Below are 115115 nucleotides of genomic sequence, written 5' to 3'. Positions count from 1 at the left end.
TGGTTCCAACCAGGAACTGATCACACACTTCTGATCCTGCTGACTGTACACTTCTCCATGAAGAGACAAAACGACCGAATGTTCACGTACAATCGCGCTAGCGGCATTAATCGACGTTGTCAGATTGGCGCACGCCTCTGAACACGCTATCGCTTGCTAGCTGGGTGTTGTCTGATATGCTCACTCCTGGTTCTAAGTTGGGTCACTTCCACATCAACTGGAACTGAGAAATACTTAAATTTTACTGCAAAGCAGCCGGGGGATTCACCTCCAACATATTTAAGATGGTAGAAACGACTTCTGGCAGAACAGCAGTAACTTCCTAACGTTATCCTGTGCGTACTTTGAGACCTTCCTACCTCGTACGGGCTGAGGAGCGAGCAAAATGGTGAAGACGGGTACACTGCAGTGCTTTCTTTACTGAATTTACCAAAGGACCAGTTTATCCTGATATATACTGTGATATAGAATCACACATAGTGTGACGGATGCTGGCCACGTGACAGCTGTCCACGTGAAGCTGCTTCACCTCGCACGCGTGATCCCTACGCAAGCGAAGCCAGTCGTGGTGAAGTAATAAATCCTCAGTGTTGTTGTATATCTCACGTTTTCCTGCTACTCTTATCTATGACATATGCAACTGTTCACATAAACCTACTTATTAGGTATTATTTCCAGAGTCATTATTAATGTGCAAGATGAAAGTATGAGTGAGTACTTTGCATTTCAGACACTCCACTCTTCTAACAACGTTCTCTCTTTCCAGGCTCTTGACTTTCTTTTTAATATGCTCCATCTTCACTCCACAATAAATCTCTCACTTTCTGCATTTGCCTTTCTCCTTCAAGGCTTTTTTTTCCCTGTTCTCGGCACATCGCTCTCCTCTCTCTTTCGCAGTCTCCATTTCTCCTCTCCTCCCTCAAATAAATCTCCCCACCCCCCCACCCCCACCCCTTCAAAATCTACAAAACACACAAACATACATGTGCACAAACTGGCGCACACAAACACACAACCCTCCAGGCAGCAGCCACAAAGGCCCAATATTAATAAATCTGCTCCTTTATTGGTGCTGAGTGTCTCTGGCAGGGAGGGGGGTACCGGAGACGCAGAGCTCACCAGAGGGGAGGAGGTGGCTGACTAAAGCCACATCATCAACACTAGCCAGAGAGACGTAAAGAGAGCGGCATCATAAACAAGCACACGGTGATGAGAACACAAAGATCATGGCTATGAATAACACCACGCTGAAAACCACACAGATGTTTGTTAGCAGGGTGCAGTCCACCCACACGTGCTTCATGCCCTCCATCCGGTGGATTACTGAGGACACCTGACATGCAGCTGAACCACTGAAGCATTGCCGGTGTGGCTGTGTTGGTCGCTGGGCTCGGGAAACAAACTGCCTGAGGTGGGCTCGCGGTAATGACAGCAGCTAGCTTGGCTTAGTGGTCCAATCTTAGCCATCAGTCAGCTGTGACAGATTGGGGATATGAGCTAAGGAGCCGTTTAGCTTTGGTGTTTGGCGTGGTGTGTGTGTGTGTGTGTGTGTGTGTGCGAGAGGAGGGGAGAGGGCTATCAGTGCTGCTAGTGTTGCAGAGGCATCAATACACTCTCGACAGGCCATTTTCCTATGCCTATTCCCAGCCCTGGCTTGTTGCTGGGGCAACTACCGCCATTTTACCTTCCCTTGCTGCACCTCTGGAAGATTTCATGAACCAGGGATCCATGTTCAGGGAACTGACTGCTTAAACAATCTCAGCTACTCGTTGCATTTTGGAGCCCTCTACTCCGTATTCATCGGTGAAGTGGTAATGAAAACCTACAACACCTCAATGTAGATCCTCCAGGAATGAAAACAACAAGTGTTGGAGGTAAAACTCCTCACAAGGTGACAGGAAAATCTAGGGCCATAAAGATGGCTGTATGAATTCATGTAGGAAAGACCCTGGAAGAGGAACTCCAGGACTAACTACGAGGGAGGAACGTCCCCCCTGGACGGCTCGGTGCCGTCTCGTGATGGAGAGAAAGGAACGGCACTCTTACCTGTCCGTGAGGCTGCATGGCGCTGTAGGGCATGCTCTGGTTCAACACCTTCTGCTTCATCAGCAACATTCGCTTCTGCTCCTCACTCAAGTGGGCCGTCTGCCCTGGGATTGGCCCCTGCGTTTGCCCTGGCCCCGCCCCCTGGCCTCCACCTCCTCCACCACCCATGTATGGAGGCATCATGGGGTTCTTGACCTGACTGTTCCCTCCCATTGGTGGGGTCATCCTCTGGCCTATGTGATCCACCCCGCTGCCGCTGAAGTGACTCAGAGGTTTGGTGTTGTTGTAGGACAACATGGCTGCCGTTTGCTGCTGCTGCTGCTGCTGCTGCTGCTGTTTGGACAGGGCGTTCTGGCTGATGCTGCCAGGCTGCTGCTGGCCCATCATGCCCATGTGATTGTGAGGGAGGTAGTTGTTCATGGGAGCTTTGGGCCCATTGTTAGGGGCCATCCCAGCCACTAGAGGGCCCTGTGGTGTGTTAAAGGCTTGTGGTGGGTACATCATTGGGCTGTTGGGTTTGTCCTGGTTAAAGGGACCAGCGTTATAGGGACTGGTTGGGGGGCCTGCTGGGGACCAGTTTGCTGCTTGTTGTTGCTGTTGCTTCTGCTGCAACAGTTTAGCACGTTGCTGGGCAGCCATTGCTTTTAGCTGCTCTGCAGGAGAAAGTTCGGGTGTAACAGGTCCTACCGGCTGACCCGGGGCAACCCCAGCTGCTGCTGTTCCCGTGCCCGCCTGACTAACACCTGGGCCTGGATTCATCATGTACCCATTCCCAGGCCTTGAAACTGCTTGCGTCTGAGCCTGGGTCGGCGTCTGAGGAGAGCGCGCCACGCAGTTGTGTAATGGGGAACCTGATGCCATAGCAACAGCTGGAGACTGCTGCAGAGGTTGCTGAGGTGGCGTTCCGTTGGCAGTGGTGGCGAACTGAGGGCCTGATGACGAGGGTCGGACCTGAGGGGGAGAGTCAAACATGGTTCAGCACTTTGGGGAATGAACTTCTTCACATACCGCTAACATGCCTGTGTATGATGAAGGTGAGGTTAGTAGGAGAACATAGAGACCCCAAGGAGCGGAACCGCTCGGCCCTTCCCAAACCCGTACCTCACGAGCAGCAACACATTCAAGTTGATTTGTCATAAGCGAAACCATTCCAGAATGAATTCAGAACCAACTGGAAAAAAGACATTTGCTCACTATGCCTACTTCCATCACAATGCGGACACACTGTACAAATGTATCACCACTCACGGAATCAGGACTCCATACAGGGTTGGTAAGAAAGCTGAAGCACTGGAATGTATTCCATGTCCATCTCAACTCACATTCTGGGATTATCAGACTGATCAGGGTTGGACTGATGGACTTTTTATTTAAATGATAGATTTAGATGTTTTCATGCTCTCTGTCAGTTTTAGAAAAAGAACGGTAACTCTTCAAAGTATTCTACGTAAACCTGTGGGGGTAGCATACAGACGGGTTCCAGAAATATCGACATTGCTGTGAAAGGATTGGCCTCCTTGGAACTGACCTGTGGTGAGCCCATAGGAACCTGTGGGCCCCCCTGTGGAGGCTGAGGAGGAGGAGGAGGAAGGGCTGCTGCAGGCACCGCCCCCCCTCCAGGTGCCGGCGTATTTCCAGCTGCTTCCTGTGGACCTGGAGTCTGATTGTTTGCTGGTCTGCCAAAGTCTACTTCCTTCTTGTCCTCAAAGTCCTCATTGAAGAGGTCGTGCATATCGTCCTCTGGCACTGTGTTGGCCAGCTCATCGATCAGCTCCTGCCACTCTTGGTCATTGAGGTTGATGTCAGAGAACAGCTTGTTCTGATTGGACAGAGACTGGGGATCGGAGGACTCCATCCCCGCTCCGTCATCAAGCGGCTCTTGTTTCAGGTCTTTGAGGAGGCCAAAGCTATCCTCCAAGTCCAGCGAGCCGTTCAGCTTCATGTCAGGAAGATGGCTGCCACCGTTCTTCCCCAGCTCATCGGATGCTCGGCCTACGTGGTTAACGTTACCATTTGTAGTGTTGTTTCCACTGGAAGTGTTGGGCCCACCCAGTAAGGGCTTAATGTCCATTTGGTGATGCAGTGGAGAGATGGGTGGAACATTGTTGTTATTGTTGTTGTTAGGGAGACCTGTTAGAGAGTCCAATCCACCGGAGCCCTCCTTCCGTACCCGTTTGGTGGTCGGCGAATAGCTGCCGCCATCACAGATGCCGTTCTGGTCTCCATTGAGGGGGGACCGCGCGCTGTCCAGTTTCCTCTTTACAGTCTCCTGAAGCTGAAACCAAGAAGAAGCAGAAAACGTGTTAGCATGGGAGATCGGAAACGTGCTCATCATGACAACTTTTCTGTAGCCTGCAGGGTTCCGAACAAGGAAAGAACACGAGGTACCGAGTCCAACAGTCTGGTGTCTGCTCAAATCAAGAGAAACATCTTAAAATCACTGAGCCAAATGACTTATGATGCTGACACATCGTGGCTGAGGAAACAGAATTCCTAGATGGAGTATATTGTGTCCACTCAACACACAGTCCCTTAAAACAAGGTAACAAATGGGGCGGAGCAATGAGAGGACCAGCAGCCTTCGCCAAACTAAGGAGAACCCACTGTTGTGGTGCGGATGAAATAACAACAGGGCGCCAACAGCCGCTGGCTGGTAGTTGAGATAATCAGGATCACAGCTCTGGAGAGCACAGGAGGTATGGAGGGAGACAACATGGACACAGCAAGAACCAGAGGACAACAGGACACAACGATTCAACTTGATCCCATCCTGTCCTGGTCCAAAGCTCTAAATCTGACATCACAATGGCGTGACGGGAGGAAAACGGAGCAACACAACGAGACTGAAACCTACATCACCCTGAAACCAACACTTGTTGCCACCCTTTGTGTTAACAATGTGTCCCGTGGTCACAAGCACAACCATCGCCGCTGCTGACATCAGCGCAGGCTCTTCTTGGAAAGAGTCACATTCAGCATTTCATCAATGATAGTTTTATCAACACATGTCATTTTCTGACACACAGCATTTCATTATTAATTCAGTCTTATTTATTTGATAACGTGTTTTTGAGCAGACCGCTCTCTCTCTCTCTCTCTTTCTCACACACACAAACACACACACTAAGAGGAGGCTTGTCACGTATGAAGTGACACTTATACATCATGTATGATAGGTCTTTGTTATTCAGATGGAACGACTGACAAAATATATTCAGATTGTATTCTGATCCTGAGGTGGACCCCCTCAAGCCGGCAGACCAGCACAGGTGTGTGTGTGTGTGTGTGTGTGTGTGTGTGTGTGTGTGTGTGTGTGTGTGTGTGTGTGCGTGCGTCTGTCCTCCTAATTATCTCCACGGCCTGATAAACGCTACTGGTATTGACAGCCAAAACTACAGTCTGCATGGCTTGAACTCTTCAGCTGGTGTAACCATTCGAGAAACAACTGAGAAAAGCACAGGAAAACACACAAACAAACACACACACACCTCCACTGTCACGACACAGCTTCATCAACTCAGTGTGTGTGTGTGTGTGTGTGTGTGTACATGTGTAGTCCTGCAATCAATGGGTTTAAATAATTCACGTCTCCGGTATGCGGGTTGGATTTTGTGTTTGTGTGTTTGCGTGTGTGCACGCGTGTGTGTTACAGGCTTTCCCTAAATGCCAGTGAGTCATGTTGATAATAACAGACTTGCCTTTCAAAGCCCACCTATAAAAACTCCCGTAATTATCCAGGTGGTTTGAGCTATTGCACCCACCCATGCTGACACACACACACACACACACACACACACACACACACACAGAGTTTTGCATACGTACCCATCTATACAAATCATTACCAGTTTAACCTTCTGGATGAAATCCCGAGCACAAACAAACAGAGAACTAAAGAGAGGCAGGAAGGTGGATGGCGCTCGTGTCAGCGCCGTCATGTGTAGCAACACCATCACCTGAGGGAACATGACAGCTAGAACGAAAGAAACTGTGAACTGCTACAAAATAACTCAGATTGGCTGCTGTTAATTAAACACTTCCCTGTTTTAGCACAATTAACAAGCTAATTACATCCAAGAATTACAGTAATACACCTGTCAGGAACCACAAATGGAGTCGATAATATTTTTAATCATTTGACAATCAATGCAATAAAACACCAAGCCGAGAGGAGGGAAATAAGCATTTGCATGTGTGCACAAGAACAATCAAAATCAAGCAGGGAGGCTAACAGTCAGAGAGACAGATTCAGAATCAGTTGAGTAATCAGGCTGGAAGGGAGAGAGCAGCAGCCGGAGGACCAGAGGATGTAAAAGAGCAAAGGTAGAGAGCACCGCTTGTTTCCCCTCCTGCACGCATCTCTGTGTATTCTTTGACATAATCACCTGCTGACAGCTCCAACATACACACACCCACACAGACACAGACACACACAGACACAGACACACACACACACAGTAAGGAGGGATTTATTTGTCAGGCAGATGGCCTTTGAGTGGACGAGCTAGAACATGAAGACGAGGGAGGAGAGAGGGTGAAGGAGAGGCGGGGGGTTATAGTCTTGATGGTGTGTGTGTGCGTGTGCGTGTGTGTGCATGGGGGGGGGGGTGATGGAGAGAAATAGTGCCCCAGATGACAGCAGGGAGCAAACGATGAGAGGGTGATCAGAGAGCGCGCGGGAGAGAGAGAGAGAGAGATGGAAGCACTAAGGTGCTGTTGTTATAGCAACCTGCTGCTCTGGTGCTTTGTGCACCACATCCTCCTTCTTCCTCCACCTCCTCTTGCTCACTTACTCACCCTGCCCCCCCCCATCTACCTCTCTATCTCTCCTCCTTTGCCTCGCCTCCTTGCCACCGAGTAATTACATCTTCCGTGAGAATAATTGCAACATATTTCACGGAGACCGTGCAGCCATTCCTCTCGCCCTTCTCTGCTACTCTGTTTCACCTCTTCATCAGTTTTCCTTCATGCTGGCATTCCTCACCTGTGCATCATCCCCTCCATCTTTCCTTTGTTCGGACTGCAGGTGACAGGCTGGCTGATAAAGGCAGAATGTGGCACGGAGAAACACAGCGCGCAGCTCGAGGGAGACGACTCGCGCACGGGAGAAACTAGTTAACGGAGTCGAGGTAAACTGACACAGAGGCAGCCCATCAGCAGTGGATGGTTTTACAGTAACACAAATAAGGCGCATTCACCCTGATTCCTCAGCTACATGCTACACAACAGAGGCACAAAGTTACAAGGTGATCGCAGCGCCTCGACGAGGTGTGTTTTTATGAACTTGGTCTTGCAACAAGAAGACTGAAAATACCAGTAACAAATTTTACAAAGATATTGCCTGTCAAAGTTAAGAACAGCAACATGATGGAAAAAACACAACATTGTATGTTACCAATGCACAATACACCAGAGTCTCGTCCGACAACCTGCCACCCAGGTGGAGCTGCAAAATTAATGGAAAAAAGACAAAATGGCAGAATAAACATGGCTGCCAGACCTGGTGAGGTAGAAACACACAAAGGAGCAGCCCAGGTGAGGGCGATCAGAGAGCATCAACACCTACAAGCCTTTACTGTCCCAGTGAGAGTGTGTGTGTGTGTGTGTGTGCGTGAGTGTGTGTGTGTGTGTGTGTGTGCGTGAGTGTGTGTCAGTTCTTTACTCCTGCAGGTTTTGAACTGTATCTCAAACGCCACAAGAAAATATTTGAGATCTTATCGAAAAAACTTTCCAGGATATTTTTGGAGGGATTCTTTTCTGAAGAATGAATATTAGTGTGTAATAACTGAATATTAATACCTTATTTTAGATTTCCAGTACTTCTCTTGTAATTGGTGTTGCTGGTGACCAGAGTTACAGCACTGATTTGAGGACTATGACAGTGAGAAGACATGTGGGTAAATCAAGGAGGGAGACTGGCGGGTCTCAGACAGTCGGTCCTTGAATTCAAGGACGGCTGCTCGAGTGCACGTCAGCAGGCATCCATCCTGCTTGAGTGTCCTTGAGCAAGTCACAGAGCGACCCTGACAATAAGGGTCTGCACCTTGGCCAGAGTCCAACCAAAAGACTAGTTGGTAATATGATTTAGAAGGACTGAGGACACTGAAGGCTTTCATCAGGTTTTCAAAAAGAAATAGAATGTAAGAGAACTATGTTTTACACACACACACACACACACACACACACACACACACACACACACACACACACACACACACACACACACACACACACACACACAGCAGGGGGGAAGCCAACCAACAGGTGACCAGTAAAGGTTGGATTGTTGGGCTCAGGGTCTATCAGCTCCAGGGACCGTGGCCGTCATCGGAGCACAGAGGCAAAGCAACGTTGACGGGGACCAACGTTTGCGGCTCCTCTGACACCGCCAGCCGACCGTTGTGATGATTTCTCCTCAAACACACAAACTCTTTGTTTGTGCGTTCTGTCCATCCACTGGTCGGGAAAACTAAAGAGCGTGCAGGAGTGGAGGGCAGAAAACCCCAAGTGACAAGAGGAAGGTACAAACAAAAGAACCATTTGGCTGCGATCCCAGAGAAGGTGTGTGTGTGTGTGTGTGTGTGTGTGTGTGTGTGTGTGTGTGTGTGTCAGCCAGTGAAAGCGCCTGCGAGTCTGCCTCCTGTACACACCCCTGATTAGAATACAGACACATCTAATCTTCGAAACAATAATGCCTTCTATTTGACCATTTCCTGTGAATGAAGCGAGACGTTTCTGGGTCGGAGTGTTGAGGAGCAGCTGCACACACGGAGGATGGTAGCAGACTACAGCTCCACGCACGCCACAGGCCGTCCGGCACACACCTGTGTGTACGAAGTGGCAGGTACAGGACACACGCACACACAGATTTGGGGATGTGACCAAACACCTGCGGCATTGTTTTACATGACTTGTGTGCATCAGAAATAAAGAGCCCAAGTGTGTCATCGGCACTTTAAACCTGCTGACCTGACAGCAAGACCCCCCCCCCCCACACACACACACAACTCTATAACACAGACATTTTATTTTTGTGTGTGTGTGTGTTTAACATCGAGAAAGAGAAAGAAAAAAGAATGATTGAAAGAGCAGTGTTCACAAACACACTCGCACACCAAAATATTTTAAACACACAAGTGATTATCAGCTGAATCCACGACTGTGTGTGTGTGTGTGTGTGCGTGAGAGAGAGTGTGTGTGCGTGAGAGAGAGAGTGTGTGTGTGTGTGTGTGTTTACATTTTTAAGATGAAGTGTTAGTAAGAAAGAGGGTAAGCCGACAGTGCAGCAGAGAGAGAGGGAGAAGGAGGGGACATGAGAGGGGAAACAGTGTTTTGTGTGTGTGTGTGTGTGTGTGTGTGTGTGTGTGTGGTTCCTGGCTGAGCAGCTCTTCTCTATTTATAGAGCTGTGGCTCCTTCCTGTTTCTGGAGCTGTACCATCACACCAGGAGGGGGTGGGGGTGAGGGAGAGGGGTGTGTGTGGGAGGGGAGACTGGTCGTGTTTGAGTCTTTAGTAAATCAACAGATCCTCCCCCTTCTCTTTTTCCTCTCCCACTCTCTCCTTACCTCCCCCCCAACAACAACATGGGCTCAACCAGCAGAGAGGAAAAAAATGCACACCAGAGAAGAAGAAGGAGGAGGGACACCAGTTGGTGGATGGAGATGATTAGTGGGAAATTTGTGAGAGTGAATGTGAAACGAAGTGAGCAGCACTCACCTGAGAGCCTCCTCCAATCACCTGGACAGGTTTCTCTCGTTAGTAAAGTAGAACGCGACAACTGAATGAGTCTGACTCACCGGCAACAATCTTATATAACAAAGGGGATTTAGATACAAATTCAAACATAGGTGTTTCCTTCAGGGGCTCCCTGAGAGCCCGCGGCTGACGTACCGACAATGTTAGACTAGAAGAAGAAGAGCCGTCCATCAGCGGGAGAGAGCAGAGCGAGAAGTTCTAATTGTTCTCCAGCTGGTATCCGCCATGTTGCTGCGCAGGCCTCCTCACAACATTGTCTCGGTTCTTAGGCTACGTTTCGTGCGGCTGCGACTGAGACGTCGTATTCGCATTTAACGTTACATCTCTACATCACAACAGGCAACCAAACGTTTGGGGGACACGCTGAATGAGAGACATGCCATCAAAATATGCTGATGCAACCTGGCAGGGGGGCGTGGCCTCTTGTGTCCATCACTTCAACTATCTGTGCTGCATGCACAAGCCAAGAGGAAGAAGACACAATCTGTTCTTTCATTTCCAGCTTTTCAGACTTAAACTTATGTTTCGAATGTTGGCTGAGCAACATTCGAAACATAAGTTTAAGTCTGAAGCTGGAAATGAACGAACAGATTGTGTCTTCTTCCTCTTGGCTTGTGCATGCAGCACAGATTGTTGAAAGTCGATCCTGGACACAGGGCCACGCCCCCCTGCCAGGCTGCATCAGCATATTCTCTGATGGCATGTCACGTCCTACAGAGCTACAGCGTTGTCGTCAAAATGGCTGACAGAAAGTGTTTTTTTAGAGTGCAAACACTTCTTATCTTTGCTCGGACTTCCCAAAGAAGATGAATTAAGACAGCAATGGGAAGATTTTTTTGTTCTCGGGGGAGCAAGTAACTCTTCCACTGCTTGCGTGCTCTCTGCGTTTCATGGTGAGCAGTTTCCTGAACAAACCTCAGTTCAACGCTGGATTCGCGAAAAAGCAATCCTGATGGCAACTGCTGTCCCGTCTCTCCGTAATCGTGAGGAGGACACGGACCGCAGCCTGGAAGTAACGGTCTGTCAGCGTGCTGTCTGTTTTTAGCTCTGGACTGCGGTGACAGTGTTGCTCTCAGTATAAACACAAGCAGCAGGTACACACAGCACAGCGTTGGGGGCTTTGGTCAAGTTTAGCGCCGGGCCGGGGCGACTGAAACAGTAACAGAGTAGTTAGCAGTTACTACATCAGGAGATGTGCTGGAATTTAGGGTTTACAATCCAGAGACATCTTGCAGCAACGGAGGTTCAGGTTGTGTATTGTTGTTGTCCGGGTCAGATTCGCGTCCAAGACCTACGGTTGTCTCGCCAAAGTCGACATTTTGCTAAAACTGTAAACAAGCCGGTTCCTGGGTGAGACAACATCCTTGCATGTGAGAGGAGGCGTGTTACTATGCAGCGGGGGGAGCAGGCCCCTCGATACGTTGACCAATCGTGGCAGAGTGGGCGCGGTAGGGGCGGAGAGTGTGTGTGTGTGTGTGTGTGTGGGGGGGGGGGGCCTTGTAGAGGGAAGCAGGAAAGATGCAGAACAGGGGAGCACACGGACTGAGATATGTGACAATTATGGAGTTTTTATTGATTGAATCTTCAGTCGTGGCCCACGAGGGTCCACCACGGCAGCAGAGCCCCTGAGACGAGCCGCGCGGCGCCTCTTGAAATGACATTCATCGAAAACAGATTCAGCGATGAAGCGTTTCCTTCAACTTTGATATAAGTAGACACCAGCCGCCTCCATGAGGTCATAAATAATAACTTCAATCAATCAACATTTTACTGGACAAACACATCAATATGGAACCCAAAACACGGTAAGGAACCAACGTGCTAAACGAGGAGGGCAGAAGGATCCAACTGGGATCTGAGGTTCTAAGTCCAGGTCTCAGTCAAACGGGCTTTAACATGACCAGGAACCCAGATGGGTTGGAGTGAGGGGCGGGACATGTGAGCGGCGGGAACGTTCACCACTGACCGGTTCCCTGCACACCGGTTCCGTCCACTAAAGGACTGAACTCCAAATGACTCCTCTGGTCTTCCATGATCGCTGAACTACAATCGATATTTTCATGATGCCGAAACATTCAGATCCAAACGATGGAGAACCGAGGAGCAAACGTTCTCTCTCTGTGGAACAAAACTCAAGCTAGCCGGTGGGCTACAGGCCAGGCACGCACGCACGCACGCACACACACACACACACACACACACACGCACGCACACACACACATGCGCGCGCACACACACACACACACAGTGCGCGCCTGTGGATGAGAACCACCGTCTGTCTCCTCACCCGCTCCAAGGATCCAGTCGGTGGCGTCTTATTTAAAGATCCTTCTTACCTCACAAACAGCAAACCAACCACCGCCTTTATTTCCATTCATGTTCTTGAATCCTCATCAGGCCTGTATTTATCTGCCTGGACGTTTGATGGGCCAAAGAAAAGTTTGTGGTGGGTCAACTGGCAACACTTTGGAGGCCCTGATATAGAACCAGAACTGGGGCCACTGGTGTTAGTCCAGGCCAAGCGTTCTCTGTTTAGTACAGCCGGTGCTGGTAGAACCTTGTGGTACAACTTTACCCTGGCCAGGGCTCAGTTTGAAAAAATGCGTGTTCCAATTTTGGAACATCAACAGATGAATCAACACTGAACCCAGGCCACCGCTTACTGGAGCTACACAGAGAACAGGACAGTTCTACTGGTGCATGGTACCAGACTGGCTGATGGTGAGGTGACAGCATCATCACCATCACCATCATCATCACCATCATCATCATCATCACCATCGTCACACCAACAGTATGATGAGGAACAAATAAAATCTTGTTCCTGGTTCTTTGAGGCAGATATCAATAAAAAAGAGGAAGAAAGAGTGGAGGGCTTCAGGACCAGATGGTCACCAGGAGGGGTCTGACAGGTGCGTGCGCGTGCATGCGCGGGTGTGTGTGTGTGTGTGTGTGTGTGAGAGAGAGAGAGACAGAGAGAGAGAGAGAGCGCAAGAGAGAGAGAGAGCAAGAGAGAGAGAGAACAAGAGAGAGAGAGAGCAAGAGAGAGAGCGCAAGAGAGAGAGAGAGATAGTGACAGATTGTGTCAAACACCTGTCCTCCCAGGAAACAGCAACAAAAGAGAGGGAGAGAGAGGGAGGGAGAGAGAGAGAGAGAGAGAGAGAGAGGGAGGGAGAGGGAGCATCCTTATCACTGATCACACATGGTGATGTTGACCTCTGCAGACAGAAGCAGAGTTTTTCTTGTGTCGAACGTCTCTGTGAGAGTGTTGTTGTGCGTGCAGGATCTTATACCAGCGTTTCATTCGGCTTCTCTGATTGGCTTCTAGGTCAGGTGATGTGCCCCAGAAGGAGAGCGTACGATTGGCTGCATAGAAACCCAGTCGGCTTCTGCTTCTGCCAGGGCCTGTCGTGAGGGCAGACTGGTACACACACGCACACACACACACAAACACACCAGTAGCAGGAACAACCATTTTTTTCCCTCTTTTCACCAGTTTTCCTCTCTATGCTGTTGCCTCTCAGTTGTGGGGGAAGAGACCAGAGAACAAGAGCTACAGTGAGGGAGAGAGAGAGGCTGCCATGGTAACGGATCACGGTGGGTGGGGGGGTGCACTCACATCAGTGTGTGTTGATCAGACAACATGCTGAATGGGGCAGTGTGTTCATGTGTTTCTGGGGAGGACTGAATCCATTGGGTTTTATGCGCATGAGCCTGTTTTGTGTGTGTGTGTGTGGTTGTGTGTGCTAGTGTGTGTGTGTGTGTGTGTGCTAGCGTGTGTGCATGCGTGTGTGCTCCAGATGTCTTTAGTCATGCAGATCGATGGCCACATCCCACTAACTTGAGTCACGACACCGTCTCCTCACTCCTCCTTCTGTCTCTCCTGCATCCCGGCTGCAGCTCTATTCTACATCTTCCTGTGGACGAGCGATCAGTCAACTAACTCCTCTCATCACATCACCGCCGCGACACCAGCCGCCACGACACAGCCGCCATGACACCAGCCGCCACAACACAAGCCGCCGTGACACCAGCTGACAAGACCACCTGCATGTTGCCTTGTTCCAGCTCTCTCGTCCTGGCTGTCCTCACTCTTCTTCTCCTCTAATTTTTCTGTGTATACAACTAGGTCATGCAGCGGTAGACTGCTGTTGCCTCGCTGCTGTGCCATTCACTGATTTCATGTGTGTGTGTGTGTGTGTGTGTGTGTTTACATAGCCTAAACACACATTTCAACCAGACGTGGAAAGAACAAAGTCCAACCCAGCATGCGTGCGTTCAGGAAACAAATGCAAGATCCAAGTATGCATAACCATTACACACACACACACACACACGCACGCACGCACGCACGCACGCACACGCTCTCTTGTGAAAGCCTCTGGACACCTTCATCCCTCCCAGCTACAGGCGAGGCTGGATAACTTCCCTGTCACTGGTCCCACTGGATTAGTGTAGCGTTCCAATTCCAGGGAGTGAGAGGGTTCTTCCCGGCAGAGCCGTAAACCCAGGAAAAGCTTCCACAGCACAGTTGTTACCAACTTGTTGTCACACATGACAACTAAGAGAAAGACGAACCACAAAAATGGGACGCTGCCCTAATAATTCATGCAGTCACACCTGTTCGTTCACACCTGGCCGATAGCTTAGCTCGCTAATGTTAGCAATCATGCTGGTTTGTTAGGGCACTCATGCTGGGCGACCCCGGGCTGTCTTGACCTGCTGGGTATCGGCGCCACAGGATCACCATCACGAACACCGAATTTCAACGTCATTCCACAGCTCAGCGAAGGATCGATTCCAGTTCCGCTGACTAGCGCCATACGAGGGAGCTCTGGTGAATTATTGTCCAGATAGGTTAGGAGGAAGTGCTGCGTCGCTCACCTGACACAGGCGGGCTGGAAGAGGTTTTCTCTGGTTCTAATTCTTTTAATCTCCTGTTAGTTTGCTTGTTACTTTTCCTCTCCAGGGTAGTGGAAGAGAACCTGTTTCAAGACTGTTGCTAACATCACCAGTGACAGAGCTTCTTCAGGCGGCTACGCTAATGTCAGTAACATGGAGTCTCATGGCGTTCTGGCGTGGGAGCAGATGTCTAACGTCTCCTATCAGGTCTGCTGGGGTTCCCCGCGCGGGGTGGAGGGGAACCCAGCCACTCTGTAGCTTCCCAGGATGACTCCACCTTCAACCATGGGTCCTATCAGCTAGAATCACTGAAACAACTGTGTACTTGTACTGGGATGGAGTACTTTAGTACTGCAACTTGAACAACCTATATGTTCTCAACACTCTGAACTTGGTGTTTGTCCCATGATGGAGTTACTGGTCGTGTTCCAGTTCCTCTCAACTGGAAACAGGAGACAGAACCTGTTGATCCACCCTACACCATCCCTCTCATCTCCATCACCCTTCATTCATTCTTCTTCGACCCCCCCCACCACCACCACCATCACTCCTGTCCTGCTACATGTCAGACCCATCATTACCCAGCATGCCAGTATTGATCCACTCCCCAGTGTGTGTGTGTGTGTTATTTTAGGACGCTCAGCCCCGTAATCAGCGCGTTAATGATAGTGATCGCCAAAGCAGCGAGCTGTGTGTGGTTATTCCAGGCCTGTGGATAGCAGTGAAGAGGTCGGCTGCTGCCTGAACACACACATCCAGATAAATAGAAAACACAGGCTTTCAAGGGTAGACGGAGGCGTGCTGGGGCTCTAATGAGAGCCAGAGCTGCTCGGGGGCTCAGCTGGCTGTTCTCCACTCAACATGGCTTCCTGCTGTACGCCCGCCATAAATATGAGAGTTCAGAGGTCACGAACCCGTCACACACCTGCACAGGAGACCCGTGAATGTGTGTGACGGGTTCAACGATTTTTCAAAATCTCTCCGTTTCTTGAAATCAGTTTGATCCTCGTGTCCTCCGCAGCAGCCAGCAGGTTCTGGACGTGAGAGGAAGTGACGTGATGAAGAGAACGCTGTGCTGTTGCATCTTTGATTATTTTTTTCAGTACAATTTTTCAGTTTCCCCCCTCAAGTGTACATGACCTATCCAGTGCTGATCATTGCTCCGCCCCCTCTACTTCCTCCCACACACGAAGAGTCATCAGGCGGATGCAGCACCTGGACAGATGCTCCACCTCACCAGAAGAGGCGCTCGTGCTCATCATGGGTCCCACTCCCAGACAAGAGAACTTGTGGCTTATGGGACGTCCCACCAAGCTGGAGGCAACACAAGGACTCAAACCAGCGGCCTGGTAGGCAACTCGACAGACCGCTACGCTACCTGAGCACCCCAAGTGCACGTCTGCCATCAGTCGGGTTTAATGGCGCCACAGAGGGAAGGTAACAGAGAGATATTTCTGTGCAGGAAACATGCACCATCGCAAGAAAAGAGGAGAATCACTGCCACTCACACCTGGAGCCGATGAATACCTGCAGCTCTGCAGGGTCACATGGCCCGCAAAGAAACACCAGGTGCACCTTCAAGCCTGAAGACAGTCAGCCAGATTTATTACGTTTACAATTTTTTACTCAAGAAAATGACCAGAAAATGAAAACTTCATATCACAGAGTACAACTGAAGCAACAAACGTGAAGTGTTGTTAAAAAGCAATGAAACAAAAAAGAATTTAGTGTCATTCTTGATAACCAAAATAATCAAACCTGCAGTCCTGGTGAGTGATGACATCATCTGTGTCCAAGCACATGCTGACATCGACATAAATCATATGTCTGTGTGTGTGTGTGTGTGCGTGTTCTTGTACTTGCTTCATATTGAGGACTAGAACACTTATTTAACAACAGAGTGAGGACATTTTTGGAAAACAAGGACATTTGAAGGTCAAGACTTGGTTTCAGGGTCGAGGTTAGAATCAGGTTCTGGTTGGTTAGGGTCAGGGTCAGGGGTCAGGGGTTGGGCAGTCAGTTAAGATGGTTAGGTTTAGGGTGAGGGGCTAGGGAAAGTATAATGTCAATGAAAGTCCTCACAAAGATATAAGCGCAAGGGTGTGTGTATGTGTGTGTGTGTGTGTGTGTGTGTGTGTATCTAAATCAGGAAAAGCTGCAGGCTGTGGTCAAATGACTTCTGCATTTTCTTAAACATGGCAATTTCACATTCCTCTCAACATAAAATTACTTAACTAATGTCTCTCACACACACACACACACACACGCACACACACACACAAACCTTCACACACGTAGATAAGACTCATCTTGATGTATTACAGGATACAAGTATCACACACACAAACACACACACAGAAAAACCTGTGTTTGGCAGTGTTGAGGGAGATGCATTTCAGAGGTAAATGACATCATTAACATATAAATGACTTCCAGCCAAACACACACACACACACACACACACACACACACACACACGAACACACAAATGCATGTGATAAGTTTTACACACTTGGTGTCAGATTTTCAAAATAACCTTTCTCAATCGCACACGCACGCACACGCGCACACACACACACACACATTCAGGGTTACACACTTTTGGTGTCAGATTTTCGCACTGACCTCTCTCAATCGTACACATCACACACTGGCAGGCCGAACCTCAAACACCCACAAACACCACAAAGCAAGAGGGCAGCGTTGGAGGACTCCGAGGTGAGCCTGGTCCTACGTGACCACTTCAAATACTTCATCGTACTTGTTTACTTCATGTTTACTTCATGTTTACTGGGTGTGCAAAACCTTAAACTGGGGAAAACTGCAGAGCTGCGTGCTTGGCCGTCCTCCCCTGCGTTGCTCATTCAGCAGCAGGCTGTCGGCTCGGGGAGCACCAGCCTGCCTCCCTGGTCGCTGGACCAGTCCTACAAGAGGCCTCCAACATGTCCTCCTGCCGCAGGTCCGGTCAGGTGAACCTGACCTCTGCTTCAAACCACCGGGATCATACTTCATCCCTGGTAACTCAAGAGCTGTTAATGAGGTATCAAGATCTCTCCTTTGGCCAGAGAGTAAACGAAGCTCAAGCTTGTCAGCTGACTCTCCCTCTGTGTGCGTCTCCGTCTCGCAGAGGGAACTCGTCACGCTAGAACCCTGGATCAGCATCAGCGAGTCACTGGCCAGGAACGGGTTCTTCTTCAGAAGCCTTCACTCCACGTTGTGCTTCTACCGAGAGCGACCGCTTCACCGACGAAGAACTGGTATGCAGGACTGAGCAATGAATCAGAAACAGCCGTGTTCTCTTTAATTTAACGCGTCGTCATTCAGGGCCGTGTTTCCTGAATCATGAAATCACCGCCAAACAACACACGTCACCGACCCAGACATCCGGGTTGCACGCGCCTTTACATTTGACGCTTTAGTGCGTAATTCTGCTCTGTTAGTGAGAAGTCGTGAGAGGCTTGCTGCATCCTCGTGAGGTACCTTCCATAAAACGTCAACAACAACAATAAAAATAATATAGAAGAGCTGTGGGCGCGGACCAGCAGGTGCACCCAGAATCAGCCAGGAAAGACCTGATAACTTAGCATCTCTACTTGGTAACAGGAGTAGTAACAGAGTATTACTGTAATATTTCACACTGCAGGTCGTCTACTCATCATTCACGTATCTGAACTGACTTCACGTTTGCAGGTCACACAAATCTGCCACGCTTCAGGTTTGAACCTAAAACTGGAGAACAAGGCGCCCTTCTTCTGTGGTGTTTTCCAACGTGCTGCTGTTGTCCAGCTGTGCTGTCCTCCACAGAAGGAACACACACACACACACACACCCCTATTCAACTAACACAATCTCCTTTGATACAGGAGATGTACAGAGTGTGTGAAACAAGTGCAACTGCAGCTGGAAACCAGTGTGCGTGAGTGAAAGTCATGTGATCAGTGCAAACAGGAGTGGGCGGGCTCAGTGTCACAAGAACACAAGGACTGGCTGTGTGTGGCGAAACCCCTCCCCCGTCCCTGCAAAGACCAGAGGAAGCAGGTAGGTGGGGTGGGGGTGGGGGTGGGCACAGACTGCCTCAGGCTGGCTTTCAACATCTCTCTCTCTCTCTCTCCCCTCATGCCTCCGGGTCATAAACATCCGCATGTCACACACATGACACGAAACACAATGAGCACACACACACACAGACACGCACTCTTGCTACTGTTAACACCACCAACACACACACACACACACACACACACACACACACCCCTCCCACCCAGACTGTTGCTTCCTCACACCACCCCTTATTCGTGTGAGTGACATTAAAAGAGGACCCTCCCTCTTTGTATGTTTCTCCATCTCACTACAGTGTGTATGTGTGTGTGTGAGGGGGGGGGGGGGGGGAGGAGGTGGTCACTGTACACTAAGACTGAAAGGGCCAATATGTGACAGAGGAAGATATCAATTATTTTAGAGGCCCTGCGTCCGTCCATTGCCCTGCAGACGTGTTGTGAACGCCTCTTATTGTTGTCTCGCTGACAAACGCCACTCTCCTCCTCCTCCCTTCTACTCCTCTCCTGCCACACTCATATTTTCTATGTTCTGTTGCTTCTCTTCCAGGTCCCCGTTTCGTTCTCATTGCCCACCACTGCAGCGTGATGTCGTCTCTCTGCCAGCTGTAGGTCTCGTTCACCCTCCCGTGATCTCCCCTCTACATCTCTGTCTCCCTCCATTTCTAGTCCACATTTACTTCCTTATGCCCTCACCTATCCCACAGAGAGACAGACAGACAGACAGAGAAAGACAGAGACAGAGACAGACAGAGAGAGACAGACAGACAGAGACAGAGACAGAGAGAGAGAGCGAGAGAGACAGAGACAGAGACAGACAGAGAGACTAATCAAGGAGGCTTCACTACAAAGCAGGAGTCTGGAATATCCAGTTCACATTTGGAATGAAAGAAGCGCTCAGCAGCCAGGTACTCTCAGGTACGACTCTACACTTCCTCCCTTCGCATCCACACAGCTGCGGGCTGGTCCTCATTAGTGGGAAACCTAACGTGGGCTTATAGACAAGAATGAAGTCAAAGTCTGACAACTTTGTTGTTATTAGCTGTCGGTCACCTTAGCTTCAAGCTAACTGTGTGGCTGGCTCGTCCTGCATTCTGAAGCCACTGAGCGCATGCGGCAGGGCAAAAACATCTTCGTGAGCTCAAGACTCTCATTAGTGAGTTCTTGAAAGGCAAAACCACACATTTTTGATGGGTAAAAAGAGCTTTAATGATCGTGCTGCCTGCCCAACAATGAAGGTAAAAGGACGACAGTGGTATTTTCACATGAGCTCATTGGTCACTTGTTCGTCTGAGAGCTTCGAAGCTGACGGACCTTCTGCTCAGGTGTCAGCTGCTTGTAGATATGGAGAGTTTCACGAAGGTCAGTGACAACACAACAGCGTTTCTCTCAAATCTCTGACCTCCCTCAACTCTCGTAACCTGGTTTGTTCCCGCCGAATATCTGAGAGTCATAAATATATCCATCAATAGAGGAGCTTACGGTGTGGGGGTGAGGTGTAGCTGGGAGCTGCACTGCGGTGTCCAGGAACATTCAGTGACGGTTACAACACTGTAACGGCCTCTTGTAAGCCTCCTTCTATGAAATATGATTCCAGAGACAACAACCAGCCGTCTCTGCTAGCACCGGGCTAGCCTAGCAAGCAAGCAGTGGAGACAGAAAAGATCTTTGACCTTGGAATCTGTTAGCAGTCACATGTCTCACGCACAGACGAGACGCTAATGATCTGAGTGTGTGTTTACAAGTGAAAAGTACACACACACACACACACACACACACACACACACACACACACACACACACACACACAGCTCTCTATTGTCCCCCAGACAAAGCTGGGAGTGCATCTCTGTGCCCATGGGGGAGACCTGATTCTGCACCCACCCCTTAACTCCCACATGAGTGCACATGCGAGCACACACACATACACACACACACACACACACACACACACACACACACACACAAATATTAACCCACCCCCGTGCTATTTTGAAGAGTAACAAACTGGCTTGCAGAGAGGGGTTGGGGGTGGGGCAAAAGGGTCCTGCTATGGTAACAAGGGCATTATAAGCCAATTAGGAGTGCCGCCTGAGTGAGTGACAGACAGAGTGGAGAGAGTGACACGGCTCGTCGTCTGATGTAGAGAAGATGCGTGTGTAAGTGTGTCTTTGTCTCAAATAGTATTCCCCTCTCTGCAAGCTAAGGCTTTGGGCTAAAGGGCTCTAATATGCGCGCACACATGTACACACACACACACACACGCACACACACACGATCCCCTCCCTCGAGGTCCGCCTCCTACACGCGAAGGCATTCAAAAGATTTCTTTGTCTCTCCATCGTGCCAGAGAAACAGAAGAGAAAGACAAGAGAAAGGGAGAAGCAAAGTGAGGAAGACTGGAGAGGAGGAAAAAAGGAGGAGGAGGAAAGGAGGGGGGTGGCAGTGGTGGAGAGAAAACATGGAGCACAGGAGACAGAGGAATGGGAGGGGGAACGTAGAGGAAGAGGAGGAGAGAGCAGGCAAAGGGATGGAAGTGAGGCAAGAGCAAGAGACAGCCAGGCTCCAGCGCTGCTCTGAACTCGTTTGATCCAGTTGGTCTCGCCAGGCGTTCCTCGAGATACATTCCTGTGGCTGGCTGGGCGAGGAGTGAGAGTGAGAGAGAGAGTGATAATGAGAGCGAGAGAGAGAGAGAGAGAGCGAGAGAGAGAGAAATAGCAAGAGGAGCTTCGAGGTAATGTATGAGAGGAGTGGAGGAAATTAGAAGACAAGGACAGCAACAGACCAAGTTGGATCGGCTAGCAACAGAGAGACGGCAGCGCTAACGTTACCTCCTGGTTGAGTTCAAGCCTCGTCCTCATAATGTTTATGTTGTGGATGGCCGAGAAATAGAGAGAAAACACACAACACTCAACCTGAGGAGACGGCCGCATTCTAAATCAGTTTAACACATTCACGATAGTGTCAGGGAGGCACAGCTCAGCGAGAGCCCGGCTGAAGAGAGGACAAAATGAGGGGAGCGGAAAACCTGAGAGGAAAGATTAATGAATTCACTCAACAGGGCCAATTAGTCTGGTGCATCCAATGATGAAAACCCCTCCCTGACATGGTGAGAGCAGCAAAGCAGCAGTTAGAGAATCACATCAGTTCACATGTAACATCCTGAGGTTGGACAACATAAGTCACCAGTGAGTTTACTGGCTCTCACAGAGATGCTTCACACCTGTAGGTGGTGCTACAGTTTCAGTGCTCGCCACCTAACCAGGACATATGAAACTCAGCATGCTGAAGTCATCGTGTTCTGTCCTGTCCTATCTACTGCACACACTCACGAGAGCCTTGGAGGTGTGTGTTGACTGGGGGTCGGGGTTTAGGATTGTTCCTTAGTCAAAAAATGTCAGAGACGTGAGAGCTGAGGGTGCCATTACGACCGCCTCCGCACCTTCAGAGACATGATAAGAGGACATAAGAGCAACTTCTATGAAAAACGTATTTTTGCAATGTGAGAGAGAAGAATCAGCTGGACTCAGCAGCAGCAGCAGCAGCAGCAGCAGCGTTGTCACCCTGACTCAGGACCTGCTGCTGCCGGTACCGGAGCGTCGGTGGCCTTCGCCAGCCAGCTTCTCAGTCCGCCCCTCATTGTTGGCTCTAGCTAGTTTTTATCAGCCGCTGTTGTGTTGATCCAGCACGTTGCGTTGGCATCACCCACACTTTGTGAGACAACCAGGTCTCAGTGGCTGTTTCCCTCGGTGCTCAGGGAAACTGCTGCTGGGCCAACAACATCTACAGGTTTCTGCAGTTGCCGTCATGTTTTCTGCAGTAAAGTGTTGCGGTGCAACCTCTGATACACTCGTGTGTCCTCGTGACTGAGCTGCAGCGTTAATGTCTCTCCTCACCTTCGTAGCACTTGCTGCAGTACTACGGCTGTCAGTCACATCTGTGTTTAACACGTAACACCATCCAGAACAAATATGAAACCAGGATTTGACTCGCTTGTAGCCGAGTGTGTGATCAGCTCTATAAAAGCACACGAGAAGCAGCAGCAGCCGCGTAGTTTGGTCACTGAACCAAGATCCTTCCCCTCCTAGACGCTGATGTACCAGTGAGTGAACAGTGAAGGGTTCGCTGCACGGTAAAGGACAACAGCCGCACGTCAGTCAGTCCCAGCGGGCGTGGGCGGCTGACCACACGTCTGGAGTAAAACTACATTTAGAAACGACATAAAAATGCGAAAAAAATCCCCTGCAAATAAGTCGCATCAAAGATATTCACACCAACAACAATGAGAACTTGCGATATTGTGGCAAATATTATCAATGTGTATGACTCGCACCAGCTCCCCCATCCATCCATCGTCTTCCGCTTATTCCTGTTAAGGGTCGGGGGGCCTAGCTGGTGCTAGGCTCCAGCCCCCCCAACGGGTGGAGTTGTTAGTTAATTTGCGGGTCACACTGAGGAGAACCACCTCCAACCGCAGTGTGGCTAACATGTCCTTTAGGTGTTGGTGGATATCATTGGTCGTTGGTGGAGGCTGTTCACCGGAGATAAACGCAGGACTACACTAGACCCCCTGAACATTTGGTCCTCCTTCTTCTGGATTTGAGGTTGAAAAGAAATAGACGCAAATGAAAAGCTAAAGACAATCAGGGTCCGTTTTTAATCACGGCCCAAGCTGGCGCTTGGTCAACTGTCATCGCTAGTTTCAAGCTGGCGCAGTCACCTTTTAACCAGTGAGCAAACCTGCTCTACCTGCTCCAGGTGCTCCAGCCTGTTACTGCATCAGTGCCTGGGGAGGCAGAGCGACTAGCAGCTGGTGGCCAAGATCAGATCTGGCAGGTTGTCTGCTGGTTGGTTGGTTGTTGTTGATGTGATTATGGGACGTGATTCGTTAACAGATGATACCTGCTGTGTGAAAGTCCGAAAAATCTACGTTGTGCCAAATGAAATATGACACTTTTTCACTGCTCTAACTTACACGCTGATAAAAAAAAAGTTCCAAAGAGAATGTACTGACATACAAATTAACCACAGGAAAAAAACACGCCCGAACGCACCACCCAGCAAGCCAACGACCCGCTAATGAGAGACAATCCCCCAACATCAGGCACTAACACAAAGCTGGTCTAATGAGCTAGCAAGGTGCTACCACTGCTAGCAAGGCGCTACCACTGCTAGCAAGGCGTTGTCACGTCATCAAAGCGGGTATTTCTCTGCTGCAGGCTGTGAGAGGACTGATGTGCAATCACAGCCGTGTAGCGGGTGTCTGACGGTGGGGCGACGTGTGTGGTGTGTTGGTGTTTGAACGGACAGTCACAGACCCTGGTTCATACATACGGATTCATGATGGTAGCTAACCGTCAGTGGGCCATCGTAGCAGAAACCCTCTTGGACCCTTTTTCCACTGCACACACAAACACACTTGCAAAACTCAGGAGGTGAATTTTGTTTGCTTTCTTTAACTCAACATCCAGGGAGGAGTTGAGGAATAAAGCCTAAAAAGCAGCAGACTTTCAATTCATGGGCTTCGTAACTATTTTCCAGACTTCCCAGTGACTGAACGATGTTGAAGCGCCTCTGCTTGACCGCTGAGGGGTTGAACTTTGGTTCTGCTCCTCATCCTGTGTCTGAAGGGGGAAACTCTGTCATTGCCTCCTTCCTTAAGGGTCCCTTTTTTCTTTACGCACCTATAAAATGCACAGGACTACCCCTCCCCCAAACTTTTCTCTCTGCACTACTCCAAGACAACAACAGCACAGTCCTACCCCGGTCCACACGACGCAGACGTGTGTCAATACAGATGTATGACAGTACTGGCACATGCTGCCTCAGAGGGGGTCTTCAGGGAGTTTTGGGGGATGCTATTGTTTGTTTGTAGTCCTGCATGCCTGCAAAGACGCAGGAGGCTCCACCAGCGTGTGAAGAGAGAAACGGCGCAGGAACAGGAATAGAAGAGGAGGAACTGATGATGTCAGCGAGAGAAAGGAACACATCTACCATGTTCTTAAAGGTTAGATACAGTTCATAGGGGAACGCTTAAATAACAACATGTGTTTTTAGGACAAGAAGACAGTGTACCTCTAATATGTAGCCACACGCTAGTCAGTGTGAAGTGGGGTTGGTTCTTTTTAGGGGTAACCAGCCCTCACTTGACCGGCCCTCCTCGACTGTAAACTCTCTCAGATGTAAATGTGGTTTCAAGTGTTTTTTGGAAAAACCATCACAACTTGTGGCTGCTGGATGAAAAAACTTTGATGCCCTCTGAAGCACCGAAGAGAAACCCACGATTACATAACACTGTCACAGATATTCAGTGTGTGTGTGTGTGTGTGTGTGTGTGTGTGTACCCAAACAGTTGACTCAGGTTGTACACTCTGAGTGTGTGTCTGTGTGTTGTTACACATACAGTACACATGCTGGGGCAAATGCTGTGTTTGACTGTAGAGTAACACTCACTCTGTGTGTGTGTGTGTGTGTGTGTGTGTGTGTGTGTGTGTGTGTGTGTGTGTGTGTGTGTGTGTGTGTGGACCAGTGTCTTTAGTAGACTTGTGCTAATCCTCTTAGCGTATGCTGCTTGAAGCTCAGAGCGCATTATGTAACCCCTCTAATCCAACACCACATCAAGACAGACAGCAAAAGACCACAACCCATGCTCCCTCACACACACACACACACACACACAATCAGTAAATGTACATGAAATCTCAGCGTTTGTGTCTGCAGGAGCTGGACGAGTCACTGCCCCCACGTCACCCCGCTGCCCTCTTCTCATATTCTCTGCATCTCCACCAAAACCTGAACATCCAACCAAAGAGGAAGAAAAACAACTCGCTTTCCACCTCCGGCAGCTCTTCATTCGGTTGCCAGGGCAACGGTGGCCATCTTGCCATGCCCTGTTGGTCCTGGGTACACATCACTAGCCAGTCATTAATGTAGGACGACAGTCAGCGAGGGAAGGATAGCGATGGGAAGAAGGTGGAGAGACGACTCACCAGGACACCATCGCTCTGATACACACAATCAGACAGAGTGTGTGTGTCTGGTGCTGCCTTCACCTTGGGAGTGGGTCATCATGGGAGACGGGGTCCTACAGTCGTTACTCTCACAGGAGCGACCATCACGGAGGACTTGAGTGGTTTTGCAGGTGTTTGTGTCTGCGGATGGATGCCATCTTCAGTTGAGCTTCTATCTATTTATCTAATTTGATCAGCTGCATCAGAGCTGACAGGAAAAACAGGTTCCCATCTTCTTCCATAGAAGCAGTCTAATCATTAATGAGGGAAAACAACACCTCACATGAAGCCTTTTAAGTGAAATTAGGGAGATTCATTTTAAACTTGCTGTCTCCCTCAACCTTTCCGATTGTGAAACTTCAGAGTGTGCACCAAAATACCCCGATGGAAACCCGACAACCGTGGCTGATGATGTCACAAGCGCGCCAACTACAGTCACAGTTACAAGTACGCAGTTGAAAGGAAGATGAAGGCCGAGGATGAAGGTGTGACACGTTGCTACTGAAGAACGACCTCAAATCTTCCTGTTCAGTAGAGCCGTGGCTCGTTGCTTGTTTTTTAAACTGCTCTACTCTGTGTGTGTGTGAGTGTGTGTGTGTTTTTCTTTAGGATTTCACAACAATGAAAAGTGTGTTACAAATAGAATGTATAATTTTCATTATTCATACATGATAATGTAGTAATGACCATTAGTCCACTGAGGGACACTTGGACCAAATGCACAAATACTGATCACATGACGTGATAAAACCAAACTGCATCTCAGGTAGAAAAACAATAAAAACTGAATTCTCTTCCTGTCCTCACACTTTCACTCCTTCGTCACAGTCATGGAAGCAAGACGGAGATTTGAGTCAGGGGTTACCTAATGACCTGAAGCTCAAGGGGGAAGTGGCAAACTGGTTTCACCTCACCTGTGACGAAACTGAGACACAATCCTCTTGGCATTAGGAGCATATACATAGCACACACACACACACACACACACACACACACACACACACACCATGTCAGGCTTCAGAAAAAATGCCACAGGAGTGACCGGACATTTCAGAAACATCTTAAAAAGCGAAAGCAAGAAGAGATGCAGACCCAGGAACTGAGCTGAGGCAGGTCCAGGACCGCGGAGGGAGGACGGAGAGCTGCTCTGGGCTGGGACGGTGTTGGGTTACTGTTATGTGCACTAATACAAACAATGAGTCACTTTCTAAAACACACACACACACACACACGCACACACACACACCACCCCATCCCCCCACCCCCCCAGCAGCACACTCATGCACACCACCAGCCTCCTCTTTATGACATTTTCTCTGAATTTTTGTAATCTTAAAGAGTTCTAATTACAGGCTTAAACATGCGGGTGAACAGTACACACACACACACACACACACACACACTCCCACCCGCCCAGCTCACTCATCTAGTGAACATAATTAAAGACTTGAGAGAGCTCTGAATGAGCGGGGAGCCGAGATCAGAGGACATGAGGAGGTTTATCTTGAGAGCTCAACATCTTGATGCCGACTTCCTGCGCCATGTTCTCTTCCACGCCGACGTTCTTCTACGTCATCGTTCTTGTGCTGAGGGAGGGAGACTGATGCTGGTTTCTACAACGTTCCATTATTCTTCAACTTCACGACATCATGTTTGTGTCTCTCGGTCTCTGGTCTGTGGTGTGAACGCTACACTCGTGTATCCCTTGGTACCGCTGGCTGCCAGGGACACTCAGCCACTCCTGCTAGCTTAAATGCTGCTCTCACTTCTCTTGAAAATGAGATAACTCATCTTTGTTTACCCCCCAAAAAATGAATGGTTACAAATTCAGCTAAAATCAGTTTCCCCACAGTCAAATGAATTCATGGATATTCAGTCACAGACGTGAGACCCTTCCCACATGGTCATGGTTGTATTTCCCGGCACAGTAGGACGGAACTGTGCTGCCAGAGATCTGGTGCATCCCTCTGGCTTCAGTGACGCCACGGCACGGCATCGCTGGATGACTGGAATCATTGTTATGGATTAGTCACCCACAAGGTTTGATTCCCAAAGAGAAACATTCCGTGGAAATTGGCCTTTCCTGAAATTCTGTGGCTGTCCACGTTCTTCATAAACCTGATCCAGTGGGTAGTTTTGTCCCAACACGACACCGGTGACATGAAGCTGTCGTCAGAGTCCCTGGTGTGATGCTGCGACTGATTCTGACTGATGGAGGAAGCATGCAAGGCAGCTGGAGTCCTCAGATCACACCGGATCACACCAGAGCCCGACTTGCCACATGTTCAGTGCACGTGGACATGGACTGACAGTCAGGTATTTCCTAAAAGTGGCTTCCCTTCCTCCAGGTTTCTATGGAGGAGGTCCCAGATGGTTCAGAGGTGTGGGGTCAGGTGAGTCCACCTGCAGCGACAGCAGCTCAGATGAAGACAAGAACCAGACGTAGCAGAGAACACCTGAGGGACAGGTACCAGACATGTCAGATGTTCTAATATGGCCTCTGATGGACGGAAAATCCCGCCCCTCACACACACACACACACACACACACACACACACTACAGTAAAGAAGTGGTGAGAATGTTTCCCATCATGCACCTCTGCTGACCTGAGACCAGCAGGATCACATCCACCCTCATGGTGGAGCAGCTGATCCTGGGACAGGCGGAGCTTGTTGGCGTGAACTCAGACGCTCAAACGTGGACTCGGGTGTGTTGTTTGTTGTCCACTGGACATTTCAGCGGGAATTTTACTTCCTTCAACAGACTTTTCCAAACTTTGCTTCTCTACAACTCTGTCAACTGCTCCTCCCTGCGTCTGTTGACCCCCCTCCTCTGTTTGCTCCTCCACTTCTATTTTTAGCTCTCTCTTTAGCAGATTAGGGGCCTATTTATAGACCCCCCACCCCCTGTCGTCCAATGAGAGCACTCTCTGAGGGAGAATGGCAGCATCACAAGGATTCACACCCCTCCCACTTGGCATTGAGCCCTCCCTCCCTCCCATCAGGTTCATCTCTGCTCTTTAGGCCCCCCCCCCCATTTAAAAACAGCCTTCTACCCACAAAAAGCGATGGTGAAGAAAAAATGAGAGTATAGATTTTATACAGAGTCAACTAATAATTATGTGCCCCCCCTTCAACCCCCCCCCCGACAGATGTGCAGACGAATGGACGGATTAGATTCTTTCTTCTTGACTTCTTCCCCTTTAAAAAAAAAGAGAACATTACATAATTCTTCAACACTTCCTCTCTAAGCCGAGAGCACTCTGGCTTTTTATCAGACACACACACACACACACACACACACACACACACACACACACACACACACACACACACACACACACACACTTGACATATCCAAGCAGACAGGCAGCCTGTTCAGGCTGTCTGCATCACAGTCGCTATGACAACACCAGGAGAACAATCCACAAAAACAGCCACTAGGGGAAGGGGGGGGCAGACAAAGACACAGAGAGAGAGACAGAGAGAGAGAGAAAGGGGGGGGGGGCACGTCAACATGAGCTAATGGGAGCTCATGTGGACGTGCAGCTGTACCAACTGGGCTCCCTTCCTTGCCTCTGCCTGAGCCGAGCTGGTTTCCTTTACCTGCTCTCCCCCCTAACAGCCGGGTCCCGTTTCACCTCCCTCCTCACTGTCTTTGACGGAGTGGCGCACAAACGCCAGCAGAGAAGATACCAAAGCGACCTGAGGCTTCCTGAAATGCATCCTGACTGTGTCTCCTACTCATCAGTGATACACCACAAAAGATGGTGATGAAGATAGAGTCACATGACCATTTTGCTTCAACACAAACCGAAACATCACTTGGCATCACTTTTGCAAGCTTGAAGCATTCGTGTCAAATGACTAGTCACATGATGCGAGTTAGTCTACGCACAGACTTCCCCAATCATCTTTGTCACTTCCTAAATACCTCCATTGTAATCTGCACTGCCACGTGACGGAGGAGGACGTCACCGTGTGTCTGCACTGAGTGACGCGCATGATGGTCAAGTGACGTCGGAACAATTGGAAGAACGAGTTTGCCAAGGTTTTTCTGGAAAATTCACTGGAACTTTGTACTTGATGTCACGTATGAGGAACCATTGTGGACCAAAGTCAGTTTTTGCTTTTAGGGTCATTTTCATATCAACAGTTGAGTGAGTCGGGTTGTGCGACGTGTAGTGAGACAGGTTTTGAGACATGTTGAGATGGATTGTGTAACATGTTCAGAGATGGGTTGTGAGACAGGTTTTAAGATGGGTTTTCCAAGGTGTTGTGAGACTTGTAGTGAGACCTGCAGTGAGACATGTTGTGCAACATGTAGTGAGACGTATTGTGCGACAGGTGGTGCGACGCCCCCCGTCTGTCCCAGGAGACTCCAGGGTCCACATTCGCACCGGCGCTCCTGCTGATTCGTTGATTCCTGATCAAACAAACCCCACACACGAATCCACCTCTGGTCGTTTTCTGGCTGAGGGGCAGCACAGCTGGACAGGAACCCCAGCAAGCATCAATGTGAGCTGGGATGCGACGGTGGAGAGATGCACAGGTGATGGTCCAGACTGGGACCTGGTCTGGGTCCTCCAGAGTCCCTCCCTCAGTCGTTTGGCGCTGCTATCATTAAGTGTCCATTAAAACCTCGTTGGCTCCTCAACTGTCAGCAAGACAAAAATAATTCCATGCATAGGAGAGCAATGGCAGAGTTTGATCGCTGCTCTTCCCTGCGCTCAGGAGAAGTGGAGCCTCCCAAACAACTTTACAAAACTTTACTTTGAAGACTTGCAGCTGATCTTGAAACCACCAATTCCACAGAGCCGGCACGCCAAAACTGATACCACGTCTGACCCAAATCTGCTTCCAGTCCTCAAGGAAGCGCTGCTCTCCTTGGCTGTTTTTGCTGCTGTGCACGTTTGTCTCCTTGTGCACGGACGTGAAGGTTTGTGACAGAAGAACGCGGGTCAACATCTGCCCATCAGACCGGGACGGCCGCCGGGGGAGTGAGGAGGTGCGGTAGTTGGACGAATGAGAGAAACATCAAGAGGGCGCAAATCAAGAGGGGACGTCACATCAAAGCCGCAGAGAGGGCGAGAAGGAAGGAAGCTGGCAGGTTTAGGCTGAAATTAAACTTTTCAGAATAAAACTGAGTGTTACTACTTCACGAATGTCCTCCCGGATGATAACTTCCCGCTACGGCTCAGCACGCCACTATTTTTAGAGAGAGGCTGTTTACATTCTCAGCGTGGCGATCACATGACACAGCAGCGTTCAAAAGGTCTGAGCGAACTTCAGTAAAGCAGATGAAAACAAGTGAATGTGACTGAGGATATCAAGAAGTTCTCCTGTGAGCTTTTATGTTCTCTATCAGGTCGGGCGAGTTCTCTGTTCACGCTGTGCTTCCGTGGTTTCTGATGGTTGTTGCTGCTATTTTAGGATCCATTCAGGAAGTGATGCGGAGAGGCTGCTGACGGCGAATTCCACACAGGCAAACACAGCTCAGCCACAACAAGTGAAGTGAATGGAGCAGGAGGAGGTGCCCACGGGCGCAGGACAAAGGAGCCGGGGAGGCTTAATGGAAATTACACGTTTCGATGAACTCTTTCTGTGACTCAACATCTTCGCGTTACTCTGCCGCTGATGTTTGTACTGTTACAGTGGCGCCGTGTACATCTGATCCGTCTTCTTCGAGTGGCATCAGTTGCCTTCCCTGCCGGTACCAGCTAGGCTTCTGATGTCAGTCCTGAGACATTCTTGCAGGGAGCTCAACAAGTTTTTGAGGGGGAACCGTGCAGGATCAGAGCTCCTTCAGTGACTGAGAGCTTCCTCCACTGGCAGCATCCTCTGCTGCGCTGCAGAGAGCTAAAAACATTTCTAAGGATGTGTGACATCATAATTTGAGGGCGGGGTCATCAATAACACGACCCAACATGAACCCTCTGACATTCTTGGAGCGTTCAACTGCCGTGTGGTCTCCCTCAGCGAAGCAGATGAGAGATGCAGCAGTCAGCAACAGGTAGCTGAGCGCTGCAGGGCTGTCAAGCAGGTGTCAATCAGTTAGCAACCATGTCGCTAACACGGCGTCTGGCGGTGTCCTCGCCGTCCCTCCTAACGCTCTCTGCAGCGCTGTCAGATAATGTGTTTTCTTTCTTCCTGCACTGCAGCCACTGTGGCACAATTACCCTGGTTGCTGCACTAATGGCTATTGATGCAGCTGAGCCCCCCCCCCAAATCACACTCGCGCACGCACGCACACACACACACACTCTCTCCTGCAGACACAAACATTCATAAAATATTCATGATTCTGCCCCAACAGGAAGGGGTGTGTGTATATGTGTGCGCGCGTGTGTGTGTGTGTGTATGTGCGTGCGTGTGTGTGTGTCGGGGAGGGGAGGGGGGACACGACAAATGTCATTTAACAAAAGAGGGAAGAGGCAGACCGTCCTCGACATTTCACACAACATGACACACAAAGACGTTACGATCCGTCAGTCAGCAGATTCATTATGTAATCTTAGAATGGACCAATTACCTCCCACGGAACAGATAACTGTATATTTGTGTGAGTGCACAGTTGCAGCTGGTGTGTGTGTGTGTGTGTCTTGCAGGAGTCGGTATGGTGGGTAATTCCCTCTTAGCACAGGATTTCTCTCTGCAAGCGACCTGCACTGAGAAAGCTTTAGAGCGCTAAGCCTGCTAGCTGAGCCTGAACCTGGGATCATGGAGACAAGGTGCAGGAGACGGACGGAGAGATGGAAGGATGGAGGGGTGGAGGGAGCGGGCAGGACGAGGGGAAGCGTCGATGGGCAGGTCGGACCGAGTGATGGCGAGCAGAGAGGGGAGGGCAGATTAGAAAGAGGAAACAGATCAAAGGTGAGACGGAGGTAGAGATGAGGAGAGAAGAACAAGCGGCTGTTTCCAGTGAACATTCCTGTCACTCTGAGACCTTCACCCTCGACACTGCAACATGTCGCCATGCTTCCCCTCACAAAGCAATATTCATACAACGGGGCCATGATCTGTGGCTGTGTGTGTGTGTGTTTGCATGCATGTAGAAATTACAGCAGGAGTTGTGACACGTTACATGATAAAACAGATCATTGTTCATGAGATTCATTCTGTCGGCCTGTGGGAGCAACAATTCATCATAACCCCACATGCTCTCACACATCTACTGGCACAATGCATTCACTCTCCTCTCGCATTTGTGAGGAATGCAACACACACACACACACACACACACACACACACACACACACACACACACACACACACACACACACAGGGAATGTTAAAATATAGATGAGGTTGTTATCAGAGATGCCAGAGTTCAGTGTGATCCACCACAAGTGTGTGTGTGAGAGAGAGAGAGTAGTGAAGGAACAAAGATGGCCCCCCACTACTCCTGTATCAATAATGTAAACCTGTAAACTGCCGTTCAGAGGCTTCTCTAATGCTGAGCGATCTGTTGTCTCAGCTCGCGGCTGCTAACAGCTGCAGCTTCATATACAAGAGTTACGGCCACTGCAGCGCGTTTATACAATACCAGGAAGAAAACTGCTTCATTTGTTGGCTTGACGCCTCACGACAGCCAAAACTGATTCAGTGATGAACAAGAAGTCACTCGGTGGGCGAGGTTATGAACGATCATGACCTGCAGGAACAACCGAAGAACCGGCCGCAGCGCCAACGTGCAAAACGAAGTCGTTTATCAAGTCGCGCATCCATCATGTCTGACAACGCATTCAAACTGAGGCAAAAATACTGCTCATCTGTTGAAGATGAGGCGTAAATGCATCCATGTGAGGCTGATGGCAGCCTCGTCTGAAGAGGGAGAAACCCATCCCACGCACACGTCTGCTCACCTTCAGGAGCAGGGGACCTTCAACTAAGCACACCTGTGAGTTCAGGTCCCCTCACATGAGGAAGTCCTCCAAAGGTTCTCACGCTCCGAAGGTCGAGTTCATTTGTTCTCACGTCAAAGTCTACTGCCGATTATTAAATCTGTTACAGGGTGATTAAAACAGCTCTGGTGATGATTTCATATCAGTCCGCTGACGTGACTATTGATCACTCATCATCTTTATTCAACGACGTCCTCCCGTCCGTGGCAGCGCCACACGTGCCGACATGGACAGCTCCACTAGTTGATCCATTCCTGATCCTGACCAGATGTGCTTCAGCGACACTGAACCAGACTTTGACCACGTCTCAAGCATGACAAAGCATTTCTTCACCGATATCCACTGATATTTGTTCTTATCAACAGAAGACGCTGGAGGAACCAACAGAGCTCTGCTGAATGACGGCGTTAGGAGGCTCATTCACCGAACTAAACTTGACTCAATGAATCATCGTCGCCACTGACAGTGCACCATTCGTGTGACATCACTCAAGTGGCGATGCTACTCGCTGGGATACGACTACTGGAAGGTTTGGTGAGTGTTTAGCAACTCACAGTCTTCACATGAATAGAGTTTGTGATTTGTTTCCAAGTTTCACAAATGATACCTGACATTTGATGAAGTTTTGTGTACCTGAAGATTAAATACCAGGGAAGATGTTCCTGTTCACTTTTAAATTAAAAATCCAAAAGCACTCGGACGACTCAACAACTAATATCTGATTCTACAAATAATAATTGATTAATAATCACATCATTTACAAGAGATGAGCGTCAGATCTTCTCCATACACCGCGCTCCAAATGATCACCTGAAGGGGCCCACCAGCACGGGGTTGCACGGCACTCATCAGTAAACGAGTTGTTTGATAATTAGTCTTTGTGTACTTCTGGGCCCACTGCCACCGTTCCTGCTCATGAGCACTGGTCAGGGGTGGCCGAACTCTAGGTTTAGGCACGACCGCGAGCCTCTGGAGGATCCTACTCCCTGAGGTTCGCGGGACTCCAGAGGCTCCAGCAGCTTCAAACACGTTTGCTGGTTTGTAACGGCAGCTGCTCTTAAACCTCCCTACCATGCCTTCATCTGCACGAACCCGCCGGCGTCGGCCACAAATCTCTTCACAGTCACGATGATCTCGCTTACATTTTCGCGAAACATCCGGTGTTTCCATACCTTGTCCAGGGCATTGCTCTGTTTCACACTTTTCGGTAGCAGAGATCCTTTTTCTTTCCCACACTGCTTTAAAACTGTGACCTGCTTAATAACGTGAAACATCCTTCTGAGGTGGTTTTCCTTTAATTGGGCCCACCTGGCAAAAGTTATCATCACAGGTGTCTGAGTCTGATTTCAAATGATCCAAAGAGCCCTGAGACACAACACCACCCATAAGTTTAACTGAAAAACTAAAATTAAATGTTTATGACACTTAAATCCAATTTCCTTTATAATCGGAACATGGCGTTTAACTGATCAGGTCAATATCTACTTATGATTGGTTACAGGAGATTTGATTATTAACTCATCCGTAGACGACCAACTATTTTCAGTGGTAGGAGATGCACCACACTGGATTCTTCCGACTGAGAACAAGTTTCTACTCACAATTTTTACACAAACTGAACAAACATGCAGGTTTGTCTGTCCAGTGTTACAGGCTCGGGTTGGCGGGCAAACCCCGCGCGAAGTTGTAAAGAGGAGTAAACACTAAAAACCGATCAAACTAGTTGAGCAAATATTTAAAACCCTAGACCAGAAATTTGGGTCAAACCCTTTAAAACCTGAGCTGATAGTGCACAGAGTCAAGCGCGTGCATGACAGTTGCAATCGATAGCTTTTAATTTGGTGTTTTATTCTAAAAATATGAACTTTCACGTCACAAAAGCACAAGTGTGTTGTTGCTCTGACAGCCCAAAGGGAGGGAAAACTGTGCTGAATGTGTGTGTTCCTGTAGAACATGTGAACAAGCGTGGGAGGAGGGAATGTGGTCACAGCCGCCCCAAATCAAAAACAAGCAGTGTGCGCACAGGAACTGAGGGACAAGCGTGAGAGGAAGCACACGAAGACATATGTGCCGAAACGAATTCACGCAGACACAGGTAAAACACCCGGGTTTGAGCTCCCATCAACAAAAACCAGAGAGACGGTGAAAGTGGCATCTAAAACAGCATTCCCGTGATGTCACAAGTGCACGCCGACGTCACACTCTGCGTGCGAGCGTGTGCGTAGTGGCGAGTGTCAGCTACATGCCAGCTCACTAGTTTAAATATAGCACTTGGGCAAGACTCCCAGCTGACATTAACTAGGCTGCTGCCACCAAGACCATCTACGCTACATTAGCGCTTTACCAAAGCTGAAACCAGAGAAGTGAACACAGGGAGGGAGCGGGGGGGGGGGGGGGGGCAAACAGAGGGAGGGAGAAGAGGGGAGAAGAGGGGGGGGGGAAGGAAGGAGGGAGCAAGCAGAAGGAGGGAGGGAGGAAGGGCCTCGGATTCATGAAAACTCAGCCGCCCACACTCCGGCCTCTGCTGCCAGGAGTTAAGCAGGACAACAGTGTGTGAGTGTGTGTGTGTGCGTGTGTGTGTGAGTGTGTGTGCGTGTGTGAGAGAGACATTCCTCAGTGAGGTGGATGCCAGGGAGCAGAGCTGAAGACAGCCTGTCCTGAGCTACTGTGTTGTAGTGGAACTAACGAGCCCCTCACAGCTCTGCGGCCTCGCAGCTCCAAGCTTCAGCTAATCAGATCTCACTGGATGTTTGGTCAGAAAGGAAGAATCCAGATTGTCTTAAAAGCAACACTGTGGCCTTCTGCTTGGGAGGCCGGGCCTGAAAGAGGAGGCCGCGAGTTTGATCTCCAGCGGGACGGTGACGAAGGGACGAGAGCGGGCCTGGCGAAACCTGGGAGCTGCAGACATGACATCCCGTCATGTTAGAATTTTGTTGCCAGGCTGAATAAAGGACGCCAGCCCTCCTGTACAAATATAAACGTCCCCTATGTATTAAATAAGAGAATTTGCAGCTATGCTGTCTCCTGCAGCAGTCGGCTCAACAGCTCGGAGGAAGTGTGGCTACGATGCTGATGGTGCCATCACTAATTCTCCCTCCACCAACACATGTAATGAACAAGCTCACACTTGTGCCCCGCGGCTGTTAAATGTCATCGGGGAGGATGAGAACACCAAGTGAAATCGTTTGAGAGCAGCAGCAAAGACTCTCAGGAAGGAGACAAACGTGGCGCCATGAAGACGTTCAGAAGGACGTGGCGATGTCTGTCTGACCTTGATCTCCTCGATGGAGATGCAGCTCAGCCTTCGCTGCCTCCAGGAGCCCAAACCACCAGATCGTTCACTTTAAAGAGGTCACAGGGTTTAATTCCCTGCGGTCATCGCGTGTGTGACATTAATACAAACCCCTACGAGACGTCGCACCTACGAGCGTCTGATGCGAGAGCGCCCTTCTGCTCCGGACTTGAGGAGTGCCGTCTCTTGGGAAGGACCAAAGCCAGGTTGCAGGCTTTATTTGCTTCAAGAAAGGCACCAAGAATTAAAAAAAAAAAAGAAAAGAAAAAGTTGTTCCCCAGAGGAAGGTGTTACAGTCGAGAAGCATTAAAAAAGTCATAAATCAAACTGTAATTTGTCCCTCTAACGCAGCGATGGCTGATCTTGTGATGATTCTCGATTACGCGAGTGTCATCACTCAAATTTTAATTTAAAAAAGTTTGAAGTGACAAAGGTGGGATTTTTGCAAGCACGTTTACTAAACTGTGAAATAAAATACCATGAACATACTGGGATCTCTGAGCGGCTCCACAGTACTGCATGAGGGTGGTATTCTGACACACATTTGGCTTTTAGAAAACATTCCACCTCCTGCCAGTTGGATTTGTCGCTTTAATAGTAGAACAACCTCAGTACACACCCAGTAAACACCAAGTACACACACTGTAGGTCTGCAGCAGGCCCGGCTCAGGCAGGCCCGGCTAAGGCAGACCCGGCTCAGGCAGGCTGAGACGGCGCTGAGCATTGATGAAGAGCTGCCATACAATTGTTTTTCCTCTCCGTGTCCTGCAGGCATCGCCGTACCAGCAAGACGTGATCAATGTCGTCAAAACAGCAGCAGAGTGAAGCATCTGGGGTTTGTATGCAATCTTTGGTAGCTGCAGTAAAAGCAGCATGGAGGACGGTGATGGGGTTCAGTACGTTGCTGACAGTTGACGTGTCAGGAAAAGAAGTCATGGAACGCACCGGCGCAGGCGACACGCCGTCACTCCTCTGCGTACGCTGTCCATGGTCGAGTCCCGGCTGCTCGGCATTTGTGGGTCTGAGATGCAAACCGCAGAAAAGCGGCTAAAACGACCACGTTCACCTGAGTTTGGTGTAGCCATCAGAGTCAGAGGTGACAAACACCTGCACCACTGCGGGGTCATGTGACCCTGGTGACTGCTGATTAAAGCTGTTCCTGTTACAGACAATAGCCGGTTTGTCGAGTGGGAGGGGCTTCAGTCAGCAAGGAGGCAGCATTCACTGGCTGTGTCCATGTTCCACCCTACTTCGGAATAGAACCCAACAAACTTTGCAGAGAACAAACGTTGGCAGTTACTCTCCAGTTCCATCAATGGAACCGTAACTGACCCTCCTGATGACTCCAGTGGTGTTGCCCCTGTATACAGCATCATGTGGTGCCTCTACCGCCACGTTGGCATGTAGCAGGTGCCGCTAGCAGCTGTGAAGCTACATGCTAGCTGCACAGCTGTAAACCCCACCTCCGTGTCCACACACAGCCACAAGGATATGTGTCCCTTCTGGACATCTGTGCGTGCGACCACGTTCAACTCCGTATTTAAAACCGTGCAGACGTGAATGCCAGGCGACCATGCCGCCGCCACATGTGTGAATACGTACATACGCCTACACACATGCTCAGTAGAGCTTCTGCTTGTCCTGCTGTCGGCACCCACTCGGGAATAAATCAAGCGCTTCACACTGTCAGGAACAGAACACGCTTCTGCAGAGATTGACAATCTCACACACGGCTAACAGAAAAAATACACGTCAGTGTTATCAATAAATGTGTCCAAACTGGTGGATCCTGGCTCCCAGTCCGCACGCTTGTTCCCATCATCCACGCTGCACTGCGGGACTGTGTGTTGGATCCGGTGACAGAGACCACAAACTGATGATGGAGACCCTCCATCCCTCCTTACCCACCCCACCGGCGTGTGAATATATATACATTTGTGTGTGTGTGTGTCTGTACGTGTGTGTGTGTGATCTCTCCTGGTATTCTAGTCATTGAGTCTTACAGTGTGGCTGTCAGTTGCCCACCTCTGTCTTCTTCCCATAACAATTACAAGCAACATTTGGTGGTAAATGAATCCATCATGTAAAGTCTCAAGTTTTTAAAATGCAGATGAATCCTTGGCGGTGCCGTTGTCATGGCAACGGGATGCATAGCTGTTGCTAGAAAGCAGAGAGGTGGCCTGGTGTTTCTCCGGCAACCCCCTCATTACAAGTTAGTCTGCACTTCCAAGACCCCTCTATAGAGTGTGTGTGTGTGTGTGTGTGTGTGTGTGTGTACACATCACACCCCTCCATCATTTACTCGTGCTTTGACTAGTTTGCAGTTCCCCAGCAGACTCGGTCAAACAGTGAGAACAAGACGCTTCATAAGTGGTGGGAACAGAGGGAACGGACTCCCAGCATCCTCCTCTCCTTTCTCACTAATAGTTACCCTTTAAACACAAACACACACTTTCCATAATTACAGGCTTGCCCCTGCCCCGACGTGGGTGTGTCTGAGAACCACCAGACCGTGCTGCAGAGGACTGGGATGCACATGACAATAAGGAATACTCCGTGTGTCATGGAGGACAGCCACGAACACCTTTACCCTGAGAAACTCGGACCATCACTTGTATCGTATTTGCCTTTCGTGAATTGAAGGGCGCCACACCAACACGTCCGACACACCTGAGACCTGACATGTTGCCACTGAGCTCCCAGGTGGAACGGCACTCAAACACACCGTCGCTATTTTGAAGTACGGCGTGTAACGTTCCCCCTCCAGACGCAGGTCCTGTGGGTATTTGTGCGTGCGCGTGTGTTCCACCAAGAGCACACTCGGCTTTCCTAGAATGCTGCTTCGTCTGCGACTACACACAGCCACCTAGCTGCAGCTCGCTCCGACAGAGGAGAGCAGAGCAGGGAGAGGGGAGGCAGACTATTCTCTCATGCCCTCTCACAATTCATGTCCTGACCGTATCAAGCACTTAGAATGTTGCCTAAACGAGGCACCGGCTCGGTGCTCTCAGCTGTTCAGCGCCGTGTGTCTGCATCATCCGTGGCTGCGAGGAGCCCAGGGATGCCACTGTGTCTTTAAGCAGTAATCCCTCCATTCTGGGAGCCTTCATCGCCGGCCATCTAATGGGCGGTTCGGTTTAACATCCACAAGGGCTGCTGGGAGGTCCTGCACTATTAAAATCACGGCTGCTCTCTCAGGCTCTTAAATGCTGGCTGAGGCTGTCGCAGAAATTAAAGACACTCTCGTTTTGCATTTCAAAAAGGGAGGAACTGGGCTCATTGCAGCAACAAAAGGGAAACAATGTTGACATTCCTGACATGGATCCTTTGGTCTCTTGTAAGGGAAACCAGAGCTCGCCCAACAGGAGACGTAGCCAGAACAACAGTTTGCTGGTGTCTGTTTCCACCTCTCTGTCTCTCGCTCATGCAAGCAACCACATACAAACACCAGGACGTTCTCTTCACATCCACACAATCTTTCTCTCCGTCTAATTGTCGTCTCAGGACCTGATCTGTACCTGCTCAGCAGTTTCAAAAGATCAGCACAGAAAAACCGCCAGAAACACAACAATCCTCCATGATACCACTGCCCCCTACCAACAGGAAATCAATGTAGCATTCCTCTCAGTTCCACACACGGCAGAAGGGCAGCATGATTCTGTCTCGGTTCATGAGACGGGGAGAGTCGTGGGGTGTGCGGGGGACAGCGTGGAGATCTACCGTCTTATCAAAGTTTCTCCGGAGTAATCAGATACTCTGACTCTGCAGCCGTCTGCTGACTGTGGAGGCTGGCTGTTGGCTCCCAGCATGGTACAAAGGTTACAAAGCACACCGGAACACAAACTGCCTGCGCTGACAGCAGCAGCAGCTCAACAACACGCAGCCAAAACAAAGCCGAGAAAGCAGAAGTAGTTAGGAAACCACCTCCAGAAGTTAGCAGCAAGTTTCTGAGCCGGTGAGCACAAACTTGACCACTGATGGTCCAGCTGGTGCAGCAGCCCGCTCTCCACAACCAGGGTCCGGGGCTGCTTTCAGGGTCCGGGGTTCTCTGTGAACTCCCAGGTTCGACTAAGTGAGGTGTGTTCCATCCAGCGAGCCCCCGTGCAGCGGTCGGGGCTCCACTAGTATACGGTACAGTGAGCGCGTAACGGGGGTGAGGAGGGTCTCGGGACCGGGGCTGAGAGCTCGTCCTTACCGCTATGAGCGTGTTGTTCCTCTGCTCCGTGGACGAGGCAGAGTCCGGGTCCGGCTGCTTGCTCTGCGGCTGCTTGCTGCCGCCCCCGCCGGCCGACTTCTTGGCCCTCTGCTCCAAGCTGCGCTGGTACAGACTGACCGTCTCCCTCCGCTCCAGCTCCAGCTGCTCGGCGTGGGCTTGCTGGTACCGGTTCTCGCAGTTGACGTGGTGTCTCCGGCAGCCCTCGATCCGCTGCCTCAGCCGCTCCACCACGGTGCTGTGCTTAGGGATGCCCACCGTCCCGGCGGGCACCACGCTGCCGGCGGCCGGGTTCATGCTGTTGTTGATGCAGATACCGCCGTTGGGTCCGGCAGCGGGGGAGGCGAAGTCCCCCATCGCTGGGCCGGCTGGCTGCTATTTTGAAGGAACTTTTCTCCCCGTCAAGCTCGTCCCCACCGCCGCCTCCTCCTCCTCCAGCCACCCCCTCCTCCACCTCCGCTACCCAACTTACTGTCCTACCTCTCGGTCCTGCCCAGGAGCCGGACAGCGGGCGGAGGTTCGACCGGTAACCGTCGCCGGAGAGGTTTAAAGGGCAGCGAGCCCGGCGGTCGCTCCTTCCTTCCTCCGCTCTGGCGGCTCAAAACAACCCGGGAACACGAATACGAGACCCGGACGAGTTTCAGCAACACCGCCGCTGTCCCGCTCACACTAAGAACACCGGGGACGGGACCGGTCACACACACACGAACCGTCCCGCGGACGGCGGCGGCAGCAACAGTCCACTCGCCGTTTCACCGTCTTGTCCTCAGAGAAAAAGTTTTGCTGTCTGCACCGAGAGGGCTCCGGAGTTTCCCGGTGAACTTGCATCTCATATGGTTTGGGTTTGAAAGAAGTCCCGGTGAGAGGTTGTTGGGAGCTCAGGCGCCCCCGGTAGTCCGGTGGCGAGGCAACTGGAGAAACCCGGACGGCGCAAAACGCGGATATGGGAAGTGGTGGCGGAAGTGTGTCCTCGGTGGCTGCCGCCTGCCTGCCACCATCACAATACCCGGGTCCGCTCCTCCACCATGCCAGCGGAGTGATATCAGGACAGCAGCCCGCCGACGGACACCCGCAAAACCCGGCGCGGTATCCGCGCTGTAGCCCGGAGAGGACCGGCCAGAGCCGATCCGCGAGACAGCCCGACGGTTAGAACTCTCCGACGGCAAAATGGCAATCCGGGATGAGATAATGGCGTTCGCTTTTGGTGTAAACGGATCTGGTCCTGGTCTGACCCGCTCACGAGCCGTGACCCCCCCCCCCCCCACATGACACTGGAAGGAATGATGGGGGAGTTGTGTTGGGAATCATTTAATATTGGTGATTATCAGTATCAGAACATGAAAATGACAGACAAATCATAGCAGCAAATAAAACGACACACTATTGTTATTATCATTATTATTATTAATAATGATAATAACAATCATAATCAGTAAATAATCAGTAAATATAAAACTCCCAGCAGATGGAGGTTTTAAACTTTTGGTTCTTTTTTCTAGTTCTTTTACTTTATTGATTAAACTTTAGAAATATGAGCTCACATTAACAGTTTTTTTAAATTTGAAATGAAACGACAATACAGACAATAAAAAAAAAACAAAGTAGGCCAAAATAAAACAAAACAAACAGGGAATAATAATAATAATAATAATAATAATAATAATAATAATAATAATGTGTTGCTCTGCCGAGCAAACATAATAGTGAAGTATCTTCAGGCTCAGGTCCTAATAAATGCCAATTTTAATAGCACTGACATATTTTGTAATACCAAATACAAGTTGTGTTAACAATGATAATGATAAAAACAAAGGAATCATTTAAGACACAGAGTACTACTTCAGGGCGGCCCGGTGGAGCAGTGGTCCTCACAGTGGCCCCCATCAAGAAGGTTGTGGGTGGAGCAGTGGTCCTCCCTGTGGCCCCCATCAAGAAGGTTGTGGGTGGAGCCCCGGCTGCAGCACGGGGTCTTTCTGGGTGAGTCTCCATGTTCTCCCTGTTCCTGCTGGGTTCTCTCTGGTACTCCAGCTTCCTCCACAGTCCAAAGACATCAAGAGGGACCAGGTTAATCCAGACTCTAAATTGACCGTAGGCGTGGCTGGGAGAGCCAATGGTTGTCTGTCTCTATGTGTTGGCCCTGCCATGGACTGGTGACCTGTCCAGGGGGAAGGCTGCTGGGATTGGCTCTGAGCGTGCTGGCCCTTCTGTGTGGAGCTCACATGTTCTCCACCTGCTCTCGTGGGTCAGACTTCTTCTTCTTATTCTTTCAAGAAAAAAAAACTTTTTTGAAGTAGTTTATTAATTTCTACCATCAAAGGTTCCATCCCTTCGTTGCTCTGGGGAAGTTGCTTAAGCACCTGAGCCATGACTCTTCACGAGTGAGGCAACATTCTCAGAACGTTTGAGAAGAAGAGCAGGTTCTCAAGGTCCCAGTCCCGTCCCAGACCCAGAGGCTGCCTGACCTTTCCCAACAAGCTCTCATGGACAACTGCCCTGATATTTTTGTCAGGTTTCCAGTTGGTGTGTTTAAATCTTCCCTCTCACAGCCGAAGATGATCAGCACACTCATCATCACCTGAGCTCCTCACTTCACTTCCTGTCATGGAGGACGATTCAGCTGTGAAACAGGAAACGGCTTCATGAGTTCAATGCACACAGGGGGCAGACGTGTTAGCTGGGACACACACACACACACACACACACACACACACACACACACACACACACACACACACACACCTCTATCCATCTATCATCATCATCCATCCATCCCTCCATTCATCCACCCCTCTATCAACCATACATCCATGGTTATTTTTATCTTTCCTGTTGTGTGGGAGTTGTCCGTTCCATCCTGACTCTTCAGGCCATATGTGCTCCTCTTTCTTTCTCTCTCTCTCTCTCTCTCTCTCTCTCTCTCTCTCTCTCTCTTTCTCCTTGTTACACGTGCCCCTCCATCCGCTGCTTTCATTGAGGTTTTCCCTCCAGCAGTCAAACTTGATCAGAGCTGTAGTTCCTCTGCTGGCCACCAACCTTCCCAGTTGCCTGTGATGGTGAACAAGTGAATGTGTTCACACACACACACACACACACACACACACACACACACACACACACACACACACCACACACACACACACACACACACACACACACACACACAAGAACTGGTGAACACACAGACACAGAGGAGCATTTACTTAATTTAAACCAAGTTTGTGTAGTTGTTGTGTATTTATTCCCTCCAGCACCCCCGCCATCAGCAGGAAATGGAGGTCGACAAACCCTCAATGACCTCATTTCACATCAACAGCAGCAAAGGAGAAGAAACGCCCTGCCGTGAAGGGGGAGGAGCCATTTCATTACCGAGTCACTTCAGCATCATGATAGTTCTCCTCAAGTATCACAGCGAGGTTTTAATCCCGAATCGCAGCCGGAACAAAGTGAAGCTGTACTCATTTTAACCTCTCCCCGTTCTTCCCTTTGCTCTCTCCCTCAGCGCCATTCACAAAAACACAATCTTGAGTATTTAAAGCTGAACAGAAGGTAATACAAATACTACAGTGAGTTCTGATCCCCACACCTGAACCCAGAGTAGAGAAACGGACTGCAAGCAGAACCGGAACCAGATCTGTGTGAGGTTTGAGATCAGAGGAACTCATGGAGTTATCACACAGGCTTCAGACCTGGTCCTTCCACCACAATGGCGCAGGTTCCTGAGGACGAGCAGGGCAGCTGTCTAGACTGAGCTGCTGGTGATGAACTTCATCTGCTGAGCAGGGCCAGCGAGGCGCGAATCGACCGGAGAAATGTGAAGATGTCCCCTGAATGTGAGCATGGCCTCTTAAAGATGACATGCCAGCAGTGTGGAGAGAGCGAGAATGGTTATTACCACACTGTTTCTGAGGATTTCATCACCCTCCATCTGCCAGACCTGAAGCCAGGAGGATTTTCTTTCGACATCTCGGCTTTTTCTTTGCTTTGTAACAAAGAGAACTTGATGTTGTCCGGTTGAGCTCAGAGATATCTCCGCTGGCTCTGCGCAAAAGATTGGCTCACCTTGTGCTTCCTGCTTCTGTTTTATGTGCCCAGTGGAGTAGAACAAGAAGAGAGGGGGATGTTTGACGGGGGACGGGGCAGATACCCCCCCCCGTGCCCGCGCGCGCGCCCCTGACCCCAGCAGCAGGAAGCCCTGACTGCTCAGAGAATCAAAACACTTCTGGTGGGAACGCTAAAACAAGGACGACTTAAAGAAATGAAACGAAAAACACACGTTTCCAGCGTTGCTCCTGTGAGTCTGTGACAGAAGCTGGAGAACAGAGAGAAAACTGGTTTCAGCTTTGCAAACGCCAGCTAGGTTACGGTGAGGCCCCATTTAACAGGACTGGCGAATATAAACGCCAATCAGTAACAACAAGCCCCTCCCTCCCTTCTTTAACTCACTCCAAACACATAAACATGTGGAAACAGCGCGCTCACACCTGTTTAGCATTCACTAACTAGCTTAGCAACATAGCACCACTCGTAGCACGTTAGCTGTCAGTGTTGGCCAGCCACATGATACGGTGGCGGTTTCTTGAACCAGACCACAGTTTTGTACTTTGGCTCAACAGTTACGAGCGCCGCCAGTCACCATTACAGCCGACGGAGGACTCCTCCACCCCTCACGGCCTGCTGGTGCTTGCTCATTAAAATCATATCATAATGTGGAGTTTCGATTCTTCATTTCAAGAGACGATTTATCACTCGGTCCTGTGGGAAACCCTGTCAACAGGCCAAAATTGCTCCCTATTAACTGTGTTGTCTGCTGCTTTACCCTCCACCAGGTCATTCTGTGTCTCTGAATTTGAGATTTAGCAGCATAGTAACTCAAAAATGTGAGAACAGATTTAAAGATTGTCTCCACACTGCACTGGCAGCTGGTTTATCATCAACAGAATGTGGCTCTTCACTCAGGCAGGCCAGTCGCTGGTTCCCCCGGTGAGGTTTTACTGCTCGACGTGAGGAATAAACCCTCCACCGTCTCAGTTGTGCTCCGGTTAACACAGTCCCTCTGTCCCTCAGTCCTCTGTCCTTCTGTCCCTCTGTCCTTCTGTCCCTCTGTCCTTCTGTCCCTCTGTCCCTCAGTCCTCTGTCCTTCTGTCCCTCTGTCCTTCTGTCCCCTGTCCCACATTTCCAGTTTAAAAACCAATATTGTGTCCAGTAAGAATTTTCATTGACAAATTATAATGGTGGGGGGGTTGTGCCCCCCCCATCAGGTACAGATCAGCAGGTCCTATCATCATCACCCCTCAGCCCTGTAGTGCCTCACCTACAAGTACACAGTGTCCTGACCTCTGACCTACGTAGGTCAAAGACCCAGCAGGTCTGCCCCCCCACACACACTCTCCTCCTCTCTACCGAGTGCCGAGCCCCCTCCTCTACCGTCTGTGCTCCTATGACTGTACACACCCACAGCACAACACAATAATTACCCTGAGCACCGCACGACGGTGGTGGAGCTGATGAGTGAGGGTGGTGAGTCAGCAGCAGGGAGGTGGAGGCAGGCTGGTGCTCAGACAGCAGCTACACCCTGCTAACTATCTCTCCCTGGAGCTCCTCACCCAGCGGTGGGGGGCTTCACAGTGTAGCTGTTTTGGGGGCGCCCACCAGGCCGGACAGGACAGGAGGAACTCATCTCAGCTACATGGATGTTGCTCTTTGTGACTCTCGGTGCATCATCTGGTGAACCCAGAGTTCCACCATCAATTCATGCTAAGGACGTTAGCATTTCCTTGTTTCCTACAGTAGCCATGGACACCCCAGCGTCCCGGGTGCCCCAATTGATTTGGGGTGAGTGTGAGATATGAGCTTGCTCAGGTCGCCAGCGCTGTGGCTCGCTGCACATGAGCGAGGTGTGGATGCCTCCTCCAAAAATTTGACTCTGGTCCCACTTCCTCCGCTGTCCTTGTGCACTGCAGACATCCGTGGCACTGTAACACACCGGGCTGCACAAGTTTGGTACAGACCTCCAGTTGTGTGTGTACATGTGTTTGTGTGAGTGTGAGTGTGTGAGTGTGTGTATGTGTATTGTTGTTGTGTGTGTTGTTGTTAATGGTGCTTCAGTGCGGCTGCCCAGCCTGACCAGCTTAGCGCTGCAGGAATGAATGGAATGTTGCTACACACACACACACACACACACACACACACACACACACACACACACACACACTTTTTCAAACCATTTTGGTTGTCAGCAGCATTGTGGAAGTGGGAGGCTGTGGATGAGTTGAGGATTTTGGTGTCCAGCAGTTCTTGGACTCAGAACCAGCCATTGTTGTTAAAAGTGCAGGTTTCCAACATGCGGCTCAGAAACCTTCAGTCTGAGGTGCAGGATCCTCATGGAACGGAGAGAAAGGACCTGCAGCTCAGGTAGCCTCACACCTGCTGAAGAGGAGAGCTGTTTTTGAGAAGTGAAGTGGTGTTAATGGGCTCTGAGTTGCGCACCTACACAAACGCAGGCTCGTTTGTTGCCGGTGCTTGAACAAGAGAGAGCGATGTATTTCTTGTCTCTTCTCACTGTCACGCCAGTTTGTCTGCTCACGACTTCAGGAGTGGGAGGTGAAGAATGAGCACAAAAGGTACACACACACACACAGGTTTGCGCAGCTATCTTTGTTAGGACATTCCATTGACTTCCATTCATGTGGACCGCCAAGCCAAACCCTAATCCTTATCTTAATGCTAATGCTAATGCTAACCTCAATTTACACCTTAACTAGGATTTCATGAATCCAGTAGAAGTTTTGCTGCATCAGGATCTTCCCCGTACAGACTCTGGGGCCTGCTACCCCCCCCCCCCCCAAAAAAAAACAGGGCAACAATGATAGGATCCTCCCAGTCGACCAGATTCACAACAAACAAACAAACAAACAAGCGTGAAGGGAATATTTCCTCTCTCTGACGGCGTGTCTCCTTCCTCCTGCTCTCATGTTTCCGTGTGGCTCCTCTCTGTATTCATCCACACTCGCCGCATCGATCTCCACAGCGTTTTGACATTCAGACCACAGCGTTCACCCTGTGATGACCCCGGCGCACGCTCAGTGATACTGGGGAGGGGGGGACTCCCCTCCCTGGGGTGGACCCTGCTCACACTCCTCTCTGTCTCTGCCTCTGCTGCACAAGGCTGCCTGTCCCTAAATATTTTATGTACAGAGGTCTGCCTCCGAGAGTGAGATAAAGAGGGGGGGGGGGTAAAAGGAGGAGGGAGGACAGAAGGATAGAGGAGACAACCTTGCTCAAGGGCACACTGATGGTAGTTTAGTGAGGAAGTGAGAGGTTTGTTAGATTCTTCCATCCTGATCTCAGTGGGAACATAAATGCTGATGACAAAGATGTGTGTGTGTGTGTGTGTGTGTGTGTGTGTATTAAATTTGTTTCACAACCATTTCAACACTGTAACAAGGTCACGACTGGTCAACTTTAGCTTCAGTTAGCTTAGCATGCGCTGCCTTTCCAGGGCTCAGCGTTTGGTTTAACCATTTCATAGAAATCTAATTTAGACAAATGTTGACTCTGCTGATTCTTGAAGTAGAACCACACTGATTAAATACATCGTTTTATCCTTGCTGATAGCATTTTAGCATCAAGAAAATGGAATCGTTGGGGTCTAACATTCGCCCTATTACTCAAGACTTCAATTCATGTTGTAATCTTTGGCCAACAGTAGAGTAAGAATGTTAATCACGTCTTACACGGGCCAGCAGGGTGGAGCAGTGGTCCTCACTGTGGCCCCCAGCAAGAAGGTTGTGGGTGGAGCCCCGGCTGCAGCACGGGGTCTTTCTGGGTGAGTCTCCATGTTCTCCCTGTTCCTGCTGGGTTCTCTCTGGTACTCCAGCTTCCTCCACAGTCCAAAGACATCAAGAGGGACCAGGTTAATCCAGACTCTAAATTGACCGTAGGCGTGGCTGGGAGAGCCAATGGTTGTCTGTCTCTATGTGTTGGCCCTGCCATGGACTGGTGACCTGTCCAGGGGGAAGGCTGCTGGGATTGGCTCTGAGCGTGCTGGCCCTTCTGTGTGGAGCTCACATGTTCTCCACCTGCTCTCGTGGGTCAGACTTCTTCTTCTTATTCTTTCAAGAAAAAAAAAACTTTTTTGAAGTAGTTTATTAATTTCTACCATCAAAGGTTCCATCCCTTCGTTGCTCTGGGGAAGTTGCTTAAGCACCTGAGCCATGACTCTTCACGAGTGAGGCAACATTCTCAGAACGTTTGAGAAGAAGAGCAGGTTCTCAAGGTCCCAGTCCCGTCCCAGACCCAGAGGCTGCCTGACCTTTCCCAACAAGCTCTCATGGACGACTGCCCTGATATTTTTGTCAGGTTTCCAGTTGGTGTGTTTAAATCTTCCCTCTCACAGCCGAAGATGATCAGCACACTCATCATCACCTGAGCTCCTCACTTCACTTCCTGTCATGGAGGACGATTCAGCTGTGAAACAGGAAACGGCTTCATGAGTTCAATGCACACAGGGGGCAGACGTGTTAGCTGGGACACACACACACACACACACACACACACACACACACACACACACACACACACACACAAACAAACTGCCACCGTGTTACTGTGTGATGGTGTGAATCTCTGGCTGGGAAACAAGAAGCCACTCACTGCAACATCGAGAGATTTATGTCTGAGGCCATGAAATATCGCCGATTCCCCACCTTTCACATTAATTTGTGGCCATGAGATAAACATGGCCCTTCAGTCTACTTATTTAATTTACCTTGAGGTGTGAAATAACGTCTCTGTTGATTCAAACGCCACTTCAGGGCTCCATACCAGCGACGCCAACGAACTTCAGGATAAATGTGAAAGATTTTTAAGAAAGGAGAGACGCATTTTCTGAATAACTTTTTTTATTACTTCCCTGAGAGACGGTAGAGAACAAGAGAAGACATGAATGTCTCTGTTAGAAAGGTGAGACACGCGCACGTTCAAAAAGGCACAAACACACACACACACGCACGCACGCACTTACATGTATGCTTGTCATGATCAGAGGGGATGCTGGGTAATTATGCTAATGAGGCCATAATGAGATGCATGTGCCTTCTCTCGTTAACAAACAGCATTGTCTTTCTTTTCAACATACTGAATGATAATTTGTCCGAACCTTAAAGTCACGACTGACTCACACACACACACACACACACACACACACACACACACACACACACACGACAATGTGACATTCTTCTATATTTAGATATAATGTGTGTTTATGACTTGATGTGAGTGTTTATGGCTTCATGACAACACCGAGACATTCCGTGTCCACATAGGTCAGCAGGAGAAGCTGATGTCAATACCACAACCCAAACACACACACACACACACACACACACACACACACACACACACACTGACTCACCAAATATCCCTTAATGACTGTTATTTGGCACTTTCTTGCCATGTCATGGTGATTCAAGGCGAGGAGAGAGAGGCGTCTGATTTGAGTTGAGACAAAAGTGGATGAGCAGTCATGTGACTCCAAAACCAAATCAATCACTTGCTGAGGAGTTCAAAGACAAATGTTTTAACTAACATTTGTATTTGATCTAAAAACAGAGATCCAGGAGGACGCCGCCGGACGCCGGAGGCTTCCGTCCTCGTTGGTGCACCTGAATCAAAAAATCAAGCACCGACAGTCCAACAACGCTGGACGTTCACATCATCGACCTGAAAGTGAAACCTCCAGTCGTGCAAAATGATGGTGATCAACATTTCCAGTTTCCCAGTACAGCGACTCTGTGGCGATGGATATACAGCCTGGTACTTGGGTCTCTGAAGGGAAACACTTTCACAGCAAGAATCAAATATTAATTCACTGAAGTGAACAAGACAATTAGCGTTGATGCTGCTGTATGTAAATGAGCACGTCCAGACGCCCAGAGACTCCATCTGTGTCAAATAGGAGGACAGTTTTTTTGTTGAGCTAAAACTGAACGCTACATTCTGGGGGAGACAGTTGTGTGTTTTCTGCAGGTGGAGACGAAGTACAAGTACTGCCAGACAAACTGTTCAGAACAAACAGCTTTTGGTCTGAACACCAGAGCAGGTCAGGCTGACGGCCATCCTTCACTGCTGATGAAGCTCTGAGGCTTCTGGCAGCCCCCCCCCCCCCCCCCCCCCACCAAGCAGGGTAGAATGAGGGAGATGAGAAGAGGACAGGAGAGGCGGGGGGAGGGAAACATGCATGCAGGGAGAGATCATAAACACTGTAGCCTGTCATGGCTGCCTGCAAACCCTGGACAGGATTTTTACTGAAGCAGAGTGGAACACAAGTCCTCGCAGTTTAATGCTGCTTCCTGCAGCGGGACACACACACACACACACACACACACACACACACACACACACACACACACACGTGCACACACACACACATTGGTGTAGACCAACCCAGAAGTTAAGATTGTTGCAGCTGTTGTTCAGAGCTCCAGCCTAGTGAGGGCAGACACACACACACACACACACACACACACACACACACACACACACACACACACACACACACAGGGAGTGGTGGAAGCTGTAAAGTGATTGTCCGATTACAATTTACAACCACTCTGATGTGAAGCACATTTGTGTGCGTGTGCGTGTGTGTGTGTGTGTGTGTGTGTGAGCACATTAGAGCCAAAGTGGGCATCTGTTCTGCAGACCTTCAGAGGGGGAGAGAATTCTCTCTGTAATGTTGCAGGTACCACAGACAAGTCCTCCCTCCCTCCCTCCCTCCCTCTCTTTCTCTCTCCCCCCTCTCTCTCTCGCGTGGGCGGTGAAAATCAATGAATGAATAAATGAATCGATATATAACACACATATTGACGGTTTCTTACTGCGGAGCTGACATGAAACTGATTTGGGTTCAGTTGGGTTTAGCTCGCTGCTCTGTGCCTGGACAAACCTTCAGGTCTCTCAGCCAGGTGAGAAGATGATGAAAGCAACCACCTGTTCATTAGCCGCAGATGAGCAGGTAGCTAGCAACATGCAGCACAGCCTCAAAGGTCAGAGGGCAGGTGCACCCTCAGATCAGATGGGGCCGCTCGTGACCTACGACGTCACTCAGTAAAGCAGTACAAGGACGGCGTTGCTCACATGAAGTTTACATGAATGAGTGTGAAGAGAAAAACTCCAGGTGAAGTGAAACTTTCAGTCAGGGGTCGATTCAAAGTCCGAAAACGTCACGCAAACGTTCAAGACCCACCAGAGGCGCTGTGACCAAACAAGCAGCAAGGCAGCTCACATGGCGTGAAGAGGGAGTGCCTCCTACAGACGCTAGCAGGCGCGGGGGAGGTTTGTAGTCCAACAGGAAGTGGTCATCTCCTGGTTCCTCCACCAACAGGAAGTGGCCATCTCCTGGTTCCTCCACCAACAGGAAGTGGTCATCTCCTGGCTCCTCCCCCAGCAGCCAATAGGATCGCTCCATGTGATTGTGGTGATTGAATCAGTAAATCAGCTCTGGTGAACAGAAGTTGATGATCTTCCAGGTTAAGTTCATCAAGATCACCTTCACTAATGAACTGGACCAACCAGACAAACTGTAGAAGACACACAGGACAACACACACAGCAGAGACACAAACATATAGCACCCTTGCACACAGACACACACTGCTGGTCAGACAGCTGAACCACAAGCTGCAGTGAATTTGCGTGCAGACGATGTCAGTCGCGGGTTATTTTGGTTGTGTGGTCACATCGTCACCGTGGAGGGAGACGCTGGTGTGGTTGATTCAGGTGTCGCTTCCTAACTTCACCTCCTGAGTCTAGCGTGTGACGGTGGTTTTAGTTCATAATCTCGTCCCTACCTCTGTAAGGTCACTGCCAGTGAATGACCGGAACCAGAACCAGAACCAGGTTCTGGCTGAGGGCCGCACCTGCAGCTCCTTGAGGCTAGCATCAGCATGCTAACATGCTAACACGAGTCACATTCCATGCACCTGCTGTTATGCTCAACAACAGAAAAGAGGACAGAAATAAAGGAACATGTTTGGGGATTTTAGTTTATAATTTTTCAGAGAGTTTTGACAATTTATGGAATATGGACACCAAAACTGCATGCAAAACTGTGTTCACATACATTTAACACACGGTACGTAAAAAGACCCTGAGAGGGGAGGTCAGACTCTGGGCTGAGGGGAGCGTTTCATGATAAACGCTCCGTATTTCATAGATTTAATGACTTCAGCTCCTGAAAGGTACTTTTACTTTGTTAAATTCCAGTGAAAAGGATCCTACATGTTGTCCACGGCCAATATTTCATCCTGACATTTAGCTTTGGATGAGTTTGACCACATGTTGGCGCTACAGGAGTTTGCACACAGAAATGAGTGTCATCCAGCAGACTTGGCCAGGGTCGGTGTGTTTCTGTCCTCCTGACCACCGTACCTGGCGCACCACGCTGAACTAGTTCACCTGCTTCCTGCTAATCATGTGAGTTTGCTTAGCATGCTAGCATGGCTGACAAAGCTGTGCCGTGACTGATGCAGACAGGACATTTCCAAGAGCAAATATTGTAAAGGAAGAGGAGCAACGTGCCAGACTGGGTCATCAGAATGTTTATTAAAGCTCGAACTTCTCTTTGATTCTTCTTCTTCTCTTTTATTCAGGTGAGAGTTTTCTGCTACTTTTATTTCTGCTTTCTATCTCCACTGGCTGAAAGTTGACTAGATCTTAAGGAATTTGTAAAGAGGGTATTTCACAAAGGCTCTGTGTGTGTGTGTGTGTGTGTGTGTGTGTGTGTGTGTGTGTGTGAGTGAACTGCACTGTCATTGGCCGCTTCAACCCTGTATGAGTGTATCCTGACTGCAGTACTCATAAACAGCCAGCAGAGGGCAGCCTGCTGCCACAGATCTCACCAGACGAGTTTGTCCTTCATGTCCTCTGATGGGACACACAGGAGCAGGAGTGTCTCCTGCTGGGACACACAGGAGCCGTCCTGTCCTGAGTGTTAAAGGTGGATTCCTGGTTTCTCACTCTCTTCACTCTTAACAACACACGATCTCACATTTCAGGGTAACGTGTGACTCACTGACTCACAGGAGGCCACCAGACCTCCAACTTCGACATTTTCTTCTTTCTCTCTCTCTTTCCTCTCCCTTCCTCTTTCCTTCTCCCTCTTTCTGTCACACACCCCCTCTCTCTTCCTCTCTCCCTCTCTCTCTACCTCTGTGTGCGTGTGTGTACATTTGTTGCCACGGTGACCTAGTCCCATGACAGGTGTGTAACCTGAGCTGTCAGTCAGGTAGGGCGTGTAACCATGACGGTGTGAGCGAGTCCAGCAGCCGGTGTGTGTGTGTGTGTGTGAGTGTGTACGTGTGGAGGAAGCGCTGGAGAACAAGAAGAGAGGAGGCAAAGACAGAGACACGGGATCAGAAGGAGAAGAAGACGCAGGAGGACGAGGACGGACGACGATGGAGGCCGAGCTGCGCGAGGATGACGGCGCGTTCACGAACGTCTCCCTGGCGGATGAACCAGGTAACACCGCTCCAGCGTCAACAAACACAGAGGTCCCGATCAAACCTGGACCAAGTGACAGACTCAGCTGGGAACCAGCTTGATCCTCTGGTGGTTTGACCAGTGACGCCACACATTTCGTACTCTTCTATAAAATCCACACGTGACCTCGTCAGTTACCGGAGACCCGCGCCGCTGCTACACATGTTGACCGTCACGCTGAACGTTCAGTACTGTGATACAGTTTCAAATCCTGAGACCAGAGAACCGAGAGTGGAACCTTCCAGGTGTTCTCCCTGTCAGGTAGTTCCAGTACTTTGGGTGTGCAGCTCCAGGCTGGTACTCGGGAACTCAGGAACGTGTTCTGGTTCTGCTCAACATCTCCTAGGTGACTGAAACTCATCACCACCGGTTCTGGTCGTAGTGGTTCTGGGCTCGAGGTGGACGCTGGCACGGGCCCCCCACACCTCCAGCTCTCCCTCAGCCTCAAAAGATTTAAGAAAGAAAAGCTGCAGCGCGATTCTGCTCTCCGGTAACCGTGACGTTACGTCGCTCCGCTCTCACGTGACTTCCGCTGTGCCCGGGAACATTTTCACAGAATTTCCTGCAGAATTTCACAGATTTTCACAAAATCATTTTACAAACTCATTGACGAGTTGAAAAAACTGCCGGAAGTGTGTGGTCCCCCCCCCCCCCCCCCGAGAATTAGGAGGGAATCCAGGCCTCATGTAGTCAACAATCCTCCATGTTTCTGCTGTCCTTCAGACTTTAGAAACTTTAACAAACTATAACACACACACACACACACGTACAAGTGAAATAAAATCCTGGTCAAATACAATAATAATAATAGCAATACTACTTCTACTACTACTACTACTAATACTCCGTTGAGGACACAGTGGAAGGTCAGAGGCAGATTTAACTCAGGCGGGTGTCAACCATCCTCTCCCCCGCTGGTCCACCGTTCAGCGGGTTGCGAGGCGAATTCCCACATGTTCCCTTTGTTTTATTGATGAAGTCGCGCTGCAGCGTGTGTGTGTGTGTGTCTGTGAGTTGGACAGAGAGCCCCCTGTCGGTGGGCGTGGTTAAGTACAAGCGCTGAGGTGGTGATGACGGAGTTGGTGGGTGAAGCACAGTAACCATCATCGTCGTCATCGCCACAGAGCCTCCGTGTCTGCTCCCAGCGAGACTCTCCGCTCATTGGAGAAGACGTTTCTTGTTGTTGGTGAGTGTGGACGCGGGGAAGTGGTGTTGTTGTGCGGTTTGGCGTCACAGAGACAACCGTCCGGGTCCGGGCGGGCTGGACGGAGCCGCTAGCTGCGCCCGCTAGCTTGTCGCGTTAGCAGCAATCTGGGCGATTACAGCGACACAATAGCGACCAGAAACGCACGAATCCCAGCGTTAATGTGAAAACGAGACGGCCCGGACTGGTGGGGTGGACGTGCGGCTGCTGAGACGGTCCCCCCGGGTCTGCTGGGGATGTCGTTGGCGGCATGTTGCAGCGTTGTTGACGTATTTGTCTGAAGCGGGTGAGCAGACCAGGCTAATGAGCCAACGTCCATTATCGGACACGTCACTTCGTACTCTTCCCCAATATACATCCCGGGTGGTTGGCCCACGGGGCGGCCGCAGCGGTTTACTGCTCATAGTCGTGTACTCGTTAGTGAAGTAACGCTCCGTGTACCGGTGTCGGTTCGTGACGTGGGGAGGGTCTGTGTTTCCGCCCTCGACACAGGGCTGCTAACGGAGTCATGCTAATGTTTTCATTGCTAATGGAGGAGCTGGACTCGTGGTCTGGTGCTCGGGTCGAGATTGCTTCCCTCCACGAAAGCCGGGTTTATTATCAAGAATGGGCCTGACGGGAAGAACTGGGTCCTCATCATACCAGAACCTGAGGGTCTGCCTGGTGTTGTGGTCCTCGTAAATCAGACACGTCACGCATGACGTGTTCGAGGCGTTATCCTCGAAATCAACGCCGTCGTCAGACAGTTGGCAGACGTAACGAGGTATAAAGAAACGATGCAGGTGTTGCCTTGCAGATGTTTTGGCTGATTCGTCACTTCCTGATTGAACCTTTTCAAGTGGCCGTGGTTGTGCGAACATTCACGTGAGGTCCAGCTAATGGTTGGTTCCGGTGTCAGCGAGGCCCCTCCCACCGACTCCCACAGCAACAGGCTCAGGTTGAGTGCAGCGGTGTCCATCGTGGTGTTGCTACGAGCAGCAGCGCTGACATCCACACGCACCAGTGTGCTGGCGTGCCGCTGCCAGGAGCCCCGGATCACCTCAGCAGTCCTGGTTCCGCTGAACACCAGATCCACCAATCAGAGCTTCTCTTGGTTCCAGGTGGCCACACCTGCTGCTTGTATAATGTAGCTGATCATCTTCACCCTGAAGTCAATTGCATAACTAAAGGATTAAACTCCACCCACTGATGAAACGAGGCTTCTGATTGGATACTTTGTCCTTGAACGTCGTGTCCCACTCATCGACGCCCAGGTTTGCTCCCATTCGTCAGGACCTTTTGGCCTCAGCTGAAGCGAACGTTCTGCTCCTTCCTCGTGGAACATCAGCAGACCTCTATTATTCATGAGTAAATGTTCTAGCGCTCCGGCTCTGTAGTGGTTCCCTCACTCGCCATCAGGTCACATGGTTGTTCTGCTTCCTCCCCCCAAACCCAGATGGGAGGCTGATGGAGGGAACCGGAGCTCAGACAGAACCGATGCCGCAGCATGTTTGTGGTGTTCACTCGTTGCTGTGGACCTGGTGCATCGGTACCATGTTGGGGTTTGTGTTAGCTTAGCACGACTGTTGACGTGTTTCAGAGAAACCAGCTGATGTGGGCGTGTCTTTATTCCCGAGTGTCGCCCATCCTGACGGCGTAGTGAGGGAGCTGACAGGCATGAAGGTCTGGGGCGGGCTGCTTCGCTCTGACCTGGTTTACTCTCGTTCATCGAACCCATTGGATCACAAGTGGACAGCGAGACGCTTGGCCAGTGTCTTGTGTCTCCGATGTGTCCAGCTGAGGTGTTCATGTCTCGTCACGGCCTGCGTCACATCTGCTAAGAGGTCAAAGTAGTCCACTTGTGATGCCTGGCGATGAAAACGAGAACAAACGCACACACAAGCACCGCCACCAGGCATTTCCTGTCACGCTCCTGTCGGGGACATGTTAGTGTTAACTCTGGGACAGACATGTAGTCAAATGTGTCCCCGACCACCTCAGCAGGTGCTTGTGTATGATACTCACAATGTCTCTGTACGCCAGGTTCTGTTGCCATGGTGATACATTCACACTCACTAATACATACGTGACTTTTAAATCGGCGATTAAGCTTTGATCGTCCCTGAGTTGCATCGGGATGTCATGAAAAGCTTTTTTTTTTTTTTTTTTTTTACTTCAAATTAGTGTCCTGACCCCAGACACACACACACACTCACACACTCACACACTCTCTCTCTCACAGGTCTGGTCACTGATGATAACGGCCGGTGTTGTCTGTTCCAGGGGACAGCGGATCTGCAGCCCTGTATACTAAACAGGAGAACGAACTCTTCATCATGAACTGTGACATCGACGGTAGGTGTGGCGGCCTCGCACTGAGCCTGACGGTGACTGACGGGTTCACCATGAATGTTGTCTGTCTGTCTCAGGGGACATTGAGAACCAGGTGGAGATGGAGGAGAAGACCAGGCTAATAAACCAGGTGTTGGAACTCCAGCACACTCTGGAAGGTAACGTGCTACTCTGTGTTTACACCCTCTGACGCTGGCGTTGTGCTCTGATGAGCTTTTGGGGTGGGGGTGGGGGGGTGGAGCTGGTGGATGTTTCTTCTGTCTGCTGTGGTCTCAGTCCGCAGGTTTGATGCTACAGTGGCTCTGAGAGCTCAGTTGCAGCTCCAGAAACCAAACAGTATGGAAGAACAACAGTGCTGCGTCTGATGGGTCGACACACGGGAGGCTCCTTACACTTCCTGCCGTGTGTCGACCTCTCAGGCCGCTGTGTGATTCCGACTCGTCTTCACACTCAGACGCACACGGGTTTTTACCTGCACCGCCGTCAGGATAGCGATCGGGTACTGGAGCCGGCCCATCTGGCCAAAAAATAAAATCTCCAATGTTAATCAATTTTTCTCTGTCCTACACAAAAGCAAACAACTTTGTTCTTTCTCCACTTCAGGGTTGAAGTGCAGTCTGACGAGCCAAAAACAGGCTTGAGCGCCGTTGTAAACGCTTCTAGAACTCTTAGCTTTCTCAAAGTACTCATCAGTCATTCTTGTTTTCAAACCGGCAACGACGCAGTCCACCTTCAAACTGTTAAGTTTAAAAGCTGTCATTTTTGATAAAACTAACAAAATATTGATGAAACCCTGGGCCGCGTGCCGGACCGCTCGTTTGTGGCGCTGCTTCCTGTGGTTGCAGCTCTGGAACAGACCTCACAGCGAGCGCTTTTTTGTTCCAAGTCCGGCGCCAGAAAACGGAACCAGTTCCATAAGCAGATGCAGCAGCACCGTAGGAGGCAAAACCAGGACAGCACACGCAGGGGTGTTGTGGATCCTCTGGCTGTCCGGGGACCAGGGGCCTGTAGTTCAGGGCCGCTCCGGGAGGGGAGACGTGGTGGTGTTGTTCTGTGAGTTCCTCCTCAGGGATGATGAGGTTCTCCTGTTCTAGTCCAGGGTTCCTGCTGCTGGTTACTTGATGGTACACAGTTGAAGTCGCGATATAATGAAACCTCCAAGACAATAATGAATCGCTTTTATGCCTGAAAATTGCTCCTCTTACAAAAATGCAGTTCCCAGCGTTTTGTCTGAAAATGAGTTTTTGATGAACCCAGCCTTCCTGTATGAGGAACCCTGTTTTTAGTGATGATAGGCGCTTATAGTACTTATATACGCTTATAGTACAACTGCATTTGACACAGTACTCAGACTAAATGAATAAATAGCTGATGAGTGGAATGATGGAACGGATGGAAGCAGGCCGGCCCAGCAGGTGCTGGTTCGGCTCTGGATGGACGCGTGGTGCAGGGGCCGTTGGAAAGGCCTCACTGGCCTGGTCGTCTGCTTGACTGTGTGCTCCGGTGTTCCTCCAGACCTGTCAGCGCGGGTGGATGCAGTCAAGGAGGAGAACCTGAAGTTGAAGTCGGAGAACCAGGTCCTGGGTCAGTACATCGAGAACCTGATGTCGGCGTCCAGCGTCTTTCAGACCACTGACACCAAGAGCAAACGGAAGTGAGGCGGCCTCAGGCAGCCGAGGTGAGGAGAGAGGCTCGTCTCTCAGCAGACCCGGAGCTTCTTCGTCCAGACCTACAATTTGATCCAGAACATGAGGCAGTTGGCCCAGAAACATGCGGCTGGTCTGGCCCCAGGTCTGTTAGGCAGCAGGTTTCTCTCCTCATATCAGATGAGGTAGGACCCCCCACCCCACCCCCCACCCCCCCACCACTAACAGAGAAACAAGCCAACTGGGGAGGGATGAAGGCTGTGTCCCTCCAGTCTCTGTAAACCATGTCTTAGCTTGGTTTCTGTTTGAGGACACCCCCCTTCCTGTCTCAAACCATAATCTCTAACCCTACAGATGCTGGTTTGACTAAGAACCTAATTTTCAAGTTTTATTTATTTTTTGTAAAGTATTTTGTACGTCAGCTGGGATGTCATCTGTGTACATGTATCATGACTGTAACCGCTGTCAACCTGAGCAGTATTACTGAGACTCGCTGGGACGGCATGTACGAGTCATCACACCTCGCCAGCGGGGTCTCTTGCGTACGTAATCATGAGTATCCATCATTAATAACTGACCTGCCGCCTGTACAAAGCTACTTTTTAACACCGTAGGTGGATGTCGACGACTAGAAGCAAAGCAGAAGCACTGCAGCTGAAGGTGACTCGCGGGTGGCGGGATGTTCGTCCTGCCGGTGGTCGACCACTCAGACACAAATTGTTCCTTCTGTGTTTTGATCCCTTTAAAATTGTTGATTGTTGTTTCGTCTGAGTTCAACAGAGTGAAAGAAAAAAGACGGGTAACAGCGGGGCGGGGGGGGGGGGGCAGAGGCAGCCAGACGAGCCGGGAGAGCTCAGGCTCGGCTCTTTAACTGCGAGAACAGAAGCCGTGATGAGGCCCTGAGTGTTATTGATCCACTGCCGGGGGAAGGCTCTGACCGGAAAATGTGCGGCAAAATGAAGGGCGTGTCCTCTCAGACCACCGCCGCCTCAGACACGTGGCAAGCCAACAGAGGTTTTCCTTTAATCTGATCTTTCGAGTTGACATTGGTGCTGTGTGAAAAGGGAAGCTAGTCATTTGACAGGAGGCTCTAAACACTGTATATGCTGTAATTTATTGAACTTATTTTGATATGTCTTAAGTTGTACACAAGTATTTTTTTTTTTTTTGCATGCTCGAATAGGCCCCGCCCACACACTCCCCGGACTCATCTAGTGTGTAACAGCTCTGCACCTTTGCTTTTAAACTTTTGTTTTAATAAAAACCTAATATGGCTGCTTTCTACGTGTCCTCTGTGTCACCTGAACACGTCTTCACCACAATAATCAGGCTTTGTATTAAATAAGTTTTAATTTCAAGAGCAATGTACAACTTGCGAACAAATGTAAACAGGGACCTCTGCCAGCAGCGTGTGGCCAGAACGTGAACTACAAAAGCTGGAGACCAAAGTAGAAAACAAAGATCCTTCTTCCCCAGGCGGCGGTGTAGGCTCAGAACTCCAGCTGCTCCGCCTGAGTGAAACCACCTTTATCATGTCTCAGATTGGTTCTAAGCTCGTAGAACCTCTCAGTGGACCTCGGAGGAAGCAAAGCGCATCGGACCAGTGAGAAACTGCAGTATGACTGAACCTGGTGGTGGAGTTCTGTGCTCTACAGACGGCCCTTCTCGTTAAATTCACACTGGCTAGAAACAAATCAATAAATAGGGCTATCAGTGCTACTCCTCAAGCTTCACATTGCTAGAACTTAGTAGAAACACAGGACTGATGCTCCTCACTAACTACTTCAAATCTAAAACAGAACATTGTTTAAAAGAGGTAATATTAGAAACCTAAGCTGCGGAGTCTTTAGAGCTGAAATGCCCCGACACTGCAGTAACATCTCTCACAGCCCGGCATCCTCCTCCTCCTCCTCCTCCTCCTCCTCCTCACCTTCTCCTGAAAACCCCAAATTTTCAAACAAGGAAGGAACGCAGTCAAACTGCATCCTCTGAGCGTGTTCTCTAAATCAAAGAGCTGACAGCTCGGCTCTCGGAGGAGGAACACTGGCAGATCTCTCGCAGCCTATAATCAGAGACGAAGTGGAAGAGGCAGAGCTTTAGACTGACTGGCGATGACCGAGAGAGACTGAGAGCTCAGAAGCTGAGGATGGGAGGAGGGAGAACAGCTAAATGCACAACATTTCCAGGAAATTCCTCTGCACAAGGGATGTGCAGACGAGGGAGCTGATGGTTGGGTGTAGGGAGACTGGACCTGTGGTGGGCGCAGCGGGGGGGGGGGGGGGGGGGGGGCAGTCGGGGGTGCGGAGGACACATGCTGATCTGCTCAGAGAGGGGAGGCAGCAGAGACGGCCCTTCCACCTCATCCCCGTCGGGGGACAATGGAGACAGTCGGTGTGGGGTTCCTCTCCTCAGTCTTTCCGTACCCTCCTCTTCCTCACAGCTTGTTTCTGGCTCTCTTCAGTCACTTCTGCTCCCTCCTGCTGCAAGACAAAGTTCAAGAGGAAGAATTGCTGAGCAGAACCATCAAAGGTTTGCTGACACGAGAGGAACTCTTTCTTTCAAAAGTAACGACTGAAAACAACACGAGAGCACAGGAGGCAGAGCCCTTCGCGTCTCGATCAAGTCGGTCATACAGAAGTGTGTTTTAAGGTTCATGAGTTCCAGTGGCTCGGCAAACAAGCTTGGAAAAGTTGACGAAACCGACTGGTGATAGTTTTGGCCACTGGGGGGCAGCAGACTGGATGTAAACAGCACTGACCTACATAAACCCCCCCCCCCCGTTGATGCTGCAGCGCTCACACTGGTGCCGATCCCTGTGAAAGCTGTTGTGAAATTATAGCTCATGGACTGACACTGTAATAATTAACTAATAATTAAATCTGAAAAGACTCTGGTAAGAAAAAGTTTGTGAACCTTTTAAAATTATGGAGGAAAATTTGATAGAATTCCTCGGCAGCTGCAGGAGGCGCCATGTCGAGGCTTTAGCCGCCAAAGGAGGTTGGCCTGGTTATTACATGCAGGGTTCTCTTCCTTGTTCCAGCAGCACTGAGAATGTTTCACGGCTCAGTGCCGTGTTGTGATTGTTTGTGTGGCGGTGGCTCAAGCACATCGCGCTCCTCTCTCCTTGTCACTGAGATGAAGATCAGATGACATTTATGATCGATTCATACAGAAAACTGGGAAATTGTAAAACGTTCACATTCTTTTTCTTGCCGGTGAACTAACAGATGTGGATTTCGTCGTCGTTTACGACAACTTCAGTCGAGCAAAGCTGACACACTCCAGCCTGGGAGCTTCCACAGATGAAGGGGGAGTCAGTGAGGAGGTGGTGGGTGGGGAAACCTGCAGCTCTGGGTCCAGATCTTAAATCTCAGTGTGCCGGGAGCCGTCAGCTCATCAACTTACACCAACCTCATCTTCTGATGCTCTCTCCGGAGCTTTGCTTTCCTCCTCTTCATCCTCCTCCTCTTCATCATCATCCCCCTCCAGCTTGTCCTCTCCTACATCGGCGGCCTCCTCATCCTCAGCACCGTCGTCGTCCTCCTCAGCTTCTGCTGCTGTCAGACAGCAACAGAGAATCAAGGAGTGCAACAATCATCAGTGACAGACGAGTGTCACGCTGCCTCACCTGCAGCTGCTGCTCCTTCAGCTGCTTTGTCATCTTCCTCAGCTGCCGCCTCCTCCTCCTCCTCCTCCTCCTCCTCTTCGACATCAGCCTGGGGCGGATCCACCTTCTTGTACACGTAGTCATCTGACTTCTGGGACACAAACAGACAGGTGGAGGTTTAGAGCAGCTGTCTGATGCGGACCACCTCCGAACCACAACACAGCGCTTCATGGTACCTTTGGCCAGCAGAAGAGCACAACGAGTCCTACTGGCAAGCCAACCGTCAGGATGTAGATGACCCAGAGCCACGGCCGCTCCTCCGCTGCCAGCATCAGTTGAGCAAAAACCCCCGGCTGGGGGAGGACGGGGGAGCAGAGAGAGGGACAGGTGTGGTCAGTGATTCTCCACCAACAATCATTCAAATCTCCTACTGCCCTCAAATGCCCCACTGACCTCGTTGGCGCTGGCCACCAGTTTCTTTAGCCCCCAGCTGTCCGAGGCCCAGCGGTCGGCCACCTCCTTGTGAGACGTGATGATGAAGTTGTCAAAGTAGATGTCTGAGGTCATGGACCACAATTCCAATCCTAGGGCACTGAAGGGGGTCATCCTGAACGGCTGAAGGTCTTCAAAATACTCCGGGTTGTCCACCTTGCGCGGCTTCCAGACCCCCTTGTGAGAAAATGAAGAATGTGGGTGAAACAAACAGAGGAGCCCCCCCAAGACTGGCTGGGTCACATGATGTGATGAAACGGAGACGCTTGAGGCGGTAGATGACCTGTCCCACCTCTGACTATAATATCTAGAACCCGAGAAGAACCTTGGACTCGGTAAGAGTAGCAGCTACCTGGTAGTTGGGGTTTTCCACCAGAGGGGCTTTCCACTTGCCCTTGTACTGAGGGTTGTTGATCATGGGCCTGGTCCACGCCCCACATCCAGTGGCCATCTCACAGGCGGGGTTGGGAATCTGCGGGGCCTCCCATTCTCCGTCCATCTCCTCGTCCCTACACACAAAGCAGAGCTGTCAGGCTGGATCCTTCCTGCTCTGGCTGAGGGTCAGCTGGGATCAAGCTCCATACCAGTCCTCTGGTTTCTCAGCGTCGGGGTCAGGGATGAACTCGGGCTCCTCGTCCAGCCAACCCTCTGGCTTCAAGGCATCGGGGTCCTCAATCTTTGCAGGCGCGTCTTCGTCCCTGAGATGGACGCGTGCACACACACACACACACACACATTCAGTTTAAATACTTAGGTCTCATGTGCTGAAGCTGTCCGGTCGTGTGGAGCTGCAGTCACCAGTCGTCAGGCTTGACAGCCTCAGGATCAGGAATCTTGGCCCTCTCGTCCCAGTCCTCTGGCTTGGAGTCATGTGGGTCATCGATCTCTTTGGGCGGGTTGACCGGAGGAACCACATCGTGCAGCAGGTTGCCGCGGCTCACGCTGGACTGGTCGATGAACATTTCGTAGCTGTTGTCTGGGTTCAGGACTGACAGAGAAAGCATGGCACTCAAGAGTGTGAGCGAGAGAAAACAAACACAGACAAACAAGAACTGCTCACTACCCAACGTGTAGAGGTGAGTCTTCTTGTCAGTGTAGAACTTTTTGAGGTCCACATCGGCCCGCTTGGCGTGTTTCTCCTCCATGTCTTTGTTCAGAGGATTCTGGTGGCGGAAAATAAAGTGCAGCTTGTAGTCCTCGCCACACTTGTCAGGTCCAAACATGATGGTGTAGGGCGTCCGGTCGTGGAACTGCTCCTAAGGGTCAGACCAGAGCTTCAAGATGAGATCAGAACAACTTGTATCAGTTCTTCGTGACCTGCGTCGTCCCAGTGAGGACGCCGATGGTCTCTCAATGTGTGTGCTTGCTGCCTGAGCTGGTCCAGTATGCTAGGAGTCACATGACAGTGAGGTGCACGCACCAGATTGAGATGGCCACCATCTGACAGCAGCTTGATGTAGGCGCCACCGCAGTCGATGCCATCCTGGAAGTTCACCTCATACCTACGACACAAGCACACGCGTGTTCACCCCGAGTATTCAACCTTTTGGTGACTGTCATCATGGATCAGACAAGCCTGTGTGTGCGTGTGCGTGTGCCTGTGGACTCACTGTACAACCAGGGGTTCATCCTGGAAGATGAAGGGTTTGCCCAGCATGGCGGCAATGGCGTGGTGTTTGGCGCGGGACTTGAGCACCAGGCCCTGGTCTCCTGGAACCTTGTTCTCCTTCAGTTGCTCAACAGCCCATTTCCCTGCACGCACACGCACACACACGCACACACACACACACACACACACACACACACACACACACACACACACACACACACACTATTAGTAGTTATAAATTAATTTGCTCTCCCTCGGAAGGTCTTTTTATGGACATAATCAAAATGAATATTCTTGACCATGTTTTTTTTAAATACAGTATTAAAATCACTGCTAGTCCTGACAGCTGTGATCATGTGACCGGGTCGGAACGGGTCCTATCTGATGAGTGTGGCGGCCAGAGTGACCCGGGGGAGGATGTTCTCCTGTCCACGCTCACGTTCACGTGTCTGAATGAGCAGAGGAGGTCAAAAACAAACCGTCATATTTGGCGATGTCATCATCTGCGTCGCCCTTCACCGTTTTGGAGAGCTGCCACCTGAGGAGACGGACACCACTGAATGCTCAGCTGCACACACACAAACCGTTACTGAGGACAGCAGAACTCAGGGGGGACAGACCTGTCCAGGGACCCGTCATCAAACGTCTCTGTGAAGTGGACGTCTCCCGTTGGCACAGGAGTCTTGTACGTTACCTAGGCAACAAAAACATGTGGATGGTGTTAATCTCCGCATATTGGAAGCCCAGCCGTGACCTGTGGTTGGCCTGTGACCTTTCCCTGACCTGGAAGGAGATATTAGCGTCAGTTGCAGTCTTGCCGCTCGCTGTATCTTTGCCATCTGTCTCATCGAAGTGCTCTTCATCCATCACCGTCGCCTCTTCCTCTTCCTCATCTGCCATCAGAACCTTCATTTCCTCCTCGTCCAGGCCCAAGTCTTCGTCAGCATCTGATACACCCGCCTCCAAATGCTTGTCCTGGGTTGCCACAGCCAGCAAGGACAGGAGCAGCACGCACCACATCCAGCCCCTGTCCAGCTTCATCTCTGGAACGGGGTGAGGAGTGGTGTGGGGGGAGGGAGGTATGGGAGGGCAAGGGAGGGGGAGGGGAAGAGGAAGTGTGAATGACAATGGTTTTTATAATGGTGTGTGTGTGTGTGTGTGTGTGTGTGTGTGTGTGTTCCGAGGATGACACTGATCTAAGTAAGAGTCTGAGGCAGCTGGGCCATGATCCCACTGGACACAACGGTGACCTTCATGTGACCTCCGGATCTACCATCTCCTCTGTACCAAACATGGATGCTAACTGTAGCAGCACAAGGGTGGAGAGTTTCCAGTGTATTTCCACTCGTTCACCCTCTTGGGAAGGCGTGCGTCTTCATCTGTCCATGTGCTGCAGGTTTGTGTCTCCTCCTACCACCAGCACATGTCTGCTCTGGAAAGTTTCCAGAAATTTTCAATGGAAAGTTACGCCCAGGAAGTTTGACCCATTTTGTCTCTTGCAAACGTGGTGTGAGCAGGACGTTGGGGGGCAGCGAGCGTCTTTGCAGCTCCTGTGTGTGAGCTGGACGCCCGATCCTCTCAGCTCCTCCCTGACAAACTTACTGGGCCGGACATTTGATGACATTTAGGTGAAATATGAAATCCGACTGTTGACCAGTTTATTGGTTCTGCTGCCTTTTCTGACTATGACAAGGAAAATACAACCCCTCCAAAGTCTCCAGGTTATTCCTGGTAATTCCCATGGAAATTTTCCAACAAGGAATATTCCCCAAATTTTGCAAACTTGCCCTGATTCATAGCAGCACATGCTGGTACCTCATGGCTAAAATTATCGAATGACTCACAAAAAAGCCCCAGACACATTTTTAAGTAGCAGTTCTTGAATATATTAGAGTCTTTGTGTGTATCCTCATATGCATGTGAATGGCTGGAGGGTAATCAGCTGAATAATGATACCTCAGGATTCTCAGTTCTGTGTCACGCCGGACAACAGCGTCATTGACCTGCTATTGATCAGCCACACCTGCTCGCCCTGCTCACACTTAGAGCTGCTGCTCCATTAGCAGGCACGGCAGGAGAGAGAGGACGAGCAGGGAGCACTGCTAAAAGCCTGCTTATCTTGTTGGAGTTCCACTGATAAGTCAGATCTCTTTACAAGCCTCTGAGGCCTGGAGGCAAGAGTTGAGCAGAGGACGAGAAGGAAATGAAGATCCAGATATCAGAAAATACAAAAGCTGTTCGGGGCCTGACACGCTGGAAAAACAAATGACAACTGTCTTTAAAAGGAACCCTTCCACAAATCCTCTTTCCTGGCATCTTGAACAAGATATGAAGCTGTCAGGGTTACAGTTGTAGAAGAAGAAGAAGACTCTTAAACAACGCCACACACACACGTAGCCACACACACGTAGCCACACACACACAAGTAGCCATGCTCACGTCTCATCTATGGACTCCTGCTGAGGTCCAGCTGCTCCAGGACACTTGAGAGCATCACCATAAATATGTTACTACTACCACTACTACTACTACTACTACTAATAGTAATAAAGCATGCGAGTGGGCTCAAGAAAGTAGTAGCAGAAGTAGTTGTCGTAAACAGGGTCGTAAATTTCCATGTAAAAATACAGTGAAAACTATGTAATGAATACAAATAAATTCAAAAGGCAAAACCATGCAACTTCCGACCAGTGAATAAACAAGTAAACCGGGTCAGCAGAGCTGCTGGGTCTCCCCACTGCCGGTACAGCGGTGGCCTCTAAACGAGACTCATCTGCAGTCTTGATTCAGTCGTCCATGCTGGCTCCATTCAAATCCACAACACTGAAAACTGGAGCCTACCATGGTTGACATTTCCTTTGAAACAGAGTACATGAGACGGTTGGATTCTTGAATCAAGCTTCCAAAGTCTTTCCTCCTGACAGCAGGTGCCGTCACCTGAGCTCACGGTCAGTGTGAGCTACTGACGGATCGTGTCCACCAGCTTCTGTTGTAATTTGAAGAATTTCTATTAAACAACCAACCGAAACCCAACACTACCTCAACCCTTTCATGTTCCATAGCATGAACCTCTGGTAAGAATGTGGTCATGTTATCAGAGCACATCCAGGAACCCCCCCCCCCCCCCCCCGACCGACCCCAGCGTCCCTCCCGGCCACCGGCTCACCCCGCACGGACAACGACCTTCATGTTTGACGACATCACGCTTCGAGGGTCATGGGACGGGTGTGCGGGGCTAACATGGCTGCCTCCGGCCTTTTCGATGCCCGAGCCGTGAGAGGAGAGGCTCCGGGCGGACCGAGGCACCTGCTCCGCTAGCTAGCCTCCCGCTAGCCGCACACACGTCACAAACCACGTTAGCATAACAAGCTCGAGGGAGAAAACGAACGAGTTTATACCAGATGAGCTTTTTCACCAAACACGCCTCTGCACTGAAAAACATCAACTGCAACTGTGAAAAGTGACAGGAGGTAATATTCCCACTTATCACATGAATGTGTAGCAACGGTTAGCTTGCTGCATTAGCAGCGCTGTCGGTCAGGGAGGGATGGAGAATGAATGAGCGCTCGTAAACAAACCTGGATTCTTCCTTTGGCAGCGATGAATCTTCGATGAAAGCCAAACCTGCAGAGACCTAAACACCCGGAGTATCTGGCACCTTTGGCCCGCTGAAAGAACCGCCGAGGTCCGCCGTCTAGCTGGGGGGGGATAGACGTAGATGACAGCACGGCCGGAGGAACGAAGCACGGCGGTGGTGAGCCAAGGAGAGCGCCTGCAAGAGCGCATGCGCATTCCTCGCAGTCGCAGTGAGTAATGGTGCGTTCAGGTACCACCGGGAAGACACCACATCTGGAGGCAACACGTAACCGGTGCTAATACAATCGTGAAGAAGCAGACACGTTTTTACACAATAAACATGTATAAAAAAAAAACAAAAAAACAACAACAATGTGAAAGACGTAGTTGTATTCTTCAAAAACAAAACACGTCGACAAGACGAACACATTCAGAATTACAGTGTGTAAATTGCTTGATAACGAGCTTATAATTGTCACGGCAATGTAGCAGGAAGTGGGCTCCCACCCGGATTCCAAAGAAAAAGTTCATTTTCCTATATCTTCTTTTTAGATCGTCACGGATGATTAAAATGCTTCGAGGAGGACAGGGAACGAAGAACGGTTCTTATCCTAGTGATCTGGCTTCATATCAGCCCTGCTTCCACAGCTGAAGCTGGACGAAATTACATTGGAATAACAATGAGTTTTACTCTGAAACATCTTTTGTCGTTCCGGGTTAGAGTTCGGAAAATATTGGTGTCGGTGGCGGTGTGTAGGCAGCCCACGAGTGAGGACTGAAGTCGGCGGCCAGGATGAAGGACACCCCACTGTCGAACTGTGAGCGGGATTTCTTACTCCGAGCCATCGAGGAGAAGAAGGTGAGCGCTGGTCGCAGCTACGTAGCTAACACCAGCTAACACCTGCTAACACCAGCTAACACCTGCTAACACCAGCTAGCCGCTGCGGTCCTTCCAGGCAGGACACGCGGACTCACCCACAGATTTAAGTCATTTGTGGTGAGTGTCAGCGGCTAATCGTCCTGTTTGTCCCGCAGCGCCTGGACGGACGGCAGACCTACGACTACAGAAGGATAAAGATCACTTTTGGGACCGACTATGGGTGCTGCTTTGTAGATCTTGGGAAAACCAGGTGAACCTTCAGTCACGTGCCCCATACGCTCACCTCCTTTAGCTAATTGGAATCCAGTAACCTCTGTTTGACCTGCTGCATGGCAGGAGACCAAATGGTCCTCGGAGTAAAAGTGAATACTGCTCTTTTTATGAGAACTCGTGGTAACGGGTTCTGGTGCGTTCCCCAGGGTCATGGCCCAGGTGTCCTGTGAGTTGGTGGCCCCCAAAGACAGCCGTCCTAACGAGGGCATCGTGTTCCTCAACGTCGAGCTGTCGCCCATGGCCTCGCCAGCGTTTGAGCAGGGCAGGTGAGCAACACCCGCGGTTCTCTCAGTGTTTGAGTTCCAGCAGGTCGGAGCCAGCTGCCTTGTTCTTTGTGGGTCTGTGTGTAGGAGGCTCAGAGCCAGGAGTCTTTGTTGGACATGGTTTTCATCACAGTTGTCGAGGTCTCTGTAGCTGACAGGGAATATGGAGTGTTCTAAATAACAGATTTTGGAGGTGAATTTCTCCTCTGGGCTGAAACTAGTGTCATGATTGAGGAGCGTTTGTGTCTGCAGGCAGTCAGAGCTGCTGGTGAAGCTCAACAGACAGCTGGAGAGATGCCTGAGGAACTCCAAGTGTATCGACACTGAGTCGCTGTGTGTGGTGTCTGGGGAGAAGGTACACACACACACACACACTCTCAACCTGCAGGGCTGAGATGTGAATCGCCTGTTTGTTCAACGAGAACCTGACTTGACTTGTAGTGGTGGAGTTTGAGGTTTTATTTGTTGATGATATTTAGATGCGTTTGACATCCTAAGATGGCTCTGAATCACTCACGACGGCGTGCTTGGATTATCAAGCTAGTATATGATTAGCAGTGACAAAGAGCCATGAATGACAATGATGTTGATCAATACTATAAACATTGGCACAATGGATCATCTGACTAATGCAAACTCGTGATGTGTTTGTGTGTGTGTGTGTGTGTGTGTGTGAGATCAGGTGTGGCAGATCAGAGTGGACGTTCACACTCTGAACCATGATGGGAACTTGATGGATGCTGCCAGCATCGCTGCCATCACAGCGTTGTGCCACTTTAGGCGGCCTGACGTGTCGATCCAGGGAGACGAGGTCACCGTGGTGAGTGTGTGTGTGTGTGTGTGTCTCTTCCTCTTCTGCACCTCCGACCCTCCTCAGGTCAGACCTTGTTGTGACCGATGCAGTGGAACAGAGTGTATTTTGTGGTCGTGTGTGTCGCGATCTGTTGCTCCACAGCAGGTAGATTACCTGGTAAATGTGGATTATTTCTGACTGCTGCTGTGGTTGGGAGGAATCGCGATGAATCATGGTGGACATTTCTGCTGCACCACAATACACGACCCACGATTTGTCCCAGCAAATATTGCAGTATTGTATATTCATCAGTGGTAGGCTTGTGCCAAATCCTTATGCTGCTGTCAGATAGATGCTCTATGCTTAGAGGCTCTTATTCTTTCCTGCCAGTCGGCCTGAATAATCATGAACACCTGATACAAGTATGCCTGCCTGTCAGTGTTGTAACTGTGTGTGTGTGTGTGTGTGTGTGTGTGTGTGTGTGTGTGTGTGTGTGTGTGTGCTCTCAGTACAGCCCAGAGGAGAGGGATCCTATTCCTCTCAGCATCTACCACATGCCCATCAGTGTCAGCTTCTCCTTCTTCCAGCAAGGGTAAGACGGCAGCAGCTCGTCCGGGGGGTGTGTGTGTGTGTGTGTGTGTGTGTGTGTGTGTGTGTGTGTGTGTGTGTGCGCGTGTGTGCTGACCTTTTCTTCACTTTGCTGCTCATCGTTCAACCACCTAATCAAAATAATAACGTGTGTTTTTGGAGTAACAAGCTGCTTGAAAGCAGAGAAATCAGCTGTTTAACTTTATTATAACACTTAAAGAGTGTCTGAATCATAGTCTCTGTATTTGCTCAGTAAAACGTCTCAGGCTGCCTTGTTGAGTGTGTCATTGGTGGCGGCGGCGGCCATGTTGTTGTTGAGATATCAAGCCAAGCTAGCTCTCTCTTGTCCTCTGCAGGACCTTCCTGCTGGTGGACCCCTGCGAGCGGGAGGAGCGTGTGATGGACGGCCTGCTGATGATCGCCATGAACAAACACCGAGAGATCTGCTCCATCCAGTCCAGCGGAGGCATCATGCTGCTGAAGGAGCAGGTGCGTTACCGTGGTCACGGAAAACGCCGGAAATCAGACGAGAGAGGGATTTGATGACTGCATGTGTGTTTGTGCCGTTGAAGGTTATGAGATGCAGCAAGATAGCCAGCGTCAAAGTGTCAGAAATCACAGACGTCATCAGTAAAGCCCTGGAGAATGACAAGACAGTCAGGTGAGTAGTGACATCATCCTCCTGGTGACATCACAACGTCGACAAGAAACCCCGGGGCACTTCGTAGATGTGATACAGACTACGCCATGAAGTAATAACACTCACATTTTTAAGGAAACCGCTTAAGGACAACCTGCTCAACAGTATTTGGTTCATATGCCGTTCACAGTGATGCAGTACTTTTGGCTGAACGTGTATTTATGAAGGAAAGGCGATCAATAGAAATGAACCACTTAGTAAAAATGGTGGTAACATCGCAGCTGTGTTTGTTGAATGCATCCTGGCATGAGTCGCACTCAAAATTACTTTACCAAACACAGTATTACTTCAGTAGATCAGTAGTAGTTCATGTTGCATCGTATACTAAAACACTAAGAACATGTGGGAAGTTTATTTTAGTTTGTTTTAAATAAAATGTGTACAGATGAAAAGGCCATTTTGTTTGCTTTTACATGACCAAGAGTATTCCTTCAAAACGTGGCTGTCAGTATGTCCCGTGTAAAATGTGATTTTATTTCATGTGGCGTTACTATGGTTTCATGTGGCGTTACTATGGTTTCATGTGGCGTTACTATGGTTTCATGTGGCGTTACTACGGTTTCATGTGGCGTGACTACGGTTTCATGTGGCGTTACTACGGTTTCATGTGGCGTGACTACGGTTTCATGTGGCGTGACTACGGTTTCATGTGGCGTGACTACAGTTTCATGTGGCGTGACTACAGTTTCATGTGGCGTTACTACGGTTTCATGTGTGATCTTACGACACCGTTGGTGTGTTGACGTCCTCCAGGAAGGCCGGCGGCAGGGCAGGGTTCGCTGAGTCTATCCCTCAGGAGAGAATCACCGCTCTGAAAATGGAGGAGAGTCCAGTAGAGATGGTCGACGTGACGGACAGGGCCAGTGACATCATCCACAAATCTGCCGAGGCCCCGCCTCCTACGTATCCTGCAAATCGTCCTGTTCTGTCTCTCGTTGTCATGATGGTTCCACCTGGGACCCTTAACCAGGCGAACCAGATCGCTGTCTCCTGTGGTGCCCGTCCCAGGTGTGGGTCAGGTGGGACAGGGGCTGAAGAACAGCTGGGGGTTAGAGGAGGATGAGTGTGAGGATGAGGACATGAGCACTGACGAGGAGCCAGAGGAGCACATGACAGAGATGGAGGAGGAGCAGAGCAGAGGAGGTTCTCATTCTTCTATTCTGGTAGTTTGAAGGGAGGCGAAGGAGAAACTGTGATGATTTGTTTCTAAATGAATGTGTCTGTCCTTGAAGGGGATGTTGTTGAGATATCTGACAGCGAGGAAGAGGAAGTGGTCATATTACACCCAGAGACACCGGGCACACGAGACACGTACGTCCCCAGTTATACCTTTTCTGCTCAGCTCAGATGTCTGAAAAGAAAAGCATTCTGAAGACGAGATGGTTGACAGCCGGTTTAGGCGCCCTCAAAAGTGTCTGTGCTTTTTCTCACAGAAGTGCAGGATCCAGCTCCAACCAGAAGGGGGCAGCAACATCCAAGAAAACTCTGAAAAAATGAAAGGAGCACTGCTGTGTGGGCCTGCAGCACCTCCTCCTGATGAAGACGCTCCTGCCGCCGCAGTCATCCCCTCATGTTGCATTTGTTCAGCTACAAGAGACGAGGAGTTGTTGGCCTGGTTCAGGAACAGAAGAAAGCTCCATACTGTGATTTAAAAGCAAAATCATCCAAAAGAAAAACAAGTTGAGTCTCTGGAAATCTCAGCAAACTGTTGAGAAAAGTTGTTCAGTTGATGTTTGAGCAAACCCAACATTTGTGTGGCGATTGGTTTGTGTTAATGTGAGAGAGTTTTGTACTTGTTACTTGAAGTCATGTAGTATTAAATGTTTTACAGATTTTGGAATGCTGTATGTACTTGTAATTCTGTAGGATGCAGTTTATTATGTACTGAATGCAGTATTCATGCAAAGGCTACAATAGTACCAGGAATCAAAATGAACAGTATGTCGTTGTAGGGGAATGACTGCGTCCATGTAATGAACTCAGTAAAAACGTGTTTCTCCACTTCTTGATATGTGGGTGTCATGGAACGTCCAAGCGACTGCGATTCCAGCCGATTTTCGCAATGCGACGATGAAACAAAAGTCAGGTTCCACCGAGATTTGAACTCGGATCGCTGGATTCAGAGTCCAGAGTGCTAACCATTACACCATGGAACCGTTGTGCCCCCTTCGAGCTGGTTTAGTTTACAAAGTTGACTCATCTTCCTGCGTACACGGTGTGACTGGTTTCATTTTCGTGGAAGAGTTCCATCTTTCCTACCCCACCACCCGGTTGCTACGCCTGAGAGGAGGCAGCGACAGAGTGAGGTTAACCCTGACCAATTCTATCGAGTTTCGACAGCACAGAAAAAAAACAAAAAAGATGGCCCGTACGGGGATCGAACCCGCGACCTTGGCGTTATTAGCACCACGCTCTAACCAACTGAGCTAACCGGCCATTTCCATACAAAATTGCATCTTTTAATAGTTATCATGACTAACTGACACACTCACTCAGACTTTGGTCGTGTGTGTGTGTGGGCGCGCGCGGGCGCGCGCCTGCATGTACTCTGTCTCCGCGCCTCCGGAGCTCACCGACACCCGCCCTCCCTTGGACCTCCATCGGTTATAGTACTTACGGTCTGACCTCCATCAGGAGCCTGGGCGAGAGATTCCCGGAAACAGCGACGACACGCCGACAACTGAGGGAGCTCAGTGACGTTATAAAGTTGTTGGCCGCTAGATGGCAGCAGTAAACCCGCCAGGAACCTCAAGTCTTCCTGTTTCATCGCAGCCAAGGGGCTGACAAGAGGTTTACAGACTTCATCAGCCGAAACTGTCTTTCTCTATCTGCTCTTTCAACCAGACCGAAATCTCCAAATTAAGTCATTCTATTCTAATTTTTCAAAATTATTGTTATTTATTCCCTTTTAATATTGATATAATGATGATCAGCAGCTGGAGGTGTCTTTGTTCCTGTAAATAATGTGTTTGATATTTGTGGGTCGCAGTCCCAGTGTGTGAGATGTCAGGTCATGTGTTTGCTGCGTGATTGTAGCATGAATGTACTGACAACAACTGGCTCATCGAGCAGCCACAGTGGATTTCTTGATTGCTGCTTTTTTCTAGATAGAAAAAAACATTCATGCTGACGGTTTGCAAATTCCTGAAAGGCATTAGTGTCTAATTAATCGGTTACACACACACCTGGCATCTGCTCCTACGTCTGATTAATGAGAAGTACAGATACACGTCATGTTACAAGTATTACACAACATACAAGAAGCACACAGCTGAAATTAATTAGTGTTTACTCAAGAAGTTAACGTTGTGATTTCCCTGCTGTTACACAATCGGGGCTCGGAGTGACATTCCCAGAGCACTTTCCCTTTTCTTAGATCGAAGTATGGAATGCTGTGTAGAATGAATTCCATGAACGCAGCAGCGTAGCAGCAGCGGTGTAGCAGGCCGCACCAGGAACAGGGAGATCAGCGGCCGTTCCCCCTTTTAGGACACACCTGAGCTCAGGTGTTGACTCTGTCGCCAGGACAAACCACCCTGTTGTGCGCATTTCTGCTGTTTTCTTCTCCATCATGCAAATATGGACACATTTTCTCGAGACTCGTGACAAATTGATATAAAACATAACGGGAAAACTCCGATTTTTTTTACTTTAGAAGTTCTGATTTCTTACTGGTTTGTGACGGAGGAAACGGCTGAATAACTGGGCTGACTGGCTTTACACTGAAAATCTATCAAATCTGTCTTGTCTGTCAGAACAGCAGAACCTGGTGACGGCTCCGCGCGAGGTTCCTACGTGCTTGACTGCTGTTTGTGAGTGGACGCTGGTTGAAGTAGGAGAGGGTGTCCATGGTACTCAGCAAATATTTGAGATGCTTTTCTCTTTGGTACTTTATGCTTCAAGTGCAACGGCCAAATTTGATCATGAAGAGGGGCAAGGCTCCGCCCCCTTACTCCCCCTTGTGGCGCTGGGCCTGTACAGCACTGGTGGTAAAGTGCAGGTTCTCAGTCTTTTGAATGTGTGTGATGCAGATGGAACTTAATAATATGGAACCACTCGTGTCTTCAGGACATAAAGTTTGTGGATTTATGGCTTCCAGGCTGGGTGCTGTGGTGGCTCCTTCTCTCCAGAGACTCCCCAGCTGACCCGGAATGTCGCTGTGCTGACAGGAACCTGGAGAACCGATTGTATTTCAGCAGTATTAGCTTCTCTGCACCCTGTAAACTCCAGAATGGATTGTGAAGTATTTCACCGTCGGTCATCATCAGTTACCACACAGGAACGCGGCGCTCCCGCTTCATTCTTTGGAGCAGAGCATTCAGCTACCAGGCCTGGGAGACCATCTTCCAGCTTGGGTCCCGGGTTCTGGTGTCACAGGTTTGAGCTCTCATGAGGGTTCAGTGGTTGTGCGATCTTTACTGACAACACACACACATACACACACACACACACACACACACACACACACAAGCTGCATGATGTTATGATGACGTCCAGCCTCACAAGAGACAAGCAGCACAACCTGTGCGCAGGTACGAGAGGGAAGTCTAATCATTTCATGGTTCCAGAACCTTCTGTCTGCTGGACCTCAAGTTGTTCTTGACATTAAAGGATTCCAGGGTTTACGTTAGAACAGAATGTTCTCTCGTCTACAAATGAAGCACAACAATAACACAGCATTCAGGATGTTGGATGTTAACGGGACACAGGTGAGCCGCGGCGTGCGAGGCTCTCACCTTCCTCAGCCGCACCGACGCCCAGCTGAAGCGGGTCACAGAGCAGGGTGTCGCTGCCGGTGGTGGAAGAAATATCATTCACATCCTTTACTCCAAGCTATTGCGTAACCACCCCTCCCCCCCCCCCCCCACACACACACACACACACACCACAACACGAATGGAAGTCATGATTGTAACCAGCGCTGAGAGACCTGGGACAGTTTAAGCTCAGTTATGGTTTTTGTTTTTTTAATCTGGGGCAGATTTGATCTTTGCGGTTTTTCACACTCGAGACAAAGAACAGTTACACATTTTCTGAAAATGGGTTGTAAAAGTACTCGCTCGCTGATTAGCTGAGATATCTAAAGAGACAGCAAACTGTCCAGCAGCAGCAACACGCCGCTCCTCCTCTTTAAGATCTCTCCATCGATGGAAGGCTACAACTGCTGCTTCACTCGCTTCGCTGTCTCTCTGCTGAACTCTCATCCTGATTCTGAATTTGTCTTTTTGTTGCCTCTTATGAGGTTTTGCACCACATCCAAAGCTGCCGTCTGAATATTGAGACGCTGTATGGAAAGCTGCGGTCTATCTTATTAAAGTACCAATGCAGCAGTGCATCCTGGGTATGTAGCGTGTTGCTGATAGCTGCTGGAGGAGGAGACACCAGGTCAAAGTAGCGCTCGGGACACCGATCTGCCTGCAGTTGACTTTTCCTCTGAGGCCTCAGATCTCTGAGATATTTATTCAAATTTCGCGAACTGAGAAGTTCAGAAGGAAAATCCTTTTGGTGGAACTGTAAACGAGTTTGACCCCGAAGCCTAAAAGGTGCCGGTTAAAGATTTAACAGTGACGTCCACTGCGATGAACCCGGACAGGAGAGGAACGCAGCGCTTGATGCCCATCCCTGCGACTCTGAGAGTGGGACGAGACTCCCTCCTCACGCTGAGAATATATAATGAGCTGTTGAGCGCGAAGATGTCACAAACGCAGCACAACAGCGGGTTTGCCTATGATCATCAACATGCTGACTGCTCGCCGCAGCTACACCCAAGTAGCTGCGGCGAGCTGCTCTTTGTTGAGGTTCAATCAGACGAATATCGGCTGTGCACCCTCTTAGACCTCCTAGCTGTCCTGTTCACCCATCACATCCTCAGTTCCTGACTCCTCTGTCAGTCTGCAGGCTAGAATGCCGCTTTAAGGGCGACATGTTTGAAACGGACAAATATCAAACTGGAGGGCACACAGAGAGTTTGCAGCTCTGCCACAGTGAACTCAGCCAAACGTGGAATTTTCCACTGTGTAATGCTTCTGCCCCAAAACAGGTTCTTCCCTCTGCTGACTTTGGTGAAATCAGCCTCAGACTTTAGTTTCTGCAGGATCCTGCAAACAAACAGACCCACAAACGTCACCACGGCAGGGTTCGGTCTCTGAGACGTGAGGTCATCAGGGGTGTGTGAGGGTGCGGAGACAAGGAGGTCTGTCAAAGACTCATGACTTCTATTTGCCAACAGGTGGAGTGAACAGACAACGATGGGAACGCAAACACTGAACACATTCTGTTTGCATATCTGCCCAGGTGAGTCATGTCACCAAGGTGCGGTTAGAACGATGCAAATCAATCACACAAACGTGTCCCGACATTCCTTTAATTGAGGGTGACGCGGCAGCCTGACTGGCAGCCTGCTCTTTGAGATTAATCAGAGCCTCGGCATGTCGTCGCCAAGGTTGTTTCCTCGTCACATTTTTATGTCATGATGTGCAGTTCTGCCGTGTAATCCTGCGTTCCCGCCCAGCGGTCCAGGACTTCACCAGAGGCGGGTTTTCTCATCTTTTCTCGGCCTCTCTGATAAGACAGAGCAGCTGGCTTTTTTCACACGTGCAACTCAGTCAGTGGAAAAGTACTGGACACCAACCTTCATCGCCGCCATCGGCCGGCTCACGCACACAAAGCTGCGTCCCTGCTGGATTAAATTGCACACGTTGATATTGTGAGAGATCAAACTTGTTATTTGCACCACTCGGTGCATAATCAGAGCCACTGCTGCTGCCACGACACGCCACAGCTGTCGTGCTGCCACGCAGCCGGCGTGTGTTTGACAGCCAGAGTTATTCTGGGGACACCTCATCATTGAGCATGCACGTCCTGTGCAGTTTTTGGAGGGTGAAAAAAAAAAGACAGAGCTCTTAAAACATCAGAGTCCTTAGCATGTTGAGACCTCTCAGTGTGGTCGAGAGCCACGAGTGATCGAACCAGGATGGTGCGGGGAAGCATCATCAAAGAGGTTATTTCATCACGTCGATTTCAGTTCCTAACGTGATGTCATTTTGTCCGGAGGGTTTTACAGCAGCAGAAGCCAGAGAAGGACATGATTGTTCTCAGTCATGCACCTCCAGTGGAAGGTGCAGTTTCAGGGTTGCCCGTGTTTTTGGCCTTTCCCTGCGCCGCTACCAGCACAAGAAGCTTTTGTGGTTCACACACACCTCGTCCGCCTCCGTGCAACATGGTTCTTTTGAGGCTGTTTATCCTTGTTAACTTTATTTACCTCTCAGTTTAAATTTTGTGTACATTTTGTCGGGCATTTAGCGTGGCATTTCCTCGCTGAGTGTTGTTTTCCTGCTCCGTTGGTGGTCCAGAGGTCGTGACGTTGTGAACAGGGCACATTCATTTATGTGTTTGCACACTGTAAAGCTGCTGCCCGCAACACAGCCCCTTAATCCTGTCATCATTTACACCCTTAATTCTTTTTTGAAGTGTCTCTCTCTCTCTCTCTTTCTGTGTGTGTGTGTGTGTGTGTGCGTGCGCGCGCATATATAGGGCATGAGCGTGTGTATTATGAGAGGTCTGTCCCAATATTAAGTTTCCTCCATTTACAAAACAGCAAGCGTTCTGTAACGTCCTACTGTGGAATGAAGAGATAGAAACAGATCATATTGTGATCCTCTCACTGTCACTCATTCAGCAAACTGTCCTCTCCTCTTATTGGTTATTAAATTCATTATTTTGGGGAATTTAAAGTGGTGGGAACAAACCACCAACAATATGAATGAAGTAAATGTGAGCTGACCGTCCAGTTACTGAACACTGACGCTGGCCGTGAAAATGTTGTCCTCTATTCAGACGTGACTTCTGAAAACGTCTACATAATTTATGAGGCCGCTCTTGTTGGTGATGCTCCATCATGTGAATGCGGCGACTGACAGCTTTGAATTCTATCAAATTAGAGTGATAGGAGGAGCTGCTCTGGGACGGATTAAGAAAGGAGCGGCATGAGGGGAACGAGTGTGCCCCTCCAGGAAGAAGCTGAGACCCTGGCATGATGTTTGGGATGTCAGTTCTCAAATGACCAGGGGAGCTGACATTTGGGACCAGCTGCCGAGGACCCGCAGGCAGGGATACAGGAACATCCACGGGCAGGGCCGGCTCACGCCTTCATGGGGCCCCGAGCAGAATTCGATGCTGGGGCCCCTCATTGCTGCCAGTGATAACTGTCGCCTGCTGGAACTCTGATAATGCAATGTCTCATCTCTTTGTATGACTGCACTCGTCAAAACTAGGGGTGACAACCTCGTGCAGCGGCTGGCTCTGACTGAGTGGTCGCCATGGAAACAGATGCTCATTTTTGTGAACTTGCACAGCAAAAAATGAGAAGAAATGCTTTCCTTTAAATTTGGATAACTTTTGATAAAACACAACCCATGACTTCTCAAGTTCTCGTGGTTACCGGATAGAAAGCTTGTACCGAGAGAACATGTTAGTTAGCAACGTTGGAGAGACGTGCTGATGATGTCAGTGTCCTGCTGACGCCTTCGGTTAACATCCGCATCCACCACTTTTCTCCTCTCACAGTCTTTGTTTCTCAGTTTCGGTCGATAAAAACTGGTTGTGCGTTCCAGAGCGTATTTGTAGTTCATCCCACCACAGCAGCGTCCGCCATGTTCCAGATCTGCGCTACAGGACGGAGCTCAGACATCCACGCACTGCAAAGACAACGAAGAGCAACAAATTATTGTCCCTCCCTGGCGGTCGTGGCGATGCTTCTATACGTCTGGTTACGTAACTACGTTCATTCGTGAGTAAAGGAGGCCATAGAGCTAAGAAAGCACCACACAGGTTACGTAGAGGATCACCTAGTCTTGTCACGTTCTCACTGTCAGATGAACAACATGAACCGACTCTTATAGGTGTTTGAGGCTATCGCAGCTACGCTCCTCCTCCTACCCACCCAGCCTGACCTCCAGCGAGTCCGAGGAGCTTCACCTGCATCGCAGCCCAACTCTTCACTGATGGGTGGCGTTTGTGTCCCAGGGAAAATCTCAGCCCTTATAAACACTAATTAGCTGCAGTATCAGAATCTGTGGCTGAGAAACATGAGCTGGTTCCTCTTCAATGGCCGGGTTTGTTGATTGCTTCCACCCGTTATAAATAGAGTGACAGCAAAGGAAGAGTGATCTTTTTCCTTCAAACGGGCGGTTGAAGTCACGCTAAATCAAACAGCAGCAGGATTGTCTCACGCTGCCTTTAATGCTTATTTTAGTCTTTTTAAGTAGGCGAACAGAACCCCTCTGCCCAGTTCACCCCCTGCGTTACAGAACCACGTGACCACTCGTCCGTGATGACCAGGTTTGGGTTTGGGCTGAAGCCGACTGAGGCACTGACAGGCTGCCTGCAGACTTTTCTCTAAAACTTTCCAGTCCTCAGCACAGTTATGCAGACGATGCAGAAGCGCCTCGCCGCCGTTTAGCCTCAGGCTCAAATGTCCTTGAAATGAAACTCAGTCACATGGGAGCATCAAGCAGTTTGTATTAATAGTTGTGGTTGTTAATGGCCACAACTTCAGTGCTGCACTTTGGGTCAGAGGTTAATAGGTGGATTTACAGGTGGCACCACGCCAGCCCACCACCACCTCAGAGCTCCACTCCTGAAGTAATGAAGTACTTCGTCTGGGAGAACCAATCAATCTTGGACCGTTGTGAGCTGCAGACTTCATGTCAGACACAAACAGGAAAACGAAAAAAAACCTCCCCTGGCTTTTAGAGGGAGGAGCAACAACATCGACTCCCGCGAGGACTCCTTCCTGCCCCGGCGGATCAACACCTGGAGCTGTTCACACACCACACACACACTCCTCATCAGACAGAATCATGGCACAAGCTTCTAATTGTCAATTTACAGAAATAATAGTGGGTGCTTTTGACTGCAGGTTCCAGGGGACTCGTGAAAAGCAACGACTACATGATGACTTGTTGTTTCATCACGTGTTGAACGGGAGAGGAAGCGTGTCGATAAAATGGTGTGTGACCTGAACTGTGTGTCATCCATGCGCTGGACGGACCTGACAACCTCCACCGCAGGAGTCCAGGTGTGGAGCGACGCGTCAGGACGTCACCTGGTCAGTCACCAGCCAGTAGAAACGCTCCTCCAGTCTCATCAGCAGCTGCTCCCAAACCTGAGCTTGGGTCCCCCCCCCTGCCCTGGACCATCACTCCCCATCACCCTTTAGAGTTCTATTGCCTCTCAGTTCCGTCTGGGGGCCAGAGAGAGGCACCGGGGCCCGTGGGGGTCCTCGATGGTCTTTCAGGGGTCCTCAGCAAAAACAGGGACAGCCACCAAAAATGAAACACAAGAATTCTGACCCAGTGACACTGATGTGACCTTGAACACTCCAATCAGCCACTCCAACCTTTCTTTTTCACTCAATGGCACGATCATTTCCCTGCTGCTGTTTTCATGGCACATGAGCGAGAAGTCGCTGCGTTTGAAACACAGAAAAATGATCAAACTAAGAAAAAAACCAGGAAAGAAGACTATTTTCATAAAGATGATAGCAGCAACACATTTGTTTGGAAAAGTCACTGGAGAACAAACAACTAGAGCTTTAACATAAAACTAAAAAAACATGGAAGTACGGGAAAAAAAGGAAATGTTTGCACCTGCTGAGAAGTGAAAGATGCACGAGCACACCTGAGGAGAAACGTGAACGTGACATCGAACTGCTGAACATGTCCAAAGATCAAACTGAGAGTTGAACACACAAATGACGTTAAACCACATTCTCTCAAAAGCTGGTATCAATCGTGGAGTCGCAGTGAAAGTACCAGCATGAATATTTGTGGGTTTGAATGAGGCGCTTGACTTCAAACGGGGGGCAGCAGGTCGCCGGGGTGAAATGTGGGGGTCCAGTTCTACCTGCATGTGATGGGCGCCGCGACTATCACTGACTGGCTCCCGCCGCATTAGCATGAGGTCTGCGTCCTCCCTGTGTGGATCCTGGGCTGGTGTGGATGCGTGCCGCTGCTCCTGGAATGCTAACAGATTAGGGGTGGTCTGACTTCCTTCACTGAAGGTTCCGTTCAGTCTTTCTGTGTCCGAGCAGGACGTCTCTGGGATCTCAGCTCAGTTTACTCTTCCCGCAAAAGCACCTTGTAAAAATTCTAACAAATAAAGTGGAAAAAGGATGATGCTGTCCATCCGTGGCATGTCTCTGCTTGACCCGGGGCTCCGCACAAGGCAACATGCAGTTTCCTGGTCTGACAGAGTAAATCTGCGAAGCCTCGCATCCTCCTCACTTAATCCTTGTGATTTAAGAGGCTTGATGAAAGCCTGCAGCTCTGACTTGGATGGTTGAGTCAGAAGAATGAAGGATTGAGTGGCCAGTAAAAACACCGACTCACGTGTTTCTCCTGCATGGTAGACTTGATTGAAGCAGCATGACCGCTCTGGCTCGTCCCCACAAGCGCTCGGTGTGTCCAGCTGGAGGCGTTGGCGGCGACTGCACGCGGGTACGTTGGTTCAGTTTGACAACTTAAAGTCATCAGGTTTCTTTTGCGGATGTTTTTTTTGTCTCTTATTCTGAATTTACAACCATTGTTTTCAGCTTCAGGTCTGATTCACAGATGTGGTGAGATGATAATAAAGGTTAGATTAAATACGTGTTTCGGTCTTTTAACACGGAGGCATTTCCTGAATTCAAAGTCATGAATGTGTTTGTGGCTGCACGGTGGTGCAGGGGTCAGCACTGTGGCCTCACAGCAAGAAGGCTCCGGATTCGAGTCCCGGCTCGGGCGCGGGATCTTTCTGTGTGAGTCTCCATGTTCTCCCTGTTCCTGCTGGGTTCTCTCTGGTACTCCAGCTTCCTCCACAGTCCAAAGACATCAAGAGGGACCAGGTTAATCCAGACTCTAAATTGACCGTAGGTGTGTCTGTGAGTGTGAATGGTTGTTCGTCTCTGTGTGTTGGCCCTGTGATGGACTGGCGACCCGTCCAGGGTGAACCCCGCCTCTCGCCCGTAGGTGCTGGGATAGGCTCCACCCCCCCTCGACCCTTACTAGTGAGGAATAAGTGGAAGATGACGATGGATGGATGGAATGTGTTTGTGCACACTTGACCCAGGGATCCAGGGACCTGACGCCTGGCTCCTAATGTGACTTGGTCAACAGTTCATCAGCCTGAAGAACTGAGTTTCATCGTTTTGTCATCCTGGATCACTTCAGGGTTCTTTTTTCTTTCCTCGCCTTGTAGACGTCACCAATGAAGCTGTTTTATGGAAGAGTAAAGTCACACCGAAACTGCATGTTACGTTTGGACTGCCACAACAAATATCCGTTCTCAAAGTAGAAATGAAATATGACTCAATGCTTCACTGTCGGCTGCCAGAGACATGTCCTCATGTCCAGCAGTGTCCATTCAAAGAAAGCTTTTTCTGAGTCGGCACGTTTGATTTGTTTCTGCAGAAGCGGATCTCAGTTGCTCTCGACTTTAAATCCAGGAGCAAAGAACGAGAGCAAAACAAAATCCAGTTTACAATAAAGTCACTTCCTCATTCTCAACTGCGGCAAAAATCACTTCAGCTTCCAAACAACTGTGGTTTGAATTTGTTTGTTTCTCTCCAAGGGAAATTAAAGCCAACTTTCACCCCCCCAAAAATGTATTTTGCCTTTCCAGTCCTCTCTAATAAGTCTCTTGAGCTCACCAACATTTTGATTGGAGGCAAAAACAAAGCAGTTGTGCGCCACTGTGAAGGCGAGTGAGCGAGCCGGTTCAGCCGAGTGCGTCAGCTGGTCACGCCCGGCGCTACCGAGCCAGCGACGACCAGGGAAGTGTGGGATGGTTGTGGGTTATTGACCATCATGGATTATAGCAGATGATGAAATGCAGAGTTGGCAAACAGACATTTTTGGAGGCTTTGGCTGTCGTCAGTTTCATCAGTGAACAGCACTTCCTCATGAGTAGGGTCGTCTCACACGTGGAAGGTTTAAAGTGTGACGGGAGGCAGGAGCGTTTCAAAGAGGCGGAATTTTAGTTTCCAGTTTCTTGTGCTGCTAAAACTCTAAGACAACACTGATTCTGATGCAGCGAGTTGTGCTTCTTTCTGTAGTCATTTTCTTCTTTGGCCAGCCGTTTGATTGGTTTTACTCCCTGCAGAGTTGCAGCCGCTTTCCAGGTCTCCACAAAGCTGGCGACATGTTTGGAAAAATATATTAACCACTTAAGAAACCTGGCAGACAGCAGCGTGTGTGTGTGTGTGTGTGTGTGTGTGTGTGTGTGTGTGTGTGTGTGGGTGGGTGGGAGGGTGTTGCATAACTTACTAAAATGACTTAAACCGCAAGTCTGAATGTAATTTGGTTTTAGCTTTTATTCTGACAGAACCTCACCCCATGGGGATTTACATTACTGGATTACAAAGTAGGACCTTGCCAAGTGGCAAGAGAGAAAAGCCTTCACGAAAGTTCAGTATACAAACAACACAGTTATTGACAATCAACATGCATAATAGTATAAAACCAAATATATATTAAGGGGGGAAATAAAATATAGAGTTTACTGTATTAGAAAATCAACTGTCCAGTACGTTCATAGAAGATGGTTGAGCACAACAACATGGAAAATCAAACATTTCTGCACAAAAGTGACAACACGCATACAAACACGCCATCATGAAGGCGTTGCCACCCTGCGAGCGCGGCGGGCAGCTGTCCGAGGTGACTGGGAACTGCTCTGAGAACTGGGGTCTCCGTTCTGACGCCCTTTGAGCTGTTCTGGATCGCTGCTGCCACCCAGAAGGTGATGTTCTACATTCATTGTTCTGCAAAACTGAATTTATCTGAAACGTTGCCAACTTGAGATAAAAAATTTGTGTTTTTTTCCCTAAAACTAACAACGCATAGCAATCAACTTTGATAAAAAATAAAAAGTGTAAATACACATGATTAGACTGTACAGTACAAGAGTATAATACAGTTAGAAATCACAGTCACGCCTATAAAAAGATGCATGCATTTGTTTGGAGACAGTTTGTTCTGTGCCATCAGTCCTTGGAAAACAACATTCATACGATTTGCTTTGGATGGAAGTCAGAATCACGGGTGAGAATTTTGTACTAGATACTAATACTTAGAGCCGACATTACCACTCCATGAGGTATTTGAACAGTGACTAGAGTCGACGCCCGTTTGGCGATGTCCAGCAAACAGGAGCGAGACCAGTTTCCAGTGATATTTAAGGCAACAGTATGATAGAGGAAGGCTTTCCGACTGTCACTCACAAAATGCTTGTAGGCTCAGTACACAAAAAGGATGATTTAACAGTTTTGTTCTGTGTGGAATCGAATCAAAACGGAATAAAATATGTGAAACTTTTACGGTCAATTTTGTGAATCTTAGCTGCAAACCTTCCACCACCTCCGAGGAAAAATGATCCCGCTGTAAACTACAGCTTTGCATTACAGTAAAAGACTAAAATAAAGTTTACAGTATAAAACCACTGACACCGCCTCCAGGCTTTTCACACATATTAGAGGTTGAGAGGGAGAGTGGGTGAGGAGGGGGAGAAAAGGGGTGGTGTCCGGCGTTCTCTCTGTTGCAACTAAAGTATTCGCAGCATGCTGGGAGATTGAGTTCTGCAGTTTTGTCACTCCCCGATCACAACAAGACAGGAGATGTTACATAGACGTAGAACAAGAGTGTGTGTTCAAACACACTCGACAGTGTTTGGGTCACTTGAGTGTTGTAGCGCTTCACTGCAGCCCAGCTCAGAGGCGGTAGCGAAGGGCTCTTCCGTACCTGGGGGCTCTCTCAATTTGTTACAGTGTTGTGCAGCATCTAAAGACGGGCAAGACAGGTAACTCTGATCATCCTCTCTGGGCATTCATGTTCCTTTTCTCTGTCCCTCAGAAGTATAGTTTAACAAGGAAGAAACGTAGACGTTCAACTGGTTAGCTTGTCATGCTGTGTAGGCAGGAAGAGATCAGGTCACATGACTTCAAGAGAACATCTTTCACTTTTGCACTTGTTCTTCGGGTGATATTTCTTTATTCTGGCGTGAAAGTCGGCCCTGTCGCGCACCTGCAACCGCCACCGCCCCGCCGTCGCAGCCGGGGTTTGGCGTAATTCATTCAAGGATTAAGTCGATGGCTTGTTTTATCGCTGTGACTGAGTTTGACAAGTCAGACGCCTGCTCTTCCAAAAGCAAACACGCATAAATAATGACAGCCTTTGTGAAAAGGAATTGTAAACTGTTTTGATCTGTTCGACTGAACGTTCCTCTGGAGTCTGTTTCCGTGCAGTTGCCTTAAGGTGTCGCCACAGTGCGGTAATGTAGGAACTGACTTCAGGTAGGCCGAAAAGGAGCGAAATCTCCATTTATCTGCAAAAAGTGTGATAAAATATATATTTCTACAAATCTGTACAATTATACAAGCCTGCTCATCAAAGAGGATCCATTGAATAAACTTATACTATTTAATAGAACTTTATTTAACCTCCAATCGTTTGCTTCTGTGTTTGACTTTGAATTTGCTTCTGGGGTCTCTACGTGTCCATTTTCAGTCGTGTGATATTTACAATATAATACAACTCAATCTCTGGCATTAAACTCAGCTTGGTTTTCGGAGAAAAGGGGCTCATTTGTGTGTAATTATTCACATATAATAATGATGGCCGAGGGCTTGTTTGCTAACTCGCCGTGCAGCCCTGTATTCGTGCTAGAGGGCACTGAGGCAGCTGAGGTAGGGTGCCAGAGAGCTCAGATCGCGTGTCGCTAACGTCGGTCTGTACAAATTCGCTGTGACTCTGTACAGCTTCAATGTTCAGCCCTTGTCGTTGTTCCCCCTCCGTGAACAGACAAAGATGTCTGCCTCCAGCCGCAGCCCGTCCTCTGGCCCTCGCCGTGGGCCTTCTCAGCAGCTGGTGGTGTCCAGCAGCTGCTTGGAGGACTCTTCGTTGCCAGAGTTGGTCCTCCTGTCTTCAGGGGCTTTGGCTGTGGGTTTCTGCTTGCGCTTGATCTTGTACACGTCCCACCTCTCAGACAACAGGCCTTTGTTGAAAATGATGGACGCCAGCCAGGAGAAGAGTAGAATGGACACAAGGGAGATGACCATGATCGCGGTGCGGAAGGGGAAGAACTGGACGAGCTTCCCCTCATCGTCCAGCCGGCAGCCGGGGAAGCGGATGGCGGGTGGGAGGCCGATGAGGGGCTCGCCACTCAGGACTCTCATGATGATTCCCATCAAGTAGCCCACCGTGGCTCCGTAGCCATTCGACACCTTGAAGAAGAGGATGCAGACCAGCTGAGGGAACATGATGGTGTAGGACATGTCCACGCCCACCAGCCAGAAGACCAACACGCTGCTGTCCAGGAAGGTGAGAGCAGTGCCCGCCAGACCCACCACCACCACAGAGATCCGGATCACCCACTGCATCTCCCGGTCCGAGGCCTGCCACAGACAGAAAGCAACATTTGACCTTCGATCTCGTTGTCAACATGAAGCCATCAGCTGCAGCGGTGACGTGGCTCTTTATGGGGAACATTCCTCAGCAGTGAGTCATGAAGCAGATCATTGTTATAATAGGACAAACATCATGTACACACGAAGCTGACAATGTCAAAGTGTGGGCATGCTGTGTATGAGCAACCGTCAAGTCAATAGCAGCTTTGTTGTGTCCAGCTTGGGCTGCTGGAGGACAGTGCAAACAGGCTGTAAATGTCTCACTTCGGCCCACACAGAACCGTACACATGATGCCATGGGAGGCATTCAATACGTGGTGGACATTTACTGCACAAGATGATCCATGAAGGGGAGATAATAACATTCTACACGGTTCTCTGCCAGAGATGTGGAAGGATTGGGCTCAAGTCTGAGAGTCACAGAACTTTGACAGGTTGGGGAGCGATCATTTGGATGTCCCACACCTACAGCAGGTGGAGGTACGCGGCCTCTAGTATTGTATCAACTTGGTAATGCACTCATTCCTTTTTGGCCCAAATAAAAGCAGCACAGGCAGGGACATTTTATTTTCGTCACCATAATTAGAGAGATTCCTTCAAGCAAATATTAGGAGAGAATACAAATGATTTGAAAGGGATAATTTAGGAGTAAGTATTTAGCCTGAACGTGCTAACTCTGGACTCGTAATACCTCTTAGTACCACAAGAGGTGATAGTGAGTCACGGCATTGATGGAGGAACTGAAGCTACGATCTCACACTGAGAATTGAGTTTCAGTCAGAGAGGCCAATGAAGTCCAGATGGTCCTGATGTAGAGTTTTGGTCACCTGATGTCACAGCCTGGATTCGCCAAATACCAAAGCCTGCTGGGTGGTAACTAAAAGTGCTTCATTAGCTTAGCACAGCAGCGCAATCTGCCTGGTGACAAGTGAGACTTTGGTGGAATTCACACATTCACTACGTGAATACCTGCTTCCTGATGATGTTCTTGTAGATATTTGAAGAGAAGAGAGAGGCGGAGGACAGCAGGGCCGAGTCCATGGAGGACATGACGGCAGCAGCTACAGCTCCGATACCGATGACGGAGATGTAGGGCGGGGTGAGGTACTGGAGGGCGATGGGGAGGATGGAGCCTGCTTGGTCGCGCTCATACGGAGTAGGCAACCCATAGCTGGTGGAGTTCCAGTCTGAAGTGTTGGAAGAAGAGAGATGATCATGAGAAGAGGAAGCAAATGTGGTCGTGAGAGCGAGAGTGTTTCATGATCTGCATCGGCGTCAGTACCAGTAGACGCAGCCACAGCGCCAATCAGCACGGACGGAATACCCAGCACCAGGCAGAAGGCTGAAGATGCGAAGCAGGTCACCTGAGCCTGAGTGTAAGATGAGGCGGACAGGATTCTTTGGTAGAAAGCCTGGTAGGCCAAACCCCCCAGAGCCTGGCTCAGACACACAGAGGAGGAGCGGCGTCAGGTTGCATGGCGTTGCAGGAACAATCATGACATGTATTTCTATTAATGAAATGAGCCCCGACATCAGCAGCTTGAGTTGCTAGGGCACACGTCGTCCCCACTCACCAACAGCATGAAGTCATCAAACCATTTTCCGGCTTCACTGAGCTCCACCGTGCCGACCCAGGGAGCCTGGAAGGTCTGGTTGTACGCCGTCAGTGAGATGTCCACAGAGTGAGGGTTCTTCAGCAGGAAGGGAACACACACCCACTGTGTACACAAACACAAAGCTAATCTGATTATGGGCCCAGTGGGGGACGTTTCCAGGCTGACACTGGAAATTAGGAATTAAATGGAGAAGCTCCTCAGAGGTGAGCATGAATTCTGGCACCGCAGCTCGAACGCTTGACAACCAGGCGTCCAATACCACACACATCACACAGACACGCCGAGGAATTTCACAGTCCCGCTTTCTGGCTTGACCTGAGCCTCCAACGGCACGATGTGAAATATTTGATCAATTATGGTGACAAAACCAACTGAGCTCATTGACCTATTTGCATGACAACCACGCTGAAGCCAGAGCGAAGGACAGCTGAAAGGAGCGGGCTGACGCTACCAGCCCATGATTAATTCTACCAGGTAATTCGATCAGCGGGTAGGACAGCTCCGCTGCAGGTGCCTCTGCTGGAATCTAAACTGAAATGTGACGCCTGGGAAAAAGTTCATGTTCTGATAGCACACAGGCTTGACCTGTCCTCCAGAGAAGCTCTCAAAATGGCCGCCGTGTGAATGTACGCACCAGACTGACAAAGATGAGGATGAGCTGGATGACATCAGTGTAGGCCACAGAGTAGAGCCCCCCCAGCAGTGTGTAGATGATGGCCACCACTGAGGAGATGATGATGGAGTAGACGTAGGACAGGTCCAGGATCACACTCATAGTTCCACCTGGAACACAGAGCAGGCGGATGAGCGGCGCGGGACGGACGGCGTCTCCACAGCACAGATTACTACTGATAGACATGCAGCTGGCTTGTATCAAGTGACTCATTATGTTCTTAGTCTCACTTCACACACCAACACACACACACACACACATATACACACTCTTGCACACACTCTCAGATACACACACACACACATCCACTCGGGTGTACGTTAACGTAGAAGCTAGGAGTAACGTTCTCTTGTGATACAGTTCACCCCAAAAAAAGGCATCCAGCCATCGTCTGCTCCCCTCACGCTGACGGAAGGTCAGGTGAAGCGTTTTAGTCCACAAAACTACTGGAGTTTTGCAGGTGAAGGTGTTGCGGTGATCTCGCCGACAACAGAAACGGAGGGAGACCAGTTCAGACATACATAAAAAAAACCCTGCATAATTAAAACATCAAATGCCTCCGCGCTGCTCGTCGACGTGTCACGTTGTTTTGAAAACCTCACTGGCGCCATGTTTGTTGTCTCGTGACCAACATGCCATCGAGGCCAGGAGCGCCACGCGACACTGCGACCGCAAACATGGCATCAGTGACATTTTTCAAAACAACTTGACTTGTGAGGGCTTCAGGACTTCAGGCGAGCAGTGCGGCGGCGCCTTATGGGTTTCTTCTGAATTCCTCCAACACTGGAGAGCGGTCTCCTTTCACTTCAATCTTTTGTGACATCACTGCAGCAACTTCACCTGAGAAACTGCTGCAGTGTTTTGTGGGATAAAAAACTTGACTCGCACTTCCATCAAATCCAGGGTGAGCAGATGAAGACTGAATCTCCATGTTTGGCTGAAGTGTTAACCCCGAAAATCATACAGAGGCATAAAAAGGTCTTGTCATCTGTATGAAGAATAACTTAATCATTGCCATATTTGGTTTAAACATTTAAAAAGCATCCATGAGCTTAGAAGATGCAACAAGCTGACATAAAAGTGGTAACGAGCAAATTAAATCAAACAGAACTGTACAGGAAAACACAGGACAGAAGCAGCCTATTGATTGTGAGACTCCAGGAACGGTTTTCCTCCCTCACGGGGGAATTATCACCCCTTCAATAACAGAATCTTATTATTTTAAATAAAAATGTAAATAGAAGCTTTTTCAAGAAATGATAATGTGTAAAAAATAAATAAATAAATAAATAAATGTAAACAAGTGAATTAAAAAATAAAGATATCTTGTTACTCAAACAAGGCAAGCAAAACGTCACTACCTTCACAGTCTCTTCTGCCACATTGCCAGGGTCCCCCCAGCCGCAGCCTGCAGCCACACCACAACAATGCCCTTAAACAGAGAAGTGTCAGATCGGCACCATCGATCGCCACTCACCCCCCCACCACAACCTCCACCCCCACCCCCCCTGACCTGCCACCCCTCGACTGACCCCATCATCCTTGGAACCACCCGGTTTGCTCTGTCTGTCCTCCAGTTGAGTGGCATAGCTCACCTTCCCGTTTGATTTTTCACCCGGAACATCTCTGATGTCTGACCTTGGAATACCGGAAGCTTTTGATTTAGCGTTGAGCTGATATTGATATTCAAAGAGTTTTTGTGCCTTTAAGACTGATAACCCATCACATCAATCTTCACATTCATGTCATCATCTGTGTTCACACTTGGCACTAAAACACACCGTCACCAGGCGGACCTGAACGATGTCACGCAGGCAGGAAAACGTCGCTGAGCGTTGAGGGTGAAATCCAACTTCAGTCTCAAACGTTGCGTGGATGCGGAGCCTCTCAGCATTCCTTCACTCCTGAGGTGCTGCTGACACCACAAACCTCCGCTCAGCGATGCTGGGCGCCAACGGGGCAGCAAAACCTCTAAAATGTCCGTTTTTATTGCTCACATCAGTTTTATTTCTGAGGTTGTTTGTCTGAGTTGTCCTCTGTAGCTTTGCTGTGCTTTTCAAACATACTCAAGTTTATCGGAAAAGCAAAACGGGACCAGGAATAGTCAGTGGAGATGCATTCTGGTGCCAGGTGTGAACTGGATCCGTCTGGACACACATCCATGTCAGAAAAAAGATCTTTCAGGTCTTGCTTGTCCCATAGTTTAGTTTATGAAGGTATTACACCGATTACATAATCAGAGTATCGTAAATAATTCCTGAGTGGTGCGTTCTCCTGATTTAGCGTTCGGTCCTGTGTGCTGAGCTGTGCTGTTCCCCCTCAGCTAAATTTAGGAAGAAGAAAGGTGGAATGAGATTTAGTGGGGCCAGGGTGGCACCGTGGATGGACAGGGGGAGAATACTCCCTCCCCTGTGTTGTTTTTAGATCCTCTTCTCTCTCTCTCTCTCTCTCTCTCACACGCACGCGCACACACACACACACACACACACACACACACACACATCCTTCTCACCCTGATTCCTTCCCGGCAGAAATGTGACCATGGCTGTTTACTACACAACTGAGAGGAAGCACATGATAAGTGGGTTTTAAAGGTGAAATCCTCCCTGACACTGACCAGTCTCTCTCTCTCTCTCTCTCTCTCTCTTACACACACACACACACACACACACACACACACACACACACACACACACACACACACACACCACTGAAACTCAGTTTAGGCTATACATACACACACTTGACAGTTTCCAAGCAACAAATAACCCTCAAGAGTGTCAAATGCTGTGTGTGTGTGTGCGCGCGCGCGCGTGTGTGTGTGTGTGTGTGTGTGTGTGTGTGTGTGCGTGTGCGTGAGCTCACATAAGGGATGCATATCTGTCCTAGAAACAACGAGAGGAGCTTCTACTGAGGAGCGAGGGGTCCCCTGATTCTAAATTGGTTTAATAGGTTTGGACAGAAACGTCCTGGGACGCATTCCTGCCTCCTACCCGTCCTTTTGTGGACAGCACAGCTTCTGCTGCTACCTTAGTCGCTCAGATCTAAACATCATTGTACTCTCAGATCAGTGAGGAATCAGACATTGAACCTGTCAGTCACATCTGCATGGAAAAAGTCTCTAGTTTGAATAATCGATCACCTTTCACAATCAACAGGCTGCTCGATGTTTAACCCCCTGTTTCAAATAACACTGGAAAAGAAAACAGCGTTAAAACAGACAAGAAAACATCATGATCACGCGCACACCCACACTCGCATCCACGAACCAAACCCGTGAACACATGCATCATTAAACCGTGGCATGGGGATAACTACGTATGAATTTTGCAGCGAATATAGAACCACCAGCTCTAATTATATCCCAGGGGGGCACTTTCATCTTAAAATAGATGATCCTATTAGATGAGTAACTTTCCATGTGAAACAATAATAAACTGATCAGTCACATGACCGCTTCGGAGCAGAGCGGCTCTCCGTCTCTGGGTGTGAAGCTGGCGCGCGCGCCATTTATTTGTCCATTTCTATTCTCTAAAATATTAATCACTTCTTTTATTGTTGTTTGTATAAACCAATGATCGGTCCGTCTGATATTTTATTATTCACGGGAGAATTTTATGAGAAGAATTTTGACCTGGCAAGTGAAACATGACTTTAATATGTGCAGAAACCTTTTGTACGGGACTTCCTCATGTGCTCCTCATGTCACAACATGTGACCACAGTCTGGTTTTTTTCCTGGGTAGCGATGCACTCGATGGCTAAAGATAATATCCTGCTAGAAAACTGAAGATGAGGCTGACAGTTCGCTGGCAGGCCGCCGCACTCGCTGCCGAACGCGGTGACATACAGAGGACAGGCCTGTTCTTGTTCCTGGGTACGATCACTCTGAGCTGGTCCATAGTAACCCTGAGCTTTAGCTCTCATAGTTGGTGGTTGTTGCTATGACAGAGTACTGAATGTACACAGCTACAACGCTGAAAGCTTGATAGACCTGCTACACCTGTCTGCATTGGCCACTTTCACGTTAATACACACAGAGGAGAAGCCACACACCGAGCTAAATAAGTTCTAGAAGCATCAGAAACACAGGACAATGATGTCGCGGGGCCTCGTGCGTCTATTATTTCTTCACCTGTGCTATTTTAGTCATTTCTCAGAGCGGCACGATCATCGTGTCCATCTGTTTTTCTACTCATGTGTCGGTGCACATTGTGTCCTCCGTTATAGGGATGTGTGCAGGATTGCGTAAGCGTGTATTAGCACACACAAAGCCAAACACTTGTACAGTGTGAAGTAACTCACCCAGGCTGACGAGAGTGCGTGCCACCCACAGCACATCGGCCACCAGTGCAGGAAAGATCAGTGCACTGCTCAGGAAGTTCCCATACTTCTGTTGGAAAGGGTCCATCATTGTCACATACTTGTTCTCTCTCATGGGCTTCGCAAAGAAAAAGCCACCTGGAGCGAAAGGGAAGGGATTAGTGTCAAATCGTCTGGAAACGATAAGGTCGCGTGTTTTACGGCATGCCTATAATTCTATCAAGCGAAAGCCTGCATGAGACTGAGCGGAAGGGGGGGTCGATGGCATGGTGCATGTGAACAGTTAGGAAAACAAAGTGTTCCCTCCTGATAATACAACAAACACCTTTCAGCTGAACCCTCGGCTCCACTTGGCCAACAATGGACAAGAACAGAACAGAGAACGTTACATTTCCTGATAGGGGGCTTTGGACTTTCCACTTCCCATAACTCTCCCACCATGTGGGCCATTGCGACAATGAGCACTTGTGATCTCACCTGTCACAAACACCTACAGATGAATGAGTGAGTATCACAGCGCTAGTTTCATGTCTCTGGAGCTCAAGTCTGTGGGTGAACCCAACCTGTTGCAGCTGTTGCCTCAGGTTACCATCCAGAACTGATTTCTCATGCTCCTATTTTTAACCCGAGCGACACTTTTATTAGCATGGGCACGGGGTGAAGTGGGGGGGGGGGGTGATGGGAGGGGGGGGGGGTGATGGGGGGGGGGGCCGGGGGTTACTGGAGCTGTGGTCAACAACATGTCAACTTCAAACAGAAGCTGGTGAGCTTCATTTTGGTGTTTTACTGAAAATGCCATGGACAGCAGCGCATTCCCCTCTGCTGCATCGATACCAGTGCCCGGCTGCAGCTCTCAGCGTCCCACATGAACATGTTTATGCTCTATCTTTGCTGACAACACCAACTTCACAAGAGAAAAGCTCAAATTATGTATTTACATAAATAAGATTGAGTGTGTGTTATGCAATATGTCCCAGAATCTCCTCCTGTCAACATTTACTGGAGCTTGTCGGTGTTCATTTCTGACAGCCGTCGAGCTTCATAAGCACAAGTCGTATCCAGTTTGGCCCAGTTGCAATCAGGTGACATATTTTGCCAAGAAAAAGGAGCAGCTGGTGATCTAAGGGTTTACAGTTCCGGTTGATACTCACCTAAGAAGAAGGTTAGGACGTAGGGCACAGGCATGAGAGCCCACACGGCTCCTAATGTTGGGTTGTACGTAGCCTCGGCTATACCCAGGATGAAGCCTCCACCCACCCACGTGGCTGCAGGGACACACACGCATGATCAACATCTTGGAAACTTCAAACAACAGACTGCAACTATGCTCCTCCGTCCCTACGACCGCTTTACCGGTTAGTGTGAAGATGCCGACGAGCAGGTTAATGTTGCGCCCGGCCAGTAGTGTTATCTCCATGCCGTCTCCTGTGCACTTCTTCTCCTCCTTCTTAGAGCGCATGGACGCCCAGATGCCCGTTCCCAGGATGAGCAGGTAGAACACCGCCATCACCACCAGACCCGGCACATTCAGAGCCATAATGAGTTTCTCTGGGTGTCCTGTTGGACAAGAGAGAAAAATAACAAACGTGACGATTAGAAAAGGACAAGAAGAGCGGGCAACATCCAAATGCTGTGCAAAAAGCACAATCAATCACATTTCAAAACATGGCTGCTCATTTTTAACTTGGTTCAAAAACATGTGCAGGGTGGGGGTGGCAGAGGATGCAAGTTTGCAACTGTAAGGTCATTCTGACAATTCGCATGTGCAGAAAGCTATAAGTGTGAATGATAAACAATGAAGGCAACACGTAATTTGTATTCACATGAATGAAGAGAAGGGTGGGTGAGGTGGGAGGGGAAGTCTAGAGGTCTTCCTACTGAAACAGTGAGACGAGGACAGGAAACTAAGAGGAGAACATCTTGATGAACCAGGTTCTACTTGCTGGGCAGAAGGGAGGATGAAGTGAGGAAATATAAAGTGGAGGACAAAAAAAGCAAAAGGGTGCGAGGGATGAAGGATGAGGAGGAGTCGGAGAGGCGAAGGGGGTCTCACCATGTGTGCAGCAGCACTGACTGTCCCCCCCTCTTCAGTGGATGGATGGTGGTTCGACCCCAAACATCGGGAAGTGAACACAACTCAGAGCCATATTAGTGCGTACGTGCGTGCGTGTGCGTGTGTGTGTGTGTGTGGTAAGAGGATGATAGTAAGGCGTTTCATCTGCTTGGCTGATGGCGACTAAACTTGCTCAGACAGGTTTTCCATTTAAACAAAAAGGTTCTTTTTCTGTTGACATTTCTCATAAAGACTTTCATCTGTTTCACAGAGACACGACCACCACCCAGAGAGACAAACGCCAGTGAGCTCTGGCTCAAACTGAAACTGGAGCAAGAATGCATGTAAAAACAGTCCAGAGAATAGGGAGAGGGGAAAAAAGGAAATGTTTGCGAAAGGAAAGGACTGAAAAATACGAGTGGAGCTGCATGGATGTGTGTTTATGTGAAGGAATGGAAGAGGGGCTGGGGAGGGGGGCTCCACACCAAAGTCAACAGAAGCCTGAAAAGCTTACTCACGTGGCCCAGGTTTTTTCTATGTGTGTGTGTTTGTGCCTGTGTTAACATAGTAAGTATCGCAGACTTCAAACTGCACATGGCTGCTATAGTGAGACACAAGACAGGAAGTGCTGGTCAAAAGAGGAAAAGGCAGCGGAAGCTCAATCCACAACATCTCAGTCACTTCAAGTGTCACTTCGTCACATTGATCCATGGGCAACTCATGAAGTGTCTTGACGGACATGAGCTGCGTACAGCAGCATTATAATCTGTAATAGGCTGAGTTTCAAGTTTCAGGGGGTGGGCAGCACAAGCACCCCCCCCCCCACACACACACACACACATCTGCTCTATGAAAAAAAGAAATCTGTCAGTGTTTCTGTGGCTCGATTATCTCAACAAGCGATCGATGTCAAACTCTCCCTGTCCTTTACTGATGCACCATGAACTGCATTGCTGTAGGAGTCTGGGTTCTGGCGTCCGAGAGGGTCTGGGATCTGAGGGGCTCAGATGTCTAGGGGTCTGGGGAGTTCTAAGGTTTTAGGTTGTATGAGGTCTTAGGGGTCTGAGTTGGTCTGGTGTCTGAGTTGGTCTGTGGTCTGAGTTGGTCTGGGGTCTGAGCTGGTCTGGTGTCTGAGTTGGTCTGTGGTCTGAGTTGGTCTGGGGTCTGAGCTGGTCTGGTGTCTGAGTTGGTCTGGGGTCTGAGTTGGTCTGGGGTCTGAGCTGGTCTGGTGTCTGAGTTGGTCTGGGGTCTGAGTTGGTCCGGGCCTCAGGGGTCTGGTGTCTGAGTTGGTCTTTGTCTGAGTTGGTCTAGGGTCTGAGCTGGTCTGGTGTGTTATGGTGAGGACTGGTTTGTAATAAGCATGGAAATGCTCGAGGTTGTGGTCCTCATGAGACCGCACCAATACTGTTCCTCAATCCTAATTCTGAGTTCGGAGCCCTTACAGCGTCGGACACACTGCCCCCTGCTGGAGAGACGGCAGACTGACTGGCTGGTGGCACCAGTTCCATGTTTATTGAGGGTCTTACAATCCTACAATTCTACAATTTCATTTAGCAGACGCTTTTGTCCAAAGCGACGTTCAACACAAGCAAGAACTCAGACTTAATTAAGGAAAAGTCCATAGGAAGCGCAAAAGTGCTTCAGTTGTGATTTGGTCACAGGTACTGCCATCTAGTGGCAGAAGAAGTGTCGCCCCCCCCCCTCTTTTTTTTTTTGGACAAACATACAACATCACACAGCACAGTTAGTGCTACATAGTCACTAAGTGCTGGGTCTTGGACCCTCTGACTGATTCTACCCCAAAGAGGAGCAGAGTCAGGTTCAGTGCCTCGGTGCTCTCTGAACAATTGAGTCTTCAATTGTCTCTTAAAAGTAGAAAGGGGGTCTTGGGGTCTTGATTGTGTTATAACACAAAACTTCTTTGACTGCAATGTCTGACTTTGATCTCCGAGTTATCACTTTGATGTGGCTTCAAGTTTCTGTTTGATCTCCACCACCAAAAGGATTTCACGGAGCATCAAAGCCATCCGGGCAGAATCCTGAATTTCCTCTCTGTCATTCTAAGTGACACATCATCCGACTGGCTGTCAGTATCACTGAAACCAGAATCCTGACTCTCATTTCAGACCCTAGACTCCTTGTTCCTCAGCCCCCCTCAGACCCAGACTAGACTCCACGTGGTGCAGTGGCAGAAAGAAACAAATGTCCGCTGCCCAAACCTCAAGGCTGGAGTGTGACAGGGCCTCTGAGTACGACGGCCAGTTGGATTAACCCTTGCGGCCTGAATGAGACCACCTGGACCAGCAGTGGACTCTTACATGAAGGCTTAATATGTCTTTGAGACACTCAGGGCAACTAATCTGTACTTAAGTGTGCATTTTACCGACAGCCGTGATGAGACTCTTGGTGGCCGTTAAACGCTTAACACCTTGTCGTAAATGATAAACGCCACGATAGCTGCAGGCGTTCATAGTGACGTCAGACGTCGCGACGGTGTCTGGTACTGACACAAGGAGATTTGGACGGAAGTCAGTTGAACGCTTAGTCGTTTTTTTAATGTTGCGAGATGACAACTTGTTGGTGGTACACAACTAATGTCTGGATTCATTCCAGGGACTTGTTAAAACTTTATGGGGCCTTGTGTAACCGCTGGGGCAGCAGAATTCCCCTTGCATTTTTCGTCAGCTTGTAAAACAAAAAGAATGTTCTTGAGGTAAAAGGAGGACACCAAGTCCCAGTTCCGTGATTTTTGTCCAAATGCTCCCTTTTGAAATGTTGAGTTAATGGGCAGTCGCGTTCTACTTTTTTTACCTTTCACGAAGTTGAATTTATTTCATTTTTTAACTAAACCACACATGCTGCCGTCTCAGGCTGGCTCATCTGCCTTGCAGAAATCAGCTAGCCTCAGATTTCTGTAGCTAGTAGCTAACGTTCTCTGCTTCTCTTTGTTGTTGTTGTTTACCACGATTTCAGCATTTTTCAGCCTTCAGCCTGTTGCTACGTTGATGAAGTGGCACTATAAAACCAAAACTGAGCTGTGGGGGTGGATTTATTTATTTATTTTTGTATTTTTTTTTTAACCTCTGAGGGGTTTCTGAGAGTAAAAAGGGGAATAGCAGAGTTTCATGTCAGTGTATATTTGTGCTTTACTCTTTGTGTCACTCGTTACCGCGGGGCAGGACATCTATTGTCCAGAATATTTGAGTGGTTCCCTCTGGTCTGTCCAAGTATGCAAGATATTTCACAAAGTTAAAAGAGAGGACTTCAGTTCTGCGGGGATATGGATTGACCTATTTTGAAGTGAAGAAATCGTCCCATTATACGTCCCCCTCCCTCACTACGCACTCAACACACACACCAGGACTTGGCCTGTGAATGTGGATCGTCTGCCATTCCTCAGTCAGGCCGATGTACTCGAGTTACCGACTTCTTCCTGACATGCAATATAGGGAAGATGCATTGGCTCATATATTTAAAGGGATTCAGTCACACTTCATTTAGCTTTCCTCACACTAAATGTTTCTCGTGTTTTGAGCGATTGAAGGTCTGGATTCAATGTGAGTTAATTTTCTCCCGTAAAAAAGAAAATATTGAAATAAAGTTTGACTGAGACGATGCCAAGTAAGTATTTAGTTCCTGCGCTGTAGGTGACTCGCTGCCAGAGCTGCGAAACTCACAGCAGCACAGAAAAGGTCAATAAAACTTGATGGCTTTTCCTGATGAGGCCCCAATAAAAGTCTGGATAATGCAGCAAAATTCAGAGTCAAGTAAGGATTTTGTCACCCTTGAGTTTAAAAAGCTCCTGAGCTGCTTGCGCCGCTTCCATGTTAATTCGCTTGACGAGACCTTTCCAAGTTGACAGGAGCTTTGACAGGATTATATTACACTTGTGTAATCACAAGGATGACGCGTGTGATTTGTTCCCTCGCAGCAGGTGCAAAAAAAACTAACAAGAGCGTTCATGTGGATGTCAGTCAAGCGCAGCTGGTTCATGCCAGCACAGGAGGCTCGATCAGCCCAGAGAAAAACATCATGCACACCTGCACAGGTCTGCACGGCCTTTAAAGCTTACGTAAACTGTTAGTGTACACATGTTTGTCTTGGCTATGCAGACACTGTTGATGCATCTTTGATGCCTTGTGATACACTGCAATGTTTGTTCATGTCCGTACAGGTAGAAATGTGCTCACCTTTTCTGAGTTCAGGTTCCCCCCCCCACACTCATTTCCCCTCGATGCCTTGCTCAATAGTAACATGAAGTGTACTTCAATATACTTGGATGCCTTCACCCCAGCCTGAAGAACAGTCACGACCGAAGTCAGATAAAACTCGGCTGAAGTCAGACTGCATCGGCCTGTTTTGTGGTCACTTGCACAAAGAGCAACAATGTTTGGTCTTTGTTGCTTTGAATTATTTATATATATATATATATATATATAGATATATATATATAGATATATATATATATATATATATATATATATAAATATATATAGATATAGATATAGATATATAGATAGATAGATAGATAGATAGATAGATAGATAGTTTTGAGGCTTTAATTTCCTGAAAAATGACTTCATGAAGTCCGGGAAAGTTCTATGGGTTCTGGGGGGCTCCGAAATCTGGGGGTCGGAGCTGTTCGGTGGTCTGAATTATGTCAGTTCCATTGTGACTCCTAGGAAGTCTTGGTTAAGAGGAGCCCAAGTTAACCATCCAATCAGTGATGGTTAACTGTCTGCACGTCACTTCCTACTTCCTGAAACATGTTTGGTGGACGATCAAGCGCCCTCACGCGTGTCTTCATGTTGCTGTAGGTGAGATGCTGGTTAACAAAGAGAAGACAACTAGTCGTTTATAACTGTATTCTGACTCTTGTCCACAGAGAGCTGACAGGAAAACGTTAGGGTGCCACACAGCCGGAGTCTGCAGATTTATCAGTGTTCAACCTGCGTCCCTGTGTCAGGGCAGGCCAGCATCACCTGCTGATCTCATGAGGAAACCAAGGAATCTCCTGGGTAAGCTCTCATTGTTGAGCATCCAGGTCCCTCGTCTCCAAGCCAGAAGGACTTTGGTTTAATGTCTCACATCATGTGTGTGTTTACCAGCAGCTGGAGATACCAGCAGGTTCAGTTCTACATCAGATCCACCAGTAAACACCAGACTGGTGGATGGTGGAGGTTCAGTTCTACATCAGATCCACCAGTAAACACCAGACTGGTGGATGGTGAAGGTTCAGTTCTACATCAGATCCACCAGTAAACACCAGACCGGTGGATGGTGGAGGTTCAGGTCTACATCAGATCCACCAGTAAACACCAGACCGGTGGATGGTGGAGGTTCAGTTCTATGTCAGATCCACCAGTAAACACCAGACCGGTGGATGGTGGAGGTTCAGTTCTACATCAGATCCACCAGTAAACACCAGACCGGTGGATGGTGGAGGTTCAGTTCTACGTCAGATCCACCAGTAAACACCAGACCGGTGGATGGTGGAGGTTCAGTTCTATGTCAGATCCACCAGTACACACCAGACTGGTGGATGGGGGAGGTTCAGTTCTACATCAGATCCACCAGTAAACACCAGACCGGTGGATGGTGGAGGTTCAGTTCTATGTCAGATCCACCAGTAAACACCAGACCGGTGGATGGTGGAGGTTCAGTTCTATGTCAGATCCACCAGTAAACACCAGACCGGTGGATGGTGGAGGTTCAGTTCTATGTCAGATCCACCAGTACACACCAGACCGGTGGATGGTGGAGGTTCAGTTCTATGTCAGATCCACCAGTACACACCAGACTGGTGGATGGGGGAGGTTCAGTTCTATGTCAGATCCACCAGTAAACACCAGACCGGTGGATGGTGGAGGTTCAGTTCTACATCAGATCCACCAGTAAACACCAGACTGGTGGATGTTGGAGGTTCAGTTCTACATCAGATCCACCAGTAAACACCAGACCTGTGGATGGTGGAGTTTCAGTTCTACATCAGATCCACCAGTAACACCAGACCGGTGGATGTTGGAGGTTCAGTTCTACATCAGATCCACCAGTAACACCAGACTGGTGGATGGTGGAGGTTCAGTTCTACATCAGATCCACCAGTAAACACCAGACCGGTGGATGGTGGAGGTTCAGGTCTACATCAGATCCACCAGTAACACCAGACCGGTGGATGTTGGAGGTTCAGTTCTACATCAGATCCACCAGTAAACACCAGACCGGTGGATGGTGGAGGTTCAGGTCTACATCAGATCCACCAGTAAACACCAGACCGGTGGATGTTGGAGTGGTGGAGTCTTAAAAACCTGGGTTGCTAACAAGAGTCTAGAGGAGCCTACAGAGGTCATGGAAGTCATTAAAGGTCATCAGAGGGAAGACACAAGATGCCTGAAGCTTAGTGGTGGTGACCTTGAAGTCATGTGACCCTGGTGTAGCTCCTTCCTAGGCTAACGTTAGCTTAGCACTGCTAACCGTAGCATCCAGGCTTCCAGCATCATCAGAGGGTTCATTAGTGAAGATGATCTTGATGAACTGAACCTGGAAGATCATCAACTTTTGTTCACCAGAGCTGATTTACTGGTTCAATCACCACAATCACATGGAGCGATCCTATTGGCTGCTGGGGGAGGAACCAGGAGATGACCACTTCCTGTTGGTGGAGGAACCAGGAGATGACCACTTCCTGTTTGACCACAAACATACTTCATCCCCCTACCACCTTACTACCAGGCAGCAACATTGATCATGAGGTAACATCATGTCTTAATGGTGGAGATGTGTGACTCGATCAGCAAACATTCAGGTGGATCCCGACGGCTCTTCTGCATCTCCTTTTAGGGACATTTAAAAGGAGGAATTACATGGAGATGAAAGTGACCTAATTAACGTCACTGCAAAAACAAGCACAACATATGAAGAGTTTGCACGACTGCCAACTGTAGGTATCTGCCCTCTTTACTTCCTGCTTTTATGGTGACATGTTAGTCTAAATCAAGTTGTGCCCTGAACAAACATCGCCTGGTGTGTTGCCCCTCTGAAACCAAGGAGCAGAGGCTCACCCCCGCTGCATGTGGCTGGATCAGTCATGCTAATCTATGCTATACCTTTAAATATAATCTCACTCCTGAAAACAACCTCTTTCTATGTTTGATGGAAGCAAGAAAAGCTGTACATCATGAATGTAAATGCCTGCAGCATAGATCAACTGGGATCTTCTTGTTTGACTGGAGGCTACACAAACATTTCCCACCTTGAGGTATACTGGGAGCAGCTGGGAGCCGTCTCACGTGCAGTGCTCATGTGAGGTGTGTGCTGGAGGAACACACATTATTCTACCGCCTCTAAATTGGTCTCTCATATTCTGTCCCACAATTAGCGGTTGCCGAAACACATATTCATCACACACACGCGCGCGCGCACACACACACACATGCGCACACACACACACACACACACACACACACACACACACACACACACACACACACACACACAAAAAGAGCAACAGCTTAACCCAAACCTATCATTTCTCTGCTTTAACAAGCGCACATAAAAACTTTCTAAGTTCAAATAGGCTCTTTCTAACAAGCAATGGGCAGTCAGTTAAACTACACACACAGACACACACACACACACACACACACACAGATTTAATACATGGACAAGTCATTACTAACACACAAGCAAGGAATCTCTCCTCACTGTTCTGTCTGTGACTTGATCAACAACAACAACAACAACAACAACAACTTGTTGAACTGATCGACGTCAAACTTGGCGTGTGCTTTCCTGGTGCCTCAGGAACGAGTTGTGTGGAGGTTGAAGTCCACGGTCCGGGGGGATTGGGTTGGGTTCTGGATCGTAACCATCCAGCCATGTTTATTTAGCCTGCAGCTAAATTTGATATAACATGAATTTTGATTTGATGGATTAACCCTCAGCGCTCTCTCATGGTGGCACTGAGCGAGACCAGCTGGCACTTTCAGTTTGACCAAGTCGCTTGTGCGTTCGGGGAGTAGTGATTACACGGCTGGATTAAGAAGACCTGGATTATACTGAACAACGACCTGGAGAGTTTGTAAACAGACCCGTTTGGACTGTTTAGCTGTTGTTAGCCATCAGTCGCCATTATCTTCCATCTGAGGATACGTCGCTGGCTCTTTGTACATTCTGGAGTCACGAAGAAGCGATGAAGGAGGGAAAAAATGTCGGGAGCTCAAGACTCCTTTTAGTGAGGGCTTGAATAAGAAAAACTGTGTGGGTGAAGTCTGACAATGACGAGGGTGTAGCTGGTTGTGTGGTGGAGGAGACGCTTCTATGCTGTTGATTCTATATTTACTTCTATAAAGAAGCTCAAATTTTGACACAGAATCAACAGAGTCATTAAAAAACACCTTTGTGAGCTCTGTTAGCAACTCTTAGTGCACACAAGACACCTTGAGGGGGAAGTTCACTGGACTGAATGACCAGTGAACGCTATCCTCTCGGTAGCTCCAGTGAGAGTCTGGAGTCCTGTCCTCTCGGAGCAGCAGCACCGTTCTAAACCAAACCCCCTGCTGACTGACCGGTGGCTCATGTTTGCAGGTCAAGACGACTTTGGCGCTCGCGTTGGTCGGTTTGAGCTCAAACTGACATCCACCACAAAGCAGATAGCCAATAAAACAACCTGACGAAGTGACAGCGTCAGATTAATAACAATAATAATGCATGGCATATTGGAAGATACAACCATGATATGTTTCACTTCCCATCCCTGGTCATAAATCAGTGTAATGGGAGTGTCATGTCATTTTCTTATTAATGTCACTTCCGCAACCATCTTGCTCAGCATCTGGCATCTGGTAACTTTCCACAACTGCACAGCTCAAGTGTTGAGAGCAGCGGAGCGCTGGCAGACTGACAGAAGCACGCAGGGTACATCGCTGAGTGCGTCGCACGGGCTACCTGGAGTCTACACACATACTTCTGTTTCAGGTTAAACATGTTAAGTGAGTATAGAAATGTTTCATAGATTATTTTTTTATCTGACGTTTGAAAAAGATAAAAAAAAAAATCAACATTAACCATCAAAAAAAAGAAAACACCCATTCACCAGGAAAGCCGCACAAAAATCCCCTGAAGCTGTGAATCAGTTTCTTTTCAAAGTTTGAATCAGACGGCTGCTGTCTGACTGTAAAAATAGGCTGTAGGATCCCTCTGTGGTGTGAGATTACAGCATCTGACCCAACTACCGCTCCACCGCGCCGCACTCAATTAAAATGCAGCTCTTCAACTTTCCTGACGTCTGAGATCCAACCTGCACGCTAAAGAACTTTTCTCCCACAGAACAATGGTGACTAGAGAAATGAATGTTGCCAGGAATACACAGCAGTTTTGACTTGACCTACTGACATTTGGAGTGGTTGTACGAGGGCTGAACGTAACCTCTGGCTGTGTTTGGCCCGGAGAAATCAGGACCGGATTTATTACCTATGTGAGAAGAGTATCTTTGAACACGAGTAGTCTCTCTGTCCAAATAATCCATGAGGTATTCTTTCATACAGGTGCAGAAGTGTGTCTTGGCACAGGCACAGCTATTACTCTCCTTCTATGAATACCTCAACCCCCCCCCCCCCCCACACACACCCACACACACACACACACACACACACACACACACCTCCCTACTTCCCTGCCTCTCAGTACTTTTCCGTTCAGTCTCTCTCTTCTGCCAACTGTATGTTTTGCTGCCTGCTTCTTCTCCATCTCCACCCCCTGCAATCTTGAGCGTTTACTGACATTATCGTGTGCTATTAGCTGCCGGCGGGGAACCGAGTGCAGCGAGCAACTTTCACTACTCGTGGCTGTGCACATGCACACTTCACACTGCAGGACTCCAGCCAGGGAAATCTAAACTCTCTGTGCTCCAGACACAAACATATCATCTTCCACTGAGGAGGAACACGATGAAGGTATCAACTGAGAGGTCATAATCAAATATGCATTCATTCAAATGCAGCTCCTCTTAATATTCAGCTTTATTATGAACATCACTTAACTTGTACGTCTCATAAGACTTGAGGCATGAGTTCCCTGGACCGGCTCCAGCCTTGATGACTTAATAAGAAGCATAAGAGCACATCAGTCGCCGTAAGCTGACTAAGCTGAGCAGAACCTCAGGTAGAGCGAGCCTGCACCTCAGGGACCAGGACTGTGACTGAGGCTGGCAGGTACAGCGTGAACGAGACAGGCAGTGTGTCAGTGACTAATTCTGACAATATGTTTATTGCGTTATCATTGTTTGTGACGACCAGGAAAAATCACTGATCGCCGGAAGTTTACAGGGATTATGAATGAAGAAACAAACAACTCAGGAAAAGAAAAAAAAACTGGAGTAAAATAAAACTCCACAGCAGCCGGCTTAGGAACGGTGTCTCTCAGGGATTTCTATGTGATACACTCTCACTTAGTGTGACCCAACTTGGCAAAACATGTAAAACACACACATACACGCTAACATACAGCCATAACATGACACTCTGCATTGAAAGAAGAAAACGCATACATGAGGACAGGGTAAACCTGAACACAGGAGAGAAGTGAGCAGATGAAATAAGAGATACATACCTAAGGAAGGGGTTAAGAGTGCGTGTCAGTTCTGAGTGATGAGGATGATGATGATGATGAGCAGAGGGAACAGAGGCTAGTCTCACAGGACACAACAGGCCAGATGATTAACTCAGTCCAGGAGGTGAGTGGATCATGCAACACTCATCCACGGTGTAGGGGATGGAGAGACGGCCAACAGATGGAGGGCCACACAAAGAAACAGTGTTCAGTCGTTTTGGCAGAGAGGGATTTCTCTTCCCAATGGAAAAAGTTCAAAAGTCTATGATAAAACTTAAAAAAAAACCAAACAGAACTCAACAGCAAAAAAAAAGGGAGAGGAGTCAGAGAAGATGTTCAAAGCTCATGTGGCCGACTCATTGAGGGAGGATGGAACTCTCTAGAACCACCACGCGCTTATAAGCCAGGCTGTGTGGGAGGGGTCAGCCAGTGCACTGAAGGAAGGGAAGCTGCCACGAGCGCGACGCGATTGGTGACTGCATCAAGGCTCCCGTCTGCAGCCAATTAGCTGAGTCCAGGATGGAGGGGAGGGCCTGCCCCTGTTGAGCTCTGGTCCACATGAGGATGACTCTGTCTGTGGAGGCACTGGCACCTCCAGCTGCTCACGACCAGCTCATTAACCCTCGTACCATCGCTGGATCAAATTCTCCTCTCATCTAAGAGACAGTCTGTTCCTGTGTTCGTGCCCTATCAGCCATGACTCATCTGTGTCTCACCTAGCTGCCGTGTTTCACAGCGGCTGCACAGCCAGCGACGGTCACACTCTCTTGGTACAAGTAGAAAAACAGCTCCTTCCACAGAGCGTTTTGTTTTACTGGTGTGTGTTGGTGCGTGAGTGTGGGTGCACTGGCCTGCCTCCTCGCTCAGGCCTCACACAGAGCCCTCCTTGTTCCGTCTATATGGTTTAGTGTATCAAGCATTTAGTAAATCACAAGGGAAGAAGGAAACAGAAGCTGTGTGGCAGATGGAAGAATGACTTTGGGTCAGAACTCCCTCGAATGCCTTTAAAATTCTCTGCTCATATTCAATCAACAGAGATCAAAGCGCACCTTGACCTATATATTGCTGCAAAGGGCCCTTTGTACGGTCCAGGTGAGCTGTTCAGAGGTCACACGCAGCCTCCAAGTCAAATACGTTCAGGCCGTTTTCACATATTCTCAGTCTGGTGAGGAAAGACAAAATCATTTCACATCAACAAATCTGACATAAGTGTGACCTGCTGCTTTTTTACAGCAGCAGAACAAATAGGATTTGCAACATTCTCATGACAACTCATCATTCAGCTGCAGGCCTTTGAAAAGAAAGAAAAACATGAAACCACCAATGCGATATTAGTTGTTGTTGATCCAGATCATGAGATCTAAATCAGCATCCTGTTTTTACAATGAAAGAAAAAAAAGCAGCTCTCCCTCTCTGAGAGAAATAAAAACAACCTTCTTATAATCAAATACCACAGGGAACTTCAGTACCAACTGCCAACCTCATCTCCTGTCTGGCAAACTCACGTTTCCCCCACCAACAGTCCTAAAGCTGCGAGTCCAGTGTTTTTCTCCTCAGCTTGAATCAACACGGCCCAGTTGTGCTGTTCCTTTAAGAGTTCTCTTCCTGTACCCAGAAAAACGCTCGCTCCCTCTCTCTCTCTCTCTCTCTCTCTCTGTATGTGTGTGTGTGTGTGTGTGTGTGTGTGTGTGTACTTGGTGTGTGTTACCTATTGGAGATCCTTTCTGGTATAAACACCAACTCTATCAGGACCAGGTCCGAATGCAGCACAGCATAATTTCTGAGGGTCATATTTTCTCCTGAAGAGTAGGTAGAGGAGAAGAGTATGTATGTATGTATATATACTCATAAAAATACACAGAGTACCATATTTGACTCAGCAAAGCAACCCAACTGGAAATCTAAGTCCTTGACCTTGAGCAGTGCAAGACAAAGCTCTCAAACGTAAATCAAAACGTTGATAAGTCACAATTAAAAGTAGCTGCTGGTTTATTCTCTGTAGTTCATGAATGATCAAAATTAGAACCGATTCCTTCGTCTGCTTCTGTGCTCGCTGGATGTCAGAACTCCCGTCGGTCCAGGTGGTTTACGCTCGCTTTAGGCGAGAACTTGGTTTGTTTGAGTTGTGAACCAAGTGCCTGTATGACGGTGCTGTTGATGTGGGCTCCACCCTCCCAGACTCTGCTCAGGTGCAACCCGGAGAGAGCAGCATCTGTTACACTTCATGAGAACCAGAAGAGCAATCGAGTGTCCCAGCCTGCCAGACAGGTTACATTTTACTTCCACATGAGCTGGGCCTGGAACTGCATAGTACCTGCCTGGAACTGCATAGTACCTGCCTGGAACTGCATAGTACCTGCCTGGAACTGCATAGTAACAGTCTGGTACTGCATAGTACCTGCCTTGAACTGCATAGTACCTGCCTGGAACTGACCCATACTCACAGAGGTCCACATACAACAAGACGAGGAGTTCCCCTTCTGGTTTGTCTCACATTTGAGGTCATGTGATCGCAGTCAACAGGGAAGGGAAAGATGTCGTCAGAGCAGCAGGGGCGTTTAGCATCGTGGGCGACTACACAGTCTTTGGTGGCTGCAGTCGCAGCAGCATGGCGGACAGCGATGGTGTTTCTTTTGCATTTTTAGCTCCAGTCTGTTTTTCAACTCAACTCTGACTGACTGATGATGGAAAGTCGCTGCTTGAACACCGAGGGTTGAATTTGAGCCTGAGGTTTAAAAAAAAAAAAGTTGTGGAAGTCGCTGACAGAGACAGCAAATTTTCATTCCTTCTCTCAGATTATTGTTGGGTAATTTATCACTGATGATGATGACGACGACGACGATGATGATGATGATGATGACGACGACGACGACAACGATGATGATGATGATGATGATGATGATGTCTTAAAAACAGGCCCCTGTTTCACTGAGATCCAACATGTTTATCTTCCTTACAACAGTGGCGTCTCCAGATTTGGCCAGGAATCAGACTTGATAACCAAACGCCATCGTACAATTAAAAGACAGCGGCTGAGGTGCGATGTCCTCTGTGCATACTTGAAATGACCGATGGAAGAGGAGTTGGACGTCTTTCTTTCTGAGCTGAAGCTGATCTGCCTCCTGCTGCACAGACCAGTTGCAGACTGGGGAGGCCAGTAAGATTTCAAGGGTGGCCGTGTTGACCGCAGATGGATTCCCAGTTGTTCATGAGCAGTGCAGATTTGTTTGAGAAATCTTTATTGTTTAACGTGTGTGTGTGTGTGTGTGTGTGTGTGTGTGTGTGTGTGTGCGTGTGTGTGTGCGCGTGTGTGCCTGGTACGTCCCGGGCGGCCCTGCTATACACAAAGCTGCTCACCAGTGTTTGTTTGCATGCCACAGAATCATGATGTCTCGTGAAGTTCCTCCGCTGGCATATCGGGATGATCTAGAAGTGGAGAGCCAGGATGTTATGATGTCATCACTGAGAGTTAATCTTGCTGCTGTTTTTTTCAGCACTTGTCTGCCACACAACAATACTTCAACTGTACCACCCCACTCTTGTTAGGTTTATGAAAGCAACATCAAACCAGACTGCCGTTACTTATTGAGAGAAGGTCTACAGTAGTCAAGTACTCAATGAGTCCATCAACGAGGTTTTCTTAGGCACTCAGTATTGCTGATTGACAGACAGAGTGGAGAGAGCCAGGAACGTCCAGCAGGACCCACCAGCTGCCCTGCGCAGTATTCACTACTACTTGGATACCAATACCAATGTTACAAGAGAACTTCCAGGTTCAGTGACCAGCCAAGCAGCATTAAAGACAGGTTTGGCAGCTCTTGAGTACAGAACAAGTGGCCGCTGTAAACTCTTCCCTCGTGACGATAATCATGTTCATCTTTTATTGAATCTCTTTGCTGTTGAATTATTTGAATGGAGGCGCTGTTGCTAGGTTACACTGGGAGGCGTAACCCGTCACATTTATCAGGACACAGAATTGAGTGTAGTTGCTAAGGAACGAGTGAGGGACACATGGGGACAGTTACCAGCATCCTCGTCAGACGGCCTACTCATCCACCCGTGATTACCTCACCATTGCGCCCAAGTACTCAGTGCATACGGCTACAAAACTACTGAGTATGATCATCCTGTTGTGTGGTCCTGGGTTGGTTACTCTGAGCTCCGGGACCATCTGACCGGGATGGATGAACCCTGGTAGCAGACCCGGGTCTCGGCTCTTTGTTGGGGCTCCCAAGCAAACGTGTCAGCTGTGTGGAGACGATGAGCAAATCTGAGATGCTCTGACCTCAGAGGCATCAGGAAGACGGCTGCCTTTGTGTCCAAGGTTGAGAGCTACTTTAACAGCTGGTCTTCTGATTTACGATCTCGTTTATAGACCACGAATGCAGCGCACGAGATGAAACAAGAGTGGATGTTGCCAGTCAGATCATCACGTTTTTTATCGGCTCTCTCACTACAGTTTGAGCACCACATAGTCAGTCAGCGCGCCCTCTTCTTCTGCTGGATGACGCAATGCGGTGGACTCTTTAGTTTGAGCTGCTCATTCTGCTTCTTCATTTTTCTGCTGCCTGCCGTGTTGCTACCAAGGCCAGCGGGTAAGTGAGTGAAAGTTCTCCTTCCAGGAAACAGTCAAGGGACATGAGGTGAAAACAAGCTAGATAGGTACATCGTCTATCTTAAAGATACATAGAACCTTTAGTCCTCACCACAGTGGAACATAGTTGGACTATTGGTGACATGCAGCTACGGCAGCAGTGGGAACCATAACCCTTGACTCCGTTTATACTGTGGTGTATCCAGCTGGAGACGAGCTGCTGGCCATTAATCCTGACACTGCCACGGTTGCACTCATTCTGTGTATTTTCTTCCTCTCACGCTGTTCTTCTGAAGTGTATAAGTGTCTTTGTTTGGAGTTGCACTGCCTGCCTCAAACTGCTTCTTATTCTGAGTTCCTGAATGCTGTGACTGGCAGAGGGAGCAGGTTCGACAGCATGAACTTATATTATGGGTACATACATCTTATCATGGTTGTGTTTCCTGATAACATGGCACCAGCACAATCATCTCATGCGTGGCAGTTACATCACCATGGAAGTCGAGTTTGAAACCACAATAAAAAAACAAAACACAATGAGTTCCCATATGAATGCTGATCTTTTCAAGTTTGTTTCTTCAGTTCCTGTTGGAATCACACCTGGCAACCCATTACTGGGACAAATAAACCTTCCATACCATTCCTGTGTGTTTCATGTCCAACACGAGAGCTTGAGTTCACTCGCTGGGTAATGACAGTTGTCATGAGTTTAAGTACAAATTCGCAGACAAATGTCCTATGAACTGTACTCACACATGAACGTCTGGCCTGACGTAACGTTACGAGTTTGGTTCTGACCACAGTTGAAGGAAGGGCCATAATGGAGCCCCAGCTGACTTTGTCGTTAGCTCCTAGCAGACATTTGCTGAATTAAAAGCGTCATTAGTGCAGAGCTTTGTTTGATTCAGAAAACAGTGACGCTGCCACCTTGATACCGAGACAAGTCACGAGTTTGGCTTCTATGCTTGGCTCCTGCTGCTTCTGTCTTTGTGTTTCAGGCGGCTCCGTTCACAGCGCTCATGCAACTGTAAAACCCATTGAAAAAAAACAAAACAGGGACCACTGGCCAGGCAGGAAACTGGCGTTGAGGGTTTTTATTTTCAATGGAGTAACTAGAGGAAGCGTTTCAGTCCTTCACCTGTGGGTGGGATCTGATCCATGTGAGAACAACAGCCACTGCAGAGGTGCTCCAGCTCCCTCATTTACAAAGGTAACAACAACAGCCCAGAGCATCAGAAGCCTCGGTTCAAATTTGTACTTTTAAAATGTTAATGACCAAACATGAAGTCATATGTTCCTAATTTCTGTGTTTGAAGGGAGGCCAGACGCACATAGGCCAAATTCTGCTTTCAAACCTAAAGGGAAACTACAATGAATATTCACTACTAGTCGTCTTAAAGTGCCAGCAAAGTGTGTGAGTGTGTGTGTGTGTGTGTGTGTGTGTGGGGGGGGGGGGGGGGGGGGGGGGGGGCTTCCTAAAAAATTAGAGAGTGAAAGCTCCAGGAAACATTCCAGGGACATTTGGTGAAAACAACGCTTGCGACTGCCAGTTAGCGTCTCTAATCTTGCTGCTTATCAGCCTCCTCGGTTGTGACTCTAACTTAAACTTCCTGGAGTTTGATCCCATTGAAAAATATGTTTTCAGTTTGATAGGTACATCTTTGTCACAGAAAAGTCATTCACACTATCTTAAAGATACCCAGGACCTTAGAACAAAAAAACTAACATGTCAGCACCCTGGTGGCTCATCTACGACATCAGCACATCTCTACAGAGGGACAAAAAGCTCAGAAACAAACTAATGGACTCATTCTGCCGACACTCGCCACAAAATGAAGTTTTAACAAGCTACACAAAGACAAATCTTAGATTATCAATCAATGACAAAATGTAAGTTTGGTTTTCATCAACTGGACACCCCAGAGCACAGAGAGGCAGCACTGTCTAACACGCTGAAATGATATTTCACCCAAAAACTGCACTGCAGGTCCCCCCTGCTGCGTTACTTCTTTGTGACTCCAGGATGCAGAAAGAACCGGCCATGTGCATTTAGCTTGAGGCTAATAGAGACCATAGGCTTACAACAGCTAAACTGTCCAAAAACATCCGTTTACAAACTCAACCGCAGC

At 49.1% G+C, this 115115-nt stretch overlaps 5 protein-coding genes and 2 non-coding genes across 13 annotated transcripts in view; 2 read left to right on the top strand and 5 right to left on the bottom strand.

Moving 5' to 3' along the window:
* Nucleotides 1-42320, bottom strand: part of maml3 (mastermind-like transcriptional coactivator 3) — a 97641-nt gene extending 55321 nt beyond the window's left edge. Inside the window, exons 1-3 of the mRNA XM_086210412.1 lie at nucleotides 41159-42320; nucleotides 3575-4321; nucleotides 2047-2997 (exon numbers count right to left, since the gene is read on the bottom strand). Coding sequence (XP_086066538.1) covers nucleotides 2047-2997; nucleotides 3575-4321; nucleotides 41159-41533 — 2073 coding nt within the window. The 5' untranslated portion in view covers nucleotides 41534-42320. The remainder of the gene's footprint in view (nucleotides 1-2046; nucleotides 2998-3574; nucleotides 4322-41158) is intronic.
* Nucleotides 42321-54534: 12214 nt separating this feature from the next.
* On the top strand, nucleotides 54535-61173 carry scoca (short coiled-coil protein a). Its single transcript, XM_086210411.1, has 4 exons — nucleotides 54535-54696; nucleotides 58184-58255; nucleotides 58330-58410; nucleotides 59768-61173. The coding sequence occupies exons 1-4, from the start codon at nucleotides 54633-54635 to the stop codon at nucleotides 59908-59910; spliced, it is 360 nt and encodes a 119-aa protein (XP_086066537.1). The 5' UTR covers nucleotides 54535-54632; the 3' UTR covers nucleotides 59911-61173.
* Nucleotides 61048-69460, bottom strand: clgn (calmegin). 5 transcript variants are annotated; one of them, XM_086210404.1, is made up of 15 exons: nucleotides 69185-69460; nucleotides 66390-66649; nucleotides 66227-66300; nucleotides 66086-66144; nucleotides 65608-65749; nucleotides 65418-65499; nucleotides 65061-65253; nucleotides 64796-64985; nucleotides 64582-64695; nucleotides 64350-64506; nucleotides 63959-64174; nucleotides 63742-63858; nucleotides 63527-63656; nucleotides 63304-63455; nucleotides 61048-62378 (listed from the first exon to the last, which is right to left on the bottom strand). In XM_086210404.1, the coding sequence occupies exons 1-15, from the start codon at nucleotides 69396-69398 to the stop codon at nucleotides 62307-62309; spliced, it is 2172 nt and encodes a 723-aa protein (XP_086066530.1). In that variant the 5' UTR covers nucleotides 69399-69460; the 3' UTR covers nucleotides 61048-62306. The 5 variants fall into 5 exon arrangements, with proteins under 5 accessions (XP_086066530.1, XP_086066534.1, XP_086066531.1 ...); XM_086210408.1 differs by having other exon boundaries at nucleotides 61048-62375; nucleotides 63310-63455; nucleotides 69185-69455; XM_086210405.1 differs by having other exon boundaries at nucleotides 63304-63452; nucleotides 69185-69455.
* A 335-nt stretch (nucleotides 69461-69795) lies between these two features.
* Nucleotides 69796-74673, top strand: exosc9 (exosome component 9). 2 transcript variants are annotated; one of them, XM_086210410.1, is made up of 12 exons: nucleotides 69796-70041; nucleotides 70218-70312; nucleotides 70482-70601; nucleotides 70851-70953; nucleotides 71281-71418; nucleotides 71901-71983; nucleotides 72336-72468; nucleotides 72552-72640; nucleotides 73433-73582; nucleotides 73659-73822; nucleotides 73912-73990; nucleotides 74116-74673. In XM_086210410.1, the coding sequence occupies exons 1-12, from the start codon at nucleotides 69976-69978 to the stop codon at nucleotides 74174-74176; spliced, it is 1281 nt and encodes a 426-aa protein (XP_086066536.1). In that variant the 5' UTR covers nucleotides 69796-69975; the 3' UTR covers nucleotides 74177-74673. The 2 variants fall into 2 exon arrangements, with proteins under 2 accessions (XP_086066536.1, XP_086066535.1); XM_086210409.1 differs by having other exon boundaries at nucleotides 69801-70041; nucleotides 74113-74673.
* A 90-nt stretch (nucleotides 74674-74763) lies between these two features.
* trnaq-cug (transfer RNA glutamine (anticodon CUG)) lies at nucleotides 74764-74835 on the bottom strand. Its single transcript has one exon. It is a non-coding gene; the product is annotated as a tRNA-Gln (tRNA).
* A 206-nt stretch (nucleotides 74836-75041) lies between these two features.
* On the bottom strand, nucleotides 75042-75115 carry trnai-aau (transfer RNA isoleucine (anticodon AAU)). The gene has a single exon. It is a non-coding gene; the product is annotated as a tRNA-Ile (tRNA).
* Nucleotides 75116-86017: 10902 nt separating this feature from the next.
* Nucleotides 86018-109507, bottom strand: LOC147256802 (high affinity choline transporter 1-like). Of its 2 annotated transcripts, XM_086210403.1 has the most exons (10): nucleotides 108393-109507; nucleotides 97785-97816; nucleotides 97085-97288; nucleotides 96883-96996; nucleotides 95714-95869; nucleotides 91371-91519; nucleotides 90695-90838; nucleotides 90403-90556; nucleotides 90090-90307; nucleotides 86018-89108 (listed from the first exon to the last, which is right to left on the bottom strand). In XM_086210403.1, the coding sequence occupies exons 3-10, from the start codon at nucleotides 97266-97268 to the stop codon at nucleotides 88572-88574; spliced, it is 1656 nt and encodes a 551-aa protein (XP_086066529.1). In that variant the 5' UTR covers nucleotides 97269-97288; nucleotides 97785-97816; nucleotides 108393-109507; the 3' UTR covers nucleotides 86018-88571. The 2 variants fall into 2 exon arrangements, with proteins under 2 accessions (XP_086066529.1, XP_086066528.1); XM_086210402.1 differs by lacking the exon at nucleotides 97785-97816 and having other exon boundaries at nucleotides 108393-109504.
* Between the last annotated feature and the right edge of the window lie 5608 nt (nucleotides 109508-115115).

This window comes from Aulostomus chinensis, chromosome 8 (assembly GCF_037954235.1).
Source record: "Aulostomus chinensis isolate RoL2024-O1b breed Wild chromosome 8, RoL_Achi_v1.0, whole genome shotgun sequence".
In the NCBI taxonomy this organism is placed as follows: Eukaryota; Metazoa; Chordata; class Actinopteri; order Syngnathiformes; family Aulostomidae; genus Aulostomus; species Aulostomus chinensis.
This window is presented reverse-complemented; position numbering and strand designations above follow the sequence as displayed.

Bases quoted from the DNA above. Each gene is read 5' to 3' on its own strand.
- LOC147256802 (XM_086210403.1), bottom strand. From the start codon at position 97,268: ATGGCTCTGAATGTGCCGGGTCTGGTGGTGATGGCGGTGTTCTACCTG. The intron at 95,870-96,882 runs GTGAGTATCAAC...CTTTCGCTCCAG, and splicing joins CGTCCTAACCTTCTTCTTAG to GTGGCTTTTTCTTTGCGAAG. The intron at 90,308-90,402 runs GTACTGACGCCG...CCAACACTTCAG, and splicing joins CGCTGTGGCTGCGTCTACTG to ACTGGAACTCCACCAGCTAT.
- exosc9 (XM_086210409.1), top strand. From the start codon at position 69,976: ATGAAGGACACCCCACTGTCGAACTGTGAGCGGGATTTCTTACTCCGA. The intron at 70,042-70,217 runs GTGAGCGCTGGT...TTTGTCCCGCAG, and splicing joins GAGCCATCGAGGAGAAGAAG to CGCCTGGACGGACGGCAGAC. The intron at 73,991-74,112 runs GTACGTCCCCAG...TTTTTCTCACAG, and splicing joins ACACCGGGCACACGAGACAC to AAGTGCAGGATCCAGCTCCA.
- clgn (XM_086210404.1), bottom strand. From the start codon at position 69,398: ATGCGCATGCGCTCTTGCAGGCGCTCTCCTTGGCTCACCACCGCCGTG. The intron at 66,650-69,184 runs GTTTGTTTACGA...ACCCCGTTCCAG, and splicing joins CTGCCAAAGGAAGAATCCAG to AGATGAAGCTGGACAGGGGC. The intron at 66,145-66,226 runs GTCTGTCCCCCC...CCGTCTCCTCAG, and splicing joins GATGACGGGTCCCTGGACAG to GTGGCAGCTCTCCAAAACGG.
- scoca (XM_086210411.1), top strand. From the start codon at position 54,633: ATGGAGGCCGAGCTGCGCGAGGATGACGGCGCGTTCACGAACGTCTCC. The intron at 58,256-58,329 runs GTAGGTGTGGCG...TGTCTGTCTCAG, and splicing joins CATGAACTGTGACATCGACG to GGGACATTGAGAACCAGGTG. The intron at 58,411-59,767 runs GTAACGTGCTAC...GTGTTCCTCCAG, and splicing joins ACTCCAGCACACTCTGGAAG to ACCTGTCAGCGCGGGTGGAT.